Raw genomic sequence first — 138600 nt, 5'->3', positions numbered from 1 at the left:
CGAGCCCCGGCCGGACCAACACTAAAGGTCTTAAAATAACTGAGGAGAATGCGCTACCTTTCTTTAATAAGAAATGGATAGATATTCTAGTCTTCTCGGATAAGGACGAATAAACCGTAGGTCCCGTCTCCTGCATCTATTAATTAGATAATTTGGTTAGGCAGGGGACGTTAAAGAACCCACTCATGAGATTACTGTGACGTGGTCTGGCCTGTTTACTGGGAATTGGGGGAGGGGGGCATCTTCAAATAAGTTTTGTTTGATTGTTTGTAAACTGCTGATGCAGTCTGGCCAAAGTCCCCCGAACAGTGTTGTGATGCGCATTTGATCATATCGACATGTTAAGTTGCGCAATATAAATATTAAATTATTATTATTATTATTATTATTATTATTATTATGTTTCTGTAGCATGAAGCAAATAGGAGTATTTCTACTTCCCCCAGAATGCTATGCTAGTCCATCGTAGGGTTACCCCCAAACATTAAATTTGCTGGTACTCATTTAAACACCCGGGTGAAGAGAGGCACTGTGAGAGTACAGTGTCTTGCCCAAGAACATAACACAATGTCCCCAGAGTTTTGTGTAATGTGCAACTAAGTCTTCTCTATTAAGCACCGGAAAATGAGAAATTCACTCTACATTATGGCAGGGAATTTTTTTTTTCAAATTTAAGCTTAATTTAAGTGTGGAGGGGGACAGGGGGGTGGGAGCCCGGGAGAACAAGGGTCGGGAGAGGGAGGAAAGCGGAAGAACAAGGGGCGGGAAGCGGTATCTACATGAGGGCGGGAACCGGGAGCAGAAATAAATAAGACGATAGTTTGTTGTTTATTACTGGGTATTACTAAGTCATAAACACTTCTCTAACAAGGTTTTGAAATTTCCAGTTAACATCTACCAATGCTTAAAAACATTTTCGGAGGCCAGAAAACGTAAATTTGTACCCGGGCTGGAAAAAAAGCATTACTCCGGTAAATTTGTGGATCTCTTCAAATTGATTACGTCATTGGTCATGAGATAGCTTGTCAAGTACAGTGTCTGGTAAGTTGTTGCTGTCAAAAATCTCCAACAAAGAAAGTGATTCATCAGGTACTAACTATAGAAGCGATGTAGAGCCCATACTCTTGCCTGGGTATGATCACAAGACACATCAGTCATCACATACTAGAATTTACGCAATCAAATGCAAATCCAACTTTTTCTCTCTCTTCATTTCACGTGCGATAGACGCAAATGATTTCTTTGGTACTACATATGTCATACAAGATGAAAGACGTTTTCGCTTCGGAACATCTAGCGAAGAAGCAAAATGCATGAAAAGTGACGTTATTTGTGAAATTGGTAAGATTCGATACGATTATTCAACCGTTGTTTAGAGCTAACTGAAGAAACATTTTGCCAGATCGTTTCAGACTGCCGAGGGGAATGTGATTTAGAAACAAATGAAACTGAAGAAAATCAAGAATGTTATCTTGACTCAGAGGAAGAAGAGGCTCTAGCCAAAATTTGGAGTAGGAAGAGGTCAGTGCGGCCTCCCCGGCGCATGGAAGACTTTTTCTAACAGCAAAAGTTAAAAGACGATTTCAACCCATGGAACAAATCTGATAATCGGTCGAACAAGACCGTTCAATCATGCTTCACCAGCAATTAAACTGAACCCTCAAAATGCAAACGGTTCAACAATTGATGTACTTACTACGAATACTTAGTCCTACTTACGTCAAAAAGGGAAAGCAAGCACAAATACAGAAGAAGCAAACTCTAAACGTTACGTCTACCTCTTGATTTTTTCATTTGATTTTGAATTGGCAATAGCTATTACATCACATAGTGAGCTGAGACTTTCGTCTCTGACGAGATGTCAGAAGCGACGATCAAACTGTGATAACCCGGTTAGTGAAACTTAGTTTAGTAAGAGAACTGACCAGTAGTAGCTTTCATCGGGAACTAATGATCCCCAGCCAAAACAAAGGCCAGCCGAAATGAACAAGAATATTAACTTTTAGCTCTGTTTGAAAGTTAAACCCGGGTTTCTGATCCTCTTGATTAGCCTGAAGACGGGAGCAACACAATGGAGGGCGGGAGTCGGGAGGCAAGGGGGCACACAAGTACGGGAGGTGGGAGAACGTGGCACGGGAAGCGGGAGACTCCGACCCCCCTGTCCCCCCCCCACATAAGTGGAGTGTTCAATTCAGTATTATCAGCATATATTTTGGTAGTTAAGGCTAAGGATAACACATGCCTCTCGTATCAAGTTAACTTAAAAAAAAAAACTTAAAAAACTTAACAAACCAAAAACTTAAAAACTAACATTCCAAATTCCAATTCGATCTGGAAACAGTGGACAGGAAGAGCCACCTAGTGGAATGTCCATTGCTAAATTATTATTTATTATTTATTATTTTATTATTATTATTATTATTATTATTATTTTAAAGTAGAATTTCTAACAAATCATCAACAGACATAGATAGACAACACGAACTGACAAAAAGCTTACAAATCTGCAACAGTGAAATCAGTAATAGCAAACACTAAGGAGCATTCCGTAAAGAGTTCGACCAACAATTTCAGGACAAAAAATTGCAAAGAGTTAATTTCAACATACCTTTTTTTGTAGTCCTCTTGTCTACCATCCATGGTTGTTGATTAGCCGCAGATGATACAAACTAAGAAAGTATTTCGCGTACCCGAAATAAATTGGGAATGCTCGAAGTTGACGCATGCGTATACGTTTTGACGCAGTGTTACGTGGCCCGTCACATTATAATGGATTGATTAAACGATTTGGAGCGAACTGATTTAAAATTAGTTTCGGGATTAAAAAAAAAATGCATTGAGAGACACCAACAATTTGTAACATTGGCTAAATTAGGAAAAAAAACGTGTTCTCGACTAAACCTCTCGAAATTGCAATTAATATTTTGATAGTCGCGCTTATTCTGATTTTATGTTAAGTGAAACCGGTTCAATGCACAACATAAAGAATAAGTAAGGCTCTTTCACTTTAAAAATTCGTGTCTAACTAACCGGCAGCTTGGTTAACAAAGCGACAAAAACAAAACACGACATAAATACTTCTTTAAGGACCGGCTGGGTGGGATGAGAGAAACAGTAGAGAGAATTGTCTAACTCACCAGCTGCTTGATTTACAAAGCGATAAAAACAAAATATGCCATAACATGATACTGCTTTGTGGACTTGGTAGGAGGTAAACCGGAGTGTCTAACTCACCAACTGCTCGGTTTAAAAAGCGATGAAAACAAACTACGTCGAAGATACTACTTTAAGGACTGGTTGGGAGCTGAAAAGTAGAGAGAATTGTCTAACATATGATACACGATCCTCGCAGTAGATAGCGCTATTTAAGCATTAGCGAAAATCAGACCTGAAAAAAAATCAGGCCTGTACGGGATTCGAACCACTGACCTCTGCGATACTAGTGCAGCGCTCTACCAATTGAGCTAACAAGCCAACTGGGAGCAGGCCGTTAAGTTGATTCGTAATAAACCCGTGAAAGTGATAAATGAGGTACAATGAAATATATGAAGTTCATATATTTTGTACTGCGGTCTTAGATATTTTCGCTATTGCTTAAATAGCGCTATCTACTGCGAGGATCGTGCATCATATGTATCAAATACCGCAGTACAAAATATATGAACTTCATATATTTCATTGTACCTCATTTATCACTTTCACGGGTTTATTACGAATCGACTTAACGGCCTGCTCCCGGTTGGCTTGTTAGCTCAATTGGTAGAGCGCTGCACTGGTATCGCAGAGGTCAGTGGTTCGAATCCCGGACTGGCCTGATTTTTTTTCAGGTCTGATTTTCGCTATTGCTTAAATAGCGCTATCTACTGCGAGGATCGTGCATCATATGTATCTAATACCGCAGTACAAAATATATGAACTTCATATATTTCATTGTACTTCAGAATTGTCTAACTCACCACCTGCTTGGTTTACTCAGCGATAAAAACAAAATACGCCATAACATGATACTGCTTTGTAGACTGGGTAGAAGGTAAACCGGAGTGTCTAACTCACCAACTGCTCGGCTTAAAAAGCGATAAAAACAAAATACGTCGTAGATACTGCTTTAAGGACTGGTTGGGAGGTAAAAAGTAGTGAGAAATGTCTAACTCACCGGCTGCTTGGATTACAAAGCGACAAAATTAAAACACGTCTTAAATTCTTCTTTAAGGACCGGCTGGGTGGGAGGAAAACAGTAGAGAGAATTGTCTAAATCACCGGCCGCTTATTTTACGAAGCGACGAAAACAAAATATACCATAAATACTGCTTTAAGGACAGGGTAGGAGGTAAAAAGCAGAGAGGAGTGTTCAACTCACCAACTGCTTGGTTTAAAAAGCGAAAAAAACAAAATACGTCATAGATACTGCTTTAAGGACTGTTTGGGAGAGAAATGTCTAACTCACCAGCTGCCGATTTACAAAGTGATAAAAACAAAATACGTCTTAAATTCTTCTTTAAAGACCGGTCGGGTGGGAGGAAAATGGTAAAAGGAAGGGACTGTAATAGGGACCTCAAGCGAACCACGACCACGACGGTAACGAGGACTTGGCAGAGGAAAAAAAAAAAAAAAAAACAAGATTTAATGAACAGAAAATTAGTTTAGCATGTGCATTTTAAAACTTTGCAGATTTCTCAGCCGTCCTTTGCAAAACAACAACGGGAAATCATCAAAATTTACGTGGTTTAAAAACAGAAACCCCGACGGCAAATCATTTAAGTTTCCATTTGGAACTCAACGCTACTCACATACGTCAAGCTGAGGATGAGATGTGGCGCCGTGCGAGAAGGTAAACACATTTAGGCATTCGCGAAATGCTAACTAAAATGAAAAATAATTTTTCGATCGACGTCTTCCTCGGCGTTGCCTACCTGACTGCTTAAGGTCTCAAATGCCGGAGTTATAGAACTTTGGAAACACGCGGGCAAAGATTAAAGGATATTCGACCAGCTACAAAGTCGACACATCTACGATGCTTTTAAATACTACGCCGATGAATGATGTATTTGTCAGACTACTTAAAGCATAAATACCTGTTAAGCCACTATGTAAATGATGCGCTAAAACTAAACGAATATCTCAGCGTTGATCTTTTTCCAATGTGATGCCATATTATTTCAATAGAATGCTCCGGCCAAACTGAATTTCAATATTACTTTAACTTAAATGTATGCAATGGTACTTGTTTTCAGATTTATTGATTTTTGAAAGAACAAAAAAAGAAAAAAAAGCAAAAACGGAAACACGGACAGGAAGTAAAAACTTTGGATCAGTCCACTAGTGTTGTTGACTTTTCTTGACCTGAGCCCGACAGTTTTTCGAGAGAGGCAATCCATGGCTCTTCCCAAACCATTCAGTTGCGGTTATCATTTTGGCAAAACCGTCTCGGCGGGCTCATAAAAATTGCCGACAGATAATCACAGCTGAGATCAAGCCAAAGCCGCCCTTGCAAGTTATTTTACTACCAACATCTTCCTGTACTAATCAACAAAAGAATTTTTTATCATTGTGACGCGAGATAGCAAAAGCTGACACCCGTGGTGATGGTTTGTTTACACAAAATTTTAATAACTTAGGTCCTTAAGTGACAGCGACGTGTCAATTAAATAAATATTAGTAACCTTAAATTCTGTATACGTGAATAGCTGTACTAATGAAGATTTTTACAGTCACGGTGTTAACAACTCAATGTCCTTTGACTCTTCAAAAATCAAACAGGATGAATCGCGGCCATAGAACTTTCTGATTATGACTGAAATTCGTCTTATTCAAGTCTATGTTCTTGTCGTAACCCACATACTGGAAAACAAACAGCACGTTTGAATCAAAACAAAATTTTTTCTTTGACAAACCGGTTGATCAATAATAAAATTCCACACTCGCTTTCACTCAATTGTTTACGGACCGAATCGTAACGGAGTAGAAGAAGTAGAAACTCTATCCACCTCCATGGCGACAACGTGAGTCATTGAAGTACTTATGATGCTGGTCAGAAAAAAAGGCACACCCAAAATGCCTCTATTCTCCACTACTTTTGAAATTATCTGTTACTTACACTACGCACGCAATACACTGACTGAGTTAAATTCATGATCATCACTTTTTGGCTTAGTAAATCACAGCATTATGAAGGAGTCTCACACTGATCGAGTTATTTTACTTTTCGAATGAGCTTTGTTAGTTCCCTCTTTATGTCCGTTTTCATAAAAGCATAGACGAAAGGGTTGACTGCAGAATTCAAGGTTAGCAAAGTGGTTAGGACGTGTCCTCCTAGTTCGGAAATGTTGCATGAGAAATTAATGCACAAAATTAAGCCAGTCACCGTTACATAGCATCCCAAAAAGAGCAAGACTAACGCAATTACGAAAGGAACTGAATTTGGCTTCTTGTTTCTGCAACGCGGGGCGGCGTCTGTTGTAGCCGTGACTGACTGTTCGGCTTGGCTGCAGTCCGTGAGTTCAAGATGAAAAGCAGCTTCTCGGCGCGTTTGTTCGCGCGCCGCGACAAGGATACGAATGATCGCGTAAAGAAGAAATGCGCTGGACAGTATAAAAAAAGCAGGGATGCTGATAACGAAAAAAACTAATAACGCCGTGTCGGAATCTGTAATGTAAAATTTCACAAAATTTGACAGCGATAATGCAAAGGCAGTTAACCATGCCATCATGACAATCAGTCTTGTGTGTTTCATCGTCAAAGAGGAATGGTATTTCATCGGGCGAAGGATGGCGATGTAGCGATCCCAAGTCAAGATGCAGAGGTTAGAGACCGACGAGGTAAGGGAGAGCCAAAAAAAGGCAGAGACCAACTTACGGTTGCACGTTTCATGACAAAGGTATCCTGGTGGGAAAATGGCGAATCCAGCCAAAAAGTCGGCAACTGCTAAGGAAAGAACGAACCAATTGGCAGAGGAGCGAAGTCGGCGAATTGTGGACACTAGAACGATCACAAAGCCGTTTCCTGCTATTGCTGTGATTGTAAGAAACCAGCCGATAAAGTCAAACACATTTTCCATTTCAGACTCTCATGTTAACTGCAGGATGATCCGCTTTGACACATTCAGAAGTGTTTTATCTTAATGAAGGTTTACGATGGAGGAGGTGTGTAGCTGATACGTTATATATTGATTGATTTAGAGGACGAGAATATCTTTGTATGTCCTTCGTGCCCTCCTCAGGCATCAATACAGCAGTGATCAGGGATGGAAGAACCTATATGAAAGATATTGAGTTTCAAATAAGTTATCGGTTCAAAACATGGCTAGAATTTGCTATGGTGATTATACTATGAGATGCTCGCTCATAGTATAACCACCGGCATAGTATAATCTCATTGGCTGAGAGTTCACTCATGTATTTACATGATTGTTCAACGCACTAATTCTCAAAAAAGCCATCGCTTGATTCAATATGTAAATTCGAACAAGACGAGAAAAAAATAGGGCGTTTTTTGTTAGTCATTTTACAAAAAAAAAAAACAGTTTTCTCTTAGCAAGAAAATAATGTGTGGAACCGAAAAAGAGACGCTTTAAAACTGACAATGTAACGCTGTGCCAAGACTAGATGGTGAACGTATTTAGTTGGGCCGCCCTTCTGTAAACCGTGAAAATCTCATAAACTTTTTTTTTTCTGCAACTATTCTTTCATACTTTTGGCTTCAATTTCTTATACACATTCTCCACCAGATTTACTAGATAACACCAGATTTACACCTTTGAAAGCTTAGTGTAAAGCTTTGCAGCAGCCGTAGAAACATCGGTGTCAACCTTTAACTTCCCTTTCAATTTTCAATTATTATTTTCAGAAATATTTTTAAATAGTATGCAGCTCATATATATCACTTACAGCTTACTATTGGTCGCGGTGGGGATTGCAGAGAAAATATTTTTTCATTTTATCAATTAAGATAGCTGCTTTGTTGACATGTTATGTTTTTTTCACTGCTTCAATATGATTGGCCCAGAATACATTTAGCTGAGTGTACAAAGGAGCATGGAAAACGCGATAGAAATATCACATCTTTACGATCGTGAGGATACATCAAGATCGTTTTTCAAGTTAACTTCGAGAAACCACCTCTCCGATCAGTGTAGGTCTGTGAACAATAGTGGAAAAATTGAACGAATTTCTTATCACGTACGATTTTGCATTTTGTAAGAGAGCGATTAAAATGCTAATCAAGTGTGCCGGTGTGCCTGCAGGCTATATTAAACAAATTGATATTTCGCCTTGTTTGAATTCTAATTTATTGTTATTTTTTTTTAACTTTTTGAGGGTTCTTTACTCTGAGCCGTAATGAGTACTTAACATAACTTGAATTTCTCGGTGACATGGAGTTTGATTTTGTGTATAACAGATTTGAGTACATATTATTTCCTTTTAAAAATGTCATTTCATTCACAGACAAAAAAAATTATCTTTTGCATCAACGCATCAGTGTAAAAGAAAAAAATAGGAAGGAAGTTTCTTAAATTACATAGAAACTAAGGCTCGGAGACAGTCTCCGGTTTAAAACTTGACTCAGAAAGCTGCTTCAATGTGATTGGCTCAAGCGATATGCGATCCATGTGTTAATCTGAATGTGCCGTATTTCCCACCGGCAATATTAAACAAACCAATGTTTCGCTTTGTTTGAATTCTCCCTTTTTTAAACTTTTTAAGAGTTCCCTACTCTGAGCCGAAATGAGTACCTAACATAACTTGAATTTTAAACTTTTTGTGAATGAGATGTAAGACTAGATTTGTACAAGAACAATTAAATGACATGCCAGTGATACAGACAAACTGCCTCCGAGTAAGTGGCATTTCCCAAGCACATTTTTCCCAAAAATGATATAAATGGAGTAGCTTGACGTATCCAACTTGACCGAATTGTCTCTTTGGAGAGACATCTGTCACCACAAGTTTTTTTCACTCTATTTAATTTCATTTGCATGGATTTTCAAGTTCTTCTCTTTGATCGCGTTTAACATTTCGCATGCAGAGTCCTATTCCCCAGTCCCTTCGTTATTATGTCACTCAGCAAGTTCTCAGGTTACTTCCCACTCAGCTCTGATGATATAAATTGTGGAATCTACAAGACATGGAGGCCCTTAATTTTATAAGAAATCATTTGAAGTCAAGACAGTCATTCAGATTGACTTGGTTTATATGCTAAACACTAAATTGCATATTTCAATATTGGTGAAGACGGCCGTTGAAAAAAAAACCTGTTAATTCTATTTTTCTTTCCTTTCTTTTTTTGCACGGAATGTCTAACGTTGAGACATCTGGTCAGCTAAGTTCGGTCGATTGATTCGCCTACAGGAATACAAAAAATGACGCGCCTACATGCGGAAAACAGTAGTCGGTGGAGGTCACTCGGTTTAACATCAGTAAAAAAAACATCAAGCTAAACGCGCAGAAACAGAATACTCTGAAAAATGATAATCAGCACTGTGCTAAAATCATACCCTACATGTAATATGAAACAATAACCAAAAATATCCGGAACATGTCTTTCTTTTTCATTCTAATTCGCATTGACGGAGACCACTCTATATAACTATTATAATAGAATATTTCATAGTGTTAGCTGTTATGATTGTTATTTTTAGTAGTAGTAATTTTAAGTTATTTCTATATCAAGTACATGTAAGTTGTTGTATTTATATCATTCATTTATTTACATTAATTATACACATTGTAAATTAATTCTGAAAAACCCTATGGGGAGAATTAATAATAAGGTATTGTATTGTACTCCAAGATCGCCTCAGGTTTCGTCGATGTAGAAAATTCTATATTCAAAATATTTAAAATAATAAAAAATGAACGAACTCGAAGATTTTCATAGAGATGGCCCCTTTCAGCGCCACAGTTTTCACTGCACCTTTAAAATGTACATTTGGCACTTGCAGTGAAGGAAAGGATCTGAAAAAGGTTGATAAAGTAGCGTGCGTCCACATTTTTATCAGGCCATTTACAGTCTCACAAGACTAACCCAATTGGGGGCCTATCTTTATAGTGTTTTCCGCGTTACCTCTTTTCAAAAGCGAACGATTAAAGGATTCATAGCTCAAGGCTCTTATTAACCAGAAAGGAAAAGCAACAAAAAAGTAACCTGACCAGTCACTTCGGGAGCTTGGCAGGTAGACCTTTTACAGCTATGTGGCAACCTTAGAAAAATACACTAACCATGGCGATGGTGAAGAGAGCTGTTTCTCATACCTGCGTTAAGTTCAAGGAGCGAACTTGACATCTTAAGTCGTTCGGAAGCCGATTAAAACGCGACTACAACTTTTTTAATTTTCAGTCTGTTAATGAGAAACTTCGCTTCCCATAGAGTTGGATTTGTAAAATGTTAGCTTTGCAATGATATGAGAAAAAAAAAAAATGAATTTCAACGAAATTTCCGCTTCATCTGTAGGATACTCTCACTCGTTCATGATTGAGTCACGAAACTGAAGAAAAAAACAGATATCGCATGTTCCATGATCGTGAGCTTTTACGAAGTTTGTCTTCCGTTAAATCAGAGTAGAAGGATCACCTTCTCTCATTTGAAAGCCCGCAACGTAATGTGGAACATTCAAACGTATGTCTTTGCAGGTTTTTCCTCTCCTTTTTTAAAGGAAGTTTCCAACTGATTCGCGGAGGGCCGCCGAACATGATCGGACAAGACGCCAGGAAAGCACACGTTCCTGCAGACATTCGCGTGTTACAATAGTTTTGGATCGCAGTCAATGTGAAACTTACCTCCTTAGCCTGAATTATTTCCCTGTAGCTTAGAACTTCGATATATGACGAGGGATGAGTTTCTTCTGGACACCACACGTAAAATATTTTGTTCTGAAACAAAAACGAAATGGCTGGTTTAAAACATCGACCTGCCGGCGACTATAACACTTAAAGTGATGATTGCACACACTTTATACTGACGACGAGTTGGTTGAACCTTTGGATACTGATTAAGAAACGCCTGTTGTTATCAGTAATTTACCGCTTCTCATCGATAATGATAAAAGAGGAGGGCATTGGAGGGTAGTTTGGAAAATAAAAAAATGCTGGAATTCGGAACCGGAATACTCGGAATACCCGGAATACCCGGAATACCCGGAATTCCCGGAATGACCGTAAAATAATAATTTTTAAAAAAATGAATTCTCAACTTAATTAAACAATTTAATACGAAATTTTTCTCTGAGGGTCCCAAAAAATAAACACTTACCGGCACTGTTCATGGAGATGCACGTATTAGAATAAAAAAAAAGTCTGCGTCAGGCCATTAGCCCATACAGCCTAAGTGACGAAATATTTGTACTCTCCCTTCTCCCTCGGGATGGGATGCTAATCCATCACATAGTTTCTCCCTGTTTTAAATTCGCCTCCACTCATTTACACCTGTAGGATGTCTAGGGCGCCATGACCATTTGGCCGCCACGCTTTTCCAGCCGGAACCATTGCAGAAGATTAAGCACATGCAACATTTCCAATTAGTTTAATAGCTCAAGCGTAAAAAGCTCCGAACTATTATAAATTAATACCCTACCTTAAATAATTATTAACCACAAATTGGGAGCTATCAAAGCAGCTACCATTAAGACCAGCCGTCTACAGTTAAAATTGAGAGATCGTCAGTTACTCGACACCTTTTCGCGTTTATTATAAATACCTTGAATATCTGAAGATGTAGTCTGATCGTCCGGGTGAGTGTAGTCCTGAGAAGGACTGTTGTTGGTGGTAGTGACTGACGTTTCGACAACCTGTGCGGAAGTCATCATCAGAGTCAAGTGAATGATTGTTGTCAGCAGAATGTTCTTATTCCAGTTCGTGTGAAATGATCGGTTGGTTTTGCCGTAATGTTATTGGCTTTAAGACTCAAGTGACGTAAGTCGGTCGTGATTGGTCTGTTTCGATCTGTCGGTAAAGTTAGGTCGTTCTTTTTCGGTCGTTTGTGATGTTTATGTCGTGAATGAGTCACGACAACAGTCCTTCTCAGGACTACACTCACCCGGACGATCAGACTACACCTTCACATGTTACCCCCGGGTTCAAGCCATTTACTGCACCTTGAATATCATTAACTTTGAATATAAACCTTGTTTAGAAGAATCCATCAGTACAAGGTTTATATTCAAAGGTACATATTCAAGGTATATAGAATAAACTCGAAAAGGTGTCGGGTAACTGACGATCTCTCAATTTTAACTGTAGACAGCTGGTCTTAATGGTACCTGCTTTGATAGCTCCCAGTGTGTGGTTAATAATTTTTTAAGGTAGAGTATTACTTTGTAATAGTTCGGAACTTTTTATAATTGAACTATTCAACTAATTGGAAATATTGCATTTGCTTTCTGCAATGGTTCCGGTTGGAAAAGCGTGGCGGCCTAATGGTCATGGCGCTATGACGCCCAAGACATCCTACATGTGTGTAAATGGGTGGAGGCGAATTTAAAACGGGGAGTAACCATGTGATGGACTAGCATTCCATTCAGGGGGAAGGGAGAATACAAATATTTCGTCGCTTAGGCTGTATGGGCTAATGGCCTGACGCAGACTTTTTTTAATTCTAATACGTGCATCTCCATGAACAGTGCCGGTAATTGTTTTTTTTTCGGGACCCTCTGAGAAAAATTTCGTATTAAATTATGTAATTAAGTTGTGAGTTCAACATTAACTTTTAATCATCAATATTCTTATTTATTTATTAATTTACTTTCATCTTTTTAAAATTTATTATTTTTCGGTCCTTCCGGGAATTCCGGGTATTCCGAGTATTCCAGTTCCGGTTCCGGTTCCGAATTCAGGCATTCCATATTTTCCAAACTACCGGCATTGGGGTCTCTTAGAAACCTCAAAACCGTAGGAAACCGTACGCAACAGCGTACAGTGGTGACAAGTGGAGCATAGAAGAGAAACCGGAACCCAAATAGGAAAAACCGAAAACCACATCGGATGCCAAATCCGAAAACCCGCTACAAAAAGTCATCTAAGCCGTAAAACCGGTAAAATTTTTGATCAAAACAGAAAACCGCTCGCAAAAGTGTATAGCGGTAACAAGTGGAGCATAGAAGAGAAACCGGAACCCAAATAGGAAAAACAGAAAACCACATCGAATACCAAATCCGAAAACCCGCTGGTATTTTTGACGAATACCGTCAACCAAATGCTAAAAAATGGAAAATTCGTAAACCGCAATGAACAACAAAACCGAAAAACCGAAGCTTTTCGGCACAGATACCGAAAAAACCGATTTGAAAAATAGCCAAAACCTCAAAACCGAAATCCCGATGACAGTCCTCATAATATAACTATAATGAAATTTGGTGTCACTCTCATCATGACCAACATATCGAAAAAAACACCTCCACCATCAGATGCATTTCTGCCTTTCATTTCGTTGCGTAAAAACCTTATCAAACGCCACCTAATAATAGTGGTCTCTAGATGCAAAACACTGTCGAACTATGTCTTGGTACCCGGTTCTACGTTGGTGTCTTGTGCTCCTCCGTGAAAAAATACCCGATCACTTTCCCAAGATTCTAAGATTGATTGTTTAAAAATAATGATAAAAAAGAAACAAAGCGACAAACAGACAAACAAAGAAAAAAAAGTTGATCGAATGATAAATAAATTATTCGATTCAGTTGTCTCGAGTTGTCATTAGTTGTGTCCCGCTGATTTCTCTAATTTTTAAATTAAAACATCCCAATCTTTCCATCAAACTCGTTCAAGGATTGTTAAATGCAATAGGAGCAATTCTTCGAATGATGTTATGAAAATCATTTGAGGACTATGCTATGAAAGCTAGTAATCTATATGGTTGTCTGAAGTTAAAGTCGATATCAGTTCTGCGCTGTATATAAACAACACATCGACATAGATCGCTAACACTTTGAAATATCATGATACACTTCATGCGTGTTCGCGTTCAGTCTTAGAATTACCGTGGCGTTAATGTTTCATTTTTTTTTTTTTCGTAAAAAGAGCAGATTGGAATTCAAAGTGCATTGAGGATCTGTCTTGTCTAGGATTATTGGCGAGTCGCAAGTAATACCAGTCGGAGAGAAGGTAATTTGTAATTGGGTTATACCAGACGAAGAGAAGGTCTTTGAACCAAATATTACAGTATTTTAAAATATTTTCTACCGTTTATAATGAGCAGAGTAAAAAGAAATTTCCATTAGTAGAGGTTACGCTTTCACAATTTGCACTGATGACAGAAAAATTGAAGTATCAAGTTTACATCAAGTAGTACCCCACAGGGTACCTTGAGGGTTTATTTCGAATAATTTCAGAAGCTTTAAGTGATGCTTTCTAGCTAGTATTTATCATGGATGTGTGAATGTTTTTTCCGTTGTTAATTTTTCCATTTTTTTTTTTTTTGTAGGCTAAGAACGTCTTTGAAGCCAAATAAAGTTAGATATACAGATGGCGCCTGCGTGGAACGAAATGGCCCGGAAAACTGTTGCCTAAGAAACTCATCATTGCTTGTGCTTTGTCATAACAATTGAAATATCTTAAAAAACTCTAGGAGATTATATTCTTTTTTATCTAACTTGTCTAAAGGACCTGCATTAAGGGAGCCGTACAATATCATCGTTAAGCGTTTGTTACGAGGCTCATGATCAAAACTGTTGTGCGAATCAAATGAGCCAATTTTCATGCAGGCGTCATCAGACAGTAAGTCTCCATTCGCTGTGCTTGACCCTAAGGCTAGACCAAAATAAATCACCAAACGTAAACTTTCAAACCCTTAGCAAATAAAATCTTATTTGTTGAAAAAATATCATGTGCTAATGACACCGAAGTATTGCTTCCGAATAGATAGCTCTTCCTAAGCGCATTATTCATAAAATCTATCTTGAAATTAAATAAACGTGGCCATTACTTGCTGAGAGACGCGTTCGACTGGACGTACCTGTCTCTCCCGTGGATCATTTGTTGACTTGAGCCAAAACAGGTCCTTGATCAGTCTGGTGACGTATAATTTTTCATTCGGAGTCCTTCTCAACTCAGCTCGAATGCCAGTCTTTCTTTGTCCTGCGTTTTCTCTTTGTTTTTTTGAAATTTGATTTTCAGCATATCTTTAATCAAAAGTGAATGATGTACAGGCTGGAATGTGCGCCATACAATCCAATGATATATAGAATACTTCATGGAAAGTGCGCGCATACGGTGTTTACACACGAGTTGTGGTGTATCAGAAATCGAACAAGTGAGCGAAGCGAACGAGTGAGATTTCTGATACAAAACAACGAGTGCGTAAACACCGTACAAAGCACTTTCCATGTGGTATTATGTTTGTTATATACATACTGAGACTGAATACCCTCCTTAAATTATGACAAGCTTTATTTGAACAAATGTGGTCAAACAACAATCACTGAAAGAAAGCAGCTTCGTAAAAAGGTAAAGAGCTCAAATAAAATCCAAAAGTTATGAATCGTGGAGAACGAAACGCTTTTCGCTCATGGCTTTCGCCGAGACAGGAACTTTCAATATTAACGATGGAAGAAATGCGAATAAAAACTATTTGCAAAGCGATGGCTTGTGCGGTGTACAAAATGCGGTGTGTAAAATCCAAATGTTATGAATCGTGGATAACGAAACGCTTTTCACTCATGGCTTTCGCCGAGACAGGAACTTTCAATATTAACGATGGAAGAAATGCGAATAAAAACTATTTGCAAAGCGATGGCTTGTGTGATGTACGAAACCGCGCCAACCAGCCTTGAATGAAAACTTCAACTTGCCGTACGGCTCACACGTGAAAAAACATGATACGCGGCTCCTGATTGGACGTATCGCTTTTCTCACATGTGGGAAAAGCGATACGCGACATTTGATTCGTTTACATCGGTTTGCGAACGAAAATTTACTCTGCGGCTTTTCAGTGTGTAAATCTCCGTATGTATATAATAACACTGAATATCGAATACAAAGAGCCTTGCAGTATCTCTGAGTACAGTGGATTCATATCTTTTCAATGTTGGTCAACGCGACTTTTGAATGAGATCACAACCATTATAATCTCTTAAGTGGAAATGCTAAAGATTAAGTTTTTGTGGTAGCTTTTGACTCACGTAAAGGGAGTTTTAAGGATGAAGCGCTGTCATGCTATTTGCAGTGCAGAAAAAGCGCAAATGCTAGGCGCCCAAAATAATTGAGACAATAGTGCCGAAACTATCTTTCAATGTTACTGAATAGAAGATGACTAGGACAAAGCAAACTTGGTTCGCATAGAGAGTAATACCTTATTTTTAGCTAATCAAACTAAACTACATCGTGGCAAAATGAAGTTAAGAAATCTATCATAAAGCAACAAAGAAAAAAACTTTTATGCTACTTTTTTTTTCTTCCGATGCAGCTGCTACCTTAAGTTTGAAGAATTCTGTAAACATTTTCAGTCATTGGGGGTAGTGAGCGAGCTTGTCTATTTGGATGTAGACTCGAACGTCAGTTGCAACTGCATTTCACCGTTCTTCGAGTTTTGATCTCACTTCTATTTTGTAGTTATTGTTTTTACTTGTTATGTATGTATTCATCACTCTTTGTTTTGTTACTTTTTGTCGTGGTTTATTTCGAAAATTGGCTGTAAACGGGGAAAGATTCCTACTACACCTTCTTGCGTGTGAATCACATGTCGCAAACGTCAAATGATGCACTTTATTTCTTTGATCTCTCAATGTTATTTTTTTTTTTTCGGGCTTAAACATAATTTTTACATCTCTTCACATTCTAAGGGCACTTCCCAATCAGTCTTATTTAAGTGAAGAAAATCTTAAACGCAACTAAAGTCTCTTAAGCTAATAACGGGAGGCAAACTAAACTTCACCCTAGGGCCGATTTACTTTACACGCCCACTTTTAAGTAGCTAAGGCCTCTGGAAACCGATTCAATATGTAAATTACGATTGAAAATCAGAATAAAACTGTTTTTCGAGCCAAGAAGCCGCCTACTCCTTCTATTTCACTTTGATAACAAAATATTCTAACAGTCGGCAAATCCAAACGGCAACGTCAATTAAAGACAACAACCAAAATGCAACCGAACCGAAAAACGTAATATAAGTTTTAAATTTGCCAGGTTGTCACGAGCTACTGCAACAATTTTCACTCCTTTTATTCTAGTGTCACAACAACATACTCTGACAAAAGGTGAATCCAAACAGCAACATCAACTAAAGACGACATCCAAAATACAACCAAACCGAAAAACCTAATTTAAGTTTGAAAATTGTCGGGTTGTCATGAGCTACTGCAGTATAATTTTACTCCACTTGATCACCGTATCATTTTTTAGAAGAGTCCTTGAAAAGAGAAAAGGTTCATGGCGACATTTTTTCAGTGCTAGTTAATTTAGGAAAGGTTCGTTCTGGCACAGTAAACATAAGTGTTAACGTGATTCGAAGAATTGTTTTAAATTTTGGTCGGCAGGATGTATTAAGGGCTTGTCAATAAGAACAAATTAAAAAAGACAAGTAAAATTGCAAGTCACTATTTTAGGTGGTATTGTAAGTGAGACTATTAATTTTTGTTTCAATTATATCATATGGTTGGGATACAAAATAGTCCGGAAACGTATTTTTTTTCGTTTGTAAATCAATTTCGAACTTAAATTTTATATAATGAGATAAACACAATGAACAAAACAAAATGAACTAAGCCGAAATACAAGAATTAACAGGTTTTAGAAGCACGGTTCTTGCTGCATCTTTGAAACTTCTATCGACACACGAAGGAATAAAAGATACCCTTGAAAAGAGCTAATAGAATGGCACTTGTTCCGCATTTTTAAAATGCCGTTGACGTTCTCACTGTAAGGACTTGACGAGTCAAGTCTTCATTAAAGTGTTCTCTGCAGAAAAGCCTCAGTGCTTCTCTCTTTATATCCCTCTTTAAAAACGCGTATACTAAAGGATTCACTGCGGAGTTCACAGTAAGCAGGCAAACTATGGCCTGGCCAGCTGTATTAGAAGTCTGACATGAGGAAAAAGTCAAACAAAGAGTTACAGCGCTTACAATTACGTAACATCCCAAGAAAAACACAACTAAAGCGATGATGAAGAGAGCTGTGTTGCGCTGGTTTCCTCTGTGCGAGGGTTCTACTTCCGTGGAGGGCCTTCCGTGTAGCTCTGATCCAGCGGACACCTGCTGTGCCTGAGTTCGAGCCACAATGAGAATACGAATAACGGAATACAAAAGCAGTGCGCAGGATACTATGTCAAAGATGGAGATGTTTGCTATTCGCAAGATCTTCAAGACAGTTGGAGACTGTGTTGCGTATAATCCCACCAAAAGAGACAAGGCACTCGCAAAGGAAACTAACCATGCTGTCATGATAACTATTCCTGGACGTCTTTCGGTCATGGACATATGGTACTTGAATGGATGAACAATTGCGAAGTAACGATTCCAAGTCAATGCACAAAGATTTGTGGCCGACGAATGAAGGAAAAACCAGAAAAACGCCACGTATACTTTAAGGTTACACTGCATTGAGCGATAACAAAAAAATGAAAAAGGATAAACGATGATACCAACGCCGAAGTCGGCCACTGCCAAAGACAGAACGAACCAGTTTGAAGTAGAATGAAGTCGGGGCGTGTGGGCCAGAAGGCCTACCACAAAACCATTCCCTACCACTGTAGCGATAGAAAGGACCCATCCGAGAATATGGAACCATGTCGCCATTTTAATCGAACTTCTCTTAACGCTCTGTCGCAACCGTTCTTGCTAAAACGGGTTGAAAGCTTTAAAGGTCGATTTCACTTGCCAAGAAAACTGGATAACGAGCCCGTAAATTTGCAATTACACGGCAATTTCATTATTTTTTTTGCTTTAGGGCTGTCACTTAACAGTGAATTGTCTGACTTACCTATCCGTGTTTGCAAACTTTAAACAATGTTTTTAATGGCTTACGTCCTGTATTTTCCTTCACTTAATAATTACAGATCGTAAATGAATATGCAAAAATATAAGCTTACTTAAGAAATGAAATGTAAATTCATCCAAGACCGCTTTGAAGCTCCTCGCTGGTATAGATTCTATCAAGTTGCTTCAACAAAATTTCAGTCGGTTGAGGTTTTCTGACTGAATAATCGTGATATTAATTATTTGATACAAATTTGACTTGTGTAAAAAAATTGTGCCAGACAAAAAATCAAAATTCTTAATCTCAGATCAAATTTCAGTGTATATACCAAAGCTCATTTATCATCCCTTCATATTTTTTTGAATTTGTCAAAGTGCCACCTTGCGTGCATTAATCCATTTTGCAGCATGACTGTCCAATATTCTCATTCAATATTACAGACGAAGTCTAAAATTTTTTTACCCAAGATGATAATAGAAAGTCTAGAAAGCCACTCCTTGTATATAATCTAGGGCATCACGACTGCAATTGTAACTTGAATTATATAAATAAATTACGTGCATGAACCATATTTATGGGTTTGGAAAAAGTTGAATAAAAAATTAAGCTCTAAAACAACTATGTTCCGTCGCTAGTTTGGATTCCACTCTTACAGTTCACTTGCCTTATTATTGAAACTCAAATTTTCATGCAACGAGGCTTTAATTTTAGCAAGCAATCCACCTGCGTTGGCTTATGAAATGAAACCGAATACTCTGCGTGTCATTTGGTTTGACATTGTTTAGGCATTTTAAAGTCCTCATGAGAGTACTTGTTGATAAATTGAACTTAAACGGTTAAACACCACACTTCTTGCTTCCTTTACTGTTTGATTATGACCTTGGCACATAATTCTAAAACGTTCGCAAACGGCCAAGAATCGGTATAAACTTTAAAGAAAAAAGTGAGAAATTCGCTGTTGTCGATGGCGCCTTTTTCATATCATTTGTTTGAATCAAGACTAATTAAAACCAAAAAAAAAAAAAGATTGCGGTGAATGTTTTTATTATGTATCTGTTGTCATTGACAATTCGTTCGTTTGTTTTTGTGCTGACAATGAGGCACTTTTGATTAGTTTTCCGTCAGAGGCTTCCGAGTTGCTGTTAGAATGAGGTAAGTGAAGAAAAGCATAACAATTATCATTTTTTCGGTAATAACTTGGCTTTGGCTTTGTAATAGTTTTCAGGGCTTTTATTATTATTATTATTTTTTTTTTTTTTTGTTTCCCAGGGCACCTACTGATAACAGCTTCTGCTGACGGGTTTACCCTGGTTAAATATGTTATTATTATTATTATTATTTTTATTATTATTATTTGGTGGTTAAAAAAAGTCCTTTGATAGACGAAACAGTGAATATTTGTAAAATTCACTTTAAATTTCAGCAAGAGACCTTTCCTGTTGATCCATTTTGACCCCACTTTTTCTTTTTTTTTCAGTGTTTGTTTGACGAGCTTGGACAAGGTTCAATTTAGGTAGGCCACATCTTAGCTTGATCCCGCAGAAATAGCCCACGCAACTTTAAGCTGACAGTGAGTGGGTGGCTAATTGTCGAAACATTCAATGTATTATACTTTGTATTCACTGCGCTTACAACTCCACTAATCCTTGAAGAGATCCTACACCAACCAGCAACCAATGCAAATAATTTCACAGTTTTCATAAACAGCTGAAGGTGGGATGCCGAGCGCGAAAGCACCGTAATTACTTCTATTATTGCACTTGCCGTTACAGTAAACGTGTTTTTAAATATATCGATTCCATCAATATTTCAGTTTAGATAAAAGAATACACAGATTGATTTCATGGTACAAGATTCAAATTCAGCAGAGGAAATGTAAGGATTTACATGGCAATGAAAATTCGTGCTCTCAAAAAAAAAAAAGGTCTGGGCTAGTTTGAATAGGAACAAATTCACCCCGCTCAAGTGGTTGTTCTTTTGCATCGTCTAAATGTACAGTTGGGAAATACCCAGAAAACTCTTCAACAGAAATCGATACCGAAAATTTATGGGAAAGACAAGCATCTTCAAATTTTTGAAATATTTTGTTTTCAACTTATGTCCACTCATCGCAAGTCCACGAACATTTTCAATTGCCTGGTCAGCCTCCTCCCCAAAGAGAGGTTTAATATGCATTCTTTTGCTTAGAAATGAGTTTTATTTTTCATACCTTCCTGAACCATTTGGTTTTTTTCGTTTGGCCATTGAAGGTTTACTCAGCCTTCTGGCAATTTATTCTTGAAAATACGCCGTAATACAAAACTTCACGACCACTTTCTTATCAAGTACAACAGTTCAGCCGCGAGGTAAGAATCAACCACACAGTATTCATAACAAGTTCTTTGATATATCTAACAAAGAGGATGCTAACTTCTAACACTCTCCTAAGACATAAGTCCGATTTTGAAAAGTATGAAAGATTATGAAAAGCCGAGCCTATCAGAGAGAGGCAATTTGTTTATCTGCGGGCACTTTGGTAATGGTAATGGTAATGGTTTATTATATATCAATTCGGCACTAAAATGAAATACTTCATATTTATAAGAAATTACAAAAAATATTTACAAATTAAATGAGACTATAGAAATAAAAAATTTCTTTCAATAATAACGAAGACAAACCAAGTTGTAAATAGAGATGGGAAGCTTCCAAACTGCGATTTCGTGATTGCTGTTATTGCTACCGCTGATAATGATTCATTAGAAAGAAATTGTCTGAAAGGGAAATCTGAATTTAGCAAAGACACAGGAAGAGGAACGAAAACATTCACTTAACTCTTGATAGGAAGGTGTAGTTTAAAACGGAAACAACTAATAAAGTGAAAGTTTTGCTCTGCATGCGAACTTTATTCAGTTAGATAAGTCCGATGCCAGATTTCACTGGCAAACAGAATTAAGACTGCATAATCACCGGCTGTAAGTGCCATATTTGCCTGATCTTTATTTTGAAATTGGAGGCCGCCAGCTCCATTCATGCTTTTATGTACAACGAAACTCAATAATAATTCCTTCAATAGTAACTTGCATACGTTTTCTCGTTTGTTCTAAAACCCTAAAAATTTTAAGCTTTCTTCATAATGACTACCACAGGACGACAAAAGAAAGCAGACAAACAGCTTAAAACTGAAATTTGTCATCGACAAAGATTTCAATTGAAAAAAAACGAATATGAAATATAAATATAGAGGCAAGACCGGTCTTGCCTCTATATTTATATATTTTTTTCCCTCTATATTGTATCGGTCTTGTCTCTATATATATATTTCATATTCGTTATTTTGGGCCGATCAGATCATCGCTGATCCAACGTACAAGAGTAGGAGTATCGTCCACAGTTGCCTGCTGAACATTTCACTGAAAAAAAAAAACAACTTCAACAATCGCTTTCAACCGTCTAACGGAGTTTAAATGTACACGCACGAAAAAACATTTAACGTGCATACAAGCGTGTGGGAGAGGTAATACTGGCCAGCTTTATAATTGAATTATAAATCACATTGGTATTAATTCAACTTAGTATAATTTCAGAGCTGAGCAAAGAGTTTCCAGCAATCTGATTGGTCGAGCGGTTCCTTGTGTGACGCTATATAAACCGCTCCACTCGGTTTATATAAAATGTTAAAATAAAATATTAATAAATGTTACTAAAACGTTATTTTTTTTTAGACATTTCTCTGTTATTTAGCTCTGAAATTATACTAAAACAATTATTCACCTCAGGTTCGGTGAATATCGTTGAATAATCCCCTCGACTTCGTCTCGGGGATTATTCGACGTTATTATCCAACTACATCCAGAAGAGTACAAATAACGCCATAGACCAATACAAATATCACGCGGTATTTGTACTCGTCTATTGTAGTACCGGTTAAACAGGTTTTCTCGCATCGCGCAAGCGAAGAATTGGATTGTAGTTGCGAAAAAAAAAACAAATGGCGGACAATTTGAATCATATTTCCGACGACGAAGAGTCAGAATGGCTGGAAAATATTGATCCAAGTTCATTAGATGAATCGAACGAAGAAAACCAGCTTGACGACCAGAAAATTTCTTCATTTAATGAAGAAAATAGAAACAGCAACACAACAACGCGCCAATTCCGTTCCGCTTCGCACACTTCTGTCACGCACTCCCCGTAAATAAACATCCGCGAAATTCGCCCGCACTGAAATAACAGTTTGGCGTGTTGGATAATAAATAACTTATTAGACGTTTTGTTGTGTAGTATCGCTGAGTATTTTTACTCGTTATTTGTAGTTTGACTCGCCCTACGGGTTCGTCAAAATACGGCACAACTCGTAAAAATACTCAGCGATACTACACATCAAAACGTCTAATAAGATGTATATATTCACCTCGCCTTCGGCCAATAATTGTTAATTATTGCATCATACTTAACTTAAGTGATTTCACCCAAGTTTTTAGGAAAAGCATATCGCTGATAGATAACACACCGCTCGTCTAACAAAAAAAAATGTTAATTGGACACTTGAAAATGACTTATGCGGAGAATGTTACCGCGAGGGAACCTCTTCCTTACGATGCTCCTCTCGTTTCTTATTCCAGTTGCAAAAAAGCTTTTTCATGTGCGTTTTAATGTCTTTTTTAAAAAACGCATAAACAACAGGGTTAACAGCGGAATTTAAAACGAGAAGAACGTTAAGAATCTGACCAGCTCTCCCCGGAATCTTGTAAGAAAATATGATGCATAAAATGAAGTAGTTTACAAGTGCATAACACCCTAGGAAGAACACGACTATAGCCACTACAAAGCGAGCTGCGTTGGGTCGTTTGCGTCTACCCGCTGTTCCTTTAACATCCCTGCACTGGTTAGACTGGACTTGTAGTTGAATCGCGTCAGCTATTCGGGCTTGGCGCGCCACAAACAGGATACGAACCACAGCATAAAGAAGCAGCATGCAGGAAATTATGTCAAAGGCAGAGACGCCAATCAGGCGAAGAACTTTCCATGCAATTCTGGAGTCTGTAGCGTACATCCCCACCGAAAGTAACAGTGAAATTGCGAAGGGAATCAACCATGCTGCTGTGATGACCAGTCCTGGACGTGTTGTAGTTACGAAGTTAGTATACCTGTAAGGGTGAACTATGGCGATATAGCGATCCCAAGTCAACGTACAGAGATTGGAAACTGACGAGTGCAGGAAGAACCAAAAAAATGCCATGTTCACAATAAGGTCGCACTTTATTCTCTCGATACAAAGATATTGTAACGGAAAGACGGCGAATCCGATCATAAAGTCGGCCACTGCTAAGGAGAGGACAAACCAATTTGCTGAGGAATGAAGTTGACGATTTTTGATGAGAAGACCGACTACAAATCCATTTCCCACAATGGTAACGACAGAAAGTAACCAGCCAAGGATATTGAGCCAATGAGCCATTGGGACAGTTTCGCAAATAGATTTTTTGCAGCCGTTCCTCAGAGCCTGAATTGATATGATAATGAGTTTGATGTATCAACCAATTGCAATCACCAGCTTCTGGTTTATGGAAGCTGTTATCAGAAAAAAAGCTCCCACGTAAGAAACGTTTTCCAATGAATCGTCTAGAAAACCGGTAATTTGTTGCCTTATTATCTCCTTCTTTGATAAATCTACCTCCTGATTTCTTTTTCAGTCACTCGATAATGAGAATGAAAAAGGTTGTCTTAAGAAGACATAAGCCAATAAATAATTTAGTGTTCTCTCTGAATCAAACTTGTTAGTAAGGTGGATATTTTGTCGTTTCAAGTGGGGTTTGGAAATTACGGGGTCAACAATTTCACATGATGGTCACCGAGTACTAGTTAAGAGTCACGCGATACGGTGTTTGTCTTCCGAGAGACTTCGCTACATGGCAACCGAAAATATACACGAATTTACATTGTCAAATTAACACGAGTGGTAAGTTATCATCTTCTCGAACTTTTCATTATCTCTGGGTACTCTCTCAGTACTAAATTGACTTGTTTTTCTCACGCATGTAGAGTCGGTAAAAAGCACTGAATTATCTTTACTTCTAATCCTTGGCAATTGTCATACTGTGATAAAGTTACACTTCCTAAGGTACTTATCAGGCCCATAAATGCTATTTCATCATGCCAGCCAGCCAATGACGTGATTGTCGTGTGACGGTTGAATTTATCTCAGACGGGGTCTATGCAACATCACGAGAAGAGCGAAAACAAAATTCGGTGTTGAAAATACATCGATCAATGCTTTTTGATAAAATTCCTCAATGTGCTAAGCAATTTGAGTATATCAACAAAGTTGAAATGGTAAATTGGCCACCGTTACGATTATAAAAGCTGACGTTTTGAGCGTTAACCCTTCGTCGGAGCGAATAGAGGAATTGTGGCGGTTGTGTGTGCTTTTAAAGGCAGAAAATGTACTAAGCAGCCGCTGGTGAAAGAAAAAATCATTTCGTAAAACCGGAATCAAAATAATCAACTTCACTGAGAACTGTTTTTTAAGCCATTGTAACTCCTTTCAAGTTCTTGACATTTTCATTTACTCTCCCTAGTATATGAACAGATGCCTTCATTCCGTTTGAAAAGCCGCTTTGAATTTACCTCAGAACGCCTGGAAGGCCGCTTCTAAAGTACAAGTCGTCGTTTATAGGATACACCGTCGTTCACGTTTGATTCGCATGACCAACTACATCTTATCTTTATCCGCTTTGATGCTTAAAATAGGTAAAGGAAGATTGTGAATTATTTAAATGTTCAAAAACCAAAAATACGTGATTGATAAAGCGCCACTTATCAATCTTTCATTCGAAAGATAACGAACTTCGACAACTTTCCTTTTTTTTTAATCATTTGACACTTGAATAGACCCTTGAAAGTCAATCGACGCGAGATTGTGGAGTGCAAAGGAGTGTGTGGACTACGACCACGTTGTGTGCTGGGAAAAATGTCGTTTTGTGCTCATTTCCATTTGACCTCTGCGCGAGTGAAGTTGGCATGAATTCTGGCAAGTATGTTGCATAAGCATCGCTACCTTGTTGGTGTATTTAAAAGAGGTGAAAAGAGAAACTTCCATTGGCCGCTTTAAAGGAAAAACGGCTGCTGTAGACTTTTCTTTTTGGCTACACAAGACTTTGAAGATAAGTATCTAGCAAATGGACGTGAACTTTCCTCTTCTAATCGCCGCATGGCCGTAGGACCGCCATGTTCGAAATGTGTGAGAATAATGCACCGTGATCGTTGGCCGCACACCATCTTTGTGGAGTGTATGGATGGCACCGCGATCGTTGGCCGCACACCACCTGTGTGGAGCGTATGGATGAAAAGCGCGTAGAGTAGGTACAGTTTTCAGTAATGTGTGCCTTTACTCAAAAAATCTCCCACTTTTGCATCGGGTCGGCAAAGCCACAAGATACCAACAACATTCTGACAACTCGAGCCTGATTTTTGAGTCATAGCTAAACGACTCATCGCATGCGCACCGAGTGTAGTTTTGAAAACATTGCTGGTCACGGTAAAGATACAGTCAGTAAGCTGAAATGAACTGAAATGAAAATAAATCAATAAAATTCGAACAAAACGAGATAATTTGATTGACGCAGAAGTGACCAGCAAAGGCGTCCAAGGTATTTTCGAGCTCTTTCAAGGCAGTTATAGGAACCTACATATTATCCAGTAGCGTTAAGCTAAAGTCAATCGAACCTATTCTGATAAAGTATATAGTTTACTACAAGTTGTAGCGATCATGAGTACATGCTTTCCGAAAGGTTTCGCGTTAAATTCATGTTACAGCAAAGTTGACTTCTAGGAAGACCGTCTTTGAAATGTGTGTACGATTAAACGGATTCCTTGCCCTTCCACGTTCCTTACCTACTCGCAGGCCTTTTTTGAAGTGCGGGTGTATAACTGAAACTTCTGCAGGTCTGAAAACTGCAGTGAATCACAGATTTGAATTCCCTCGATATGACAACTTCATCTTATGTTCCTTCCATGCACTCGGTTGGACTAAGCAAACAATTAATTAATGGTGGAAGTCTTCCTACTTTGATCTAGTAGAGGAAAGCCGTCTCAAAGCAGTAATCACCTCTGGTAATATCTAAGGCTTGCCTGGGTGTATTGGGCTTCTGCAGCGGCAAGCCCTTCCACGCCCAATGTTATCAAATTAACTTACAAGGGGAACCAGACATAAAAATTAACAAACCATTGTATAAATGCACGGGATAAGAGAACAACTTTACCAGATAATACTGGTGTTGAAGAAATTCAAAGGATTGTTAAATTAAGCAAAGGAAATCTTATAAATCACATGAACCTCAGACCAAATTGATCTCAGACTCTCACGTTGGTGTTGGTGCTTGATCATCTCTTACAACTGAATGAAGTCATTCCGTAAAGCTATATTGCGCGACCTAGCTAACTGCGGGTAAAACCACACGTGATCAGCTGCTCTCTCTTCAGAAAGATCAGCAAATGATAAGGGATAAAATTCACTTTACAAGGTCAAGGAGATTAAAACTATAAGAGTAGTAACTAGTAAACTAGTAAACTAGTTTACTGTCAAAAGAAACATTTCTGTGGCGTCAAATGGGTGATTTTCAGGCTTTCAATTACATCAGGCTATTGTTTTGTTGAGACCATAATATTATTACATTTTGTCAGGACTTGTTTTACACTATCGATCTGGGAACAAAATAGGAGTAGGAGGAAGTGGACTTCGCTAATTTCGTATTTGTTTTGTGCGGAATGACTTTACTTTTATCTGTCTACGGCAAGCATGTTTGTGGCCAGGTAATGTGTCATTTTCTCCTAAACGAGTATGGCGACTTCTCATTTTCTCTTTTTTATTTTTAGAAGTCACCAATACCTTTCTCACCGGAAAAAAATAGAGCAATTCCTGGAGCGGGATATGAAACAATCATCGTAAACAAAGAACTACTGCTGTCGAGGGAACTTTCCTACTGAGAATGCGACTTCATTCATGTGGCTTCATTCATATGGCGCCTATGATTTTCATTGTCAAGTTAATCAAACAACTCACAACATTAGCGATTATATTTTGGGTAAATTGCTAGATTTCACGTCACCATTAATTCCAACTTTGCTTTTCAATCCTCAAAGGAAATTTTTTCAAACCTATGACAGGGAAAATGGAATAAATCTTCGACGAACACTACTGTAAAATTTGCACTTATTTCACCCGCTGAAATTTGAATTGTCAGCCGTTATCCAGTGTGGAATTTGTCAAGAACGATACATATTAGATCATGAATAGCCTTTTATGTGCCATAACAAGAACAGTGCTATTCTTCCGCAGATTACTGATCTGTTCGCACAGCATAGGTGCAAGGCGAAAACGGCATTCAAAGAGTGATATCTTAAGAATAAGTTATAGAGACCTCAAACGAAGAAAATACATAAAAGAAAGGCATAGCTTCGATTCAAGGAAATTTACGTTTATCTATTTGAATTCCCGTTTGTGCGAAAAAAGGGCGCCAACAAAATGAAAATTAGGATTATGGAATAGCAATTTATGATATAGTCGCCTTTTTAGGGCGTTCCGTATTGATGGAAATTTGCTGTTGTTAAGATTGTGTGAAGAAAAATTCAGTTTTCAATACTTACTATTTTTTTCGAAATCTATAACTCCTTTGAGATCCTGTATTCCTTTTTCATTTAATCTATGACAACATCACTGCAATTTGGTGTAAGTGGCGCTGTCAGTTAGCTTTTACCCACCCAAAAGCCTGACGTTTCCGCTAAATCGGAACATGCTTTATTGAACTTGCAGTGAAATGTTTATCAAAGTAGAAGTAAAGTGCATCTGTTGTCCAAAAAAAAAGGGAGATCTTAATACTTCCCTGCCAGTATTGTAATATTTACAAAACAAAGTTAAGTGATGAATAATATAAATTCAGCATGCATTTGAATTTCTAGGAATTGACCAAGATAGGTAGGTCCTTGTATACATGGAGGTATGCAGTTTATGGTAATTCTCGCGCCCAAGTGGTAGCGATGAACATTGTTGTAAAAAATAGGGATACACTGTTTAAATTATTGTACAGCCACGCTCGTAAAGTTAACATGCATGCCCAACATGATTTACCTTTATCTTGAAGTTTCTTCGAGAACTGACTGCTTGGCTTTTTCTAAGTCGCGAAACAAATGTTTCCTCCCTTCCTTGAGCTACTTAAAACAAGGGGCTAACGAAACGCCCCTCAACGAACTCGTCTTTTTTGTGGTGACATGTGCGAGCTACATTTACACACGGAAGTGTCATATCCGTTTACATTTCGAGCTTTTAGAGTGGTAATGACCTTAAAGTTAATTTTGAAAGTCCGGACTTGAGAAAAATTTTTTCCTATGGAGGCTTTTGCATGAATACACATTGTGTGAGCGAGTGTGTGCATTAGATGAGATTTTCATCCAAGTCACGATCGGGAACAGAAGATACCCGAAAGGTATCTATACACAGTTTCCATGATATTTTTTTTCGAGCCGGAAATTAATGGTTCAAAATAACATCTTTTGAAAATTTATTAAAAATTACATTGAAAAGATTCATATTAGTTCAGACGAAGGTTTTTTCGGTTGTGCGATTGCGTCCAACGCCTCTCTCTTCTTAGGATTTCATGAACTACTAATCTATCATTGAGACTGAATTACAAATTTCACTACTGTTCGCTCTTAAAGATTGGTTTGAACGAGAACTACATGGAGAGCACTCGCTGATAAGGAGGCTCTTAATCTTCCTATGTGAGATATGAATTAGGACCAATCTTTGAGGCGGAAGTCTCGATTTTTTCTTTTTTATCTTTCGTGTTTAATCGGACCAGGTTTTATCTAAAAGATAATTAAAAATGGAAAGAAAAAATGGAAGCTGACAAATATTAATCTACGTTAACAATTACTTTTGTGAAAGGTATACTGAGGAGCCTTGAAGTGTCAACCGTCTAATCAGTAGCGATCAGGTCGGAACAGGAATCATTAAAAACTTTCCATGCTATTATCTATCCAGCGCTAATTGAATTTAGAGGCAGTCAATCATGTTCAAAATTATTTTCGTCGCAATATTGGATGGAAAAAGAAACAAACATTTCGGGCGTTAATGCTCATATTTTAATCTGAAATCTTGAACATTTTCATTTTCAGAGGCGAATATTTTGAATCAGGATCTCGTCTTCGCGGATCTAGTTTACACCGATAACATGTTAGCTGCATTTTATTCTGATGTCGAATGTATAACTTTCTAGGAATGAGACAATTAAGGGTGTGTTTCTTTACTAAAATTCAAATCTAGTTCGTCACCTGCATCTGAACGGAGGCACTCATGGTTTCCAGGGGTCCAAAGGAAGATCAACAATCGTCAGTTTCTTCATCTCAACCGGTCTCCTTTATCATTGAGATGTGGCAGAACATGACAGGTAGCCAAGAACTTGTCAAGAGCAAGTACGCCGGGTATGCCGAGAAATGCAGAAATGAATACGAGAGATATCTGTGCTGTTCTAGGGGATGATTTTTTTTCAATTTTTCTGAAGTAGTCGTCAAGAATGAAATCAAAGAAAAATTGTATCCTTGGAAGGTGTTTTCGGTTTTCGGTGGCCAACTATTTTCGCCGGCATATCGTGAGCTGGTTTTCGGAGATAATAAATTTTCTTGATACATCGTTTTTTTCCTCAACGAAAAATCTTAATTAATTTTAATAAAGAAACCTACCCTTATATTTTTTTTTCCTTTCGTTGCCTCACGTTTAAACAGGTAAGGACCATTTTGCAGGCGAGGAAAAAAACATTAGGAAAAATGCTTTTGGCTCATTAACGTTTCAATTTCAGAGTTTCCTTAAAGGATCCCTTCCAACCACAATACCCTGCGCGCATCTATTATTGTTTTGATGCCTAGTCAAATAGAAAGAACAATAAATTTTGAACGCGATTGAGGAAATTCAAGACCTCAGTGAGGCAAATGTACTCGGATGAACGAGGATTTCTTTCCACTTCACGACTTGTCCAATACCGGATGGCAGAGAAAATGGCGGATTTCACATATCGCGCGCGCAATGTATTTTGGTTGGAAGGGATCCTTTAAAGACCGTTTTCTTACGACAACTGGAAGCCCAAATCTCGCGAAGAATACGTATCTAACAAAACACTTCTCAGTATATCGAATTTACAGCATGACTGATATTACGAAATGAAAATCATGGGAAAAAAAGCGCGATGTAAATAATCGATTACTAGGTCAGAGAAAAACACGCTTTTCTATGGCCACCGGTACTAGGTGTCATTCATCTCTGGTGTTTCACTGTCGATTTTATGCCGCGGGCGAAAAAAAATCCTGGACGATCGATCACTTTCAAGTGAAGGTTCGTGGGCGAAGTGTGACTTAAATAACTAATTACCCGCGTATTCAGTGAGCTGACGACAAAGAGAAACTCCCCAATGTAATCCTTAGCAGTTCTCATCATCTTGAACTAGTTTTCTTTGCAGAAGAGTTTTCTTATTTCTTTCCTGATGTCTTTCTTCAAAAAAGCGTAGACGAGTGGATTCACCGCAGAGTTAAGAACAAAGAGTAAAGTGAGGACCTGTGCTACTTTCTTGGAGGATTTCGTGGAGAGATTGCAAGAGAAAGTGAGGCACATAAGCAAGCAGTTTGCCACAATGTAACATCCCAGGAAAAACAAGATGAGAGCAATGATAAAGCGAGCGGTTTTGTGTTTCCTGTGTCGACGAATTGCTACAGACTGAAGCTGAAGTTCTATGGCAGTTGACTGGTGTGATTGTGCACGAGCCACTGTTAAGACTCGAACAACAGCATACAAGAGGAGCATGCAGGATGCAGGATGCAGGATGCAGGATGCAGGATGCAGGATGCAGGATGCAGGATGTTAAGTCGAAGGCAGAGACACCTGTTAATCGTAGAGCTTTCAGTGCAGTCTCTGAAGCTGTAACGTACATTCCGACAAAAAGTGCGAGCGAAATTATAAATGGAGTTAGCCATGCTATCATGATAACTTTTTCGGGTCGTCTATTGGTCATAGATGCATTGTACTTGAACGGATAAACGATGGCGACATAGCGATCCCTAGTCAATGCACAAAGATTTGTGACCGAAGCGTGAATAGCGAACCAAAACAGTGCCATTTCTATCCTTGTGTGGCACGCCATTAATTTGTTGCAAATATAACCCGATGGGAAAACGATCACTGCAACCACAAAATCAGCCAATGCCAGGGAAAGAACGAACCAGTTGGCAGAGGAGTGAAGTCGACGATTTTTTACGATAAGAATGACTACAAAGCCGTTTCCTATCGCTGTGGCGACTGAAAGAAACCAACCAATGGAACCGAGAAAAGCTTCCATTTGAAATCCTGGAAAAATTGCTAATACGACTACCTAATTAAAGATCCATTTATCAAATCCTGAGTCCAATATCGTCCTCTCGGTCCTTGCCAGTGTTTAAATCTATAACGTCTTAAATGTATTTAGAGATATCAACAGCGAAAACGAGGGAGAAGTTGTTGTTTTCCTCATCCTCTGAGAGGATCATATCAGGAAGCGGGCTTACAAATCGGATGACAGTTAAGTCCACCAAAACTTCATTGCATTGCAAATCAGTAGGTCGATCGAACGTTTTAAGTCCCCTTTGATATTTACTTAGTGCAGTGCTATGATGGTAACTCGAGAGTTTTTCTTGTGGTGCCTCTTGTCACAGATTTTTGCGGCTGAATTAACTAAAGACAAAATATATCACGAACTAATTTCGAAAACGAAGAAATTTCAGTGCAAACATTATTGCCTGAAGATGAAATTAAAACTCAAGAAATGCAGATTGTTTATATCCTTTGTTGGGGAACTTGTCTATTTAGTGGTACCTAGTACATTCTCATTAATGCTAACAAATCTACTCTTTGTTTTATTTTGTCGTCCCGCGAACATCATCCAATGAAAATTGCCACGAAGAAAAGTTTGACCCCTATAATGACCGCGTGATATCATGACAAGGAGAATTATCAACCTATCTTAACTCACTCTTGAATATAAAGCGCAATGTTTTTTTTTTTTTTTTTTTTTCTGGTCCAAAAACTTTCAATAACTTCAAAGAAGCATTGCCGTCTGCCATCAATCACATTTTTGGGACAATACGTTTCTCGCATTGTTTGTCAAGATTTCCTTAATTTCGGAAAAAAATGTGAAAAACAATTTTGTTTGCATCTTGTTTTAGAATAGAGAGATAAGTTGACGTACACCTGCTTGGTTTGCGAAATATTCACCATAGCCAAAACTTCGCCACAATATTGGATGATTTGTCTTTAACTATGTAATACCAATAATCAAACTCTATTAGAAAATACCTTTCCAAATTTTTTCCTAAAAAGAAAAATAAAAATAAATGTACTTACCACTCAAAATGTAGACACGATGAACATGGTTTGTGGTGGAAGTCGACTTATGCCCTCAACACACGCCGTTGTGTTTTCATCATTACTATGAATTAAAAAATGCTCGCCGGTATTTTGCTTGGAAACGCTCTCTTCTGTTTATGAAATGTATTCCGCGTTAATTGAAATTAAAAAAGAGAAAAAAGGAAAAAAAAAGGAATCGCTTTCAAACGCGCTACTATGGGTTTCGAGCGGACACGGTCGTGTTTCTGCGTTGTATGTTACTAGGAAACTGAGTCAATAAATATGATATCTTATTGAGATGCAATGAATACATGAAGTTCATATATTTTGAACTGCGGTATTAGATACGTGTGATGTGCGATCCTCGCAGTAGATAGCGCTATTTATGCAATAGCGAAAATCAGACCTGAACAAAATCAGGCCTGATTTTTTTCGGGTCTGATTTCCGCTATTGCATAAATAGCGCTATCTACTGCGAGGATCGCACATCACACGTATCTAATACAGCAGTTCAAAATATATGAACTTCATATATTCATTGCATCTCATTTATCACTTTCACGGGTTTATTACGAATCAACTTAACGGCCTGCTCCCAGTTGGCTTGTTAGCTCAATTGGTAGAGCGCTGCACTAGTATCGCAGAGGTCAGTGGTTCGAGTCCCGCACAGGCTTGATTTTTTTCAGGTCTGATTTTCGCTATTGCATAAATAGCGCTATCTACTGCGAGGATCGCACATCACACATGATGTCTTATTACACGACTCGGGCAGTCAGAGGGCCAATAACTAAAATCAACCAATAAAAATGCTCTATTGCCGGTCAATATTCTCTAAGTATTGGACCGGGCATTGTCCCGAATGGTCCCGAATGATACCGCACTAGTGTCCCTTTGAACTTCAGTCGTATAATAAATCTCTTATTAACCAAGCTTGCTCGGGACCGTACTGGGAGAATATCGGCCCTCGGTCTTTTTGTACGGACCGAGCTGCGCTCGGTCCACACTGTCAAGACCTCGGGCCGATATTCTCCCAGTACGGGCCTCGCGCTTGGTTAATAAGATATATTTATAGGTGCATAATGCACTTGACATAATATCGTTCGGATATTACCACAAGTTGTCATCACGTTTATCTTGTGGCTATATTTCTAACTGCTTCATTCAATTATGATTTTGATGGCATATTTCAGAATGAAAAGCTGAATTGTCAATCAGTTCTTGTTATTTTGCTCGTCAACATTTTCGGCACTGGCAGACATGCGAGAAAAGTTTGATAGAATTTTCTGAATAAATGTCTCAGCGAAATGATTAATTTTTTTTTAATAGGACAATCTCTCCTAACTGGTTACGTCGTTCACTTTAGGTTCCTTCGCACAGGATTTTCTCCACGACTTTCCTCTTTCCCTGTAACATGTCCTGTCCGTAAAGCAAGATTCACTAAAGGATTCAGAACCGAGAATAAACAAGGCCATGCTCTTTAATCAGGCATCTCTGAAGTGTGACTGGCATAACTGAATGATTTATTTACCGCCACTATGCATACTGAAAAAAAGAAAAACAGCAACAACGACAACAACAGCGAAAAAAGTGTTCTCTTACAGCAAACCTGATGCTCGCTGTAACGCTTTGTCGTGTTTCACTCTGTATTCTTTGGGTTGCATGTTGACGAAAACATTATGATACCTTTGTAGAGTTAATGACATGGTGTAAATTACAAATCTGGGTGCTCGAAGGATCCTTTAAGAGCATTTCACGTTTAACGTTAATTTAAAATGTGTCCGATCGAAAACCTTAGCTGTGCTTTACAGCTAATAATCAGCACACGGAAAATTGAAAGAAAGAGGCTAAGCAAAAACAGCGTTTGGAGGGCATCTTCGAAGAGGTCGTTTTTAAGACCAAAAAGGCCTTCAGGAGACTCGGTTTTGAATTAGCGACGGGCAACCTCTCTGTGTAAGTACTTGAAGTCAAAAAGGTAGCTAGCCTAACATTGTCTAAGGGCAATCTTTACTTCTCGGCAATCCGGCTACAGACTACGCTTCTCTTCAGCAGGAGTTTGTTCTCAAAGTTTCCTCTTTAAGTGAAGCAATTGTCATACAGAGTGTTCGCGTTAACCATTATAGTTTTGGCTTAGTTTCAAAGAAGCTTCGCGATCGAGCTTCATTCGAAAATGACCCACACAACTGATGAGCGCAAATGATAAGCTTTCATGATCAATAATGGCGGAGGTCTTCGCTATCATAAGGCTTAGATTACCCGAAAAATGTTCATTACAAGGACTTTGATCAATGTTGTAACCCATTGTAAATGTGAATAAAGCATGATTGATGGTTTGATTTCATACCCAACCCTGATCAAACTTTAATAATATCAAACTGATATGAGTCCATAGCTGTGTTGATGTTTTGACCTTTTGTACAAACAAGAACAAAATCGTTCTAACAATACTTCAGCGGCACACATTTAAACATAAAGCAAGTGTGTTCAGTGACGTGTTTGTTTCAAATTGATGAATTGACAGTTTGAAAACATTTGCTTACCTGAGCAAACTAAGTTCATTAAACTAGTTCACTATTCAAAGATTTTTACCCCTTTTTTGCATGCCTGCGTTTACGAAATGAATAATAAAAAAATAACACCATACAAACTTGAACGCACACTTGCCGTTGCTTCATTTCATAAACATGCGCAAATTTCAAGAAAATGCGGTCTTTCATGGTTGTTGCTTTACGAAATCATATGAATATAAAAGAGATGATGGCCTTCATCTGTGTGCATCTTTTTTCGGAAAAACATTTTTCAATCACTGTTAGCTTGCAAGCGTTGACAGTTTGAAAAAAATCTCTTGCCTGAGCAGACTTATTCACTATTCAAAGTTTCAATTGAAGGTAACGGTTTATGCACTAGTGTGTATTACAAACCTACAGACTCGCATAATTACTTGTTATATACGTCTTCGCATCCATCTCACGTTGAGAATTCCATTCCTTTTTCTCAGTTTCTAAGACTTCGTCGTTTATGTAGGGATGACTCTGATTTCCACCACAAATCAGAGTCAATGTGCCAGTTCTTCGATAAACGTGGTTACCCTCATCCTCGGAGACCCAGGGGCTGTGAGTCGATTTCAAGTTAAGGGCAAAAGAGCCCCTGGGGACATTGTCTTACAAGACTAGTTCCAAACGGTCGCACTCGTTCTGGCATCTGATTGGTGCCAGAAAATCTTTGTGTTTTTCTGCCCAATCAGAGTGAAGTGTTCTTTGGAGTCCTTTCGTGTGTTTTAACACGCACATCTACTACAAGCTCAGTTGCTCGCCATGTTTGTTTGGGCCGTGCGACGAAGCTTTGCCCGAGGTGAAAAGTTTCAGTCTCAGCACACATTGTAAGAGAAATCGATCAGATTGTCCGCGAAATCTTACCGGAAAATTATACTGAATACTTTCGCAGGTATCACAAGAGAACGTGTTAAAAAGTTTGCGGGGTTCGTGTAAAACATGATGGTTGCAGGCATTGATATGTCGCTTTAAACGTTAGATGAGATGTAAGCCTAAATCTTTCAAGATTTTTGTACAATTTGTGGTGACTGAAACTTTTCCAATCCCGTGAAGTTATCTCGTCGCACGGGCCACGCAGGTATGTCAAGCAACTGGCGCTTACGCTAACGTAACTTTCTGTGCGCGCCAAATTCTAATCGTTGCTTTGTAGTAAAGTCTTTCGCAATATGGCCAAGGTTGCAGCTATGGTTGCAGAGAACGTTAAGTACGTGAACGACCTCCAGCAAGCGCTTAAAGAAAGCTTAGCTGTGTTTCCGATTAGCTAATTAAATTCTTAACCAAAACTAATCGAGAACATCGTGGAAAGGAGATATGTTTCGGACAGTTACCGAAGGGGTTTGGAAAAAGTTTAATCTTTCAGCTGCTGTGTACAGTGTTCAAATTCTTGAGCTCGAAAGGCCACGGATTCTCTTCTAGTCCCTTGGTCATTGTCATTTCACCTCATTTGTCGATTGTTGAAGACCAAGTTAAATACCTTTGATCATTGGGAATCGATGCTGCTTTCATTGGGGAAAACAAAACCAAAGAACAAGAAATATGAGATGAAAAGGGCGGGCTTCCTTTATTGTAAATGTCAGCTTAGAACAGAGTTATCTACCCACATCTAATAAACAAAAGTTTCCACGTTTAGCTTTTTTTTCTTTTTTTTTTAAGCGAAGATTACATTAGATTTTGGCCGGGCGTGCACAAAAAGTTGCGTAAGCGCCAGTTGATCGACATACCCGCGTGGCCCGTGCGACGAAATAACTTCACGGGATTGGAAAAGATTCAGTTACAGCAAATTGTACAAAAAATCTTGAGAGACTTAGGCTTACATCTCATCTAACGTTTAAAGCAACATATCAATGCTTGCAACAATTATGTTTTATAAGAACCTCGCAAACTTTTAAACACGTTCTCTTGTGATACCTGCGAAAGTATTCAGTATAATTTCCGGTAAGATTTCGCGGACAATCTGATCGATTTCTCTTACATTGTGTGCTGAGACTGAAACTTTTCACCTCGGGCAAAGCTTCGTCGCACGGCCCAAACAGTCATAGCGAGCAACAGAACTTGTTGAATATGTGCGTGTTAAAACACACGAAAGGACTCCAAAGAACACTTCACTCTGATTGGGCAGAAAAACACAAAGATTTTCTGGCACCAATCAGATGCCAGAACGAGTGCGACCGTTTGGAACTAGTCTTGTAAGACAATGTCCCCAGGGGCTCTTTTGCCCTTAACTTGAAATCGACTCACAGCCCCTGGGTCTCCGAGGATGGGTTACCCTGTTTCTGTCGTTCAAGCGGGTTACCACCGCGCTCAACTTATTGATCGACATTCAGCAGTACAAACGTCGCATAAGGAAGATTCCGACCGCATTCCATTCACTCTCACGTTTCACCCTCACAACTACTCAGTTAAATCCATCATTCTTAAATTCTTTAAATTACTTCAAAACGACCCAGAGACAAGCACTATCTTTTCGCAGTCTCCGCTCATTTCATTCAAACGCGACAAAAACATAGGCAATTTTTGGTCAGAAGTTCTTTTCAGACTAATGACCAACCAGGCACTTTTAAATGCGCTCGTGCACGATGCAAAACGCGTCCTTTCATTCACAACCCTGATAAAATATCGGGACCTAAACGATCCATTAAGATCACCGATCACTTCACGTGCACCTCCGCCATTGTAATCTATTGCATAACTTGCAGTTATTGCAAAAAGATATACATCGGCGAAACAGGCAGAAGACTAGGTGACCGATTCCGAGAACACCTTCGAGACGTGGAAAGGAATGACAAGGACACATCGAAACCAGTCGCTAGACATTTTAATTTACCTAATCATTCTAAGCAACATGTGGCAATCTGCGGTCTTTCCTTGCACTTAGGTGGCACGGAATGCCGTAAAAATCTTGAACAAAAGCTCATCTTTCAAACCGGCAGTCTAGATCCCACAGGGATCAACGAACGCTTTTCATTCCACTAATTTATTCATGTTTTTCTCGTTGCCATGTTCCCACCAATAACGTAGCTCCATTTTCTGCCTTTAAAAGCACACACAACCCACAATTCCTCTATTCGCTCCGACGAAGGGCTAACGCTCGAATCGTCAGCTTTTGTAATCGTTACGGTGGCCAATTTACCATTTCAACTTTGTTGATATATCCAAATTATTTCGTTACTGCCACCGACGCAGCCCCAAACAGTTTCTTTCGAAACTATCAGCCTTTATTCAAAGATTATTGCATCTTTTTTCCATTCCTGCATTTACGAAATGGATAAAAAGGAATGTAATATTATACAAACTTAAATAGTCATTTGCCGTTGCTAAATTTGATTATTGTGTGCAAATTTCAAGAAAATGAAGTCTTCTGCGATTGTTGCTTTAGGAAATGCATAGATAAAAAAAAAAAAATGATGATCTTCGAATTCAGTCAGCAAAACTGCCTAAAAACAAAAGAAAAACAAACAAGCAAAGAAGGCATTTCCTGAACATTTGCCACCCACCCACCGACCCACCTTAATGTTTTGGTTCGGTATTAAAGGTGCTAAATTCGCCTGAGTGATTAGACCCCAGGCCATATTATGCTAATAAAATTTCTAATTATGGAAGTGTAAGATTATCATACCAATCTCCCCGTGATAAAGATTAATTAATTTTTATAAAATGAAGCATTATCTATTTCACTTTGTAATCTATTTTCTTCGTTTTGAACTCTACGATGACTAAAAGATCATTACTAACCTGTCATTTGACGCTGGTTTGTAAAATTTCTATATAATTTGCACTGATCATTATCTATAAAGGTTAAGGAATCACGTTCTAAACTAGCGCTTTTAGGGGTAGATTTTACCTGTCAGAATAAAAATCGTTAGCAGTAACTGCCTTTTGTAAAATCGGGTCAAAATTAATGCACTAATACATTTTTCGTATCCTTTGTCTTTAATTCTGAAAGTCTTAGCTTAAATATTTGGAAAGCTTTTACCCTGATAGCCGACTCTTCTACTATCTGTTGATAATGATGCATGATAACAATAATAATGAAGTCAATTGTATAAAATTTGAAAAACAACCTTCGCAAAATATATCCGGTGACTAAAAGATATAAATAGCTAAATTGAAACAAATAAAAGCTTTTGGCTAACATTATTTTCCTTGTGGGGTTTCTCTTTTCCCTCACTTTTTGTGAACATTATTTGTACAATCAGCACAGCGCACTTCTTTTCCGTTAATGACAGTCTGCTCTACTTAGACTGAAAGAAAGGTAGAGCAGCTTACAGATCTGCAGGTCGCATAATACACCTTATTCCAAAATAATTAATAATAATAATTAATATAATTAATAATTTAATATTTATATTGCGCAAATCAGCATGTCGATATGATCAAATGCGCATCACAACACTGTTCGGGGGACTTTGGCCAGACTGCATCAGCAGTTTACAAACAATCGAAGGAAACTTATTTGAAGATGCCCCCTCCCCCCAATTCCCAGTAAACAGGCCAGACCACATCACAGTTATCTCGTGAGTGGGTTCTTTAACGTCCCCTGCCTAACCAAATTATCTAATTAATAGATGCAGAAGACGGGACCTACGGTTTATTCGTCCTTATCCGAGAAGACTAGAATGTCTATCCATTTTTTATTAAAGAAAGGTAGCGCATTCTCCTCAGTTATTTTAAGACCTTGAGTGTTGGTCCGGCCGGGGCTCGAACCATCGACCTCGACCTCCCGCACAACAGTCCAGCGCTCTAACCAATTGAGCTAACCGGGAGGCGGTTAATGGCGGGGGCGCAGCAAACACTGGTACGAGCTCCATCAAAGCGAGGCTAAGGGGGCCAGAGGTTTATCTAAACACTGTCTTTTCGCTGTATAGGGCGGCTAACAGTGATCAAAAAGGCAACCGGGAAAATGTCGGGCAAAATAATTTGGGCCAAAATATTTATGAACATTTCTCCAATTGCTAACTGGAGATTTCATTTATGCTGTTAAACAAAGAAATTACATTTTATCTTGTCTCGATTCAATTCAAGATCGCATTCAGCGTCAAGATGTGCCACTGAATCAAAAACAGGCTCTCTCACCCGAGGGTGAGTCACTGAAGTTCCTTAAGCATTTTGAACATTCTGTAATCTACAGAAGTAAACAAAAAACGCAAAAAGTTGAATCGAAGTGTCTTACTGATAAAATGGGTGAAACAGGTAAAAAAACTTACCTCAGATCTATTGTTTCAGTTTAGGTATTATTCAAGTCAGCAAAAGCCCTTTTTGAATTAGTTTCTTGTTTTCTTTTGAGGGAGCCAACAGCTCATAGTTTTCGCTAAGGCCTTTCCTTGCTCAATATTGGCGCTAAATTTGTCCAACGCTTCTTACCTGATAGCTCTTTGGTAACAGCCGACAACAAATCACGCGTTTCTAATCCATACAAATTGAAATCAGTAATGACAACTGCGTGCAACACGCTGTTACTGCCGTGGAGGAATGGTCTTGGTCTCAGCAGATGCAACTTAATGCCGACAAGTGCAAGGAGATAATTATTGACTTCAAGAAGAACCCTCATAACATCTCCCCTCTCGAGATAGATGGTCACGAGCTTCCTGTCACCGACTGTGCGAAGATATTAGGTGTTACGATATCCAGTGACTTGAAATGGAACAACCATATTGTAGATTGCATTAAGAGAGCAAATAAGTGCCTCTATTTTATTGTTCTCTTGAAAAGGGTCCATGTTCCCCTTAAGGACATTGTGAACTTCTATTGTACAAAAATTAGACCTATACTGGAATACTGCGCTCCAGTGTTACATCATGCACTCCCGGCATATTTTAATAAGGATATAGAAAGAATTCAGAAGCGTGTGCTTTCCATAATTTCTCCTGAAATGTCATATCGGGAATGTCTTGACAGTCTAGGACTGCCAACTTTTTATGATAGACGCACTGAACTCTGTTGTCATTTATTCGATTCCATTGCTAACAATCCCGAACATAAGTTGTACCATCTTCTGCCATCAAGGAAAAAATACAGTTATAATTTAAGGCGTCAAGAGATATATCATTTGCCACGTTCTCACACGGAACGTTTTCGACGCTCTCTCTTTTATGCTTTTTATGCTATGTCCCAGGGCGCGCACAATAGCTCCTAAAGTTTTAAAGAAAGCTATAGTCGACTTTAATCTTAGATATTCATACATATTCTATATTTATAATTTTAGGCATTTGTATTTAGATCTGTATTTTAACCAATGTTATCTGTAAAATACGCAATTCAGTTTTACGACTGCAAAGTATTGTACAATAAACGATCTATCTATCTGTCTATCTATCTATTTATCTCACAACACAAAGGTCATCCAGAGGAATTATGTAAAAACGGGCTCTATCATGGAAAGGTTTTCCATTACGACCAAACAAGAGGAAGCTTTGCAGCCCGAGATTTTCTTTATTTCAATTTTTTTCTGTTGTTAAGAGTGCAGAACTGACGCCAAAGAGGAAAACATCGCTTTCCTTCAATTTAGCGATGTCTTCTAAAGGCGGCAATACGTCACCCATACAACTATGATCGCAGACTAGGCAAAGTGTGATAGGTTAAGCAGACTGTGCTTTAGGTTCAGCCGTCTAGCAGCGTTTTATTAGGGACCTTAAGCAACCACGACGGCGACAGCAACGAGGACGTGGAAAAACAAGAGATCTAATTGGCAGAACAATAGCTCAGCACGTGCGTTTTGAAACTTTGTACATTTCTTAGCCGTCCTATGCAAAATAACAACATGAAATCGCCAAAATTTGCGTCGTCTGCGAACCGAAACCGCGACGGCAATTTAATTTAATTTCCATTTAGAACTCAACGCTACTTCTAAACATCATGCTGAAGTTGAGCTGTGGCGCCTTATGAGATAGTAAACTCATGCAGCCATTTTTGAAATCCTGACTAAAAGTAGAAATTAATTTTTTAATCGAAGTCTTCCTTGGCGTTGCCGTCCTGACTGCTTAAGGTCCCTATTGTCACGTATGAAGGAAACTGTCCAAGATACGTGTACCAGTGTGGTCTCACTAATTAGATGAAAACACAGAACATCGAGGGGCCTGATAGGAAAGTGAATTTTCATGGTCACTGTAACTGGGAAAATGCAAGTATTTTGTCATAAGCATACTTTCATAGGATTTCATTTTAATGTTTATCACGATAAAACTATTCGCACCCTTTTTCACATTTTTTCAGTTCAGATACGTGTCTCAAGTTAGTTACCAGATTTACGCTGAACATATTTGCAAATGTTGTCGTTGAAGAAAACGAACCATCTCTTCGAAAAAAACCTTTGTTTATTCTTTGCTTTTCTTATTCTGTTACATCAGTCTATATAACTAAGACTTAGTTTTCGTTTATTTCAGCCAAAAAATTTTACCTTTCTGATCGACAATTTCCCTGGCATCATAGAAAATGGAAGTTTCCGTGTTGATGATGATAGTTTATTAACACTAATGGCAGTTAAAAAACTGAATAAACAGTGTAATTTTACAAGGATATTAATTTTTAGGGCTTTTTGATAACTAAAATTTGGGGATATGATTTTTAAGGCTCTTTTTTGTATGGATTCAATAGCATCCGAGAGGTATGAGGAAATGTCTTGCCACACTTCCGCAGCATACTCTAGGACCGATCTAATATTACAAGTGTATACCCTAAGCATATCTTCTGGCATAACTCCTGCGCGTTTCAACAACCTTAGAGCATATAATTTCTTAGCTGCCTTGGCAGTTACATATTCAACGTGTATATTCCATTTAAGGTCATCTCTAATTATAACTCCAAAAAGCTTATAAGTTCCTACTTGCTCCACTTCTTGATTTCCAACAGTTATAGGTCGCATTGCAGTAATCGAACTCTTCATGAAATTTACCTTCATTTCTGTACATTTTTTGGGATTTAATTTCATCCTGTGTTCTATGCAATAATCATGGATTTCTCCGACAACTACATCTGGTATACTAACGGAGTTCCTTGGAATAATCTCAAATGCAGTAGTGTCATCAACATACTTCGTTCGCATATGCCAATTACTGAGGACTGAGCTTATTTATCATAATAGTAAAGAGCGTTAATCCGAGTTTTGTTCCCTGTGGGATGCCACCATTGACTTGTTTCCATGGTGACAGGGAGGAGCCAACACGTACAGCCTGTGTTCGGTTCGTAAGAAAGGAATGTATCCAAAAAAAGAAACAGAGTTTGATCGATGTTGAACAATCTGAGTTCATCTAGTAATATTGAGTGATCTATGATATCAAAACCTGTAGTAAAATCAGCAGAAACTATCCAAACAGAGCAGTTACCTGAATCAATAGCTTCGTGTATAGCTTGTAGTAAAGCAATTAATGCGTGCACTGTAGAGTGTCCATGGCGTGCATATTGACGTGGGTCAATGGAGTCAAACACCTGATCTAACAGTCTTTTGTTTGTAAAACCCTATAGTACTTTTGCTAAACAGCTTGCAAGTACAATTGGTCTCAAGTCTGATTTAATATTTTGAGAACGGAGGGCAAACTTTAGGGACTGGTGAGATAATTGACTGTTGTAAAGTGTCAGGTACGAAACCTTCTCCCAGTGATTGATTGTAAATATCTTGAATCAGTGGTGCTAATTCGGGTGCAAATTGCTTCAACAATTTGTTTGATATTCCATCTGCTCCCACCGCTTTATGTATGGACAATTTGCGCAAGTCAGATGAAACTTCCACGAGGGAAACAAGCAACTCTGGTGGAATTACGTTGGGCGGAGTTTGGATTGGCATCAAAGGTTCGAACTCTTGGGTTAGCAATATTTCAAAAACGAGTGCGAGTATTTCATTGGGTTTTCCAAACACGAGAAAACTGATGAAAGCACAAGGCCTTGGGCCGAGTACTTTTTTCGTTTTCGAGTGTTTGGAAACCCAGATAAAACACGAAGCTCGAGTTTTTGAAATTACTTCTCCAACAAAAGAAAATTAGTTTGAATTATCATTTGAATAAGTTTTCTCAATTGAAGTATTGTTTATGGTGAGCGGAATGTGAATTTGTCACCTACTTGCTGTATGCAAGTAGGTGACAAATTCAGTATTACTGATAATACTGAATTTTCATAAGTCTGTTCATGGACTTGCGCCTAATTATATACTTGAATTAATGAAGTTAAAGACTCCCGGAAGGTACAGATTACGATCTTGTAATGATGATCGATCACTGGAATTACCAAAAGGGGAGATGTACTCCGCGAGTTTGACTAATGGTCGTGGGTCGTGGGTACAAGTCTTGGGTCGTGGGTGTGGGTGTGGGTAAAAGTCGTAGGTGTGATAAATACTTAACAATAATAATAATCATTTGAAATATTAGTTATAATAATACATAAATATTATACAATCCTTGTCATTGTATCAGCTCGGTTTAGTGAGCCTAATTGTAGCTCCCATTGCGGGCCCATGTTTACGTTAACATCCGGGCAATCGCCCATGTGCTTTGAAAGGGAAAATCGTCGCGTTCATTTCAAAAATGTTTTGTTGCCGTGTATTGTGGTTGTTTGTAAACCCTAAGCTCGAACAGTCGGTGAGTTTTCATTTCAGTTGTTTATATTGTAATTTCGTTTGTTTTAAGTGTGTTTTCTGTTTGCAGAAAACCTCTCCTTTACTGGTTAGTCGAGTTTTCGACACAAGCAAGTGTTTCTGTGAAATAAACAACACTAATATTTCATTGATTTCATCCAACAGAATTAATTCATTTCAGCCAAAAACAAAAGTGAAATCAAAGACAAAGCCATTATTTGCAGGATGATGTAATCTCTTAAAATGAGGGTCATTCCAAAGAGTTTGAGGAATTTTTTTCCGGTCAAACGCTTGATCAACACACAAAAAAAAATAATCTTACACGGAAAAGAGAGAAGTGTTAAACTTAGAAGAACAACGTTTTCAGAACATGAAAGAAGCTTCGAGGATCAGAAACACGGCTATTGGCCGTGTTCTTGAATTATAATTAAATTGTGCTCTCAGTGCCGGTTAAAAATAAATGAAGTTTCAAAAGTAGAAGTATATCCTTGTGCTGGTTAGGGAAAATAAAGCTTCTTGATCAATGACATTCAGACAAAGAGCCGAATGCTTCATCTCCGTATCGCGTACCATCTACCCCGCATCTAAGAAAAAAAATTAAGTGAAACAGCGAACTGTTGCAAGATAAGCCGATATATAGATAGCAAAGTTGCAACGTTAGTTGCAGGTCTGGAGATGTTGGCTCCAAGGTTTTTCCAAGGCACAAAAATATAAAACCTCTGGTATCCAGTATGCGGTACAATCGACAAACGGAAATCGCGAGTCAACGTTAAATTGGTCACGACAACTCGCATCGGTGACAAGAAATTAAACAAAGAACCAATTAGTACAGTCTTAACATTTTTCTTCGTCCATTTAACTGGCCAGGTCCTTTTCTAAATCATAAAATAAACTAGATATAAATAATTATTTAAATAACTAAATTATTAAATAAAGAGGTTATAATAATTTTAATTTTTAAACGATTCATTTCTTATCTGACGAAGAGCAGACTCTGCAGAGTTGCGAAATGCGACGTACTCAACAAACATACGTTTCATTGTTCGTCGAGAAGTATTGCATTACTTTGCTGCAGCTAATGACAGTCATGTTTCACGTCTCTTTTTGAGACGTTTACAGGATGAATTTTTGGAAAAGAAGAATAAAAAAGGTTCAAGTTACGTTTCGCGAAAAAAGCCAGTCATTTCGCAATTTCCATGAAGAAAAGGCGATTCAACGTTCACGGCGATGTAACCAAATTACGTTTAAAACCAGCCAAAGGGCCCTTCACGATTACGAAAAAACCCTTTTCCCCTACAAAAATAACAGTAATTGATCATTAGTAGTGGTACTATTAACATTATTAAGTATGAGCTCTTAACCATTAATTGTTATGTATTACCCACACCCACGACCCACGACCCACGACCCACGACCCACGATCACGACCATTAGTCAAACTCGTACTCCATACTCGGTGACCGATCTTTTGAAACAGCGCCTCAAAACTTTGGAATGTTGTTCCACTTTATATTAGAAATTCAAAATCGTTGAATCTTTTAAAAAATATTTAAAGACGTATTTATTTAAAGAAGCTTTTAGTTGTTAAATATCGAATCACATCAGATTAGATTATATATATTTTTGTACTTAAATTACGCTACTATACATTTCTAGATATTTTATTGACATATGTTTGGCATATATATTATTTCATTATTAGATTTTTTTCAGTTAGATTTTTGTAACATTTTAGTTTCTGTGCTGATGAAAATGTATATTGACATTAGCGCAATATAAGTTAATAATAAGTAAATGCGAAAGTCAAGAGTCTCGCTTAAGAAAACAACTTGAATTAAAACTGCCCAACTGAGAACTCGATCTAGCCTTTCGATGTAGGTCCAGCCTTGGAACCACCAGGCTTTTCCATTTCCCACTGATTAAAGTAAAATTTTGATACTACAAGACTGGGTAGCGGGTCTCATACGTAGCATTGAGGGAACCTTTAGAATAGTTACATTTATTTATCTTTACCTTTCCTGTAATTATATAAAATCATCTCAAAGTCAGTTGTTTATTCCGAGCAGTGATGCACTGAAAATAAAATAAATATTTTTAGCTACTGCCCTCTCATCCTTTGTGTCTAAGCAAACAATAGTGTAACTTAATTTGACGCGCTGTGTCAGGATTAAAAAACATGCTCCACAAACATGTCTGTTTATTCTGCCCTTTGAGGGGTAGAGGGACAGATTGTTATTTAATGGCTGTATACCCATACCCCGTTGTATCTCACTGAACAAATACTGCGAAATTCTTAAAAAAGAGGTTTCAAATTCCTATTACAACCCAGTCTCGCCATGGTTACGCTTTTCACCGAAGTTTTTTCTGCAGATGAGAATTTTTATTTTCTTTTTAATGTCTTTCTTCAGAAAAGCATAAACCATGGGATTCACCATAGAGTTTAGAATCAGTAACAAACTGACAACCTGCGCTGATTTGCCAGACACATTGCAAGAAGATATAGTGAGACATATTACCAGATAGTTTACCACGGCATAACAACCCAGGAAAAACACATTAACAGCAATAATAAAGCCTGCAGCCGTATCGTACTTGTTTCTTCTGCGTAAGGTCAAGCCGAAGCTAGATCTAAGTTGTCGTTCCGTTACATATTTTTGTTGGGATTGTGCTCGTGCGACGAGTAGGACACGAACAACGGCATAAAGAACTATCACACATGATATTATGTCGAAAGCTGAGACACAGGTCAACCGCATAATTTTGTGGACAGTAATGGAGCTTGTTGTGAACATTCCCACGATAAGGGATGAAGAAAGTGCCACAGGAATCAACCATGCGACTAAGATGGTCATACCAGGCCGTTTTACGGTCATAGAAGTATGGTATTTGAGTGGATGAACGATGGCAAGATAGCGATTCCAAGTTAATGCGCAAAGATTTGTGACTGAGGCGTGCATGAAAAACCAGAATAAAGCCATCCAAACTATCATGACTATCCTGTTGCAATGGGCTGTGTTTACACAGTGATAACCCACTGGAAAGGCGACTGCACCGACTATAAAATCAGCCACTGCTAAGGAAACGATAAACCAGTTGGCCGCCGAATGTAGATTACGAGTTTTAGCTATGAGGAATACTACGAAACCATTTCCAATTGCTGTTAAAATAGAGATAAACCAGCCAGTAAAATTCAAAATATTAAATGTCATTTGAAAACTGCCAGGATTGTATTCCAAAGCCAAAAGCCAGAGTACTTAAAGCGGTACGAAGGAAAGAAAGATTAGAAGGAAAGCTACCGAATAGTAGATACGATCAAAGTGCCGTGTTTTCAGGCCAAATAATGTTGTTCTCGACAAGCTTCTGCTGACCTTCTCTGCATGAGTTAGCTCTGAAATAGTTTGAACTGACCACCTGGTCTTGATGGATTGTTCAGTGCTTTTAGCTGTCGTTGTTTAGTTCACACACACTTAAAAGGCGTCGTTAAGGATGCTTACATCACCAGTTGTTTTCTCTGTCTTTCGATCTTAGGCTTAGGTCTGACTACGGGTAGGTTTTTTTGACGTTCGCTCTGAGAAAGGACCATATTTTTTGCATTAATCATCACCTAACAAAAGAAAATTACCATTTAAATTTTGATAAGTAGTTTTTTAGAAAAGAGATTCAAGATAAAAATTAGTGATAATAATTTTGAACGACGTTTCGACCTCACTGAGGTCATTTTCAAGCTGATGAAAAGGAAAATTTTTAAATATATGTACTAAATTTAAGACGTAGGAATGATAAATGCGATAAAATATGGAAATATGTAAACGCTAGGCGTAAAATAGAAGTGATGAAATTGCAAAGGAGACAATACGAAAAAATTAATATGAGAGTTGACGAAAGTAAAACTATAAATTATACGAAGATACCGTAAATTATAATAAAAATAGCTTCGCGCGGACTGAGTCTGACTGTTTGTTCAAGCTTGGCTTAATTTCTTTTATAAAAAGCATCTCGTAAATTAGGCAGTCCAGTTTACTTTTGCATTTCTTCAGGATTTTGAAACTGTGATCCAAGTCACTTGGGGTATGCTGATGCCGCTCTTTAATGTGGTTCCCGATTGAAGACTGAGACGCTTTGTGTTCTTCAGCACGTTGGTAGAGGTGCCGGAAGATGTAGCCGACATCGTCTGCATCGCACAGACCACACTTAAAATAATACGCAACGCGCTGCTGATTGATGATGTTGGGCTTCTTTTCCGTTGGTTTTAACTCATATCCGATCTTTTTGTTAGTGTAAACAGGAAAAATGTCAGTTCCAACTTTTCAGCTTAGGTCGCCAAGTTGCCTTCGTACGGAATTTGCTGATGTTTGGTCCTTAAAAGGAAGTATAATTCGCACGGGTATAATTTTCTCGTTAGACGTTTGATTGATCTCTGGATCCCGAGACACTTTTTTCGTGATGAAATCATTTATGGTCGAATGCAGTAGTTGGGTTGAGTACTTGAGACGCGAGAAGGTTTCGGTGAGACGTTCGCACTCTTGGTGAAAAAATTGCCAGTTAGATGACAACTTAAAGGCACGATTTAGCATTGTTTTAAGCAATGATTGTTTATATCTCACGTCGATGTGACTCTGATAATGCAATCATGTCATTATCATTACCACGTCTTGTATTTAGTATATATGTAAAACTTTTCCTTTTCATCAGCTTGAAAATGACCTCAGCGAGGTCGAGACGTCGTTCAAAATTATTATCACTAATTTATATCTTGAAAACCATTTAAATTGCGTTCCAAATTGTGGGTCATGTGTCTAGTTGAAATTTTAAAGGCGAAGAAAACTGAAAATTGTTTCAATTTAGATTGTGGGCAGGGAATATTTAAAACGATTGAAGATGGCATACCCAAGGACATGATTGAAAAATACAATTTTTTTAAGTGCCTCGATTTATTGACAAACAATAAAACGAGAGTCAACACTTGATCGTTTTTGTATCTTTCATACCGCAGTATTGAAGCCACAAAAGGAGTTTTAGTCTAGAACTGCTTTGAATAAAAAAACCATTTTCGGGATGTGGGCCTTTAAGTCAAATCGTTAAGATTAAATATGCAGTTCTTACAAATAAATATCTACAAGCTTAGTGCAGTAAAATTTTGTATAAAAATGAACAGTACATTTAGCCACCGAGAAGGATTTAATAAGGTGCCGTTACATATTAAAACATCCATGAATTTACAGGCTTGTAGAAATAAACGACTTAAGCAGTATTATTACATTCTCTTACTGCTACAATTGTCAGAATCGACCGAAACTTCCCAACCACCTCAATATAATTAACAATTATTCCACGAGCGCGCGTTGGATATGAGATGATAGATAGCCAACGAGGCGCGTAGCACCGAGTTGGCTATGATCATCTCATATCCAACAAGCGCGAGTGGAATAATTGTTTTATTAAAATAAATGCCCCCAAGATATTTGACAAATCTTCTAGACTTTATTTTGTAAGAAGAAACCGGATGTTACAAAGTACAGATATTAGATTACGGTATATTGGCTCATATATCATAAAGGCTAAGCCAATAAAAAGTCTTGAATTGCATTATCCAATGATCCAGTTTTTAATAATTGTTTTATTAAAAACGTTAATTTAAATTATTAAATTTTATCAAATTTTATCAAATTTTTTAGCTCCCTTTTAATTTTAAGCTGACACATACGCTTACCATATTTGTAGATTATGGTATATTGGCTCACATACCATAATGGCTAAACCAATAAGAAGTCTTGAATTGCATTATCCAATGATCCAGTTTTTAATAATAACTGTTACTGCAACAACAAAAATATTTCTAAGGTGGGATTATCAACCCTTACACTACTGAAGATCTCAATAGTAATTCTCCTTACCTTTTGCCATACAAATTTTATGATGCAACTATGTAAAATTTGGTATTGGATCAACTGGTAATCCCATAATTGATATCTTTCTTCATTCCTATCACTTGTCTGCTGGATATTGTATTGACATTGTAAGGAAAAATTCTGTCTGGGTCACTAGTGGGAGTAAACGGGTTAATGTGGTCACTTGTAAGCGCTGGCGGACCTGGGTCTTTTGCAGTGAAGCAACTGAAACATGGAGCGGTGGAAGTCTTTGTTCCTGAGAGAGTAAACTATAGGATTGATAACGCCATTACTACAGGTCAACCACACACTGACAACCCCAAGTTGTTCTACAACACATGATTCACTACCGACAGCATAGAATATTTCTAAAATTAAAATTGGCATCCATACAAAAACTAGAAACATAAACACAAAGGCAACAGTTTTTGCCATTTTGACTTCAAGTCTAGTTTCTGCGACAGTATCAGAACCAGTAGCAGTTCCCGGATGTATCTGACCGCGTGACAGGAGTTGTTTTCGGTTCTGTACTGCCTTCTTGTAGATTTTGTAGTAAAGTGCACTGATCAAAAGCAGTGGAAGAACTATGTGCACGGCCAGAAACGCGTAGTAAAATTTGAAATTGACATTCCATTCATATGTTTCTCCCGTAATTGGCTCGAAGGCGAAAACACTCATTAATACCACGATAGTTACAACGTAGATCCAGACTGATCCAACGATTACAAATGTTCTCCGCCATGAAACAATATCTTTGTATCGAACCACAGACATCACTGCTCTGTAGCGGTCTACCGTGATAATCAGCAGAGTGATGGAAGAACCTGCAATTGAGAATAACCATACAGAGTTCAAAACATTCGTTCCACTTGAGCCAAGTGGCCACTCTCCAGTGGTATCAATCCGATTGAGATACATATGTCTGTCACCGCCAAACTCAGTAGGTAGCCATTTGAAGGTCGTCGTAGTTTCTTGTCGATGCTGATGACGATGGTAACTAAAATATTCTCGGATACAGACAGAAAAAATGTGGCGACAAACAGAATGGTTATAGGAATTCGAAAACTCAAATCGAATATGCACGCTTCTGTATCGGCAGCTTCGTTCGTCGAGCCATTCATCGTCCGCGTCGAGTTTTGTTCCGCAAGGGCAGCAGGAAAGGTAACACTAAGTTAAGATTCTGGCCCGCAACAGTGGTCGCGAATATGAAAGAACCACCGTTAGTTGTCGTGAATTTAAGAGAGGCTCAGATTTGTTATAGATTTTAAGGGCAAGATCGTTTCGCTTTCCATAGCTCATACGAAGTGCCGATTGACTTCCGCTTTTTCTTAGGAATATATTAATGGAACTCTTTCCGCTTCAGAGGTAATATCCATCATTTGATGAAACATGTCTCAGCACGGTTGGTAGAAGGTTTTCTTTAGATGGCAGGTCACACATAGCACGCATAGAAACTGTCTTCGAAGGGAATATTTCTTTCAGTCTATAAAGAATAAACTCCCTCAGAATGTGACATTTCAGTTAAAGAGCGAGCAGAAGATCGTGACTTCTACTCCGGCGTGACAGGAGTTTGTGCATGGCAAACAATTTTGTGATATGCGGGTACATTTATTTATTGCTTTATTATACGAAATTTGTAACGAAACTAAAATTGCACATGGATGGCTAACTCAATAATGCTGTAAATATTTCCCCAATTTGACAGAAAAAGTGATATTAAGAAAATTTGAACGACCAGGAGAACCGCTATATTCGCTAGTCACGGAACAGAAATCAAACAAAGCGCGCTAACAAATTAAATAGAAAGTCATTGAGAGTTTCTTAGTGTCTTTGTGCTAAAAACGGAAGAGTTACATAAGTAAAAAAGATTAGAGTTTGTATCCGTAAACGTGACACTCCTCGCCCAAGGATCGTCTATGATCCTTGCTCTATTAATTGTTTGTCCTTTAATTCTCTGCCGTGGTCGAAGGGTCTGTCATTGGGCCTCTACTGGAACCAGCAGGATGAGCTCTTTGATGGGGCGTAGGAACACTTTTCCTTTACTCTCTCTCACAATCCTAAGTGACACTTTTCTTACTTTGCCATCTGCGCTCCTGATGGCCTCCGTAACTCGACCCATAGGCCAGTCACTGCGATTCTGGCCGTCTTCCTTCATAAGGACGACGTCACCTGCGGCCAGGTCTCTTCGGGCGTCGTACCACTTTCTTCTTGGCTGGAGGTTCTGGAGGTACTCTCGGCGCCACCGTGACCAGAACTGATCTGCTAGGTACTGGACCCTCCTCCAACGCCGGTTCGCGTACAGGTCCGGGGGCAGGAAGTTGCCCGGTGGTGGTCCTGGTGGGCGCGTTTTCATTGTAAGCAGCATGGCTGGTGACAGGGGCTGCGGGTCGTTGATGTCTGAAGGCAAAGCTGCAATGGGTCGTGCATTTACGATAGCGGTGACTTCCGCCATGAAAGTGCTCAAGATTTCGTGCGTCAGCTGTCTTGGTCCGAGGTCGGCTAGCATGGCATCCAGAACACGGCGGATGGTCCCGATCTGTCTTTCCCATACGCCTCCAAAGTGGGATGCGTGTGGTGGGTTAAACTTCCACTCACAACCGTGTTGTGTCACGAATCTCTCGATCTTTGTTTCGTCCATTTCTTTAAGGGCTTCGGTTAACTCGGTGTCTCCCCCAACGAAGTTTGTCCCTCTGTCGCACCTCAATACGGTTGTTGGGCCGCGTATGGCGAAGAAGCGCCTCAGTGCACAAATGAACGAACTGGCGTCCATTGACTCTAGTACTTCTATATGAATGGCTCTGCTATTCAAGCACGTGAAGACAAGACCCCAACGCTTTGAGTGTGCAGCGCCACCTCTCGTCTTCCTTGTGGATATGGTCCAGGGACCAAAGACGTCGAAGCCGACGTTTGTGAATGGTGGGCCTACCTCGGTTCTATCTTGGGGCAGGTCAGCCATTTTCTGGATTACGTGGGGGCCTCTCAGCTTCTTGCAGGGCACACAAGAAGCTAACTCCTTCGCTACCATGCGATGACCTCCAATCAGCCAATAGCCGGCTTGGCGAATTTTGCCACTCGTAATATGTCGACCCTGGTGATGGACCTCTTTATGGTAATGCCAAATTACCAGGACGGACACATGGTGGTCTTTTGGTAAGATTGCAGGGTGCTTCTGTCCATACTCCATTTCTGCTCTCCTAAGTCGTCCTCCCACCCGAACAATTCCATTGGCGTCGATAAACGGGTCAAGCGCGTAAAACTGGGAGCCCTTCAGGGCTCTCTTCCTTACCGTGTTTTGATATCTTTCCCCTTCTTTCTGTTCGTGAGATCTTTGTTCGTTAACTCTGCGCTAAAGGCTTCCTTCTGCGCTGCCCGGATTATTGCGTCCATTGCCTGATTTAGCTCGTTTGCTGTAGGACTCCTGAAGGTTTGTCTGGCTTTCGGTGGCCTTTGTTCATTCTTTTGACGCCTGAACTCTTTAACTTTGACAATGAGGCGTGCAATCGCGCGCTTTAAGGAGTGGAGGTTGGAGAAACGTGAAAATCTCTCCGCTCCGAGGCCTCTGCATTTATATATGCATGATGCGTGGGCTATCACTCCTCTTCGAACTTCGGGACCGTCTTCAGCTAGTTGAATATCCTCTCGTTGAGGCTGTAGCGCGTCTGGGTTTCTGAGAAATCTCAGTCCCTTCAGCCAGGCTGAGTCGGCCAGACTACTCGCATTGAGGCAACGTGTGGCTAGGTCCGCGGGATTGTCACTTGTCTCAATGTACCTCCACTGATCGGGTGAGGAGACCCTACGGATAATTTCTACTCGGTTGGCGACGTAGACATAGAACCTTCGGCTCTCGTTTTGGATGTAGCCAAGAGCTGCCTTCGAGTCGGTGTAGAACCTAATGTCATCTATTTGGATGTCTATTTCTTTCAATATTCTAGCGACGGCTTGTGTGGCTAGCACGGCTCCACAGAGCTCCAGACGTGGGATGCTTGTAGTCTGTAGGGGAGCAACCTTTGATTGGCCAAACACAAGGGGCGTGGCCACCTCTCCGCCATCGTTGACTAAGCGTAAGTAAACGTAGGCTTCTATGGCATCTTTACTAGCGTCGGAGAATGCGTGTAGTTCTGCTTGAGCGACTCTACCAAAATCTGCTGGGTGGTAACATCGGGGGCACTGTGACCCTTTCTAATTCGGCGAGGGAGTCTCGTCATCGTTGCCACTTTTGTAGGAGACTGTGTGGGAGTGGGTCGTCCCATCCTAGGGTAGCATTGTTATTCTTCCCTCTCCCCATGCTGACTAGTTGTTGGAGTAGGAGTTTACCTTCCAGGAGTACCGGGACGGCCAAGCCAAGTGGATCGTATAATGCATTCACGACGGAGAGGACCCCTCTGCGGGTGAAGGGCTTTCTGGGTAAGCATACTTTGAAGGTGAAGGTATCTTTTGTTAGGTCCCAGTATACTCCGAGCGAACGCTGCGTGGGGAGACAATCTTGACGCAAATCAATGTCGCGGATGTCTTTTCCCCTATCTTCTAGTGGGAAGGCTTCCATGACCTCTACGGAATTAGAGACGACCTTGTGAAGTCGTAGGTTAGACTTCGCTAGCATGGCCTGTGTATTGGTCACTAGGATAATGGCTTGTCGTGGTGTTGGTGTCGAAGCTAAGCCATCGTCGACATAGAAATTTCTGCACACAAACTTCTTTGCTTCCTCTCCAAATTCCTCCTCGCCATCAGCCGCGGTTTTTCTGAGGCCAAAGGTCGCTACTGCGGGACTTGGGCCGTTACCGAAGAGATGGACGTTCATACGGTACTCCATAACTCGTTTGGAGATATCGTTGTCTTCGAACCAGAGGAAGCGTAGGAAATCTCTATGTTTTGGGGTGACGTGGATGGAGTGAAACATTTGCTCGATATCACACATAATGGCTGTATTCTCCTTCCTGAAGCGCATTAAGACGTCGACAAGACTATTCATTAGGTCGGGGCCGGGTAGTAGGGTCTTGTTCAGCGAAACTCCTTTATACTCCGCAGACGAGTCGAACACAACTCTGATCTGTGTTGGCTTTTTCGGATGGTAGACGCCAAAGTGGGGTAGGTACCAAACTTTACCGGGCGTAGGTTCAGATTTCAACTCTTCTTCTGGTATCACTGACGCATGGCCTTTCTCGATAACTTTCTCCAGGAAGTTGAAGTAGTCGGACTGCATTTGCGGTTTTCTTTTAAGGGTGCGCAATAGGCCGTTTAAACGATTGACTGCTTGAATTCGATTGTTCGGCATTTGTACTTCCTCTTGACGAAAGGGGAGTGGCATCTCCAGATTTCCCTTGCTATTTTTGCAGACTTCTCCTTCCCTGATTCCTAGGAACTTTCGGTCTTCCCGAGACGGGGCGACTTGTCGTACCTAGTGGCAGTAAAGACGTTGTCTTCTACACTCATCTGTGTTAGGCTCCCTTTCACTGAAAACCTTTTAGGGCAGGGTACCAGCTCGTAACCACCTATCTTTGTTAACTCTACGTCATCTGCGTTGGTTATGTGGAGACTGGTGCGATTTACGAGCACGTGGGCCGGGCCGTCTATGAAGTTGAAGCACATCTAGCCTGTTATCCTCCAGCCAAGAGTAAGTCGTTGAGCCCAGGGAGCACCTTTGGGTCCATTTCTAAACTCTCTGACCTTGAGAAGCTCGGGCGAGTCTCTTCCAATAAGGAGATGAATGCCGGCTGCACTATCAAATGGTGGAATCTCGTCGGCGATTTCTTGTAGGTGGGGAAATCTCCTCGCCATCTCTCGTGTAGGGATTTCGCGCTTGTCTTGTGGGATGCTATCACACTCGATTAACGTTGGTAGCATCGACTCGACTCCGTTCATTGATCGCGCTGCCACCCTTGTTATCCGACGGCCATATTTCTGTTCCCTTTCTGTACTGCAAGTGGACAGATAGTACTTCTCCGGAGGTCCGACCGCTCCCAGCTCGTCTGCAAGTTCGCTGCTAATGAGAGAACTGTTGCTTTGCTCATCAACGATAGCGTACACGCGCCGAGTGCGGTCCGGCTGTTCTCTGTCGTAGACATCGACCAATAGGATTTTGCTGCAGGATCGGCCTCCACTCGAGTCGCAAATCGCTGTGCATCTATTGTTCACGTTCGCCTCGTCAGCGTCCTCTCTTTCTTTATCACTATGGGTCCTCGCCTGAGTCTCCTTTACTCTGTGGAACAGAGCGATGTGCCTTTCGTCTCCACATACGTCGCAGCTAACGTTTGCCTTGCACCTGCTGGCCTGGTGACCCTCAGATAGGCAGCGAAAGCATAGCTTAGCTCCCTTTATCCACTCTACCTTTTCGTCTAAGGTTTTCTCAGCAAAGGCCTTGCATTCGGTTAAGTCGTGGCCCTCGCGGTCGTGGAATGGGCACCGCTTTCTCCTCGTGCTCTCTCTCGATCGTGTTTCTGGTTTCTTTAATGCCGGGTGTGCGTTTGTCTTAAGCGCTTTCCGGCTCACTCCACGTGTATTGGGCGCAGGGCGACTGGGAGGGGGGTTGGTAGGCTTGTTTCCTGCCAAAATGTTTGGGTTGTTCTCCAATCTGGCTTGCATTTGGACGACCTTTGCGAATCTCTTAAAGCTGGGGTAGGCGCCTGCATTATTGTCCGCGTGCTTCGCAATCTCCTTTTCCCACTTTCCGCGGAGTGAGGGCGGGAGTTTCTCTGCTATCGGTTGTATTGCGTTTGGGTAATTGAGGCACGCGAGGCCAGGAAGACACAACATTTGACTTTCCACGTCAGTGCAAAGGTCCGCGAAATGCTGCAATCTTGCGATGTCATTTTCGTTAAACATAGCCCCCTTTTGCATGCGCTCCAGTAAGGCGTTAGTGATTATAGCCGCGCTACCGAAGCGAATTTCTAACTATTTCTACAAACTCTGGAGTAGCGTGACTGGATCGGTTTGTCGTCTTCTAAAATTATCGACCAACCGCTGCGGTTCCCCGCTAGTGAAGCTTCGCAAATTATTTATTTCCTGCACGGGAGAAACGTCGGCGTCTTTGATCATGGTTTTAAATGCGGCCTTCCATGGATGGAAAAGCGTGGCATCTCCGTTGAAAATGTCTGGTTGACATTTGGGAAAGTTTTGTCTAGCTAAACCGGCGACTATTTGTTGATTTACTGACTTTAGAGTCTCAATTAATTGACTTCCGGTAACGTCTCTTATCGGAGTCGAGGCGATGACGGGTACTTGCTGTGAACTGTCATCGATCTGCGGCTGGGGTAAGTTTGGCACTGACGTGCCAGGAAGCTGTGGGGAGGCGACGTTTTGAATTGGCTCGCTTTGCGATGGGACAAGTGGCCCTTTTTGGGCGAGTAAGGTTTCTGGGCTGGGAATCGTGTGGACCCAATCAAGAACGCGCTCTTCGAAGTTCACCCTTGGCACACCGGGCAATTCACGGTTTTCTCCTATTTCGACATCTGTCATCGCCTGTTCGATAGCTTTGACCTTCGCGTCTGCCATTGCGACCCTTTTGTTCGCCGCGAGAACAGCTAAATCCTTTTCGTGCTGTGCCCTTTCCTGTTCGCGAGTGCGCTCTAACTCTGCCTCACGCTTTCGGCGTTGAAGTTCCTTTTCTGCGATCTTTCGTTCGAATTCTGCGCTTTCGCGTGCCGCGGCGGCTTCTGCGATCGCTTTGATTCTCGCGGTGCTTGCTGAAGATGCGGAGGAAAGGGACTTGGCGGATTTGGTTTTGCGTGACGAACAATGACTTACGCCAGAACCGATCTCTAGCAATTTGTCGGATTTTCTACTGTTTAATCGTTCCATTAAGGCGTAAGCGCGTTGAAGCGTTAGGGTCTCATTAGTGAGGAGGACGTCATCTCCAAAGTCATGGTTTACGTCCTGCGTGTATTAACTAAGCAGCTCCTGTACTACTACGTTTAATCCTTCTGATGTCGTGGCGAGATCACGCAAAACACTTTCTACGTTGCGGCTGTCATCAAGGCCCTCGGCGGCCTGTATTTCTTTAAGGAGCTTTTTCTGTAAAGTCTTAACCTCATAACGCTTTGTCTCTACTGCGTTTTGTAAAGCCTTTCGCGACGGCTTTCGTGACCTCCTTTCTGGTTCGTGTTCTCCATGCGCTCCTTCGCTGACTAATCCTTCTCCGTTTCTATTCATGATTTATAGGCTCCTTCCTTAAAATCTACAAGGTACGGCTTACCTCAATCTTCTCTGTAATTCAAGATCCGAGTTTTTACTGTCGCGTTCCCGATGCCGCAGACACGTGGTGTTGTGCACCGGAGTTCGGCAGTATAACCACAGTGTTGAACTTTAGACAAGCAGCAGCATCAAACTCTTTATTCACTTAAGCTGGCAGTCTTTGTACAGCACAGGCGGTAAAAACTATAGAACGGATACATGAAGGTTCGACATAAGGAAAACCGAAAGACTACGAAACTAGAAATGATAAAAATGAGGAATATTACAAGCGTAACTTACATCGGATCTTGACTCCGGGGTAGAGAACTCCTAAACTTCGTTCGGCTCCGAAATGCTTTCGTTACAGTGACTCCTCGCAACTGAGCTACTTGCTAATAGAAGGCGAATAGGATCTCTATCCCCGGCCGTTATTAACAAGGTACTCTAGATAACAAGCTAACAGACAAAGGTTTGTTTCCACTAAAACAGCCAATAAGCTTGCAGGAGCTTGTGAGACGCGTGAAATATAAGCTCATTAATTGACCCATGTCAGTTAAATGAAAGGCTGCAACTGCTCTGAGAGAAGCATTTTGTTACTCGAATGCAGGCAGACAACATGGCACAAACGAAATTCGCTGAACGAAATGTCAGGAGCGCTTTTGCTGAATTTCTGAGAACGATACAAAGAAACAACAACGAAGAGACAGATGAATTCTTGTCAAGTGTCACTGAAACGGCGGGAACTCAGGAGGAAGAGAGAGAGGCCGATTCACAGCAAGATCTTTCAGCGAAACTCGAAGACGCTCTCCGGAAGAGTGATGTCAATGCGATCTACCGACTCATAGCTAATGCAAAGGCAAGCGAAACCACGACAACAGCGAAAGATACGGAAAAAATCAAGACACTTGCTACCTTACAGGTTGCGGAAAGGGTGAAAATGAAAGAAGATGAGGGACTTTGTACAATCCTAGGCGACTCATTGAGCTGGATTAATCCCTTTCACAACAGCGATAACGGACAAGAGAAGAGCACGGGAGGCGAAAATGTCCGTGAAAAGGCTTGGATCAACATTCTGACCAACCCGTTATACATTAGTCTCGAATGGCTATGCAAATCATCGGCTAAGAATAAAACGGAGCCCACCGATCTCATTGAAGCTGCCCTAGGAAATGCTTGCCTTTTGGAAAAAATTTCCTCAAACGAACGTCACTTCGACGGAGTTGAGTGTAGGGAGAGAGCAAAGGAATGTGAGAAATTTGCCACTGACATCGTAGAGCAGATAAACGCCGCTGATTCAGGAAACCTGTACAAGATTATGGACATTAAGGGAGATGGCCCGTTGCTGAAAGGAAATCACGAAAATTTCATTGAGAGTCTTAGTCTTCTAAAGATAGCCGCCGACAGACAGCGCAAACTGGTGAGAATCGTAAGCTTTAAAGAAAAATTTAGTCGCATCCCTCGGCATTATCTTTGTTTGCACTTAAGAGGTAAAACAATCACATCCTTTGTTTTCGTTCCGAGAAAGTTAATCTGTTATGAATTCCCTAAATCGTTTAATTACTGTCATGTCAACAGGGTGAAACAAACACGCTCGATGTGTCTGGTGAACATTGAGTGTCTAAAGAATGTGATTGCTCCAGATGTTGAGGGCTAGAGCTCGATTTCAATAATTTTGAAATTTAAGTTTGATGTACTTAAAGTGGGATGGTAAAAATCAAAGAGTATCGGTCAAAGACTTTTGCCAACTCGAAATCTTGCCAACTCTGAAAGCTTTTATTACCATGCAATCACAGATGACTTGTCCTAATGTTAATTTTCAACTGAAGTATATTTTTACGCAGTGGCTAGGTGCCCGGCAGCCGGGCACGGTCTTAAATAGACTAAACGCCTTGCAGTCAGAAAATTTCACCGAATTTTCACTGAAAGCTTCTTTGAAGCTTCTTGAGAGTATGAAATGTTTCTTTATCAATGTCAAGCGACTCTAAAAATTATTTACTATAAAATGGCCATCGCGCAACACTTAGAACAACCCCTGCAAAATAAGACTGGAATATTCTGGTGATTTCTAGAAATTTTCTAGAAATATGACAGATAATATTACTGGAAATTTCTAGAATTTATCAGTTTTCTTTTCTGGAAAATTCTAGAACATTCTAGAATGTTAATAAAACATGCTAATTAGGGTAGAGTCAGCCAAAATTTGCCAGCTTATTCCAGAAATCACAAACTAGGATAAAATCAGTTTTTTTTCCAGCTTTTTCCAGCTTATTACTAAATGTAGATTTCTAGAATTTTCTAGGAAATTCTTGCATACTCCATAAAGGAAGCAGTAATTAAATAATGTATCAATTTCCAGCTTTTTCTAGCATATTCCAGATTTTCAAGATTTTTTCAACATTTATTCCAGCTTTTTCAGGTGTTTACTTCATGAGGGTTTACTCTAATGACTGTTAATAAATTTTACATGGCATTCAACCATTTCAAAAAATTTATCAGAGGTATACAACAAGGCTAAGCCAGTAAATCTTAACAGGTTTTTTGTTGGTAGCGTTCACATGCCCAACAGAAAAAAGAATCACGTTTTTGCCAGCAATAACTTGAACAAATGTTTGAAATTCTTAACAGTAAAAACAAATTATCCAAAATATATGTTACACATTAAAATCTTTTCTTTGTCTCTATGACTATCCTGAACTGAAACTGAAGAATTTAAAAAACATTGTCTTTTTTGATAAAAAAAACAGGGACAATAAAATCTTCCTCATAGCTTTCTCTGTTCTTGTCCTCTACATTTGGCCTTGTTTTCTTTATTTTCCCTGGCCTTCTTTAGGACCAGGCCAAGGTCCTTTCTCACAGATGACCTTGTAACTGCAGGAAATCCTTTCCTTAACACAATACCTGTAAAAAGGAAAAAGCATATGAAAGCAGTTTAAGTAAAAAGCATCTTACATTTGAAACTGTATCGTGCAAAACACAAATTATAAACAGGAACTCTGACTTGCTGAAAGAACTTTATTTTTGAGCACATGTTAATTACTGAATTTTAATTGCAGAATTTAAACCAGTAAATAGATGTAGTCAGCTTACATGTGGGCATCCTTGTTGCCACCCAATTCAGATTATCTGGTGATTCATTTGGGAGTCTGCAATTGCTCTCTTTGTACAATGTTGCACTCCATTCCATGCAACAAATGGCACAATCTATTAATTGCACCCTCCCAAATGAATCTTTAATTGAGTAACAAAAAGGCTGTAAATACAAACATGTAAGCTCATTTGCCAATGTTACTTGAAGTGCAAATGTAATTGTAGTGGGAAATGTTGACCATTGGACAGTATGTAGTACAACAATATGTATTTGCAGTATTTTGACAACATATAGCCATAGCTATGAGAACTTTTCTCTCAGTTTCTGTTTAAGTCTCTTGCATAATTAGATTTGTTAACAAAAGTCAAGGAAATGCAGCCAAGACCTGTGACACAAAACCACATATTCTACTTAAGCAGTTTAAAATGTTTTGAATTTTGCAAAGATGTTGGGTTAACTATAAGCCAATTGCCAGCAAAAGATGCTGCTTTTATCAGGGAGACCAAATGCTTGATAGACCAGAAGATCTGTTCTGTATTTAGGACAGTGTGCACATATAGGGGTATAGAGATAATTAAAGAAATACATCTTTAAAAATTAACTCATTTTCTAAAATGCTCCCCCTTGATGGACTCAGGCCTGGCCTTGCTGTATAATCTTTGTTGCACTGAAAACCAGTGACTGACGAATTCTGCAGTTCCTCAGTTGAGTAAAGTTGCCTTGCTAGTGCCTCCACGGCTGACTTAGCATCAGTAGCATCCTCTATTAACTTGACCAGTGCCTCCTAAAAGATCAATATAAACTGTAATTAACAATGAGACTACAAGTCTGAGTTTTGAACATACATGTAGAGTCTGTTGTAACAGACACTCTAAAGATTTATATGAGAACGATTCTTCGCAGTAAAGCACTATTTGAGCAATAGTGAAAATCAGACCTGAAAAAAAAAAAAAAAAAAAAAAAAAAAAAAAAAATTTCAGGCCTGTACGGGATTCGAACCACTGACCTCTGCGATACTAGTGCAGCGCTCTACCAATTGAGCTAACAAGCCAACTGGGAGCAGGCCATCAAATTAATTCGATATAAACCCGTAGATGATAAATCAAACAACAACAAACATATGAAACATATGTGTGAACTGCGGTTATGAGACGTATATGAGAACGATTCTTCACAGTAAAGCACTATTTGAGCAATAGTGAAAATCAGACCTGAAAAAAATTTCAGGCCTGTACGGGATTCGAACCACTGACCTCTGCGATACTAGTGCAGCGCTCTACCAATTGAGCTAACAAGCCAACTGGGAGCAGGCCATCAAATTAATTCGATATAAACCCGTAGATGATAAATCAAACAACAACAAACATATGAAACATATGTGTGAACTGCGGTTATGAGACGTATATGAGAACGATTCTTCACAGTAAAGCACTATTTGAGCAATAGTGAAAATCAGACCTGAAAAAAATTTCAGGCCTGTACGGGATTCGAACCACTGACCTCTGTGATACTAGTGCAGCGCTCTACCAATTGAGCTAACAAGCCAACTGGGAGCAGGCCATCAAATTAATTCGATATAAACCCGTAGATGATAAATCAAACAACAACAAACATATGAAACATATGTGTGAACTGCGGTTATGAGACGTATATGAGAACGATTCTTCGCAGTAAAGCACTATTTGAGCAATAGTGAAAATCAGACCTGAAAAAAATTTCAGGCCTGTACTCTAAAGATTGCAGTCAAAAACCAACAGAGTTATGGAATTGAGCCAAAAATCACAAATACTTTCTCCATAGGAGCAACTTGGGAAAAATTGTGTTCTATCAGTGAAAGGAATACAGGGGGCCAATCAATCAGATTCACAGATTCGTAAGACAAGAAAGCTGAATGACTACTACAAAAAAATTCCAAATATTATTTCTTTTGTAAGATACAGGTACCTGTAATAAACGTTTTGTAGGTGTGAATGGAAGCAGTTAATGTCATGAAGGTAAAGAAGTAATTTAACATACATGCATCAATGTGGTTTACATGTGCATCTTAAAGTGAAGAAATAAGGGGGGTGTCAGCTCTAAGGAGGCTTGTTTTGGTGGAAAAAAAAAATTCTTCCAGGAATCTGAAGATTTCGCCCAGAACTGGGAGACTCAAGAAAATTTCCTGGAGACACGAAGCAGTGTAACTAAAATTTCATTTAATGTCAATTAGTGAAAAAGACTGACTCAATACAGCTATACATTTGTCAGACATGTTTGCACAGCTACTACATACCCAGAATAATCTAATTATTAATATCAAAAGCATTGTGGCATCATGAAAACATACATGTATGCATAATACAATTTTTGTAGCCAAAAAAATACTATAACAAACCTTTGATTTAACTTTTCAGAGTAATAATACAAAGCATATACAAGCTCAACATTACTTTAGATGAATAGCATTAACACATCCCCATTTAAAAATGTACTTCACCATTTTAAAATGTACTTGACATTTTAGGAATCTTAGTTCCTGAATGAACCAATCAGATCTCAAATACATTTTTAATGAGATCTTTGGGAAATAAGTTACTGTGTTAACCAATCAGACATGGGTTTGTAATATGAACCTTACTCTTCAGGAACTAAGTTCCTCAAATAACCAATGACATGAAAGAATATATGCCATGTCATTGCTAAATTAAGATTTGTCTGTTTTATTTAAGTCAACACCAGATAAAACAGATAACAATAGATGGGACATTCTGCTAAAGTGCAGTAATGTTTCACATCAAACTGGATGCTATCTTTAGTAAAATATATATTCTTTTTTGAGGCTCTACCATTTTTATTTAGCCCTCGACGTGTACAAGCTTTTTGTAAAGCTTTGTCACAGTTGTAATTTTACAGTAAAAATTAGTTCCATTCATTGTCTTTCACGTACCATACAAATGTTTTGAATACACTGTGGTTAACACAGCGATGGAAACGCGCCTGATTGCATAAAATTCTACAGAAATCGTTGACAGAAAATGCCACGAACAGTTTTGCCGCGCTTTTTATCTGCGCCGAAAGCCGAATATCAAGAAAGCGATCAAATGACCCCTATCTTTTCTAATGACTGTCAAGTCATCTTTAGTTAACGTGCAAATGATCGTGACCCCGTGATAAAATTTCTCAACCTCATTATGTAAACGACACGTTCTCACAAAGCGAGAAGATTTTACGAGCTTTCATGTCACGAATGTGATAATGGCATTACAATAGCCACGATACCGTAACGCTTACTAGAAAGTAAGCAAGAACTTGACCTGTGGCCGCAAGAGAAACTTTATCACCTTACTTTTCCGCCCTATTTTGGGATAGACAACGATTGCGTTACATGATTTTTGCAAAGGATGTAAGCCGAATTGAAGCAGATCATGTTACTGAAACACAGCTAATTACTACTGTATTTACGAGGTGAATTAATCATCAAAAATTAGAATAATTCGTTTAACATCTTCCATAATCAAATGCTAGCAGTTAAATAAACTTGAACCTTTGCTACACAATTTGTAAATAATTATTCTGTTACATGTTATGATAATCCAACGAAATTAACTTACCGGGCTTGAACGTCGTTCGGATCGCGAAATTGCCATTCTCCATTCAGTTTCCATGCCAAGCGATTCAATATTTCTAATTTTTAGAAGAAATTGAATTTTTTAAAATCTAGGTTTCGCCTCCATCTCGGATAGGATGTCCACTCATATCGCGCCATAAAGTAATTTTTGGCGGGGAATAGATCGATACCTGGTGTTTGTCGCTGTGTTTTCTAAAATGCATTCCCGACAGATTTAGCTGTGTTTTGAGACAGTTAGAATACATTCAGCGTTCAAGAAAGCCACAAAATGAAATTGATTTTGACATACAAGAATGAGGCTCGTTCACAAGAGTCCGATCGTGCGAAAGTTATCAATCGAACGCAGTTAATTTCACGGGAAGTCATGTTGTGACCTCAGCAGCATTGTTTTCCAATCTCAAGTCAAATAACCGCTTGCTGATTGGCCAAAACAGTAACTAATTTCATGACTGCGCGAGTCACCAACTACAGCGTAAAATACTTATCAGCCAGACACTATCAAGATTATTTAACATATTATAACAGGAGTCTATTAAGCAGCAGCTTTTGTTACACAACACGATGTTTGTGTTAAATCGTGCCCGCACTGCCTTCTTTCAAGTAATTTTTTAAACTTCCATTCTTTTGTCGATCAAATCAGTCGGCACTTCTTCCCGTTTATGGAACCGGCTTCATCTTGATGAGATTTTCCGAGTTGTCGAAGGGGTCATAGTCCTCTTTAACCTGTGCTCAATGAAATAATTCGCATTTAGTTCGTACTTGAAACTGTCACCTCCTTCTAGGTGTCAAAATAATACAACACTCAGTTGTTCTTTTAGCAATGTTTTTCACATCTGTATACAGTCGTCGATACAATGCGCATTACGCTCAGCAAAATGTCCACATTGGCGAGATATCTTAACAACTGTCTAAAAACATCCCCTCTACTCTTAATTTTATTATTATCCACCTTTGCTTCCGAGTTGCTTATCGTCCTCAGGCCTCAAACAGCTCGAAGCTTACAGCGTTTGAGTTGGTGAATCATTAACCACTACATTATGTCAAATTACATTCGTTTATCCCCTTTCGAATATGTGGTCGATAAAATAGTTGGTATTCAGTTGATCGAAATGCTACCTTTTTTTAACTTGTGTCTTGACTTGCGTCCAAGGATTCAGTCTAATTCTTTATTTCATCAGTAGGTAATGTTGCCTCTGAGTTGGCGATCGTCTTACAATAGCTCGAAGCGTCCAGGCTTCGAGTTAGTAAATCATTACATCATCACTAATGTCACACTACATTCAGTTGTCCTGTTTCGAATCTGGTGTTGTGAAAATTCATCGAAATCTCACCTCCTTTAAGATTTCGTAACAAAACGTGTAAAGCGAGATCTTTACAACTCTTCAGTTTATTAATAGGCAAATTCACTTCTGAGCTACTGATCGCTGTGAAGCAGCTTCACTCTGCTTGATTATTTCAGCGTTAAGCTTTTTTAGAAGTCGAGAAAGGGGATCGCACTAACGATTCCGATGTTTGAATTTGACTTAAGTCCTGTCTTGATATCATACGTATGAGACGTGCTGTAAGTGCCCTTTTGTTCTTACAAGTCACCAATGTGGTTTTTGTGGTGGCCGAGGCACCTTTTGAGATCAGTCAGGCTGATGTCCCAATTGAATGTCCTGCCTCAAAGCAGGTCGCACCTTGCCGGATGACCTTGATAACAATATTGCGTGATGTTCTACTCCGTACCAAACTCTGGTCGTTGAAGAAATTCGCATTTATTTGATCGAAATGCCACCTTCTTCAACATGTCTTGACAAATTTCGAAGGATACAGTTTAATTCTTAATTTTAGAAATAGGCGTTGTTGCCTTCGGGTTTATAGTCGTCTTCAAACAGCGCTAGCTCAAAGTATACACGGGGTCGAATTAGTGAGCCATGACAATCATACAGCACTCAGTTGTCCTCTTTCGCAATGAATTGTTTGTGATCGGCCCAAACAATCTGCCTAAAACTCAGCCAAATGTCAACATTTTCAAGATATCTTTATAACTGTTTAACAATCCCTTTTACTCTTCATTTTACTAGTGTGTAACTTTGCTTCCAAGTTGCTGATCGACTTCAAATAGCTCGAAGCTTGCAGCTTTTGAGTTGGTGAATCATTACATCATTACAAATGTCAAATTACACTCGCCGGGTTGTTCTCTTTCGCATCTGTAGGGAGTAAAATAAATCGCATTTTGTTGATCGAAATGTCACCTTCTTTACCATGTCTTGACATATATCTAAGGATTGAATTCAATTCTAAATTTTACCAGTAGGCAACGTTGCCTCCAGCTTGATAATCTTCAAACAACTCCAGGCGCACTAGGTTTATAAAACTATTCATCAATAATATCATGCTGCACTCATTTTTCCTCTCATACAATTCTTTGCGGATCTGTCGTCGAAAAAACAATTTCTATTTAGGTTATTGAAACGTACGTAGAAGGATTCCGTTTGATTCTTCTCTTCACCAGTAGGCAATGTCGCCTCTTAATGCTGATCGTCTTCAAGGAGCTCGAAGCTTACGTGATGAGCTTAGTTAATCATTACTTCATGACTAATTTCAGTCTACACTCAGTTGTCCACTTTCCGACAGCTTAAGGAATCGTTATCGATCAAATAATTCGCATTTAGTTCATCAAAATATCACGTACATTACAAACATCCTAACTCATTTCACTCTTCAGTTGCAATGCGCTTTTCCTACTGAGTTAGGAGTTCAAACCTTCTCACCCCTTTATTTTATTAGATATTTGTTGTCAGAATGCGACCTTAGACGGAACCTGCCTGCCCCTCTCTTACAGTCCGGAGGCTTTGTGTCTTGCTTTGCTTTTAGTGTGTGTGTGTGTGTGTGTGTGTGTGTGTGTGTGTGTGTGTGCTTTTTTTTAATAAAGCGGATAAATTCCTAAAGAAACTGTTGTGCTGCTTAAAGACTTCTAAGTTTTACACTTGAGGAGATTTTTGTAGTAGGCGTGTTTTAAAGTGCGTTGAAAGTTAATTTTAATGAGGTTTTGTTTTCAATATGATAAGCAGATTTTCAATAACCTAAATGGAAATTGTTTTTTCGACGACAGATCCGCAAAGAATTGTATGAGAGGGAAAATGAGAGCAGCATGATATTATTGATAAATAGTTTTATAAACCTGGTGCGCAGGTTTATAAAACCAGGCAGGACATTCAATTGGGACATCGGCCTGACTGATCTCAAAAGGTGCCTCGGCCACCACAAAAACCACAGTGGTGACTTGTAAGAACAAAAGGGCACTTACAGCACGTCTCATACGTATGATATCAAGACAGGACTTAAGTCAAATTCAAACATCGGAATCGTTAGTGCGATCCCCTTTCTCGACTTCTAAAAAGCTTAACGCTGAAATAATCAAGCAGAGTGAAGCTGCTTCAGAGCGATGTGTAGCTCAGAAGTGAATTTGCCTATTAATAAACTGAAGAGTTGTAAAGATCTCGCTTTATACGTTTTGTTACGAAATCTTAAAGGAGATGAAATTTCGATGAATTTTCACAACACCAGATTCGAAACAGGACAACTGAATGTAGTGTGCCATTAGTGATGATGTAATGATTTACTAACTCGAAGCCTGGACGCTTCGAGCTATTTTAAGACGATCGCCAACTCAGAGGCAACATTACCTACTGATGAAATAAAGAATTAGACTGAATCCTTGGACGCAAGTCAAGACACAAGTTGAAAGAAAGTAGCATTTCGATCAACTGAATACGAACTATTTTATCGACCACATAATCGAAGGGGATAAACGAATGTAATTTGACATAATGTAGTGGTTAATGATTCACCAACTCAAACGCTGTAAGCTTCGAGCTGTTTGAGGCCTGAGGACGATAAGCAACTCGGAAGCAAAGGTGGATAATAATAAAATTAAGAGTAGAGGGGATGTTTTTAGACAGTTGTTAAGATATCTCGCCAATGTGGACATTTTGCTGAGCGTAATGCGCATTGTATCGACGACTGTATACAGATGTGAAAAACATTGCTAAAAGAACAACTGAGTGTTGTATTATTTTGACACCTAGAAGGAGGTGACAGTTTCAAGTACGAACTAAATGCGAATTATTTCATTGAGCACAGGTTAAAGAGGACTATGACCCCTTCGACAACTCGGAAAATCTCATCAAGATGAAGCCGGTTCCATAAACGGGAAGAAGTGCCGACTGATTTGATCGACAAAAGAATGGAAGTTTAAAAAATTACTTGAAAGAAGGCAGTGCGGGCACGATTTAACACAAACATCGTGTTGTGTAACAAAAGCTGCTGCTCAATAGACTCCTGTTATAATATGTTAAATAATCTTGATAGTGTCTGGCTGATAAGTATTCTACGTTGTAGTTGGTGACTCGCGCAGTCATGAAATTAGTTACTGTTTTGGCCAATCAGCAAGCGGTTATTTGACTTGAGATTGGAAAACAATGCTGCTGAGGTCACAACATGACTTCCCGTGAAATTAACTGCGTTCGATTGATAACTTTCGCACGATCGGACTCTTGTGAACGAGCCTCATTCTTGTATGTCAAAATCAATTTCATTTTGTGGCTTTCTTGAACGCTGAATGTATTCTAACTGCCTCAAAACACGGCTAAATCTGTCGGGAATGCATTACAGAAAACACAGCGACAAACACCAGGTATCGATCTATTCCCCGCCAAAAATTACTTTATGGCGCGATATGAGTGGACATCCTATCCGAGATGGAGGCGAAACCTAGATTTTAAAAAATTCAATTTCTTCTAAAAATTAGAAATATTGAATCGCTTGGCATGGAAACTGAATGGAGAATGGCAATTTCGCGATCCGAACGACGTTCAAGCCCGGTAAGTTAATTTCGTTGGATTATCATAACATGTAACAGAATAATTATTTACAAATTGTGTAGCAAAGGTTCAAGTTTATTTAACTGCTAGCATTTGATTATGGAAGATGTTAAACGAATTATTCTAATTTTTGATGATTAATTCACCTCGTAAATACAGTAGTAATTAGCTGTGTTTCAGTAACATGATCTGCTTCAATTCGGCTTACATCCTTTGCAAAAATCATGTAACGCAATCGTTGTCTATCCCAAAATAGGGCGGAAAAGTAAGGTGATAAAGTTTCTCTTGCGGCCACAGGTCAAGTTCTTGCTTACTTTCTAGTAAGCGTTACGGTATCGTGGCTATTGTAATGCCATTATCACATTCGTGACATGAAAGCTCGTAAAATCTTCTCGCTTTGTGAGAACGTGTCATTTACATAATGAGATTGAGAAATTTTATCACGGGGTCACGATTATTTGCACGTTAGCCAAAGATGACTTGACAGTCATTAGAAAAGATAATGGTCATTTGATCGCTTTCTTGATATTCGGCTTTCGGCGCAGATAAAAAGCGCGGCAAAACTGTTGGTGGCATTTTCTGTCAACGATTTCTGTAGAATTTTATGCAATCAGGCGCGTTTCCATTGCTGTGTTAACCACAGTGAATTCAAAACATTTCTATGGTACGTGAAAGACAATGAATGGAACTAATTTTTACTGTAAAATTACAACTGTGACAAAGCTTTACAAAAAGCTTGTACACGTCGAGGGCTAAATAAAAATGGTAGAGCCTCAAAGAAAAATATATATTTTACTAAAGATAGCATCCAGTTTGATGTGAAACATTACTGCACTTTAGCAGAATGTCCCATCTATTGTTATCTGTTTTATCTGGTGTTGACTTAAATAAAACAGACAAATCTTAATTTAGCAATGACATGGCATATATTCTTTCATGTCATTGGTTATTTGAGGAACTTAGTTCCTGAAGAGTAAGGTTCATATTACAAACCCATGTCTGATTGGTTGACACAGTAACTTATTTCCCAAAGATCTCATTAAAAATGTATTTGAGATCTGATTGGTTCATTCAGGAACTAAGATTCCTAAAATGTCAAGTACATTTTAAAATGGTGAAGTACATTTTTAAATGGGGATGTGTTCATTGTGAAAGAAACCTGTGCACTACTTGATATTAAAGTCCCAAATAAAGCAAGATCCTTACCTTTCTTTTCTTCCTCTTCAGTTTTTCAAATTCAGCCTCCAAGCTGCAAATTCGTTTATTAAGAGACATTAGCAGAGGCTGACAACCTGAGCATGCAGTAGGTAGACTGCTGAATGATGTCTCCCCTTGTTGCACAACATCTCTGTTTACATGTATGTGGTCACCCATTTCCAGTTGATAGCTGGGATTCATTGTTTGATCTAAATCTGACACATCAAAGTCTGAGCATTGATGTAAGCTCTTAAAGAATGAGAACTCCAGCTGTGGTGTAGCTTGTTCAAAATGGGGTGATCCAGATGATCTTGACACTGTACATGTAAGTGTATGTTGTTGCTGGTGGGGTGAACTGTGTGTGCCAGATGTATCTGTGGCTTCTTGTGCTGTGATGTATCTTTTATTTGTGGACTGTAGTGGAGAGAGGAAGCTGTTTGTGACATTTAAAGCACGACGGATAGACCAGTTGGTGCCACCTGAAGACTGATATGAAGGAGGAAGGATGTTGATTACACTTGAAGATTGGTGGTGTCGAGGTGTCTCCAAGTTGCCATTGAAAGACTGTTGGAGAGGAGGTGAGCTGCTAGGTACACCTGAAGGCTGCTGGCTTTGTGGTGTATTGGCAACTGACGATTGATGGACAGGAGGCAAACTGTTGGTTACACATGAAGGCTGTCTGTGTTGTGGTGTAAGGAAGTTAGTTTCACCTGGCTGGGGCTGGTACTGGGGTGAACAAATACTCCCACCTAAAGACTGCTGAGGAGAAGGCAGGCTATACATTACATCTGAAGACTGCTGGTGTCGAGCGGAGTTAAAGTGCCCAGCTGGAGATTGATGTAAAGGGAGTGAAGTACATGGAGGCACAGATTCTTTTCCCCGTGTGAGATCAGATGTCTTCTCTACTGTCTGAGCTTCAATTGTTTCAGACCCATCAGGATTTTCATCCTCACTAACAGTGATTTGCTGCCTTCGCAAAAGCAGATTCTGGACTCTTTTAGCTTTAGCCACTGTTACTATTTCCTGGTCATTTGTTTCTTGTTCTCCTTTCCTCTCACTCTTCTGTTTCTTGAACACCAACTGCTTTTGCCCAGAAACATGAATGTCACCGTCATTTAAATTTCCTGCTATTTTTCTTGAATTCTTGTGTTTATGTTTTTGGGAAGCCATTTTCTCATTTACTGGGGCAGTTCCATCCTTATCTTCTACCACAGCTTTCCTCTTCATATGTTTCTGTTTTTGAAATGCATTAGACTCCTGGTTTTTTTGTGTAATATTTTCAACAGAATTCTCCAATGCTGCAAGCTTCCTTTTGGATGGCTTAGGTTCTCGACGAGGCCGAGGTCCATCCAAGGTTGTGACTGGCTCTTCGATTTCTTGAGGGGTTACCAGCTCATTGACCTTGTTTTTAGCTTCCTTCTTAGTGTCTATATGAAAACATGAAATCAGATGTAATTTAGCTGTCTACATGTATTTCCACCACTACCGATCAATATAAGTAGTAAAAGCTGGACCCTCGATTAACTATGACTAGACATAACGAAGTAGACTAGTTTTAAAGCTAGACTAACTACTAAACTGTAATTTTGACTGAAATGCACTCCAACTTGACCTACAGCTTGTTTTTTCTAAAGAAGCCCTCAATGCCTGGCAAAAAAATAATTAGTAACTCTCCTAACACCAAAGAGCGAGTCTTAAGATTTATGTTTTAATGAGCATTGAGGTGAAGATCAAACCAAGAAATTCAGAGGAAAACGGTTTTACCAAGCATATGATGCACTTTAGAACGAAAATCGATGTAATTGAGAAAAACACTGGGTATACAAACTCACCAAATACTGCAAGAACATGTCCATGAAACAACATGGGTCTCTTTGTCCCTGGATCCGTTCCTTGCAGCGAACACTCATCTCCTTCTCTCACATTGAAGGGATCCCAAACGATGATCTTGGAAGAACTCTACGCCTCCACTCCCCACGATCCCCAGTCAACGACAACGTACATGTGCTTGGGTATTTTCAGAAATCGAAATTAAAAAGAACTCAGCTGAACAGAATGGTGCTCCAAGTTAAAATGCACGCCAAGGACGATCACGGTAAAACACGTGGAGATACGAATGTCGCAGAATGAATAGACGCTTCCAAATTCAAATCTGGCGGAAATCTTGCTTTGATCGTATTGAAAAGCTGCGGTCACTTCAAAGTCGGCCATAAACATCACATCATGGGATGGGTCGAAAACAAAGACGTGTGAAATTCCAGGAGCATTAGGTTTGACCGGTTTGCCAGATCGTTATTCTTCTTATTCGCTTCGCGCCCACTCTGCCCAAGCATCACTCTTTCTTGCAGAGTTAATTTAAAAAATCCGTAACAAAGTCCTCCGCTTCAAAGTAAAGGATACTCTGGACACACTTCGCATTTTTTGTAAAGCAAGCGGCCGAAGCAACCACCCCAATTACCGAATGTAACGAATTTCGCTGCTGACCGGGTGATCGCTGTAACGACAGCTTTTACATTACGCGATCGCACGATCGCACACGATAAACGATACCGGTCCTCAGCAAAACTTTGGAAGCTACAACTGATCGGAGCGATCAGCATATTTCCAATACGGACGAGATATCATTTATCCAGAACAAACTCTTTTTTGAGACATTCCCAGCTGCTATTGTGAAGTTACGAGCGTCCTGTGCCATGTCAAGCTGCTGGGAAATTCAATATTTGCTAACTCACTACCTTCATCGAAAGATGGCTGTACTTGACAGCGTGAACCATACGAGAATGGCTGTTCCAGTATGTCCCAAGCTATGATGATCGGAGATATTGCTTACGACCCTCAATTTATCATTGGTGACTCTAGAGTCGAGTTATCTAACTCACTCAAAATCCTTGGGGTCACAATTGACGACAAGTTAACATTTGCTGATCACATTCAGAGTGTCATAAAAAAGGTTTATGCCAAGATTGGAGCCCTTAGGAGACTCAAAAAACTTATACCTGTAGATGTCTCCCTATCACTCTACAAGGCTTACATACTTCCTCACCTGGAGTACTGTAGTCCGCTATTGCTTGGAATAAATAAAACACTGAGCTCTAAACTTGAGTCAGTCAATAAGTACGCACTCAAAACTTTGCTTAATCTCGGCAATAATGTTGATTACAATACAATCTTAGCTAAAAGCAACATGAAAACTCTAGAACATAGGCGATTTTATATTTCCTTGGTTTACTTTTTTAATGTATGAAATGGAACGGTCCGGAATATATTAAAAACTTTTTTAAATTGCGGGAATCTAGATATAGTTTAAGGAATAAAGGTGTAAATCTAGTGCAACCAGGGTATAATAATAGATCGTATCATAATTCCTTTACATATAAAGCTAGTCACCTTTGGAACAGTTTACCAAGAGAAATTAAAACAGCATCTACGCTTAGCGATTTTTGTAGTAAACTTAAGAATTTCGATTTTAGTACTCTAGGACCAATCTGTAAATGTAATACATGTAGTTGACTTTTATTGTACGTACACATACATTGTCATTCTTATTCATATTAATCTACTGCAATATCTTTCACCGAACATAATGTTTAGACTCTTTTAACTATCAATATTAATCACCTACAATTTTTACAATTATCACTCGTACTCTAAACTTATATATTTTTACCTATAAAGTTTTAAGTACTTCTAATAATATACCTTTAATTATAGTTAATTTATAGTCTACCGTTTTATACATGAGCCTCTGGCTCGGGCAAATGGGCAACCATGTCTCACGTTAGACAATAAACTTTGATTGATTGATTGATTGAATGAATCGCTTTAAGAGTATTTTAAAAAGATAAATTTGAAAGATACCAAAGTAATCCAACACTTGGCTGTATTCAAAACCGCAATAACATCGTTATGTTTTCGTGACAATCGTTCCAAAGAAACGATCTTCAGTCGAGCGTTTGTTAACCGTTGAGTGTAAAATCAAGGAAAAGCTCTTCACAAGCGATAGTGACGGAGATGAAATGCCAGTAACATGGAAAGGAAACCAACCAGCTGAATTTATCCCTTCAGTTAGCCTGCCGGTTTTAAGATTGCGAGGTGGAGCTAATTGAGGCGACGAAAAGTGGTTGTGTGACATTTGTGGGAAGTTGCTCATCTCCAGGTGAAATCTTGACGTGCATATGGATTCTGCTCATGCTACGAACCCAGATTTCACCTGCGTTACATCACCTGGTGGGCTCTCAAAGTGGAAGTGCAGTTTGTGTGGCAATCTTCTCTCTTCAACGCAGCGAGTGATTTCGCATTTAATTGAAATTCATGATAAAACAAACCTTGGCGAGAAAGAACATCAACAAACCCTAAATTCCCGAACGACATTGTGGAGAAGAAAGCGTTCAGCTTTATTCGGCTCAAACCCAATAGCGAAATATTCACTCAACGAATTCAGATTGAAAGCCTCTTTTAAACCTATTGAATGTATTTGGTGTTTCTTTACAAATGTCAAGCGATCCTAAAAATTATTTCGGTTTTACATAAGAAGATTTAACCGAGCTTGTGTTTCCCACCACATCGGTCAGTATCTGTGATATCAGACTGCCGGTCACGGTCTCAAATAGACTAAATGCCCGGCAGTCAGGAATATTCACCGAATTCCGACTGAAATCCACAATCAAACCTATTGAAAGTATTTGTTGTTTCTTTAGAAATGTCGAGCAATCCTTGTAATTATTTTGGTTTTACATTTGACGAATTTACCGAGCTTGTGTACACCGTAAAATTGCTCAGTTATCGACACTTAGCCATTTGTGAGACTGCCGTTCACGGTCTCGTTCCAAGTGTCGCGAGATGGCCATTTTATAGTAAATAACTTTTAGTGTCGCTTGACATTGATAAAGAAACATTTCGTACTCTCAAGAAGCTTCAAAGAAGCTTTCAGTGAAAATTCGGTGAAATTTTCTAACTGACGGGCATTTAGACTATTTAAGACCGTGCCCGGCTGCCGGGCATACAACCACCGCGATATTTTTATCGAGGATAACCATTTTTCTTTGTAACTTCGACTACTTATCAGGAAAAAATGTAAACATTTACGTAAGCAAAGATGTGTCTATCATGATGCTGAATTGTAGTGTTTTATATTTTGACGGCATACTTGAATTATAAGGGTATGAACAGTTTCCGTGATAGATTGATGTGCAGTTACATGGATTAATAAGTATTGGTTCTCTCTCTTTCTAGTTTGTAACGAGCCCCAAGTGCCAGCTCATTTTTGATGAGGTTGTTTACCGTGAGTGGCCCATGTGGTACGATAAAGGGCTGGCTGTGAAGACCCTTCGGTTCCTCTTTCACTTTATTGTTATGTCTTTTGGTATCATCGCTTACCTTTTCTTACGGCTTATAATGAGGGGCTGTTGTTGCTGTAAATTAAACGAGAAAGAGGGATTGTGGAGACTTAGAAAGCTTTACGAGCTCCCATACTCCAAGTTCATCAATCAAACCATGTCCTACTTAGTATTTCTTTGCCTGGTCTTCGCCTCCACCTTTCAGACTAAGTTTGGCACAACTAAGACAGGCTTGGGGGCCATTGGTAAGTCAGCTTTATGTCTAATGCTCGAGTGATACACACTAGCAGCTAATAAATGTTTATCGCTTCCCTAACTAACTAATTTAAGGGACTTCCGACCTATTAAATGTAGGAAGCAACTGCTCAACGAGTTGAATTCATGGCAAATCCCCAGCAATAACATAGCTATTTTGTGCTTTTAGTTCGAAGACCGTTTTGTTGATAACCTTCCTTCATTGTTCAATTACAATCTGCAAATCAAAATTCAATTAAACTTTTTACAAGATTTCAAAATTATTGCGAGTGGGTTTGGAGCCACATTAAAGGCAGTGTGGCTCTGAACTTACTCTACAGATGGAAATTTAAACTTTTCACGAATCTTGATATGCTGATTGCAGTTACCGGCATAGCAAACTGCATCAAAATTCTTGAGTTCTTTGTGTGATGGACTTCACTTGGGTTTTCCTTCTGTTGTCGGAAAAGTGACGTCAGCCTTGTAACCTCGCAACGCGAAACCAAGGGTGGTCTTTACGATGTTGTGGGTTTGTAAAAGAATAGGCTAAGATCGACGCGATACGAAGCGTGTGACGACTAGAATAAAGATAGAAAAAAAAACTACGCGAGTGACTAGTGTTGCTTTACTGGGATTTCCAACACTAACTGGCACCTCCGACGGGACTGAGATCGAGACATGGAACTGGAGGCACTTCAGAGGGATTTGGACGCAAAACTCAAGCTTTTGGCGTACAAGCAAGAAAAGAGAAAGGGCATTGTGGACAAGGCAAACGCGACAATTATTGGGAGACACCGTGACGCGTTGGTGTTTTTAGCAAAAGAAGCGGATGAGATCAAATTAAAGATCGAAGAGAAGAAGATTGGAAAGGGTGAGCAAATGGACGAGGTATATGCATGGAGCAATGAAATAGACAAAGTTATTGAGGGTGTAGACGCGGAGATCGAATACCTTGGGAAGTGTTCGAGGGAGGTGAAGAAAAAATCGTAAATGGCCGAAAAAGAAAGCGAGAAAGCGACAATCGCGACGGAGAGAGAGGAGCAACTCGCGTTTGAAAAGGCACAATGGGAAATGAAGCTTGATTACGAAAAAAAATCAGAAGAATTAGGTAGCAAAAAAGGGAAAGGGTTATCAGGCGATTCCGGAATGCCCGCAAAGTTGCCAAAGCTATCAATAACGAAGTTTGATGGGTCCTTCGAACAATGGCTCTCTTTTTGGAACAAATTTTTCGCGGAAATAGACGCGACAGATCTGTCAGCAGTGACAAAGTTCGCTTATATAAAGGAACTCCTTGTGACAAAGGTACGAGCGGACATAGATGGACTCCCGTTCAATCTTGAGGGGTACGAAAGGGCGAAGGCCATTCTAAAATCGGAGTACGGGAAAACGTCAGAAATTGTAAACGCATATGTAAACAACATCATGGGTTTGCCTACCATCACAAGCGCCAGTCCAAAAGAAATTAACGAGTTTTACAAAAAGCTTCTGTTTAATGTACAAAGCTTAGAGACGCTCGGGAAGTTACGTGAAGTCTCCTGAAGTGTGAGGGCGGTGTTAGACAAACTGAAAGGAATAAGGGGAGACTTAGTCCGGGGACACGAAAATTGGCGAGACTGGGATTTCGCTAAACTGATTCAGGCAATTAAAAGTTGGAGAGACATAAATTCAGAAGGAGAGGAAAGCGATGGTGCGAGTGTGTCCAAGAGGAAGAATGATCCCAACGACTGGAATGCACGCGTTCCGCCGCCACGCGGAAGGTCTTATCAGGTCCAACAACAAGCAAGTGGAAGACAGATGCGCGGGTGCGTCTATTGCGATGACACGGATCACACATCCGCTAATTGCACCAAGGTTGTCGCGGTCGGAGACCGCAAACGAATTTTGAGCCAAAAACAGTTGTGTTTTAATTGTGCAAGTGATAAACACAGAGCACACAGCTGTAGAAGCCGCGGGTGTCATAACTTTCAACGCAGACATCACACGTCAAAGGAACAGAGAGAGTCGTGTATCCCGTTGTTGTCGTAGAAGTAAATGGAATCAAGTGCTGCGCACTCCTAGACACTGGGGCAGGCAGCTCATACGCGTCGTTAGCTATCCTTGAACACCTGGGAAACAAACCGCTACGAGAAGAATTCAAGCGCATAGAGATGATGCTTGGGTCAACAAACAAGGTCATCGGAGTTCATAGCGCGACGATTGGCAGTCTTGATGGAAAATTCCGATTGGAAACGGAAGTCACCAGAGTGGACCGTAGTACATTGACAACCCAGGATATGCTGAGATACTGGAGAAATATCCCTACTTGGATGGGGTATACATGGACGACAGAGACGAGAAGCCTGAGCTACCAGTCCACATTATCCTGGGTGCGAGCGAGTACGCGAAAATGAATACAGAAACCATACCAAAGATCGGACGTCCCGGCGAACCTGTTGCAGAGCTAAGAAAGTTCGGATGGACAATTATGTCACCAGGTAAAGAAGTTGACCTCTCTAATATGTTCTTGACACAGACGACAGCGGCAGATTACGAATAAGTATGCAAATTAGATATTCTAAGATTGCGTGACACACCAGGCGGAGATCAAGCAGATGTTTATGAAGAATTCAAGGAACAATTAACACGAGGGCCAGAGGGGTGGTACGAGACCGGGCTACCCTGGAGAGGAAACCACCCTCCACTCCCAACCACAGAGCGGGAAGTTTGAAGCGATTGGAAAGTACCATTCGGAAACTGAAGAAGAACGGAATACTCCAGAAGTATGACGCCATAATTAACGACCAGCTTAACGAGGGAATAGTGGAGCGAGTGTCAGGCCAATCAGTGGGAAAGGAGTTCTATATTCCACATAAGGCAGTGGTGAGAGAGGCTGCAGTGAGTACCAAACTTCGAATCGTGTACGACGCCTCAGCCCGAGCTTCAGAGAACGCTCCTTCTCTCAACGAGTGCCTTCACGCGGGACCTCCGTTGCAGAACAAGCTTTGGGCTGTTCTTGTCCGTGCACGTTTCCACCCAGTTGCGTTAACAGGTGATATCAAGCAAGCGTTCTTACAAGTACGAATACGGGAAGAAGACAGGGATGCCATGAGATTCCACTGGATCACGGACTTGCAATCCAGGCGAGTGGAAATACTGAGATTCACGAGAGCTCTGTTTGGTTTGGCGCCATCCCCGTTTCTTCTTGGGGGAGTTATCAAACAACACCTGGAAGCCTGTCGTACCGAGAATCCGGACCTGGTGAGGGAAATAGAGAAGAGTCTATACGTCGACGACCTTATCAGCGGCGGACCCACCGTAAAAGCTGCCCGTGAAGTCAAAGCAGGCGTTACCCATGTCTTTGACCAAGCTTCATTCAAGCTGCACAAGTGGCATTCAAATGTTCCGGCAGTGGAGTCCCCTGGTGAGTCTCTTAGCGAAGATACTACATTCGCGAAAGAACAATCGGGTGCACCTCAGGAAGGAGGGGGATCTATTCTCGGGCTTCCATGGAACAAGCGACAAGATACCATTGAAATAAATTTCCCAACTGGCCGCACCCAAGTCACAAAGAGAGGGATACTAGCGAAGATAGCAAGAGTGTATGACCCGTTAGGGCTCGCAGCGCCTATGACATTGAGTGGAAAACTACTATACCGAGACGCATGTGATTTGAAAGTCGGATGTGATGCTCAACTTCCTGGTCAACTGGGAACCAAGTGGTCAAGATGGGAAGCACAGCTACCGGTGAGCATTTCCGTACCCAGAGCCATACCTCAACACTTTGAAGAGATCAGCAATATTGAGCTACATTGTTTCGGCGACGCAAGCGGATAAGGCGTTTCTGCGGTAGTGTAGGGTATCATATCTCAACCATCCGGTGATAGTGTTGGGCTGATAGCAGCCAAAGCTAGACTGGCGAAGCAAGGCCTCACCATCCCCCGCCTCGAGTTGGTCTCAGGTCACATGGCGACCAATCTCATTGTGAACGTTAAGGAAGCATTAGAGGGTTTCCCAGTTGGAAATATGTTCTGCTGGTTGGACAGCAGCGTTGCGTTACATTGGATCAAGGGAGCAGGGAGTTACAAGCAGTTCGTAAGCAATCGAGTGCAGAAAATCCAGCAACACCCAGAAGTAAACTGGCGTCATGTGGGTACAAAAGACAACCCAGCTGACCTTGGCAGTCGGAGCGGAAGCGTGGAAAACGAAAAGCTATGGTGGAGAGGGCCTGAGTGGCTACTATACCGAGAGCGATGGCTAGCCGATATCAAGACAACGGCCACACCAGACAGTCAGGCGGAAGCAAAAGTGATACGGGAAGTATTCGCCGTAGCACAAGCTAAGACAGACATCCTAGACGCCTTGCTGGTCAAGTTCAACTTATGGAAAACCCTAAGGGTTTGTGCTCGGGTGACACGTTTCATGCATAACCTACGGAGCGAAAAGACGAGAAGATCTAAGGGACCACTCACGACAGAGGAGATCGAGATGCAGCGACACCTGTGGCTAAAGCGAGCACAGGTGAATTTGAAGAGAGACGAGCGGTTCGAAGATTATTGTGTACAGCTGAACCTACAACAAAACGCAGACGGGTTACTGGAATGCCGAGGGCGGATTCAGGGAGACTATCCCATATACTTGCCTGAGTCTCATCCGTTCGCGGAGAAGATGGCTGTAGAAGCGCATATCAGGACATTCCACGGGGGAGTGAGCCTCACAATGGCAAGGATTCGTGAAAGGTAATGGGTTCCCAGGTTGCGACGCCTTGCAAAAAGAGCTGTTAAAGCCTGTAACGGCTGCAAGCAGTTCCGCGCCACAGCGTTCGCGGCTCCGCCACCAGGACAGCTACCAAGGGATCGCACCGAAGGAGAAAATGCGTTCCAAGTAGTCGGAGTGGATTTCGCCGGACCACTGAAGTATAGAAAGGGGAGGTATCATGAAGGCAAAGCTTACATAACGCTTTACGCCTGTAGCCTGACTGGAGGTATTTACCTTGAGCTACTACCCAGCCTAGAAACGGGAGAATTCCTTCGATGCCTGAAACGGTTTATGGCCCGACGTGGCCGACCAGAGAAGATTTACTCAGACAACGGGAGTACCTTCGTGGTGGCAGCTAAGTGGCTGAAACAAGTGATGACTGATGAACGCCTCAACGAATTCCTCTCCCGTCAGGAAATCAAGTGGCAATTTAACCTGAGCAGAGCACCCTGGTGGGGAGGGCAGTTCGAGAGAATGGTTGGATTGGTGAAGAGAAGTCTACAGAAGACCATTGGAAACGGGTTCCTAACGTGGACCGAGTTAGATGAGGTTATACTAGACGTAGAGGTTGCAGTTAACAACCGACCTTTAAGTTACGTGGAGGACGATGTGCAGCTACCGATCCTGACCCCCTACTCCCTGTTGTTTGGTCAACCAAATGCACTACTCGAGTTGGAACCACACCGCATAGAAGACGGTGAATTACGCAAGCGAGCAAAGTATCTCAAACCATGCAAGGAGGCCGTCTGGAAACGATGGACGGGGGAGTACGTAAAGGGGCTGCGCAAACGCCATCGTCTAAAGAATCCTGGAAAACCACACAATCCTAGTGTGGGCGAGGTCGTGCTGATCAAGTCGGACGACAAGAATCGCGGGAAATGGAAGGTCGGGATGGTCACGGAACTAATCAAAGGGTGTGATGGTGTTGTCCGGGGAGCAAAGTTTCGCACAGGGACTTCACATCTAGAGCGAGCAGTACAGCAGCTATATCCGTTAGAACTGTCATGTGATCGACCGGGAGACGGTGACAGACCTCCAACGACCGAGTTGCGCATTGAAGCGCCAGCGTTCAGGCCTTCCCGTGATGCAGCCGTCGCAGCAAGATTACGTATGGAGGATCTTGCTCACGATGAGGAAGGGGATTGAATTGTGAACCAAACCGAAACAGATTGGATGACAACAGCGGATTGGATGCTTGAACATTCTACTTATGAACTGAACATCTGCCACTATGGCTACTGATTGATCAATGATTAGTGTGATTAGGAAATCGATTGAGAATTCTAGATGTTGGATTCGTTCATAAAATTTAAGGGATAAGGTTCATTTCTCGACAAACATTTGCTCTCCGAGACAAATGGGGGGAGGGTGACGGAAAAGTGACGTCAGCCTTGTAACCTCACAACGCGAAACCAAGGGTGGTCTTTACGATTTTGTGGGTTTGTAAAAGAATAGGCTAAGATCGACGCGATACGAAGCGTGTGACGACTAGAATAAAGATAGAAAAAAAAAACTACGCGAGTGACTAGTGTTGCTGTACTGGGATTTCCAACACTGTCCAGTTTGATCTAGCTTCTTATGTGACATGTTGTAGGTAGATGTGTGTTAGCAAGAGTAGATAAATTCAGTTTGTCAAAAAAATATTGAATTTATTTGCTCCATTACGTTGCAGACTACGCTGTTCTCACTTTTGTTGTAGGCCTTTCAGTTCAAGAGGCCATGGAGGCCTATAGGCAAGGTCTCTCAATCTACTTTTTAAAATGGTGGAACGTTGTAGACACTTTGATCACTTTCACATTCCTACTGGCCTACATAGTTTGGTTGAGTGCGTGGGGATACTATGAACAAGAGTGGAAACCAAGAAAGGCTGCGTTTATCGTGGCTGATGGCATATACGCCACGGCCACCGTATTGTCCTATTTCCACTTAGCACATATCTTCCAAGTCAATTCAGTGTTGGGTCCATTGCAACTGTCACTTTACAGAATGCTCAAGGACGTCCTTAAGTTTCTTGCCATTTTTCTTCTGCTCTACATTGCATTCGCTACAGGCGTAGTCAAGATATATTCGTATTATGTGGCTTGTCAACTAGAACTTCAGAAGCAGGACTACAACGAATCTACTAAATACCAAGTGTCTCACCCGTATGGCAGGTACGTACATAAACCTATGGACTCTAAGTGAACCTAACCAGAGTCGTAGGTAAACCACTTATTTACTTTACAGAAGATTACAGGACGTTTAGTGTGGACGCATGAAGAGAGTTGAGGAAACTATTGTTAAAATAAATAGTCAGAGAACTATCCGATAAAACAAACAAACAAAACAACAGTAACAACGTCGAGAAAGTGAGGAAAACAAAGAGCCCACTAATAGCTATAGCGTGAGATCTTTACCTCCATCAGGGACTAGTCATTATTTATTATCTATTTAATTGGCGTTCAGTTTTCTATCAGTCCCCCTTTATGCTTTGTTGACGACAGGTGATCGACCTTCCGTTCCATCTAAAAATCAAGTGCTCCCCTTCGCTAAAAGGCCTACTTCCCCCTAGGCAAGGGATAACGACTGCTTCCTTAGTAAGTTTAATCAGTTTCACTTCAGACTGCATTTCCAAAACTAAAAGACAAGCAACCAGTTGCACTGGACAGACATTGGCAAGATTATCGTTACACTTAGGTACATAACTCGCTATCAAAACGTGTGCATTGGAGCTTCATCTATCTAATTTAAGATTTCTGTTGTTCTCATTATTCTTACATTTAAATGTAGGCACACTGGATCTTTCATTGGAATGTTTTGGTTGTTACTTGGCATGGTGGAAGAGGAAAAAATTGCCGTTGACGATCCAGCGTTTTACCTGACATCTACGTTCGGGCGTATCTTTATTATAGGCCACGTGATTTGCACAGTTATTGTAGCGTTAAACATGCTGATTGCCATGATGAACAACTCTTTCGACGGAATTATGGTAAGTCAACGCCTCTTTGATAACGATCATATCGATATCTAGAGTTGGCCATACATGATCCGATAATCTTGTAGACTGTGATGGTATAGCTGACATATTGGATTTTACTTTATGCACGTTTAAGATATCTCCAGCAGCGCTTTGTGCTTCATTGAAAGTTCTTAATGCTCCTTGTCCTTCAAATTTTTTTATTGATGTTGGGGAAGCTAATGTTAATTGGTTATTGCTGCAGTGTACTTTGTGGTGATGTAGGAATTATTTTGTGAGTGGCACTTCGTGCAGTGATTACTCCCTGGCAACATGAAACTGCTCTTTTAATGCTTTTCTATGATTGCTCACTTTTTTTATGGCACCATTCTCCATGGTTTAATCACTTGCCCTCTGTTGATGTTGATTCTCGGTTAGTTCACGATCTTAAGAGCGGCCGTCCGTAAATATCGCCTGGTGGTTTGCAATATGAAAAAATCGAAAATCCCAAACTTTGCCAGAGTAGCTCTGGATGAACTATTTCTAGAAAAAATACTTTGAGTTCAATTGCATTTTTATTTTTTGCAAACGGCGACAAACTCGGTTTTGTGGCTCTCACCGTCATCTTCACGAGGTTTAGACAATCATTATTTGAACGTCGCTTGAAGATGAAATAAAAAGTAAATGTGACCAAATATATTCCTAATGAAAAGAACACGTATTTGCAAACAGTCTGAAGTGTTCTTTGCTTGATTCCGTTGCAATCTAAAGTTTTGGGGAGTTTTTGTTTTTTTCCCATATTTCGCTCATTTTTGCGGACAAACAAGTGGTAAAATTGAGAGGGTAAAATCGCACTTTGGCACATTGTATGGGGTTATATCAAGTTGATCAAGAGAAAGAACAAGGTTTCTTCTTCAAATAACTCCAATAAAAGTTTTGGGCTACTCTACATACGAAATTTTAGGACCCCAAACAAAAGTGAATAAGAGGTCAAAACACGCCATTACTTGTCACGCAATTGGAGGTGAAAAATCAGAAATGCGCAAGTAGAAAAGACAACAGTACAAACCGCTTTGGGAGCGAAATATCGTTACCAGTCTGAATGAAAAGTTACCTTTGACTAACATTTGTCGTTTCTGCTGCTCAGGTTACCTGAGATTTAAAATTTTAGCGGTTATTTTCGAAACAAAACAAGCCAAAATGCAACATCGTCCAGTTCGAAGCGGCCAAGGACGGATGCAAACCGTAAAATAAGTATGTTTGCCATATTTGCACTTTGATTTGAGAATTGTTTATAAATTTGTACATACCAAGCATCAGCGCCAAATACTGATTGAGCATTCGCTGCGTGAAACTATTTATTGTCTTATAACACTCGGTAAGTGACGAGAATAATCTTCTTTGCTTAAGTGTTGGCCATTTAAGAAGTTTTCGGCGCTCTCCGTAGGTCATATCTTGCCCAATTTTTCTAAGGGCACATTCGGAAGCTCTACGTTGTACCTTCTCCAAGGTGTTTGAGTCTTTTTTAAGGTGCGGTATGTTGTGTATATGTAATGAAAACCTGGGGCTTCTCTGAACTTGTTGGAGGGCTATGTGGTTGAAGTGGTTTTAGCCCGGTAAATGCTTTATGTGAGGCCATGGAAACACATGCAGAAGAAACATCAAGTGTCACATGAAGGTTTATGACTGCTTTGATTCAACTTTGAAAACGGAGGCAGATCTTTTTCTCGCCAGGGCAGGTAACATCTCAATATTTCTCACGATTTCTTATTGATTCTGTAGACGTTATGTAGTGTATAAACAATAAGATAACTAGAGAAGGTACCTTAGGATGGTTATTGAATGCTGTGTACGTATAGTTTTGCTTCGGGGTATTTTTTTTCCGAGTTATTTCCCGCATAATAAAAGTATGAGAAAATTAGGTCGGTAATGACAACGGATAAAGACTAGCTTTAAGTTATTACAAGCATTTTCATGCGCGAGTCCCCCAGAAAGCGTTCAAGCATAATTCAAAGTTACCAAAGAAATAATACTGAATATAAAGGAAGAGTGTCAGTGTTTCTGGTAAAGACGCGTGCTCTTGCAATTGTAGCCCAGGACTTGTGGGTCTGCCTGTCACGCAATCCTAATTGAACATTTCGAGAAAGCGGAGGGCAGTTCACGGCAGCTAATGCACAATCACTATTTGGCGTTGATACATTGTATGTACAAATTTATAAACAATTCTCAAATCAAAGTGTAAGCATGGCAAACGTATTTATTTTACGGTTTGTATCCGTCCTCGGCCGCTTCGAACTGGACGATGTTGCATTTTGGCTTGTTTTGTTTCGAAAATAACCGCTAAAATTTTAAATCTTAGGTAACCTGAGCATCAGAAATGACAAATGTTGATCAAAGTTAACTTTTTATTCAGATTTTTAACGATATTTTGCTCCCAAAGCGACCTGTTGGCTTTTCCTGTTGCGCATTTTTAATTTTTCACCTCCAATTGCGTGACAAGTAATGGCGTGTTTTGACCTCTCAGTCACTTTTGTTTGGGGTCCCAATATTTCATAGTTTGAGTAGCCCAAAAATTTTATTGGAGTTATTTGAAGAAGAAACCTTGTTCTTTCTCTGAATTAACTTGATGTAACCCCATGCCATGTATCAAGGTGCAATTTTACCCTCTCAATTTTGCCATTTTTTTGTCCGCCAAAATGAGTTGAACATTGGAAATAAACAAAAACTCCCCAAAACTTTTAGATTGCAACGGAATCGAGCAAAGAACACTTCAGACTGTTTGTAAATACATGTTCTTTTCATTAGGCATAAATTTGGTCACATCTACTTTTTATTTCATTTTCAAGCGACGTTCAAATAATGGCTGTTTAAACCTCGTGAAGCTGACGGTCAGAGCCACAAAACCGATTTTGCCGCCGTTTGCGAAAAATAAAAATGCAATTCAACTCAGAGTATTATTCTTGAAATTCATCCAGACCTAAATTCTGGCAAAGTTTGGGGATTTTCGATTTTTTCATATTGCACACCACCGGGCGATATTTACGGATAGCCGCTCTCAAACACTCTTAATATCTTTCGTAGGAAAATGCGATCCTAGAGTGGAAGTTTTCAAGAACTCAGATGTGGTTGGAATGGATCGACAAGGGCAATTCCATACCTGTTCCTTTCAACACTGCGTACTATATTCTTTACATCTTCACCCCAAACTTCTGGAAAACTTGCTGCAAAACTCGGTGCAAAAACGTAAGATAATTTATCAACTTACATTAATTATTTCTGTACTAGATTCAGTGCATTTGGAGGAACCCAAGAATCACTCGTGTTGGTCCAATCAAAGAGCTTTCGGGAACCAAAATAATCATCACCCGCAACAACAACAATAAAAACTTGGGGGGGGGGGGGAGGAGAGGGGACTCTGTCCTGAGCAAACTCATTAACATCTTCAAATCACAGAATTACAGGTCCTTATATGCTTTGAAATGGAATGAACGAACAGAAAAATGAATTTGAAAAGAATGAGTGGATAAATGAGTAAATAATTTTGAAAATGAATAAATGGATGGAAAACAGAGAAGTAAATTATTAAGCGTAGCTCTTCTGCCATTCAACTATCATGCAGATTAGGTGGTCAGCAGACCGATTGTTTTGTCGCAGACGAAGCTCATAATACTATCCGTACCGGAAGCAACTAGATTTATTACTGTATTGGGATCAGTTACATCGTCCAAACTGTAACTATCCTATCGGTTAAATAAAGTTGACAAGTCAGCGAAATGTCTTCTCGTGTTTTTATTGAGACTTTAAACTTTACCGCTTTGCTTCTCTTCTTCTGCAACTGCTACGTATGCAACTGTTCACTTCACTTCTTCTTCACATTTTTCAGCTGACTGCAGGAATCTCTTCTGTTTTTTTTCAGGCGGGAGAAGGAGGCGGAACTAAAGAAGAGGTTAGCCAAATATCCTCTTGCAAATACGTAATAGCATTTTTGTTTTTACTGGCAAAGGAACGGGATGCTTTTTGGGATTTCAATTCAATATGCAATCAAAATTCATGCACAATTGTTTTTCCCCTGTAGATAAAAATAGGAAGGGACAATCATGGAGCACAAACGGATTTGCTCGAAGCTGTTAGTGGAGAACAGGTATTATGCAGCATTTTGCATACAACAGTAAAAATTTAGACGAGTTCTGAATTTCAAACTCATTTGGATATTTTATTGACAAGGATCATTTCATGAAAGTCATAAGCTTTGATGGAAAGATCAGCGAAATGTTTCCTTTAGCGTGTATTGAGAATATAAACCTCAATCTGACTTGGCTCGACCCTGGGTTTGGTTGTTGTCCCCTGTTACGACCCTATTACTGCTACATACGACATTTCACTGAACATTTTCTGAATGCTTAATTATTTTTAACGGATGAAAAAAAGTGACGAAAATGATGGACAGGCCATCCAAATGTATCGAGAAACCCTTGACACCTGAATACTTTGCCTATCAATTTTTGACCATCTTCTGACCTTTGGATATCTCTTTGTTTCAGACGCGCATGGAGGTAATGAAAAGATTAGTTGAGGAGTATCTTGTAGATCGCTACGAAGATAAATGGGCGGAGCACAAGATAATTTATCAATTTAGATTAATTATTTCTGTACTAGATTCAGTGCATTTGGAGGAACCCAAGAATCACTCGTGTTGGTCCAATCAAAGAGCTTTCGGAAACCAAAATAATCATCACCCGCAACAACAACAATAAAAACTTGGGGGGGGGGGGAGGAGAGGGGACTCTGTCCTGAGCAAACTCATTAAAATTTTCAAATCACAGAATGACAGGTCCTTATATACATTGAAATGGAATGAACGAACAGAAAAATGAATTTGAAAAGAATGAGTGGATAAATGAGTAAATAATTTTGAAAATGAATAAATGGATGGAAAACAGAGAAGTAAATTATCAAGCGTAGCTCTTCTGCCATTCAACTATCATGCAGATTAGGTGGTCAGCAGACCGATTGTTTTGTCGCAGACGAAGCTCATAATACTATCCGTACCGGAAGCAACTAGATTTATTACTGTATTGGGATCAGTTACATCGTCCAAACTGTAACTATCCTATCGGTTAAATAAAGTTGACAAGTCAGCGAAATGTCTCCTCGTGTTTTTATTGAGACTTTAAACTTTACCGCTTTGCTTCTCTTCTTCTGCAACTGCTACGTATGCAACTGTTCACTTCACTTCTTCTTCACATTTTTCAGCTGACTGCAGGAATCTCTTCTGTTTTTTTTCAGGCGGGAGAAGGAGGCGGAACTAAAGAAGAGGTTAGCCAAATATCCTCTTGCAAATACGTAATAGCATTTTTGTTTTTACTGGCAAAGGAACGGGATGCTTTTTGGGATTTCAATTCAATATGCAATCAAAATTCATGCACAATTGTTTTTCCCCTGTAGATAGAAATAGGAAGGGACAATCATGGAGCACAAACGGATTTGCTCGAAGCTGTTAGTGGAGAACAGGTATTATGCAGCATTTTGCATACAACAGTAAAAATTTAGACGAGTTCTGAATTTCAAACTCATTTGGATATTTTATTGACAAGGATCATTTCATGAAAGTCATAAGCTTTGATGGAAAGATCAGCGAAATGTTTCCTATAGCGTGTATTGAGAATATAAACCTCAATCTGACTTGGCTCGACCCTGGGTTTGGTTGTTGTCCCCTGTTACGACCCTATTACTGCTACATACGACATTTCACTGAACATTTTCTGAATGCTTAATTATTTTTAACGGATGAAAAAAAGTGACGAAAATGATGGACAGGCCATCCAAATGTATCGAGAAACCCTTGACACCTGAATACTTTGCCTATCAATTTTTGACCATCTTCTGACCTTTGGATATCTCTTTGTTTCAGACGCGCATGGAGGTAATGAAAAGATTAGTTGAGGAGTATCTTGTAGATCGCTACGAAGATAAATGGGCGGAGCACAAGATAATTTATCAATTTAGATTAATTATTTCTGTACTAGATTCAGTGCATTTGGAGGAACCCAAGAATCACTCGTGTTGGTCCAATCAAAGAGCTTTCGGAAACCAAAATAATCATCACCCGCAACAACAACAATAAAAACTTGGGGGGGGGGGGGAGGAGAGGGGACTCTGTCCTGAGCAAACTCATTAAAATTTTCAAATCACAGAATGACAGGTCCTTATATACATTGAAATGGAATGAACGAACAGAAAAATGAATTTGAAAAGAATGAGTGGATAAATGAGTAAATAATTTTGAAAATGAATAAATGGATGGAAAACAGAGAAGTAAATTATCAAGCGTAGCTCTTCTGCCATTCAACTATCATGCAGATTAGGTGGTCAGCAGACCGATTGTTTTGTCGCAGACGAAGCTCATAATACTATCCGTACCGGAAGCAACTAGATTTATTACTGTATTGGGATCAGTTACATCGTCCAAACTGTAACTATCCTATCGGTTAAATAAAGTTGACAAGTCAGCGAAATGTCTCCTCGTGTTTTTATTGAGACTTTAAACTTTACCGCTTTGCTTCTCTTCTTCTGCAACTGCTACGTATGCAACTGTTCACTTCACTTCTTCTTCACATTTTTCAGCTGACTGCAGGAATCTCTTCTGTTTTTTTTCAGGCGGGAGAAGGAGGCGGAACTAAAGAAGAGGTTAGCCAAATATCCTCTTGCAAATACGTAATAGCATTTTTGTTTTTACTGGCAAAGGAACGGGATGCTTTTTGGGATTTCAATTCAATATGCAATCAAAATTCATGCACAATTGTTTTTCCCCTGTAGATAGAAATAGGAAGGGACAATCATGGAGCACAAACGGATTTGCTCGAAGCTGTTAGTGGAGAACAGGTATTATGCAGCATTTTGCATACAACAGTAAAAATTTAGACGAGTTCTGAATTTCAAACTCATTTGGATATTTTATTGACAAGGATCATTTCATGAAAGTCATAAGCTTTGATGGAAAGATCAGCGAAATGTTTCCTTTAGCGTGTATTGAGAATATAAACCTCAATCTGACTTGGCTCGATCCTGGGTTTGGTTGTTGTCCCCTGTTACGACCCTATTACTGCTACATACGACATTTCACTGAACATTTTCTGAATGCTTAATTATTTTTAACGGATGAAAAAAAGTGACGAAAATGATGGACAGGCCATCCAAATGTATCGAGAAACCCTTGACACCTGAATACTTTGCCTATCAATTTTTGACCATCTTCTGACCTTTGGATATCTCTTTGTTTCAGACGCGCATGGAGGTAATGAAAAGATTAGTTGAGGAGTATCTTGTAGATCGCTACGAAGATAAATGGGCGGAGCACAAGATAATTTATCAATTTAGATTAATTATTTCTGTACTAGATTCAGTGCATTTGGAGGAACCCAAGAATCACTCGTGTTGGTCCAATCAAAGAGCTTTCGGAAACCAAAATAATCATCACCCGCAACAACAACAATAAAAACTTGGGGGGGGGGGGAGGAGAGGGGACTCTGTCCTGAGCAAACTCATTAAAATTTTCAAATCACAGAATGACAGGTCCTTATATACATTGAAATGGAATGAACGAACAGAAAAATGAATTTGAAAAGAATGAGTGGATAAATGAGTAAATAATTTTGAAAATGAATAAATGGATGGAAAACAGAGAAGTAAATTATTAAGCGTAGCTCTTCTGCCATTCAACTATCATGCAGATTAGGTGGTCAGCAGACCGATTGTTTTGTCGCAGACGAAGCTCATAATACTATCCGTACCGGAAGCAACTAGATTTATTACTGTATTGGGATCAGTTACATCGTCCAATCAATCTGACTTGGCTCGATCCTGGGTTTGGTTGTTGTCCCCTGTTACGACCCTATTACTGCTACATACGACATTTCACTGAACATTTTCTGAATGCTTAATTATTTTTAACGGATGAAAAAAAAGTGACGAAAATGATGGACAGGCCATCCAAATGTATCGAGAAACCCTTGACACCTGAATACTTTGCCTATCAATTTTTGACCATCTTCTGACCTTTGGATATCTCTTTGTTTCAGACGCGCATGGAGGTAATGAAAAGATTAGTTGAGGAGTATCTTGTAGATCGCTACGCAGATAAATGGGCGGAGCACAAGGTGAACACACGAGCTTTGCGCCCTTAAACCCTCTCCTTTTCCCCAGTTTTCGTTCCTAAACAGTTCATTAAATCTCATGTTGTACAGAGGAGGGAGATTGGATTTATATATACATTAGCCTCTATGTGGCGCGAAAATACGCCCAGATTCTTGTCCGCGGACATTGTCTGCTTTAAGCAGCGTACAGTTGGGTAGAGCCAAATTAAAATAAAAATTGAAGCTTCCATGAACAGATAAAGTCGGAGGACGGATATACGAGCATGTTCTCTTTCTTATTGGGGGTTTGGGTTTAAATGTTCTTCAAAAGGTTTTTGCTACGCGTGGAACGAAACATTTACAGACAGTAACCGTCAAAATCGAATGTTCCTAATTTTCCAGAGCTACTTCATTTGCCAACGAGTTTGTCTAGCATCGAAATTAGAAAAACGCTTTCCTAACTTGATACAATGTCTACAAAAATATAGAGGCTATTAGGCGTTCATTTCTCTGTTTTAACAGGGTTTATTCGGCCGCGTAATGTTTTAGAAAAAAATCGTGCATTAACGAAATATAACAATTTGATGAGTTTCAACTTTTCTAAGAAACATAGAAATGTATTGACCGTAGTGTAAAGTTTTTATTTGTAACCGGTCGGACATTTATAGTCTATATTTGGTGTAACTAATATCTAGTTAAAAGAGTTCAAGTACCCTTCATTTTAATTACTGAGTTATTGTGTAGGAATCAGACATTTTTCTAGCGTCGTATGGTGGAGTGTGGGGTAGTGTCTTTAAATATACATATGGACTATTTACTTTTACGATATACTTCTCCATACTTTGATAAAATATTGTAAAAGGATAGGATAGTATCATATTTTTCGGAGCTAATCGTTCGATACTTTACTTATTGAGGAAAGTGCTTCAACTGCAAATGATTGTGAAATTTTATCTGAAAATTCTTAAAAATTTGAGTAAAAATAGATATCAAACAACGTAGATAAATTTTCAATAGTTATGTAATAGTCGTAGAACGTTTACATTTATGTTGAAGAAGTTGATGATGGATGATGAAAAAGATTATTATTATCCTGCCTTGGATCATTATACAACGTGCACACTACGTGACTGGGAACGCTTAAAAGAGCGTTACCAGGAATTTGAGCGAAGCCCTATTTTGTGTTGGCATTCATCAATAAAGAACGATCATCACAGCAAATCAAGGTCTCTTGGGATGTTTATTTACTTCTTTAGCCCTATAACTTGTTTTTAATTGAGCTTTTTGAGTTGACTAGCAAATAACCCAGTTCCAGGAAACAATGGAGGAAGTATACAAAACTTTATATGGTTTTTAAGAAGATAAAATTTTCTTTCCAACTAAGAAATTTTTGCGATTGACGGGCGGCCCCCTGTAGAGTTCTGACGTCATATATACCGTTAAAGCCATGCTCAACCAAGTAAAATTTGAGAATATTTCTCTCCTGTGGTCGAGAGTTTAGTGGCTGAAGGGGATTTTAGACTCACGAATGTAATTTTAGGGTCTTGCAATTAAGTTGAAACATCTCTCGGATTTCAACAGTATTCTATTTGATTGACAGGTGACATCCAATTTGTCACGCTTTCCATGCTCATTCTACAACTTATGTAACATATGCAACTTTCAAATGCCTCATTGGCAATATAATGAGTTGAAAACTCTGTAAAATATGCTAGGGTATTTTCCCCTACCAATATACACCTTACTAAGGTTCAGTTGCACCAATAAAATATAAAATTTGTGATGAGCAAGCTGGATAGAGTGTCACGCAACACCCAAACTCAATGACAACAAACGATAATTGTCTGAATTAAGTGCAGTTTAATTAACAAAAACCCAATTACATGTTAAAACTTAGGCTCTCAAATATATCAATCTCTTAAATGATCACATTCAGCAGTGTGCCACCTCTGAAAACAATTACAATCAAGTTGAAGGCAGAGGGGAATATTACAAACTGCACACTGCCAGGGGGTTTTCATTGCTTCTTGTCAAACTCATAACATAGCTTACAATTTTTTTCTGCCCAAAGAAGCCTTAGTGGATTTATTATCAAGTCCCTCTGGTGAAATGGCTACTGGACAATGATCAACCCTACAATTATACTTTCTTGGACGGCCAGGTCCAGGTGAAGGATTCTGTGCCATTTCACTCCTTTCAAGAAGGGCTTTTGCTAAATTAACCTGAAACAATTTGTGGGTGAGTTTTCCACCTATTGACCTATGGATGATAAAGCTATTAACAATACCTACATCAATGAAATGAGAAAACAAAGTCTTCCACCACTTCCCAGATTTCCTTACAATTTCATAGCATTTTAGAAGTTGATCAGATAGATCTACTCCTCCCATATTAGCCTTGTAACCTTTCATAGGTGGGGGAATGTTAACACGATCTTTGACATATCTCCCACCCACTAATTTTCCCCTACCCCTTTCTATGAAGTCCCTCCCTGTAGCTGGATAAAAAAGTTGATAAAGCACAAACTACTTTAGTATCTTTCCATTTAACAAATACAGTTTGTCCCTCATGAAACCACCTGGATGTTCTGCGTTCTGCCTTAGCTGGAAGGGGGTTACCAAGATTCCTGGGAAAACCTACTCTATTTTCGCGGATTGTCCCTGTTAGAAAACAACCCTTTTCAAATAAATCTGAACATAATTTTGGGCTACTGTAGAAATTATCACAAAATAAATGATAACCTTGAGTAAAAAGTCCATCCATCAGTCCCATAACTACATCATAACCCAACCCATGGGTGGTGGGTGTAAGGCGTTTCCCAGTGTATACTTGAAATTTATAAGTGTACCCAGAGTCTGAACTAGCCAAAATCCATAATTTGAATCCCCATTTTGTGGGTTTATCTTTTATATATTGCTTCATTCCAATTCTTCCTTTGAAGGCCACCATTCTTTCATCGATTGGAATATTTTGTTTTGGTACAAAGTAGGCTTTGCAGGCCAATTGTAATTCATCCATAAGAGGTTTCAATTTAAAAAGAGGATCATAAGGTTCTTTTCATGACTTATGTAATTCATTTATGTTATCTTGTTCATAATCACACAAATGTAGAGCTCTTAAAATATTCATAAAACGTGTTCTGGTCATGCCAGAAGAACGTACAAAGTCCTGACCGAAAAAACCGTCATCATTCCAGTATTCGGCCAATGAAGGAACATCGACAAGACCCATGAATATGACAATTCCCAGAAAGGCCAAGAACTCTTTGGAGGTCAGCTGAAACCAGCGAAAATAAGAGCTATCAGTTTTGAGCTTGTTACCAAACTTGTTAGTATTTTCTACGATCAAATTGATAGAACGTTGTAAAAAAAAAACAAAGAAAGCAAAGAAAAAGGAGTCCAGTTTGACAAAACTACAAAATGTTCTCCACAACACAATTTCTTCTAGGAAGAGATCTACATGAGAATGAAGAATAATTTTGGAGGTCAGGCAGACGTAAATAATCCTGACATCAAAATTACCCTTTAAAATATCGATAAACAAGTTCAATGTGGCCTTCAAGATGAACAGGAGAACAATGTTCAGAATAAAATCTGATCTGATTTCTGTTCGATTACAACTGGTCAACAAAAATGAACAATTTTCACTAAAATCCCGAGTATCAAGGCACAAAAACTCAAGAGAGGACAAATTAAGGTATAAATAAAACCACAATTGACATTCCTTGGCGTAGCTTACAGAAAAAAGCAAAAATTTAGCGTAACATACCTCTCATCAGCTGACTCGATCTGTGGATCACAACCAGCATCGATCATTTCTTCTTCTTCGGACGATAGTTCTCCGAATTCTGACCCCGAATCGACCTCAAAATCACTGTCTAAGACATCTTCAACAGAACGGTAAGTTTTGGTTTTGTTTGAAGCCACTGAAGCAAGAAAATCGACTTCAAGTTCGCTTCATTGAGTACAGCAAGAATGCAAATGGCGTCTAAAGTAAGCGTCATGACGCGAACATGATACCATGTGGAATTTCTCAACTTCACCAATTACAAATCGTGTAATAACCAGTGCAATAAAGCCTTGCTACATTATCTATCAGAAACTTTGATTGGTTTTACTGGTGAAGAACCATATATTTGTGTAACAAGCACGTAAAGTCATCGTTCGCCGGCGTACGATTATTTAAGCGCGAACATTTAAAGGGCCAACAGAATCAACCAAAACAGGTGACTCACCAATATATAATCCCTCTACCACAGATGTACCCCAAAAAGTATTTCTGAATCACCTGCAACATGGAGTGGTAGAAGTCGTTGTTCCTGAGAGAGTAAACTATGGGATTTATAACGCTATTACTACAGGTAGACCACACACTGACAACCCTTACAACACGTGATTGACCACTGATAGCATAAAAAAATATTTCCAGAATTAAAACTAGCATCTATACAACTTGATAACTAGAAACACGAACAACCCTGCTCTGTTACGGTCTTCCGTGATAATCAGCAAAGTAACGGAAGCACCTGTTATCAAGAATAGCTATAAAGCCAGTTTAGACTACTAGCAGTGAAGTCTGTCGCACAAGACAAGTGAAAATAAAATTGACGTTAACGCACTGCGGAGAGCGAGGAGAGACTACTCGGAGTCTTGAGCTAAATGGCCATTTTGGGTATGACCACACATATGTCATCTCCAGTGGTATCAATCAGATTGAAATGCATATGTCTGCCAGCGCCAAAATCAAAATATAGTTATTTGAAGGTCTTCGTAGTTTTAAGTTGACGTATCAAACAGAATGGATATCGGAATCTGAAAACTGTTCATCCGGTCCGCATCGAAATTTGTTCCGCAAAAGGAGCTGAAAAGAGCCACTAGATAAAAATCCTTTCCCCCAAGAGTTGTCGCGAGTATAGAAACTCTTAGATCTGCTAAACTCTCTTTTTTTATGTAACAACCTTTTTTTTTTTATAAAGAACGTATAGTCTAAGGTTAACCAAAATTTTAAGGACATAATGAGAACATACCCAGGTTGAGAGTCAGTTAAGAGGGGGGCTTTGGGATTTTCGGTTTTGCGGTTTTGACTGCTTTTTGGATCGGTTTTTCGGTTTTTGGCCAAAAAGGTTCGGTTTTCCGGTTTTGATATTCAGAGCAGTTTGCGGATTTTACTTGTTTTTGCATTCGGTTTTCGGTTTTCACGAAAACTCTGATGCGGTTTCGGTTTTTCCCTTTTGACCCCTTTAAAGGTGAAAGTGTAGCGGTTTTGTCAGGTTTGCGTGCGGGTTTCGGTTTTGCTCCCTTTTTTCGTCGGTTTTTCGGTTTTGGAGGTTTTTTTCTCCGGTTCTGCGGTTTCCCAGAGGCCCCAATGCCCCCCTCAGTTAAGAAAGTCTTTATTTTGTGGGAATTAAAAATACTGAGGTAAGAGAAATATAAAACATGACAATTAAGTCTAATACGAAAGGAAATTTTTTTAACATTAATAATTCGGTTTTCACCTCGCATGATGCACTGAAACAAAACTAAGTTTGTAGTCGAACTTAATTTATTCGTCTATTAAAATACCATACCAGACCATACCACTCAACTTTAAGAACACGTCAAGAACGTTTTCAGGCTCAAATCGCAAAAGAATATAAGAAGGTTCAGCTTCAGCCCCAAAGTAAGACGTTCTTATCAAAAGAAGAGTGTATGGCACTCAACAGCGCGATTTTTCGCTTCCGTTGCTCATATGAAGTGCCGATTGACTTCGCTATTTCTTAGAAAGATACTACTCCGCCTGACTAGGAAGTAATAGCCAGTTGATGAAACATACTTCAGCACAGTGGAATATTTCTTTCAGATACCCTTAAAATGCGAAGTTTCGGCTTAAAAAAGAACACCGAAAGATGCGTGACGTCTACTCTGGAGTGTGACAATACTATGACTTGACACACAATTTTGTAATATGAAGAAACATTTGTTTATTACTCGGGCTTCGGAAAGTCCGAGTCTAAAAATGCAAGCCGTTTTGGTCGACAAAAGGGGGGTCATGGTCCCAAGCGTTCCATGCGTAAACCGCGGAAACTGGGGATGAGAGTGCGACAACTTGTGTTATCGTGAGCTCGCTCTACATAAACAACGTAATTTACAGAATGCTGTGTTTTGTGAAGACCGCTTTGCAAAGATTCCTGTCTTATAAGCTCATCCCACATGCAAACGCACACGCCATTCGTGGCAGGCCCACGCTAAATGATATCGAGTGTTTTCGGAATGGGCCGGCCCGCAAACTTCATTGCTTGAAAGCTAGCCAAATGTGGAAAGTTCATACTAGTTCTCACGAGATAAAAAATGAGCCATATGTGAATTTAAACTACGAAAACACTGGCAATACTGTGACGGCCTATTTAACAGCAAACTATGATGCTGAGACGAACATCTCGCTGAAAAAATCAAGAATGTTCGTGAACAGCAGCGAATTGGATAAGGATACTGACAGAAGCAACTTAAATAGTAAGGTTAAATATATAAACTTAGCTCGTCCGTTAAATATCCTTTTTCTGTTGCTGGTTTTTAGGGTTCAATACTTGTAAAGTACGATTTGGTATTTCGTACAGAATCACTATTTATACGTATATGTGAACGATCCTTCGCAGTAAAGCACTATTTGAGCAATAGTGAAAATCAGACCTGAAAAAAATTTCAGGCCTGTACGGGATTCGAACCACTGACCTCTGCGATACTAGTGCAGCGCTCTACCAATTGAGCTAACAAGCCAACTGGGAGCAGGCCATCAAATTAATTCGACATAAACCCGTAGATGATATGCGAAGGATCGTTCACATATACGTCTCATAACCGCAGTTCATACATATGTTTCATATGTTTGTTGTTGTTTGATTTATCATCTACGGGTTTATGTCGAATTAATTTGATGGCCTGCTCCCAGTTGGCTTGTTAGCTCAATTGGTAGAGCGCTGCACTAGTATCGCAGAGGTCAGTGGTTCGAATCCCGTACAGGCCTGAAATTTTTTCAGGTCTGATTTTCATTATTGCTCAAATAGTGCTTTACTGCGAAGGATCGTTCACATATACGTCTCATAACCGCAGTTCATACATATGTTTTATATGTTTGTTGTTGTTTGATTTATCATCTACGGGTTTATGTCGAATTAATTTGATGGCCTGCTCCCAGTTGGCTTGTTAGCTCAATTGGTAGAGCGCTGCACTAGTATCGCAGAGGTCAGTGGTTCGAATCCCGTACAGGCCTGAAATTTTTTTCAGGTCTGATTTTCACTATTGCTCAAATAGTGCTTTACTGCGAAGGATCGTTCACATATACGTCTCATAACCGCAGTTCATACATATGTTTCATATGTTTGTTGTTGTTAGAATCACCATTAACAAGTAGTTCATGTCATAATTGTACTCGTGTTTGATGTGAATGCCATGGCTGTGAAAGAAGCCCGAGTGAACGCTCCTCGAGCGTCTAGTTGCTTTAATGCGATAATGGGGTAAAAATGCACATAAAAGCGAGGAAAAAGTAAATTTAAACGCCCAGGAGGACCAAAATATTTGTTCAGTAATATGAACCCTTGCCGACTCTGCGATTTCTTCAAACTAATTATTCAACAAAGAGGATGGAGATCGCATTTTAAAGAAGGTGCAATATAATGTTCAGCAGTGATCTGGCAATGATATACTCGAGTGCAGCCGTCAGGCAGCCTCAAGCTAGGTGGAATCTCATAAGCTACCAAAAGCGAATGCTTGTGGGTCTTACCACCAACTCTTAACGTAATTGATTTCACGCTGTGAAAGTAACGCCCTCCCACGTCTCTAAGCGACATGATAACTTGAGTCTTTTATCTGACAGATATTTTAAGACCTTAATAAGATTTCAGTGAATCTATTTTCTTAATTGCTTAAGTAGACATTCCTTACATATCCATTTCTTTATAAATGGATGAGTTCAAGAGACATGATGTGTTTGTGTTCGTAACTGAGTAACAAAGTGATTTGAAACACGGTTCTGGTAAGAATCAAGATTCGTTTCACGAATCCTTGGGTTTCACCCACGTGACCAATACCTTAGCAACGGTTAATATCCGCCATCTTGGTGTCCCTCGAGCGTAAACAAACCGTATCTAACGAAGAGTTCATGTGAGAAAGAAGGGATGGTTTTATGCATTATTGTTGGCTGTTCGAGCAAAAGTGGAAAGCATAAAGACTAAGGATTTTTTCGTGTAATAATTTAATAATTTTATTATCTCTATAGCGCAAAATTTATTATCATTATATGATCTAATGCGCTATACCTAAGATCGTCACAAATCAAGGGGAAGAACAGGAGGAACTAGAAGTTGTTGTATGGTTCGAGGCTTGCGGCTGTTGTAGATCCTCGATTTTTTGGTGGAGCTTTTCTTTGAGCTTCTCAGCCGATGAGAAATCGATGTCTTTAGCCCTCGCATACGGCACTTCATTGACCTATGTCGGCAAAATCCATGAGCATTTTACCTGAGTGCAAGTAAGCTTGGGGTGTCACGAAAACTCACACCCCGAAAACTCAGACCTCAGACCTCAGACCCCGAAAACTCAGACTCCTCGAAAATTCAAGAGATAAACTCGACTCATGATCACTCCTGGTAATCCCGCGTGTATTTTGACCTTTTGGGTCTTGATCCAACTGAAGCAGCAAAAGCAAGGCCGCAAGTTGCACGTTTCGCAAAATCGTCCGATGGTTGAGTATTAAAACATTTTAGAGTGACACAAGACTTCATTTAGCTTAGATTTACCTCCATTTTTCCCGTTAATTTTGAACTTTTCATTCACAGTTAACGGGATCAAATGCGCTTGCTCCAACATCAAAGTATTAAAATGTGGCGTGATTTTGACGAGCCGAAAGGGACGTTTGTTTACCTTTTTGTACTTCGTTGCACAGATCCTTGTTGTCGCTCTGTTAAAATTCTTAAATATTTCGCGATAATAATGGATACAAACAGAGACTCGGCCCACCAGTCCCAAAACGAAGACAGTTTTGCGACCCTTGGGCTAGAGTTCTTAAATGAGGCAGAAAGAGTAAAACAACGCGAAAGAAGACTCGGCATCAGCGCCGTCACGATTCGCTTCACTGAAGAATCACTCTTGATATTGTTATCCGTCTTTCGCGTCGGATTTGTTGCATTGTTCCACGGTTATATTATAAAAAAAATTGGTTCATGCTTTATGCTATGCACTATCGAATTACGAAGCACTTCGAAAGCCTGGAGAACACTTCGAGGGACCTGAGTTTTCGGTGTCTGAGTTTTCGTGACACCCAGCGAGCTTGCCATGAATTCTAGTAGTTGCCTCAAACGTAAATAAAACACTTGCGATATGTGAGCATGACTCAGCCAGTCCAGCTTTGCATCCCAAGCAATGGGCTGACAAAATAGTCCCATCGTTTTCGGAAATGACCCAAATGTTCACTAAAGGATCATTCATATGCTGTGAATGCCAAACTCGTGCTCTCACAACATACTTGCCGGCGATTACTTTGCCTACAACCATAGTTAGGTTACAAATCCCGACACCACTTGATTAAACGCCTCTAGACTCTTGAACACCTTGAACTGCTTCTTGGTGTAGAAGCTGGTCTCAAGAACGAGGTAACTCAGCAAGTCCGACGCTTCCACAGGAGGCAAGCATTTTGGACTGAACTTCTCGGCTGGTATGCTTGCAGGGTCAACCCCAATGACCGAGATCTTTTGCAAACATCTTTCCTTCCAACTCTCTAAGCTTTCGGCCTACTCAGAGAGCACTGGGATACCTTAAGATGAATGCCGGATACTTTTATCGCTTTTTGCTGTCTGGATATTCATGTAGTTGGCGAAATAATATGGCGATAAGAGAGAGGGCTTCACTATAGAAATCGACTGATTATTCATAAATTTGACACCCGAGGGACACCAACATGGCGGACACTAACTTCAGCAAAGCTTGTGACGTCACCTGAAACCCAACCATAGGCTCTCTGTTTTTGCAAGGCTGATACCGACAGGGTACTTCGGATAGCAAGCGTTATACTGAGTTGAAGATTCGTTTCCTACTATGGATGATGTTTGAATAACGCGCACAATATAACTAAAAAAGGGCAGTTTGTAACATTTTTTCAGCCAATAAGCGCATAATAGCATGTAAGGCATGTGAAATGTGCCCGTTGACTCCTTTCGAGAAAGAAAAAGCTGCTACTATTCTGAGGTAAGTATATCGTTTCTCGAATGCGGGCAAACAACAAATGATGGCCCAGACAAAAACCTTAGGAAAAAATACCCGGGACAATTTCAGTGAATTTTTAGAAAAGATGCAGGAAAAAAAAAACGAGGAAGTACATAAATTCTTATTAAGTGTGATTGGAACGGAGGGAACTGAGGCGAAACAGAGAGGGGCCGATTCACAACAAAATCTTGCAACGAAACTCGAAGACGCTCTCCGGAAGAGTGATGTCGTTGCGGTCTGGCGACTCATAGCTGATGTAGAGGAAAGCGAAATTACGACAACAGCGAAAGATACTACAGAAGCAAGAAAAGAAATCAAGACACTTGCTGCCTTACAGGTTGCGAAAAGAGTGAAAAGGAAAGAAGATGAGGGACTGTTTACGATCCTTAGGGGCTTGTAGAGCTTGATTCTCCCTTTTCATTACAATGATAAAGGCAAAGAGACGGAAACGGGAGGCGAAAATGTCCAGGAGAAAGCTTGGATCAACATTCTGACCAACTCTTTGTACATCAGTCTCGAATGGCTACGCAAACAGTCATCGGCTGAGAATGAAACGGAGACCACCGATATCATTAGGGCTGCCCTACAAGATGACTACCTCTTGGAAAAAATTTCTTTAAAAGAAACGTCACCACGACCGGGATGAGTATAGGAAGAGAGCAATGGAATGTGAGGAATTTTCCACTGACATCGTAGAGCAAATAAGTGCCTCTGATTCAGGAAAACTTCATAAAATTATGGAAATTAAGGGAGTCGGCTCCTTGCTGAATAGAAATCACAATAATTGCAATGAGAGTCTGAGTCTTCTCAAGATGGCCGCTGATAAACAACGCAAAAGGTGAGAACTGTACATGTAAGCTTTAAAGCAGGATTTAGTAGCGTCCTTCCTTTATCTTCGGTTGAGGTTAGATGTAAGATGATAAGAGCCTTTGTTTTCATTTTGAGAAATGTTAATCTGTCACGAATTCATAGAAATTTGACCGTCAGGCCAACATAGCTTGAAAACAGGCGCGCTCGTTGTGTGCGATAAAAATTGAGTTTCCAATGAAAATTTAATTTCTAAAGTACATGTCAGCTCCAAATATCATAAAGGCCAAAGCATAATCTCCATCATCTTAGAATTTAAGCTTTATATATCGGCTTGGATTGTTGAAATCGATAGTATCCGTCACGTTAGCCAAGTTGAAATTTTGCCAAGTCCGAAAGTTTTGACTATCATACAATTTAACATGAGAATGACCGGGACTGAGTACATTTTCAACGAGAATGATCCCTTTCCAACATAACTTTCTATGCTTAGGAAGCAACATGTAAACACTGGCGCAGGTATAGATGCGCTATAATCAGACATTCTAGTCTTCTAGGATAAAGACTAATAAACCGTATGTCCCGTCTTTTTGCACCAATTAATTAGTTAATTTCCTTCGTTTCCTTCGATTATGTTAGCTGCTTGATGCAGTCCGGGTAAAAGTCCCCCGAAAGTGTTGTTAAGGCGCATTTGATCATATTCATATTGCGCCTAATAAGTAATAAACTATTATTATTATTTTTGTTATTACTATTATTGCCTGGATTATACGAGTGCTCTACGAAAAGTGTCAGTGTTTAAGTGATGTGCAGATATTTGCATTCACGAATAATGGTTCCCTCTATTCCCAGTTTGCAACGAGCCCCAAATGTCAGCTCATTCTCGACGAGGTCATTTACCGTGAGTGGCCCCCCATGTGGCAGGATACAGGGCCGACCCTGAAGGCCCTACGGACGGTTCTTCTTTCGCTATATTTTCAGCATATTTTTTGCTGTTTTCGTCTACTCCACTATGCACCTCATACTGAGAGGCTGTTACTGCTGTAAGTTAGATGAAAAAGGGAGATGCTGGAAATTTAGGGAGCTTTTGGAGCCTCTCTACTCCAAGTTCATCAATCAAACCGTGTCCTACTTTATTTTTTCTCATCTTGGTCTTCTGGTCCACATTTATAACTAGATTTGACGAAAATAGGACAGGCTTGATATCTGGTGAGTCATTTTGTTTACTGATGCACGAGTGATGACTTCTGACAGCCTATAAATGTGTCTCTTCCCCTACACCTCTTACCCATATGTTGTTTAGATCATTCTAAACAACATATGGCAATCTGCGGTCTTTTCTTATATTTAGGCAACACGGAAAGCAGCAAAACTCTTGAACAAAAGTTTATCTTTCAAAGCGGCACTCTTAATCCCACAGGTATCAACGAACGTTTTTCATTCCACTAAACAATTCGTGTTTTTCTCGTCGCCATGTTCCCACCAATGGCGTAGCTCCGCTTTCTGCATTTAAACCCACATACAACCCATAATTCCTCCATTCACTCTGACGAAGGGCTAACGCTCGAAACGTCAGCTTTTTTACCCGTTACGGTGGCAAATTTACAATTTCAACTTGGTTGATATAACCAAATTCTAGGTTACTGTTCAGTGGGTATGTGTTCCTGTACAAGTTTCAGTTATGTCAGTTCCAATACAAGATTGGATAAATTAAGTATGTCAAGAAATTATTGAATTGATTTGCTCGATTGCATTCACAGAATTGCGCGTTATGTATTTTGTTCAAGGCCTTTTGTTTCAAGAAGCCATAGAGGTCTACAGGCAAGGTCCTTCAATTTACTTTTCAAAATGGTGGAACGTTGTAGACGCATCGATCGTTTTAACATTCCTGCTGGCCTATATAATTTCGTTTGGTGCGTGGGAATTCTATGGAGAGTGGAAACCAAGAGAGGCTGCGTTTATCGTAGCTGATTCCATTTACGCCACGGCCGCTATATTGGCTTACTTCCACTTAGCACACATCGATCCCACAAGTCAATTCAGTGTTGGGTCCTTTGCAGCTGTCTCTTTAGAAAATGATCAAGGATTTTCTCAAGTTTCTTGCTATTTTTTCTTCACACCCTCCAAGTGGAGAGTTTGTTGTTTTCTTTCCTTCAAAAAACTTTCGCTGTACGTGGAATGAAACGGAACGTTTACAAACAGTAACCGTCAACTGAAAAACGGTTGTTACTAACTTTTCAGAACAACTCTATTTGCATGCAAGTCTGTCTCCTATTCTGTGAAAATAGAACTTGAAATAACTTTCAAAGGCACACTTTCATCACATTGGAACAAATTCAGTCACGTCACGCATCTGAGGAATTCAACTTGGTAATATTCTAAAGAGATACCCCCAGTTTTCAAATATTGTATGAAAAAGACCGCGCGCTGGCGAGAATATTTGATGATTTGAAAACCTTTTCCAGTTTTAGATCTTATGACTGTATTGTAAAATACTAATTTTCAACCGTAAGGAAAATTAAAGTTTGTGTTTGGTGTCAACAGAGATCAAGAGCCTCACATGTTAGTTTCTGGGCAGCAGTTACAATGATATGGACTGATAGATCACAAACAGAATAGGAATCAGATATTTGCTGTAAAGTTGTTAGCCATTTTCTTTTACCAAATATTCTCTTATACCTTGTAAGAATATCATAGCACGATAGAATGATATCAGATTTTTTCCGTCGCTAAATTTTCGGTATTTTACTAACTGGGGAAATTACTTCCCAAACTGCAAGTAATTACAAAGTTTTATCACAATATTTTTAAAATTCTAAAATAAATAGAATTTATTCACCGGCCGGGAGGTTCGTACTTGGAAAAACAGCACCCGAGGTGTTGGATACCACGGCTAAGGGCGGTACTCAAGAGAGAGGCACAGATTTTCTCAATACGGACCGATCGAGGCTGGTGAATAACATTTTAATTTGTTTTATTTGGCTTAACGAAGTGAGACTCAACACCCACCGGAGACCAACCACTGAGAGCGGACAGGATGGGATAATACTGGCCGCTGTTAGAACCAATCAGATCGCAGGATTGCCTTATTGTGAAAATCATTCTATTTTATAGAGCCTCCAGTCAAAGATTTAGCAACTAAGGCAAACGATGGCATAGGCTGAAACAAGCAATGGTTATTCATACAGATGAATAAAGGCTGATAGTTTCAAAAGAAACTGTTTGGGGCTGCTTCGGTGGGAGTAACGAAATAATTTGGATATATCAACAAAGTTTAAGTGGTAAATTGGCCACCACAACGATTCCAAAAGTTGACGTTTCGAGCGTTAGCCCATCGTCGGAGCGAATAGAGGAATTGTGGGTTGTGTGTGCTTTTAAAGGTAGAGAATGGAGCTACGTTATTGGTGGGAACATGGCAACGAGAAAAACAACAATAAATTAGTGGAATGAAAAGCGTTCGTTGATCCCTGTGGGATTTAGACTGCCGGTTTGAAAGATGAGCTTTTGTTCAAGATTTTTACGGCTTTCCGTGTCACCTAAGTGCAAGGAAAGACCGCAGATTGCCATATGTTGCTTAGAATGACTAGGTAAATTAAAATGTCTAGCGACTGGTTTCGATGTGTCCTTGTCATTCCTTTCCACGTCTCGAAGGTGTTCTCGGAATCGGTCACCTAGTCTTCTGCCTGTTTCGCCGATGTATATCTTTTTGCAATAACTGCAAGTTATGCAATAGATTACATTAGCGGAGGTGCACGTGAAGTGATCGGTGATCTAAATGGATCGTTTAGGTCCCGATATTTTATCAGTGTTGTGAATGAAAGGACACGTTTTGCATCGTGCACGAGCGCATTTAAAAGTGCCTGATTGGTCATTAGTCTGAAAAGAAGTTCTGACCAAAAAATTGCCTATGTTTTTGTCGCGTTTGAATGAAATGAGCGGAGGCTGCGAAAAGATAGTGCTTGTCTCTGAATCATTTTGAAGTAATTTAAAGTTTTTAAGAATGATGGATTTAACTGAGTGGTTGTGAGGGTGAAACGTGAGAGTGAATGGATTGCGGTCGGAATCTTCCTTATGCGACGTTTGTAGTGCTGAATGTCGATCAATAAGTTGGGCGCGGTGGTAACCCGCTTGAACTACAGAAACAGGGTAACCACGTTTATCGAAAAACTGGCACATTGACTCTGATTTGTGGTGGAAATCAGAGTCATCACTGCATAAACGACGAAGTCTTAGAAACTGAGAAAAAGGAATAGAGTTCTAAACCTGAGATGGATGCGAAGACGAATATAACAAGTAATTATGCGAGTCTGTAGGTTTGTAATACACACTAGTGCATAAACCGTTACCTTCATTTGAAACTTTGATGTCTAAAAAGGATAAAGAATTGTCAGAAATTTCCCAGGTATATTTCAGAGCCGGGTGAAAAGAATTGACTGCGGTTATGAATTGAGTGAGCTCCTCTCGAGCTCTGGTAGAGGAGGTAGCGCCGATACAGTCGTCGATGTAGCGACCGTAGAGTTCAGGTTTGGACCCGTTGTATTGGCTGAAAAATTGATGTTCGACAAAACCTACAAAAGGATTGGCATAGCCAGGTCCCATTTTGGTGCCCATGGCTACGCCATTGGTTTGTTTGAAGAAGTTGTTTCCGAATGAAAAACAATTGATTGTGAGCACTAGTTCGGCTAAGCGTAGTAGTGTTTCAGATTTAGGTTCCTTATCAGTACGTTGATCAAAAAAATGTTTAAGGGCCAGAAGGCCTTCGCCATTAGGAATGACAGTGTAAAGAGACGTATAAGTAATATCCATGGTGAAAAGAAGTTTGTTTTGGCCAAGGAAATTAAAGAGAACACCTTAGAGACGTGGAAAGGAATGACAAGGACACATCGAAACCAGTCGCTAGACATTTTAATTTACTTAATCATTCTAAGCAACATATGGCAATCTGCGGTCTTTCCTTACACTTAGGTACCACGGAAAGCCGTAAACATCTTGAACAAAAGCTCATCTTTCAAACCGGCAGTCTAAATCCCAAAGGGATCAACGAACGCTTTTCATTCCACTAATTTATTCTTGTTTTTCTCGTTGCCATGTTCCCACCAATAACGTAGCTCCGTTCTCTACCATTAAAAGCACACACAACGCACAATTCCTCTATACGCTCCGACGATGGGCTAACGCTCGAAACGTCAGCTTTTGGAATCGTTACGGGGGGCAATTTACCACTTAAACTTTGTTGATATATCCAAATTATTTCGTTATTCATACAGGCTTGTCAAAACCATTTAGACAGCTGGTGATAGCTTCAAAGATATCGTTCCCAGCACTTACAGAATAACTTAAACTGCGTGAAAGGCGAACTCATCCAAAAATTTAGCGTTTTTGTTTCGATTTTGGTCTCCCTCAAAAACATCGAAAAATGAACAAAATAAAATGAGATAAAAAAGTTAATGTATTTGCAAATACGTTCATTCCAATCATTTGTATTTTAGTTATACTCCTTTTGGTTGAGCAACGCTCAGTATCAGGATACACTTTGTGTCCCTTGACATTTTTTCTCTTAAAGAGCTTATTTGAGAAGGACTAAGAAGGAGCGATCCGATTATTAACAAACAGTTCTTAATTTCTGGAATTAGTTAACCATGTAAGGGTAAATTGCAATTGCTGGCCACAAAGCCAGAGAAAGTAGATGATATTGAAACACAAATAAATTTTATTAGATTCAACTAAATTCAACTTTGAGTGCTGACTTGAGTTATTACTTTCAAGACAAAACTCATTATAACATAACCAAAGTAAAGCGCGCGCTCTGATTGGTCAATTTAGCGTCCCCCATATGCCCATGGGTGTACGCTGCTGACGTGAGCAAATGCAAAGACTATTTTTCCGCGCGCGCTTGTTTTTTCTGGTCACGTAAGATTTGTTAAATAAAAGGGAACTCTTTAGCTACAATGTATCAATGTTATGTTATAAAACAAATGGTAAACACCACAGCGTACACTATTGAGTTATGGATGCACTTGAGAGGTTTGCTAAGTACTCAAGAAGCTAGAGTCGCTCTCTTACGCTTCTCTCTTCTCTCTCTTACGCGACTCTTACGCTTCTTTCGTGCTTAGCAACCTCCCGCGTGCATCCATAACTCAATAGTGTACGCTGTGATGTTTACCATTTGTTAAATATATTCCGTCCAGAACGGTGAGCCTGTGAGTTCTTACTCTTCTTACTCCCAAAACCCCTAACTCTTTATTTTGTTTTCTTTGTTGTTGTTGTTGTTGTTGTTTTTTTTTCTGTTCTTCTTCTCAGCACTCCATGATGAACCAAAGGTCGTGTGGGACATTACTCTCTAAGAACAACAAGATGTTTACTAATTAACTCCTTGATATTTTTTACTTTCTAAATCAAGGGAGCTGAATTAATTACCATGTACGAGTCCCTTCAAAAGATTTCGTCCTGATAAAGGTCCTAGTGCCGCTTTATTTTCCCTTTTAGAAATATCAGTGTTCCGTGTTCTTGACCGTGTGAGAGTTTCTCGTGACGAGATTAAATAAGCTGTCTATATTTACTTAAAAGGAATAGAGGTTCCGACCCCAATCATTCGTGCAATGCAATAATCAGTAACAGGGGTTAAATAGGGACCTTACTTAAGTGGTCAGGACGGCAGTGTTAAGGAAGACGTCCATCAAAAAATGAATTTCTATTTTTAATGAGAATTTCGAAAATGGCTGTTCACCATCTCGCACGGCGTCACAACTCAACCTTAACATGACGTATAAAAGTGGTGTTGAGTTCCCAATGGAAATTAAAATATTTTGCCGTCGCGGATTTGGTTCGAAGACGACGCAAATTTTGGTGATTTCACGTTGTTGTTTTGCAAAGGACGGCTAAAAGATGCACTAAGTTTTAAAATGCACGTGCTTAGCTACTGCTCTGCTGATTAGATCTTTTTTTTTTTTTTCCACGTTCTCGTTGCCGTCGCTGAGGTGGTTTGCTTAAGTTCCCTAATGTCTTCCTTTGAAACTTATTAATTTCGAAGTTGAACATTTTCATATTAAGCCGCTCCTTAAAAGTGGAATCATCAAGATCATCATCTGCATCAACAATGACTAAATGTTTTCAACCACCCAGCTATACTCGACTCGTGGCAGGCATTGAAATTACTCATGGTGTGCTGTGATATTTTATCTGACGTCACTTTTTTCAGTTTCTTCATATCTTTCAAAATTCTTCACTTTCCTATCTCTGGATATTAGTCATTCATTGTCGTTCAAAGCGAATTGAAGTTTTCTTTTACGTTCCGTGAAGAGGGTCTCATGATGGGGTTAACTGTCAACCATCAAATGACCAAAATACTGGAACCGTTTTGATACATCACAAAAATAAATTTATGTCCTTTAACATCTTGTCGCGAGTAAAACTGGTTAGCGACAGAACTGACTTCCGGTGTGGAAACACTTCCGTGTCGTAAAACGTCCATCCTTTATTAATAAATGGTGTTATTAATTAACAGTTCTTAAGAAACGAGTCAGTATGAAAAATTAATTACAGCCAAATTCTCGCGTTTGGTTCGCTTTATAAACGACATTCCAAAAAATTAACCGTCAATCGTCAAATGAACTAAGTTTTAACGTCAACCTGACGTCAACGTGATCCCCTCGCCCCATTGAGACCCTCCGGTAACGTCTGCTCGTCTCTTAAATACAAGTTTGATCGACAGCTACAATTTCCACCAATCAAGAGAAATGATCCGTTTCTGTCCACTCACCGGTGTCAAGTCCTTTATAGGAAAATCACTGACACTGCCAATTTTCTTTATTTTGGACCTTGGACCGCACTGGTATTTTGCTTTCAACAGCTTTTTACTTATTGTGTTCAATTAGGACGCTCCTCTCGCCACTATTTTTTTAAACTCTGAATGCGACAACATACGAGATGGCTGAGCAAGGTAACGAAAGAAACGGACAACACCAAACAGAAAGCGGCTCAAATGTTTGCACAGATTTTCTTGATGCAGTTTCGAGGGGCACAAAGGAAGACGTGGAGCAATTTATACAGCCAGCGAGTTCAGACGAGCGAAGGGATAGTCGAGATGAAGATCCAACACGTGTGTCTTACAAGCAACAACTTATGAAAGCCCTTGAAAACGAGGATGCCGTCACAGTTTGGAAACTAATAGCAAGGGCCAAAGAGTCGGATCTCAAAACGCTAGAAAAGTTAAACAAAACTTGTGAAACTGTCGCAGAACACGAAAGGCTGAAAGAGAAAGGACTGATCAAATACTTTTGGGAGAAGTTACGCGGCCAAATCCGATCTGCAAGCGAACGCGATACTCACGCTTGTATTTTTCGTGAAAGCAGGCCGGCGCAAACTGAACTTCAACACGAAGAAGAACAGGAGTGGATAAGGATACTTTCTGATCCACTCTACATTGGCCTAGAATGGCTATGGAGAAATAATTTACAGCTGACGGGCACCGCTATCCAACAACCGGAGAGGAGAGAAAGTAAACTTGGAGACATCGTTCAAGCTGCTTTAGATGATGCCTACCTGCTGGAAAAAATTGCTCGGTACGAGCATCATTACAGTCGAGACGAGTACTATAAGCGGGCATTGGAGTGTGAGAAATTTGCGGCTGACGTTGTTGAAGGAAGTAACTTCCGGCAACTTCGGGAGGTAATGGATATCGACGGAAACGGCTGTTTGATGGAGAAGAAACCTAAGAACTTTAATCAGAGCCTGAGTCTTCTCAAGTTTGCTGCCGACAAAAACAGAAAGATGGTTTGTAACCTTGCATTTCATTAATTTCTTTTACATGTTACACGTATTAGGTTGGGTGGCTATAACTTACTCGCTAGCTCACAACGTTTGAGAGCATAAAAAAACATATCACATACACAGATTCGCCGTGGAAATAACTTATGCATCGAGCAACAGCATCGAGTTTTCAATTCTAAATGAAATTGCCATGAATAATACAGTAATGAGGCATTAAAAATGTTCCGTGATTTCGGCTTTTGAGACCATATATCACTATTAAATGAACTAGACTCTTTCATTTTTGTCGGAAAGCCTGTGGCAAACATTTCAATTTTCTTTCGGGTAAAACAAACAGTCATTTGAATAAATATTCTGCAGAGCATGTATTTAGTGATCACAAATTCGCTGATCTAAGACACGTCAAAATGAAGCGGGGGATACTGAAAGGTAAACGTACACTCAAAGTGTAATGTCTATCTCAGAGGTTTACTCCCTTATACATGGCGACTTTTGCATTATGTTGTAATTGATTAATTTCATATAATTTAATTTGTCTGCTCATGAAAATCATCATGGGGGAAACAAGATCTAGGCGGTAAGGTCAATTGATATTCCATTTGAGGTTAGATTATAGCTTAATTGATTAATGGAGTTATGAGGACCTGATGCAAATATAAAGCAGTATGAAAGTGAAATTTTGCTGGTTAGGGATATAAAATCACATTGACATCTCGACACTATTGTTGCTAACTTATAATTAGCATCTCGGCGATATGCCCGTCTTTTTCTTCAAGAAATCTGGGCTGTACTGAAATGCATGTTAACCGGGTTTTAAACCAAGGTTAAGCTGCTGAATTAAATCGAAGCATGTTATAATGAAAGGCTTTGCCAACGGGCTAACTTAGAATGAGCTGGCGATTGCCACATCAATGGGTCACAATTTTTCCTAAAGTCTCTATTCTTTTCCCTAATCAATCCGCAGTTTGTGGCGAACCCAAAATGCCAATGGGTTCTTAACGAGATTATATATTATAAATGGCCTGACTGGCGGAATAAAAGCAGATGGACCAAAGTGGTGTGGTTCTTCTTTCAACTACTGCTTGTGGCAGTATCAAGCGTCTTTTACATTCCGATACGATTGGTTCGTAAATTTTATCGTTGCTGTCAAGACGATGGGATTTGGGAATTCAGAGAGCTTTATGAACACCCCTATTCCAAGTTCATCAACCACACGATGTGGTACCTGGTGTTTCTTTCGATGATATTCCTGACCTCCTTCGATAGCAAGTTTGGAACCACAGTGACTGGGCTGATATGGTGTGGTAGGTCTCCTGTGCTACTGTCCTGAAGATATCTGTCATTTGCATTGACTCAGCTGTAAGGCCTTTAAGACTTTAAGCCTATGATTTAAGTTAAGATTAAATAGCTGATGGACAGAAAGAAAGAAAAACCGTCCAAAACAAAGTTATAATTACATACCGATTATTTGTAAAGAATAATATCTTCTTTACATCCGAACATTTCAAAATCATATTTTCTTTCCATTCTATGGTTAAGCATCAAAACATAGTTTTCAATTTCAATTTGCAAGAGTAAAGTACATTTACAAATTACTTTAATAGTTAGCCAGCAAAACATAGTTCCAGTATCAATTTACTAGAGCGAAGTACACATACAAATTTATCTTAAAGTTGTTGTGCTTAAACAACTGTACATTTTTTTCACAGACTACGTGGTGGTTTCGTTTGTACTTGGCTTACTTCTTCAGGAATGTCTCGAAGCTTGGAGACAAGGAATTTATATTTATATGTCAAAGTGGTGGAATGTCGTAGACACGCTGATCATCTTCACTTTTCTGGCGTCCTCGACTGTGTGGCTGCTCTCCTATTGGTACTTTGGAAAATGGAAACCAAGAGAAGCATTTGTTTTAGCTGATGTGTTGTACGCAAGCGCTTCCGTAATGGCATATTTCCACCTGACGCATATATTTCAAGTTGATTCAGTACTTGGCCCTCTACAGCTTTCCCTTTACAAAATGCTCAAGGATGTGCAAAGATTCCTCTTTATCTTCCTTGTGCTGTATTTTTCGTTTGCTAATGGCGTTGTAAAAGTCTACTCTTACTACGTCATCTCTCAATTTGAACTGAGGAAAAATTGGAACCACACCGAGTATGAGGAATCCCATTCCTACGCAGAGTAAGAGAGTTTTAGTAAACAAATAGCTGTACATCACTAAGAACGTGGAACATTAAGTTTCACATAGAAGAGATAAGAAAGTTATTCCCTAAGGTTTTTCTGGAACCGAGTTATATTTAAGAGCCCCTAACCATAAATATCGAGAGTTCGTGATCCGCCGACAGTTGCAAAATTTCGTAATTCATTTTATTTTTCCTAGAGGACCCTTTTGATGAACCTTTTTTAAAAATTATATAAAAAAGAATTAGAGGAATTAAAATACAAGGATGAAGGGTCAAGGTGGTGTATATAATGATTTGTAAATATATATGGCAGACCTTATCACAGGCCACTAAAGTTGACTTCTATTTTACCTCTGCGAAAAAGACGCGAAGTACTTTATTTCAACGGTCACTATTCAGACTTAAACGTAACAAAAGAAAAATAACTTTATATTTTTTAAAGAGATTAAAGAACATCTACTAGCACACAAAAATTTAAAAGCGGTACTACATCGCATTGTGGCGTACGAAGTTGCCGAAGTTGCATAATTTTTCATAGCTTTATGAGGTGGGGACAACAGCCATCTAGGCGTATTTTGAACTTTTTGATTTTTTTTATATTGTTTTTGAAAAAGGTTCATCAAATGTGTCCTTTAGGAAAAATAAAACGAATTACAAAATTTAGCAACTTTCAGCAGATTCTCGATATTTATGGTCAGTGGCTCTTAACAACAGTGATGCCTTCAGCATTTTCCCGAAAGTAACTGAGAGGTGAGTCAGTGGTGGTAGATTCATCTTGAATTTCTCGACTACTGAGAGATAAATTCATTAAGTAGCTTTTAAGCCGATAATGCAGAGGCTCGAGAAACAGTGGAGTGATTTGACATCGCAAAGCCAATCACACGTAGAATGTTACCCATTTCACCGGTTTGCATTGTGCATGTGTGCCAACTTAGAGTTACTTCATGTCACATTTCCTCGTTGAGGTTGTTTTTTATACATGTGCGTGATTAAACCGGAGCAAAACACAGATATAGGCCACCTTGAAATCAAAGCTTTCATCTGAATTCAGATTTATGAAACATGGACATTGGCATCGAAGGAGAGTACTAAAACTCGGACGTTTTCGTTTGGAAACGAGAAAAAAAGTGAGAATTAACTTGGTAAGAAGCGAATATTTTATTTTAGTTTCTAACCATTTATAATACGTTGATATCGATATCGACATCTTTGCTTTTCAGTCACAAAACGGCGTTTATAGCGTTATTCTGGTTGCTGCTTGGCCTCGTAGAGGAAGACAAAATCGATGTAAAAGACCCTGCCTTTACTCTCACCGCCACATTTGGTCGTCTTTTCCTGATGGCTTACGTGGTTTGCACTGTAATAGTAGCTTTGAACATGCTGATTGCCATGATGAACAATTCTTTTGAGAGGATCATGGTGAGTACACACTCAAAGTAAGCACCATTAATATTGTTGCAGGTCTATCAGATTTGACCCATATGCAGGAAGGTTTACTCACTGAGGAAGAGCGACATGAGGAACCAGTCTATTAAAGTAAACTCCTCACAGCGTTGTTCTTGAAACAAACCACCGCCGCTACTTAAGAACCTTTTCAACCTCTTGTAACCTTGTTTACATCTCAATTTCAGAAAAACTCAGATATTGAGTGGAAATACTCGAGATCCCGCATGTGGCTGGAATGGATTGACAAAGGCAACACGATGCCGGCACCCATAAACATAGTCTATTACACTTTTTATTTGATTGCTCTATCAATTGACAAAGTGGTTGGGAAATTCAAAGAAAAATGCCGTTGCTGTCATGGTAATGGAGTAAGGAAAATAACATCAAGAGCTTATCAGTAAACTCTTGTGATCATTTATTGTTTTTAAGTTGTCCAATAATGACCGGAAAAAGTTCACCTCTCAAACTCCACCATACCGTAATTTCATTTCAGATGAGGTTAGATATTTGTATGTATATATTGATAAAGTAAAGCATTAATTTTTAATCCGGTCTTTTTCAAATAAACTGTCAAAATGGGGCGTTAATTTATCCTCATTTCCTACATTTCATCTTTATGTAAAAGGAACCAGACGAAGAACAGGCGCAAAGAGAGGTAAGCGGGGCAAATAAGTAAAAATAATATGTTTCTTCTTGGGCCATCATAATTTGATCAAAAATAAGACACAAACAGCAGTGATAAACATATTGAACTTGCACATTTTGATTATGACTTGACGTTTCGTATACATACATTTTCAAAAGTAACCGTTCAAATTTAAACAGCTATGTATATATATATATATATATAACTAAGGTGAGGGGACTGGAACCAAGATTAAGCAAAAAACTTAACAGTAAACAATAACACTAGAGCAGATTAATAAAGCAACAGCTTTTCACTTCCGACGTTCACTTTGAAAGCTGGCTCAAGTTCTTGAATAAGTAAGGACTCTTTGATTTTACAATGGTAGTCTGTTTTGCGTTCGCCAAAATATCAAAATGATCCCACTTGATATTATGTCTAGTGGCCTTGACGTGGTCAGCAATGGCTGAAGTATTGTCATTTTTAACGAGGGCCTTAAAATGTTCGGTTTTTCTATCACGAAGCCGTCAAAGCAAATTGCTGGGATTGTAATGTTTGTTACATTGGTAAAACTAAACGACGGCTTCACGTTAGAAAAACCGAACATTTTAAGGCCCTCGCTAAAAATGACAATACTTCAGCCATTGCCGACGACCACGTCAAGGCCACTGGACATAATATCAAGCGGGATCATTTTGATATTTTGGCGAAGGGCAAAACAGACTACAATTGTAAAATCCAAGAGTCCTTACTTATTCAAAAACTTGAGCCAGCTTCCAACGTGAACGTCGGAAGTGAAAGGCTGTTGCTTTATTAATCTGCTTTAGTGTTATTGTTTAGTGTTAAGTTCTTTGCTTAATCTTGGTTCCAGTCTCCTCACCTTAGTTATATATATACATAGCTGTTTTAAATTTCAACGGTTACTTTTGAAAATGTATGTTGAGTACATACGAAACGTCAAGTCATACTCAAAATATGCAAGTTCAATATGTTTATCACTGCTGTTTGTGTCTTATTTTTGATCAAAAATAATATGTGTTAAAACATAAACAATACTGTAATTTTCATTTTAGATAAGAGGTTAGATTAATGAAGTAAAGTATTAATTTTTAATCCGGTCCTTTTCCAATAAATTGTCGAAATGAGGCCTTAATTTATTCTCATTTCTTACATTTTATCTTTATGTAAAAGGAACCAGACGAAGAACAGGCGCAAAGAGAGGTAAGCAGGAAATATAAGTAAAAATATGTGTTAAAACATGAAAAAACCAATGCCTAACTTCTTTGATATGCAATATCATTTGTATCAATGGAAATATCATTTCAGGTAATAAGACTTGATTCTTAATTTTTTTTTTTTTCAAAGAGACGAGATTACGGCCAGGAAAGAGGTACATGTAACCTTGAGGAAGTAAAACTTTGACATCTTTTTCATGTTACAACAAGGGAATTGATCCAGCGAGCTTGTAGCATACGAAAACAACAAATTCTCTCAAATTCAATCGATAGAGTATCACGATAAAGAATGTTTTCCAATTTATTATTTCACCATAGAGACGAAAAGAAACGATTAAGAAACTGGTGGTGAAATATTTAAGGGATCGCTACATTGAAAGATGCGAGGAAGACAACTCAGTTAGAGACCACACAGCGGATGAGGAGAGAAGGACTGAAAGAGAAGGAGAGAGCTCCCTGTCCACTGAAGATAACATCAAGTTACTTAAACGATTAGTTGATCGTCAGACAAAGGAGCTTGCCAAACTTAATAAGATGATGGACACATTAGTGAAGTGATAATGGCGCTAACTGTTGCCCTTCTGAACATTTCGTCACTACTTTTCAAAGTGCGTCGTCTCAGAAAATGAGACTAAGGGCACTTTGAACCAATCTCATGCCAGTCCCTCCACAAAAACAAAATGATAAAAAATTAAGATAAACAAAGAGTCATGCAATGTTAACCAGAATCCATGGAACAAAGATTAGAGGCCTTACCTCCATTTAATTCACGGTTACAGTGAAGGGAACAAGACATAAATGAAGGTAGAGTACAAAAAAAACAAAACAAAACAAAACACAGACTTCATTAACTACATGTGTATGATGAGCGGCAAAATTAGAAGGTAGAAATACTAGGAAAAGTATTCTTTCAACATAACGATTTACTGAGATTAATGAGACCGGTCTTCAAATAAAAATATTAGGTTTGTAGCCAGACATGTTAAATTTTTTGGGTAAAAAGAATTGAAAAGTTGGCACTGGCTAAAACTATATGGTTCAGGATGTTTCGGTTACTACTGTTGCCTTCTTCAACAAGATGAAAAATGCACGTATCTAACGGCGTCCTGTTCCGTATATGTACATGATGTGTGACAAAACTAAATCTCGAAGGAATTTTTTAAGTGTAACAATTGTCTTTAGTGTTTAAATCGTTGACAGATCATTGGCGCGGCAACGTAGAATAGCTAATTCTTGAAGCTTGGCATTCCGTGCGAGATGGAAACGCTATACATAAACGAACACATAGCATCACCAAAAATATAAAATAACTTCAAGAATTTTTAGAGCCATTAAGAATAGTTCAGAGACTCAAGACTTCAGCACAGTTTTTCCCGATACGGACCTCTCGGCTGGTGGATAACATATATACATTGACTGCGCTTGAGGCAATAGTTGTTAAATCGTAACAATCTAAGGCATATTTCTTTCTTTATAGCATCTATACATTGACTGCGCTTGAGGCAATAGTTGTTAAATAGTAACAATCTAAGGCATATTTCTTTCTTTAACGAATGAACCTCAATGAATATGTAGATAAATGGAGGAATACAAAGTTTCATAATAAACCTTCATTGCAAAATTATTTACGTATTGGGCCCTGAACATGCAATTTTTTTAACAAAGTAATTGTTTGTACAAGGTTCATCAATTTTACCACTGGCAAAAGTGCATACCGGCATGTAGATAACTTTATGGTAAGTAAGAGCGTGCGATCACGAGTTGTGAAGAATAAAACTAACGTGCGAGTTCCCTTGTTTACAAAGAGTAAATACAATACGAGCGAACTAACCATGAAGTAATTTGTTTACTGGTATTTCATATGTACTGCTCAGAGATTAGAACAAGATATTAAAATTTGATCGTGAATTGCGTCTACACACCAAAGCAAGATGCTAAAGGGATGCACTTTTATATTAAAGCTTATTCAAGAAATGTATTAAACAGTTTTTATCTAAAATGATATAAAAAAAGCGCGGACTGGAAATTTCTCAGATGAAAACTGTTGGAAGTTCAGATAAAAGCCGTGGACAGTTATTAACTTCATTTTGTAATTGCTGTTTTGTGAACGCGAATCACAAATCATGTGTAAATGCGAAGCGAAATGCCTTCTAATCAGAGTTAGAAAATTGAACTTTCGGTCATCTTTTGTACTGTTTTGACGAGATTCCTCCATAGTTTCCTGGATTGCCTATGTCGGGTTCTGTCCTCGTGTATCGGTTCACAAGAGCCAATACAAAAGACCAAACAATACACAATAGCCAACCGATAACTCCTAAACAAAGAAAGAACAATGGTAATTCCCTTGTGAACCGGTACACCAGGACAGAACCCAATGTCGGGGATTGATTCAAGCTGTTCATGTTAATGCCGGGCCATGAACATAATAACAGCGCCCTTGAGAGCGACAGCGACAGCGTTTGATTATTCGACGATTCTCGTGTAATTCGTTTTCTGTAGGCTTCTTGTGGTTCTGTCCTAGTGTACCGGTACCGCTGACCTAGTGTACCGGTTCACAATTAATGTTGGAGGATCTTAAAACTGGTCATCAATCTCCGCGTTTCTATTCATATATTCACTTTTTGGCCATGTTCCCTGATGTTTGCCCTAAACTAACAGTTTAGAAATATTTTGATATCCAGTTTTCAATAACTTATTAATTCTGGCCAGTGGCCACACTACGCAGCGTCATCCCCATCGTTTTCAATATTATTATTATTATATTATTATTATTATTATTATTATTATTATTAATTCTGAACTTTCGGTCATCTTTTGTACTGTTTGGACGAGATTCCTCCATAGTTTCCTGGATTGCCAATGTCGGGTTCTGTCCTCGTGTACCGGTTCACAAGAGCCGATACAAAAGACCGAACAATACACAACAGCTAACCAATGACTCCTAAACAAAGAAAGAACAATGGTAATTCCCTTGTGAACCGGTACACCATGACAGAACCCTTCTTGTTGTCAGCCCACTAAATTTCGTGACATTCTTAACTTCTGTTGTTTAGATACTACGGAATAATTGAGTATGTTTTAAACATTTTTATAGCGGGACAAATTTAAATAATAATATTATTCGTCGCTGAGATGTTGCCGCTTTACTACCACTATGGTTCTTTACATTGGGAACTAGTCTAGCTTTCTAGTATTTTCTTTATTAATAAATTCTGACTTGTTAACACTAACGGCTGATTTCTTGAACCAAGATTTTTCACACCTGTTACTACTCGATAAAATGGCGCATCGTTATGAAGGCCGTTTCTCGGCGTAGAGTTCATATATCACTACTGGATATCTATTAGACTGTGAGACTAAAAAAAGTTTTGGTTTTACTTGCCAAATATCCCTGGGATTTTCTTCAGTTCTTGTCTTTGTTTACCTCTCAGTGTACTCCAAAAACTCCTCACCATTTAACATACCTAGCTGGTCCCAGAGGTTCTCTTCTCTCTCCCGGAGTACGATAATTCGGGTTCTGTCATCGTGTACCGGTTCACAAGAGCCGATACAAAAGACCGAACAATACACAGCAGCTAACCAATGACTCCTAAACAAAGAAAGAACAATGGTAATTCCCTTGTGAACCGGTACACCAGGACAGAACCATAATTCGGCGCAAAGCACCGACCAAGGGAGCTGCAAAGCAGCGAGCGGAAAGAGAGAACCTCTGGTCAGGACCGTTGAGAATCTCACTTTCATGCCACCAAGCTTCAGGTGACAACTATCAATCACGCCCCTTTCCGAAAACCAATCAGAGTAATTTACTAAAATACCTCTGGGGGTAGGTGTGGTGCTTTTACTTGTATCTGGAGTGGGGGTGGGGAATATATTTTTTTTCGTGGTCGTATAACTTCGCGAGTCTTGTTGATCACTGTTTACTATTGGTTATATTTATGGAGTCTATTTCAAACGTACTATTTGAAAGTGTAATCTCTGGTTGTTTGGAGAAACGTTTTCCCGATATTTCTAAACAATCTGATAAACAGACAAAATGTTTTCGTCGCTGGTGTGTCGGTGTTCTTGCGGTTCTCGGTGAATTACAATGAGATTCTTTCGCACATCTCTTGCGTCGCGTCAATTCTCCGACATCTATGTTTACTTCTTTGTATTTATTCCTGAACTCTTGCAATTCTTCGGATTGACTGAGTAGCTTTTCATGCTTTAGGACAGCTCTGTAGCACTTTTTACATAGCACTTGTGAGATCTTGGAATTGTTTTCAACTTTGGCGTTCACAACAAGCCTAAAGCGGCGCAGAAAATCTCGATTCTTCTCGTTGAAAATATTCAATTGAGAATAGCCATTTATCTTGACGTTTTCGTTACAAAATCGGCAATAATCGTTTGCCCGAGGGAAGTAGATTTTAATCGGGGTTTTTGTTAGAGTTCGTACAACATGCGAGCTTGTCATTTGGCACGTGTAGCAAATATTTTGACAGATATTGTAAATACGACCACAAAACAAAATATATTCCCCTCCCCCACTCCAGATACAAGTAAAAAACACTACACCTGCCCCCAGAGGTACTTTAGTACTTTACTCTGATTGGTTGTCGGAAAGGGGCGTGATTGATAGCTGTCACCCGAAGCTTGGTGGCATGAAAGTGAGATTCTCAACGGTCCTTACCAGAGGTTCTAGCTCGTTGGTCGGCGCTTCGCGCCGAATTATCGTACTCCGAGAGAGAGAAGAGAACCTCTGGGACCAGGGTACATTTAACAAATGGTAAACAACACAGCGTACACTATTAAGTTATGGATGCACGAGGAAGGTTGCTAAGCACGAAAGAAATGTAAGAGTCGCGCGAGGCGTTAGCCTGGGTTCTTTGCAATGTTAACTTTTCTAACATAAGTTGTAACAAAAGATTAAAGCCCTCGATGCACTGCGCCAACTATAGAGAAAAATAGCACAGATAGTGCAGGTACGTGTTGAGTAAATAAAATGACGGCTCTATTGATGGCATGTTTGTTTTTTGCAATCCTTGTACCCGCGCTGAAATGCATCAGCAAAAGCACGCCCGAAAACTGTGATCAGCCACCTTAACCTGAATTGAAGAAGAATCTCTCTACAGAACAAGACTTATGAATCATTCGTACATAGTTAAATTAAGTATCAAACTCCTGACATTTTAGAAAGCTTGGGTATAAAGTGTCGCTTTATTACTAGAAAACGAATTGTTTCTATTTTCTTTTTACATCGCGTGTTAACAAATGATTATACATTCTCTTGGTGTTACGAATTGACTCTATGTTATGCTAATATTTGCCTAAACCGGAAGTTGTTTAAGCATTAACAAAAGTCAAAATTGTCTCAGTCTGACGAATAACTAAAGCGGCACTTGTAAACAATACTAAACTCCCTTTATTAGCCACGTGGTCTTAAGAATGTGAGCGTTTGTGGTAAACTTCCACAAGGCTGTTGCTCGGTTAGCGTTAATCCTCTCGGCCTGTTTCAGTTAACCTTCCACTTTTCCATTTAAAGCAGATTTATATTCCTAATTAAACTTATTATTTCCCACCGTGTTATCTTCGCTCCTGGTAAAAATATTAACATAAAGAGTGTTTCCTGGTCTACTGCATTGGTGTTGATTTCAGACGCTACGTTCGAGTAGGCAACTTTCATGGAGATAAAAACCTTATATCGAATGTAAATACAAGACGTAACTGGGAAAGCGAGGAACATATACCTAACAAAGATTCCTTCGACAACTTTTAAGGCGGTCAGACTAAACTGTTTGTCATTTTGGTCAAACTTCGTTTCCATGCCGCTTTTGTCAGCAGAATTGGACAATGGATAACTTAAAAGGCCTTCTAATTTCAATGAGAAGGAGAATAAAAATGTTGAATCTAAACCGATATGTGAGAATGACCTACACGGCAAAGTCTTGCTAAATTAATATTATAATATCAGAAACCTTAGTTAAAAAATCATTTTGATTGCTATACACTTGTGTGGAATGTCATTTTGTTATTTGCTTGGGAATCCATTGACCTCTTCACGGGCCGGCTTGTCCTAGCAACACAGTCCTCAGTAAGAAGTTCTTTTTCAGATACCTTGCAACGGAATATTTCATAGCTTGCATGCGCTTCTGAAAAGAAAGAAAGAGAGAGAGAAAGAACAAAAAACAGTTCAAGCACAGTTCGTTTGTGGCCATCTAAAGGCGAAATTAGGATTGCAACTTTCTTCTTTTATATTTCTCTTTCACTAGGAAGGTGACTTTATTACTTGGAAAACGCAAAGTAGGAACGCGAGCGATACACTTACAGTCACCAATGTCATTATTTTATTCTCTGCAGCTATTGCACTATATCACATGGAATTACTGAATAACTACCTCTCGTTTATTGAACAGAAGGAAGTTTGTACTTTAAGTTACAGATCGAGTTTTTTTTTTTTACTAATGCGTGGCCCAGGCGCGAAGCATTGGAGCAAAAAGTCGAAAGGGAAAAAATTAATACGTAACCGAGATTACAAGACTGAATGTGGCTGTCCAACATATGCATGTCTGACGAGTCTATAAGAGCTAACCGCCTCCCGGTTAGCTCAATGGATAGAGCGCTGGACTGTTGTGCGGGAGGTCGAGGGTTCGAGCCCCGGCTGGACCAACACTCAAGTCTTAAAATAATTGAGAAGAATATGGTACCTTTCTATAACATCAAGAAATGGTTAGATATTCTAGTCTTCTCGGATAGGGACGAACAAATGGAAGTCCCGTATCCTACAGGGTTAGGGGTAGGAGACGTTAACTTCCCACGCACGAGATTACTGTGTGATGGATGTCCTCCCCTAGCGGGATGGGAGGGTAACAGAACCCCCTTTGATACCAGTGTTTACTACGCTGAAGGGGCTATCCTGTATAGATATAATTTGGATATATCAACAAAGTTGAAATGGTAAATTGGCCACCGTAATGATTACAAAAGCTGACGTTTCGAGCGTTAGCCCTTCGTCGGAGCGAAGGGCTAACGCTCGAAGGGCGACGAAGGGCTAACGCTCGAAACGTCAGCTTTTGTAATCATTACGGTGGCCAATTTACCATTTCAACTTTGTTGATATATCCAAATTATTTCGTTACTCCCACCGACGCAGCCCCAAACATTTTCTTTCGAAACTATCAGCCTTTATTCATCTGTATAAATATAGATGTCTACTCTACTCTATGGGATGGGATGGGTGGGTTAGGATTGATTGTAAAGCGCTCTTGATCTGTCATTGCAAATAGCGCTCTATAAGTGATAAACTGTAATTGTAAATTGTAATTGTAATAATTTGGTAACAAACAAGGAGGTGCTTTGAAAACGAATTCATCTTTAAAATTTTCCGGGCCGCAGGTGAAAAGGAGCGCGAGTCATAGCAGGATAGATGATGGTATAGCCACATTCAACAGTCATACAACCCTCTTTCAAAATTCTTGCAATTATGGGCTTGCAGAAACAGGAAGACCCAAGAAAAAAGCAATGAGCATGATGGTTACTGAGAAACTGGAAACTTAGAATCAAAACCATGATGGTACTAAAGCATTTCTTATAACGGCTAAACAATAATTAATCATCAACGAGTTTTGTGGGATAGTCTTGGAGAGAGATTATGTTTACAGCGTTATGTTCACTCAATTCCTTGATGATCTTAAACCAGATTCTATAAATTGTCTAGCTCTTTTGGTTGGTAAACAAACAGACAGTCTTACCTCACGATAGATTGACTGTTTTTCCTTCTTCCGACATTTACGGAAGCAATAAATTGGGATGTAAAAGGGTGACAAAGAATAATATACAAGGTTGAAAGGTACAGGTATGGAGTTTCCCTCGTTCATGTAGTCCAGCCAAATTTGAGTAGATGTTAATTTCCACTCTTCATCCTTCGAAATAAAAAAGGTTAAGTCAAAATAATATATTAACGAAATGCAATCAACACGCTAATGACTAGATTTGCTCACAAGTCGCGCTTTTAAGCGAGTAGCGCGAGCCGAGTAGCGAGCGCGAGTCGAGCTGAGCGAGCTGTAGCGAGTCCTATCACACCAGAACAGAAAACCAAGCGAACGACTTTGAGAAAGTCTAGCTAATGACAGCCATTTCAAACCAAGTCTTAATGGTGTATTGTTTACATCGCAGTCTTAGGAGGGTATAAAATGCACATTGCAAATCTAACAAATTAGAGCTTCCAAAGATTAGGAGACCGTTCAGGACACGTTTTGGAAAGGACTGGAAAAGTTTTAATGCGGCTAACTCTGTCTCCACTTATCATGATACTTTCTTGCCTTGAAATGGTTATAGGTCTCTTATTTTTCGAATGGCTGAACATGCTCACAAACACTTACCGTAATCGTTTCATATGAGTTGTTCATCATGGCGATCAGCATGTTTAAAGCAACCATACTGACACAAACTACGTATGCTATCAAGAAAATGCGACCAAAAACAGATATAAGAGAAAATGCAGGATCATCTACGAGTATTTTGTCCTCATCCACGTTGCCAAATAACAGCCAAATTAGCCCATAGGCTGTTAAGTCATGCCTAAAAGACAAAGCGAAAAAAAGTATTTATTAGCGGAAGAGTTTAATATATGCTTACATTGCTCTACGTTAAATGAGGATCATCTCTTATAAGATGTACCACATATACGTTTCTAGGGTCACGGATTTTATACTACAATCCCTTTTATCTGCACTGCCTTAGCCCATCTATCCTTTAATCATTTCATCCAAGGCGTCGACTGTCTATCTGTCTCTTGCTCTATCTACCTTCTTACATTAGTCTTTCTTTTGTCTGTCTCTCTTTCTCAACTTTCGTGATTCTGCCACGGAGAAAAATTACTAACTTGGCATAAGGATGATCTTCCGCGTAGGTACTGTTGCCAAGTTCTCGGCTTAGTTTCACTTGCGAGGAGACATAATACGCGTACACTTTTACCACACCGGCAGCAAAAGCGAGGAAGAGCATAATAAAGATCAAAAGAAACCTCATGACATCCTTCACCATTCTGAACAGGGACAACTGCAAGCGGCCAAGAGTTGAGTTGGTCTGAAACACGTAGGTAAAATGGAAGAATTCCATCACAGTGGCCGTTGCGTACAAGACATCAGCCACAGTAAATATTACTTTTCTTGGTTCCCATTCTCCATAAATCTCCCATGCAATTAGCCACACCGAGTAAGACACCAAGAAAGTTGAGAGGGTCACCACATGCATCACGTTCCACCATTTTGAGAAGTAGAAGGTGGTTCCTTGCTTATAAGCTCCGAGGATATCTCTTAAGGAAAGGCCAAGGACAAAGACAAGAACGGCATAATCTGAAAATGGGTTATAATAATAACCTTTAGTTTAAGAGGGTGACACCGATTACTTTGAAAATATTCTCCCTAGTGGCCCTCTAAAACACCCACCCATCCCACCCCAGGGGAGGACATCCATCACACAGTAATCTCATGTGTGGGAAAGAACTTCTCCTACCCCAACCCTGCGGGAGACGGGACCTCCATTTATTCGTCCCTATTCGAGAAGACTAGAATATCTAACCATTTCTTGATGTTATAGAAAGGTGGCAAATTCTTCTCAATTATTTTAAGACCGTGGGTGTTGTTCCGGCTGGGCTCGAACCCTCGACCTCCCGCACAACAGTCCAGCGCTCTATAATAACCTCAGTAGGTGTTGTATAGCGGTACTTTCAGTGTTCCCGAAGGATGAGTTAACTAAATAACCACAAACACAGCGATTAAACATCTGCACATGTGCCGACGTTGTAATAACCAAGTGACGTGACAAAATGACCAAGTTGTCGCACACGCGTTACAAAAATCAGACCAGCCAATAAGTCACGGTCTATTAAAAGCGTATAAATTTTTTGGTGAATCATAAAACAAAATGGTAAATCAACAGGAGACTCGTATTTGATTAAGGTTTGTGTTCGAACAAACTTGATTTTTCCTCCTCCTAAACTTTAATTCCTTTTACAGATCTCTATGAAAGTTTCAATTTTTTTGCGAGAAAGTGGCTGTTTGTAATGTTTTTGAAAATTTGGGCGTGAAGTTGGCGAGTGTCCGACCGAAATTGACCCCTTCGCGCATGCCTGACGTATGAAGCTGTGTTATATGAATATGCTTACTAATAAAATGTATTATGGTAGAGATACGAATGATCTTCTAGCTGAGATACATGACTTAAACCATTGTCCAACTTACAATTGTGGCAGACTGATGACTTACCAAGCGTGTCAAGTCCTGCTTCACTGTAGTATTCAACTTCGTTACCCATAGTTGACCAGAATAAAAGGCAAAGGAGGATGATATAAGACATCGTGTGGTTCACGAACTTAGAGAAGGGAGATTCATAGAGGGAATGAACCCATTCAAAAACTTCTTGAACACATCTTTGACAGTGATTATTGCTCAAGAAGCACGCACTGTTGGACTTGCTAGGGCAAACCTTTCCAATAAGGCGTAATAGAATGTAGATGGGGGCAATGATCGTCGAGAGAAGAAAATGAACGAACCATCGAATGCTTTTTTCCACCCAGCTTTTACTTTTCCAATCTGGCCATCCTTCGAAAGTTACCAGGTTAAGAATGAATTGACATCTAGGACCTGCCACGAACTGTAAATATTACAATAAATTAGTGAACATTTACGGAGCAATAGGGAACATAATTTTTTTACCAACTTTCAGGTCTTTTGCTTTATCTTCTTAGCATGTAAGAAAATTGTTCGCTTTTTAGTTTTACAAAGGTTTGCTTCGCCGATGCCGCATCAGAAGGAGCTAGTTGTCTTTAACTTCGGCGGATTAGGATCAAATCGAACTAATTCTAAGAAATCTCGTACTTTTCAGCTGAAATATCAGTTTTATTGCACGTTGTGAAGTCTCTTTTTACGGGCTTGAGGACTTCCGGATCCCTCATTATTACACGTAGTCTTATGCAAAAGCTGATAAAAAAACATACCTTCTTTCTTCCCTTGTTGGCAGCGATCTTCAGAAGGCTTAGGCTTTGTTTGTGTTTCGTGACTCGTCGCGGTTTCTCATCTAGTACAGAATCGTCTCCCTCGACATTCATGATCTCGTAAAACTGATCCAAGGTACTTTCTTCAAGAACATCAGTAGCAAATGTTTCGTACGCCTCAACTGATGATTTATATACATCTCCTTCATAACTTTGCTCGTGCCAGGCTATTTTCTCCAACCGGTGAGAATCCTCTAGAGCACTTTCAATGACATCTTCATTCTTGTCCGTGTGGCAGCTCCTCCAAAGCCATTCCACACCAATGAACAGCGGATTAGAGAGTATTTTTATCCATCTTCGCTTCCTTGCGTTGTTTTTCTGATCATCCTCTGCATCTGACCTGACCACACTGCACGATTTTCGGTCGGACCTGCAAAAAACTCTAAATGATTTAGAATTTTCGGGGCTGTTCTTCTCCAGGTTGGCGATGTCTTGGTATAAACTTGTCTTGGAAAGAATAGAATGTTTCTTTTTAACCAGTTCCCACACTTCTAAAGCCTCATTTCTTTCCAAGGCTCCGAGGAGCTCCTCAGCCAACAGATCCTCTGCACTGGTTGCCTCTTCGTCGTCTATCTCTACTTTATTAGCATATTCTTCCTCCTCGATGTTCCGCAATAAGTCTGTCAGGTCTACGCGACAGTTCAACGTCTCCAAAGGAACATCTCCTGTAGAACCCCCCTGCTCCATATTTAAGCTTCTGCAGATCGAAGAGACTGTGAAAAGATATTTGGAAGTTTTATTGCCACATTGATGTCTAATGGCAAAGGGAATATGAGGCGGAAACAAAGAACGAAAAAAAAAAAAACAGGAAATTTTATGCAGTAAGGCAACTAAATCGACCAACTCTGGGTAAACACCATGGAGAATACAACGGCTGATTCTCATTTTCTTCATTATAATAATTGTTTTTGTCATAGGCATGAGCATAATGCACAGAGTTCTAAATGAAGTCAAACCTATAATTTTCAGATAAGTATTTTGAAAGGTCAGGCTCATCTTCAGTTAAATCAAAATCATGTAACGTTAGTTATGAACTCAAGACAATCCTCGATTCTTTATTTGTGCTCTGAGGTCATGTAGAGAGCACTTCTTTATCTAAACGACAAGAATGGAGCGTCGAATTTTCTCAAGGTTCCAAACCGAGATGCATTTGGTATTACCTTTATGCATTTATCCACTTTCAGGCGACCAGAACGAATCTCAAACACTCCCTCCTTATCACGATTGATCCGGGTCATTCAGTAACTCGTTTCATTTCCTCTGAACCACCCTGACCCCTAACTATTATCATGTTTTATAACATCGCAGACAGTGCCCGTCGGCAATATGAAGTGAATCCTGCAGTTCTTTGACTAGCTTTGGGCAAGATAAACTCATCTTTCCTGTTAAAGTTTGCCCGATTTGATCCCGCGCAAGTCAAAGAAATGTTATGAGAGAATTTTACAGAGTATTTAGACAATGTTGGTTATTGGGTCGCAAAAGCGGTAGAAGAAATTCAAAAGAAAGAAACATATTATTGTACTACAAACATAGTTGGCTTTCTGTCACGGTTCTCGAAATAAACAATCAGTCTTGATTCTTAATGAAGCTAAATGCTCGTAGAATATATACGACCACTACATTCCGGCAATGTGTGGCGTACTTTTGTATTGAGCAACGATGTCGCGATTCCCGCCTTTGGAAAGTTTACTGAATGAACTTAGTTTGTTCGTTGTTTGGAATGAAAAAAAAAAAAAAAAAAAAAAGGGAAATTAATCGTTAGCTCGAAGATATGAATGTTATGTTCTCATGGTAACAATTTCTTACGAGTGAGCACAGGACCGGAACTCTTGAGATATTTGTTAATTATACTAAATAAACCATTGTCATATGTAGTTCTATCAAGGATTACGATACCGTTCCCTTTGTCGGGTTTCAAAATGACTATGTCCCTGTTCTTTCGGAGATTCCTTAAAATACTGTGTTTTTTCAGATTTGCAGTGGTAGGTCTATACTAGGATATGTAGCAAGGGGCAAGATGCGAAAGATCAGCAACTATTTTGCCGGTGTTGGAGGTGTCAATAAGATGTCTTTTCATCGTGTGGCTAATCAGTTCGAAGCAAGCAAAAATATCAGTCTTGCTAATGGTAGGAGGATAAATCGAGTGCGTTAGACCAAACTTGAGTGCTTCCGATTGATCTGGGGTGAGGTTGTGACCAGAGAGTTTCGTGATGGTTTCTTTCGAATTGAAGAGATATTGTTCTTCAGCGTCACGTGACAATAAAATTTACATCCGCTTCTCGATCCTCTATATGTATCAGCATCATTAACAATGTTTTCATTTCAACAAAGAAATCTCAGTAAAGAAGCATGTGAATGAATACAGAGTTTCATAATAATCTACGCCTTCGTTAACGTATGAGACCCTGAACATAAATAGTTTTTGCAAATGAAATGTGTGCCACGGATTCATCCGCCTGACCACTGGCAAAAACACATACATACATTTTCCGAATGCGTTAACTGTGTTCATGCTATGGTGGAGAGACACTGATTATACTTGTCATCAACCAGCATACCAAACTTGGTCCCTAAATAAAAAGCAGAGTGAAATATAAACTTTGTTAGTTATCCACACGTAAAAATTGTTCTGAGTGTAAATAGTTAACGATCAGCAGGTCTCGCGTGCCATTTCAAAATCTGCGGTTTAGCCTTTTTCTGTTATCCGTCAAAAGATAATTATCCTCTAAGTAATGTATTAACTACGCCACCGCAGCCTGGAAGTTATCGCTTCAATTCAAGTTAAATTCACTTAAATGAAGTCAGGGAAAAACTGCATTCTAGCTAATCGAGGAAGGAGGGGAAAACAGCATCGTAGCTAATCGAGGAAGGAGGGAAAAAAAGCTCAAGCTTTGTTTTATGAGCGCAAGAGAACGGTTTTTAGGGCGTACGGTTCTAATGAGTTGTCGACATCTCGGACGGATCAGCGATCCCTGAATATTTAGACCGCCACCCATTAGACTATGGACTCTAATTCACAGGCACCTTGACTGTCTGTAGTTTGTTAGAACATTATTTACCGATATCATACTTCGTTGTGTTGCTTCAAATTTGTCTGTATATTTGCCGAATCAACTCCGAAACATAATGTTTTAGCCTTCCGTTGAAACAATTTTTTGGGCTATTAACCCTGATCATGAAGAGCTCTATAAAGGCGCTGACGCAGATTAGCTTATATTGAAACAATGTATCATTTCCTATCAGAGAGGTGGGAGGTTTCATTATACATTGTGAAAGAGCAGCTTTATAAGAGCTTTTAAAGGCATTGATGCAAATCGCTTGTTAAATCAATTTATCGTTTCCTATCATAGAGGAGGTTCCATTACTTTATAAAAGAACAGCTTCGAAAAATTCTAAGGCACGTAGAAATCATCAGAGATACAATCTCGGTTCAAACGCTTAGCCTACTTCATTCAGTGGAGGGTTCCCTTTTCGCCTGTAAAACATGCAAAGACTTATTACAACTTTTTTCTCATGTCTTCTCCTCACGCTTCCTGTGAAGACTTTAAACTTCCCTCAAAGGAAGAATTACTCTTCAAAATTAAAGGATTTTTCAGGTGTCTCAAACAAAGAAAGCTGGATAATAATAACATGCAACTGATGATCTATTGGCCTTGAAAGGTGTACGTGCTTGTTAAATTCAGGATGACAGCTTTATATGAATAATTTGAAAATTTTCCATAATTAAATAGTGAGCCTTGTCATCCGGTCACGTACATTTAGTCAGACGGAAGGTGAAGGTCAAACTATACGATAGTATTGTTGCTGTATTATTATCCGTAAACCTTTTGCTAAATACCAATTTGATAATATGGAAAATTAAAATAATTCTGATTATTTATTCCAAACATGTTGTATGCTCGAATATCCATCAGTATTTAGAGGGATGGTCTTTTTTTTTTTTAAACGCACTCTTCTGTGTGGTTGAGATAATCACCGTCAGATTTACGCATTTCGTCGATTGTGTAAATTATACTTTGTGCCGTGTTGCGCGTAGTCATTTGGTCGATTGTAAAAATTACTCTATCTATTGTACGGACTACCTGCCATCTGCACCACATTGAAACCCGTGCATAGGCATTTATAGATTATGCTTGTAAAGTGGCATATTATGCTAGTAGCATTGCCTTTTTTTTGGCCAAATTATGTTAACATTATGCTCTTTTTTCCAAATTATGCCACCTTTTTTTTTAAATTATGCTCTTTGAAAAAATGCAAATAAGTCCAAAATATATATTTTTTAACTAGAAGCCGTTCGTCTAATGGAAAGAAACGCAACAAATCCACAATTAATTTCAAATAAACATGTGGTTCAGGTTAGACCCGGGCTCAGTGCTTCACAGTGAACTACAAATGCTACTAGTTTAACTAAAACTTTAAATATCGATTAAGGTCACCAAGTGCTTGGGACTAGAAACGAAAAATTATCAAATAATGGCATCAAAAATGATCTGATAATTATCAAAATGCGCAAATTATTCTAGCATTGCTACTTGGCAGAAATTATGCCAGTTTGCTCGAATTATGCCAAAAATTATGCTAGCATAATTTATAAATGCCTACCCGTGCATCGATCCCTTTACTTACAATTGGCGGCTGCAACGGTTTGTAGTGATCGTAAATTTCGTTTCTCGTTGTAATAAGGTCCCGATGGCTTGAATCTTGCGTCTTCACTGACGGGATTTGTTAAATTGGTCCGTGTTTTTAATCGTCGAAAGGAAGAATGCGCATGCAGATGATGACGTATTTACCAGCAGCTACTTGGGTGACATAAATTTATCAAAATTAAGCGCCGTAGTTTTTGACAAGCGATCATTTTTCCGCATTGAAAGTCACTTTGCCAGTAGGAGCCTCTTCACGCTTTCGATCACAATGACAGCATAAACAATAGACTTTACACAGCGGAAGTTGAATTCGCGTTCATGATTATCCAAACAATAAATATGTAAACGAAACTAAATTAGCGCAGTTTCTCGACGTAGAGTTCACATATCACTACCGGATAGCTATTAGACTGTGAAACTAAAAAAGGTTTGGTTTTACTTGCCTAACACCCCCGGGATTTTCTTCAGTTTTATCCATTGTTTGTCTCTCAGTGTCTTCCAAAAACTCTTCATCATATGCAATTTGGCATCGGTTGCATTAGAGCCCGCGTAGCAAATTTTTGAATGAGGGCGGGCGAGGAGGGGGGAGGGAGGGCTGAAGACGAAAGCTCAATTTTGAACTAACTAGCTGAGGGAGGGTGAGATATGTTTTGTTTAACACCTTCACGTCACGCAAAATCGTTTCGCATCAAGCCATAGGCTAACAAACTCAACCATTCAATACGCCGTCAGCCCCAACGTTGTTATTTTTCATGTCATTCTAAGCAATTCAATGTTTAGTTAACGCGTTTGGATCTCTGCAAAGCCATTTGACGCAGCGCCACACAGTTTGTGTTTACGCTGAAGCATTCGACGTTTGAATGATCTATTTTACGCACCGCCAGATCGTTTGTGTTTATGCTGTTTCATTCGACTTTTGAAGGATCTATTTCACTCAACGCTACACCGGTACACCGTTTCTGTTTAATCTGAACCATTGCATATTGCGGAGGGGGACAGGGGTGCGGGAGTCTGGGAGAACAGGGGGCTGGAGAGGGCGGAAAGCGAGATCTATGTAAGGGCGAGAGGCAGGAGCAGAAGTTAATTAAACGCTCGGTTGTTGTCCATTACCAATTACTTCCGAGCATCGACTGGTCTACTAATTCTGTTCTCCGTGATACTGAGAAGACATTAAACTTACCTCAACGGAAGAATTACTCTTCAAAATTGGAGAATTTTTCAGGTGTCTCAAATACAGAAAGCTGGACAATAATAACATGCAATAGAGGATTTATTGGCATTGAAAAGTGTAGGTACTTGTAAAATTTCAGGATGATAGCTTTTCAGGAATAGTTTAAAAATTCCCATAATTAAATACTGACCCTTGTCATCCGGTCACGTTCATTTAGTTAGACGCAAGGTGAAGGTTAAACTGTACGATACTATTGGTGCTTTATGATTATCCGTTGAACCTTTTGCCAAGTACTAATTTGGTAATATGGAAAATAATAATAAAATAATTCTGATTATTTATTCCAAACATGTCGTGTGCTCGAATATAGAGGGATGGTCTTTTTTTTTTTTTTAACGCACTCTTCTATGCGGTTGAGATAATCACCGTCAGATTTATGTATTCCGTCGATTGTGTAAATTATACTTTATGCCATGTTCCACGCAGTCATTTGGTCGGTTGTAAAAATTACTCATCTATTGTACGTCTGCCCGCTACATTACATTGAAACCCGTGCATCACACAGGAAAGCTTCTCGAGCGTCTCGTTCGTAGGAGCGTTGACCCAATCGAAAATTACTATCTCAGAGAAAAGGTTTACAAAAAGTCAGACCGTGAGGTTCGTTTCGGATGCAATAAGAAGTGCAAAGATCATTACATTGTCCTCAACTTTGCTTTGATCCTTCAAACTTCAACTCCTCCCACAATCGTATGATGAACATGTACAAATTGAACGTTAAAAAAAAAAATACAAAACAAACGTATCTGTTGTAGCGACGTACCAAGCTTATACACTTTTCTTTTTATCAGAACCTTTTTTTTCAAGAGCGTTCATGTTGAGATGAACCAAAATTTTAAGAACAAATTAAGAACATACTCAGTAGGCTGAGAGTCAGTTAGGAGCGGCTCTTTTTTTTAATCTTGATGAGAAGTATAAACTAAGGTAAAAGAAATGTAAAACTGTGGTCTAACAGGACAATGAACCCAAATACTTGGAGAAATTTTTAAAAATTAACTTTGTGTTTATTGCACGATACTTTGCGGAACAACTCGGTTTGTAGTCAAGCTTAGTCTGGTCACGTCCGAATTGATTAATTACCGCACAACTTTAAGACCGTGTTGAGAACGTTTTCAGGCTCAATCGCGGATAAAGTTTAGCCTCGGTACCAAAATAAGACGTTCTTATGAAAAGAAGGAGAGTGTATACCTTATTCCATTTTCAAGAATATATGTCGATCCCTTACCGTGATTGGCGGCTGCAACGGTTTGAAGTGATCGTAAATTTCATTTCATGTTGTAATAAGGTCCCGATGGCTTGAATCTTGCGTTTTCATCGACAGGATTTGATAAATTTGGCCCGTGTTTTCAATCGTCCAAAGGAAGAATGTGCATGCATGCTGTCGATCACGTATTTACCAGCAGATACTTGGGTGACGTGAATCATAAAAAGCGCCGTAGTTTTTGACACGCGATCATTTTTCCGCATTGAAAGTCACTTTGCCAGCATTATTTATCGAAAAATTGCGGGCGCCTCTTCACGTTTTCGATCATAATGACAGCACAAACAATAGACTTTACACAAGAAACCGCTCAGCGGAAGTTGAATTCGCGTTCCTGATAATCCAAATTATACATACGTAAACAAAACTATATTATTTTTTACCAAAACAAGCAAAGCCGCCTAATGGTGGGCTGCGTGTGGTCCAAGGTTAACGACAAGTGACATTAGGGACGAGCGCACATGATCAGGGCAGAGTTAATGAGTAACTAACAGACGCCCTTTATTATTCTTCCATTGGACGGCATGCAGTGGTTATATCATCTATTGCAACCACCCCTATTGTTTTAATTTTTCTCTTCGGGAAGCGAGTGTTCAATTTATCAAGCTACAGGCTGTATTTTTCTCGCTACATTAGTATATAATGGTCATTGAAGTGAGTGGAGTGCAGTTTGTATAGGTAATCACATGATTTCGAGTGCAATTTGGAATAAATAAACACGAGTAAATTTTTTCAAAGACTAACAAAATTGCATGAGCCCGTAGGGCGAGTGCAATTTGTGGTCTGAAAAAATTTACAAAAGCTTATTTATTCCAAATTGCACGAGAAAATCATGTGATTATCTCTTAATGAAAAAAAATACGAGGTAGCTACTCATAACTACGCAGAAGAAAAGTGTGCGCATCACGTGCAAAATAATTTATTCAAACCCTGCAATTGAGATTGACCTTGACATTGACTTTGACGTTGACCAATCATTCTGACCAATCAGAATGTCTGGTTTGTTTCTTTCTTTGCACTGAGCTAACCCTCTTCTGCACTGAATTAACTCTCTTCTGCACTGAATTAACTGAAAACTGCATTCATCTTAACCAATCAGAACTGAGAAACATGTATATTATTAGGTATGTAATAACATGATTTTGAGTGCAATTTGGGGTTAATAAGCATGAGTAAATTATAGATTAGGGAGACTAGAAGGCCGAAGGTATCACTTACTTCATAGTTTAGTCTAGATTTTGGTCCAATATTTTAAAACTGGAGGCTGCTTACCTGAAAACAGCCGAAGTGTTTCAATTTGCGAGTAGCTCAGATGCTGTGCTTCGATTCTTCGCAATATTAATATATTCACTTACTAATCGGATTTCTCTTAAAATTTAATCTTCGAAAACGAGGGGAACTTTTAGCAAAAAAGGTATAGCATTGGAAAGAGAGGGGAAAGGAGAGCAGGTGTGAAAATAAGAAAAAGCGGCTGTAGCATTTACAATCGGCTCCCAGAAACCTTGATTATGAAAAATTGGTGGCCATTGGTGCGTCATCCTCCCTCATGATAGATGGC

The 138600-nt window shown here is 39.5% G+C and overlaps 13 protein-coding genes, 1 non-coding gene and 6 pseudogenes across 30 annotated transcripts in view; 6 read left to right on the top strand and 14 right to left on the bottom strand.

The window, feature by feature from the left end:
* The window catches only part of LOC111328895 (adenosine receptor A3-like), a 21133-nt pseudogene extending 10268 nt beyond the window's left edge, over positions 1-10865 (bottom strand). Inside the window, exon 1 of the transcript XR_016000739.1 lies at positions 10773-10865. The product of XR_016000739.1 is annotated as an adenosine receptor A3-like (transcript). The remainder of the gene's footprint in view (positions 1-10772) is intronic.
* Positions 5581-28586, bottom strand: LOC148733209 (octopamine receptor beta-2R-like). The gene is made up of 2 exons (XM_088758899.1): positions 28521-28586; positions 5581-7250 (listed from the first exon to the last, which is right to left on the bottom strand). Exon 2 carries the CDS (start codon positions 7052-7054, stop codon positions 6191-6193), a length of 864 nt encoding a protein of 287 aa, XP_088615025.1. The 5' UTR covers positions 7055-7250; positions 28521-28586; the 3' UTR covers positions 5581-6190.
* Positions 16059-18925, bottom strand: LOC111328891 (octopamine receptor beta-2R-like). Its single transcript, XM_022933424.2, has one exon. It carries the CDS (start codon positions 18710-18712, stop codon positions 17813-17815), a length of 900 nt encoding a protein of 299 aa, XP_022789159.2. The 5' UTR covers positions 18713-18925; the 3' UTR covers positions 16059-17812.
* LOC111328905 (octopamine receptor beta-2R-like) lies at positions 21747-25736 on the bottom strand. Its single transcript, XM_022933437.2, has one exon. The coding sequence runs from the start codon at positions 24331-24333 to the stop codon at positions 23446-23448; it is 888 nt and encodes a 295-aa protein (XP_022789172.1). The 5' UTR covers positions 24334-25736; the 3' UTR covers positions 21747-23445.
* Positions 28587-30093: 1507 nt separating the features above from the next.
* On the bottom strand, positions 30094-32693 carry LOC111328906 (alpha-2C adrenergic receptor-like). Its single transcript, XM_088758901.1, has 2 exons — positions 31769-32693; positions 30094-31719 (listed from the first exon to the last, which is right to left on the bottom strand). The coding sequence occupies exons 1-2, from the start codon at positions 32252-32254 to the stop codon at positions 31366-31368; spliced, it is 840 nt and encodes a 279-aa protein (XP_088615027.1). The 5' UTR covers positions 32255-32693; the 3' UTR covers positions 30094-31365.
* Positions 32694-47123: 14430 nt separating this feature from the next.
* Positions 47124-48615, bottom strand: LOC111328899 (uncharacterized). The gene has a single exon (XM_022933431.2). It carries the CDS (start codon positions 48612-48614, stop codon positions 47724-47726), a length of 891 nt encoding a protein of 296 aa, XP_022789166.2. The 5' UTR covers position 48615; the 3' UTR covers positions 47124-47723.
* Positions 48590-49979, bottom strand: LOC148733208 (uncharacterized; annotated as a pseudogene).
* Positions 49980-51464: 1485 nt separating this feature from the next.
* LOC148733207 (histamine H2 receptor-like) lies at positions 51465-52459 on the bottom strand (annotated as a pseudogene).
* Positions 52460-52896: 437 nt separating this feature from the next.
* Positions 52897-59833, bottom strand: LOC148733204 (uncharacterized). The gene is made up of 2 exons (XM_088758896.1): positions 59760-59833; positions 52897-59663 (listed from the first exon to the last, which is right to left on the bottom strand). Exon 2 carries the CDS (start codon positions 58125-58127, stop codon positions 56880-56882), a length of 1248 nt encoding a protein of 415 aa, XP_088615022.1. The 5' UTR covers positions 58128-59663; positions 59760-59833; the 3' UTR covers positions 52897-56879.
* LOC148733206 (uncharacterized) lies at positions 53269-54477 on the bottom strand. Its single transcript, XM_088757966.1, has one exon. It carries the CDS (start codon positions 54475-54477, stop codon positions 53269-53271), a length of 1209 nt encoding a protein of 402 aa, XP_088614092.1.
* LOC148733205 (uncharacterized) lies at positions 54576-56565 on the bottom strand. Its single transcript, XM_088757964.1, has 2 exons — positions 55608-56565; positions 54576-55435 (listed from the first exon to the last, which is right to left on the bottom strand). Exons 1-2 carry the CDS (start codon positions 56563-56565, stop codon positions 54576-54578), a joined length of 1818 nt encoding a protein of 605 aa, XP_088614090.1.
* Positions 59814-94811, top strand: LOC111328892 (short transient receptor potential channel 4). 7 transcript variants are annotated; one of them, XR_016000737.1, is made up of 15 exons: positions 59814-60876; positions 77452-77800; positions 84196-84676; positions 85293-85491; positions 88540-88701; positions 89375-89404; positions 89534-89599; positions 90000-90011; positions 90745-90774; positions 90904-90969; positions 91370-91381; positions 92116-92145; positions 92279-92340; positions 92741-92752; positions 93537-93705. XR_016000737.1 is itself a non-coding variant. In XM_088758891.1 (15 exons), exons 1-15 carry the CDS (start codon positions 60061-60063, stop codon positions 93639-93641), a joined length of 2436 nt encoding a protein of 811 aa, XP_088615017.1. In that variant the 5' UTR covers positions 59814-60060; the 3' UTR covers positions 93642-94811. The 7 variants fall into 7 exon arrangements, 5 of the variants coding, with proteins under 5 accessions (XP_088615017.1, XP_088615016.1, XP_088615015.1 ...); XM_088758891.1 differs by having other exon boundaries at positions 92275-92340; positions 93537-94811; XM_088758890.1 differs by having other exon boundaries at positions 84223-84676; positions 92275-92340; positions 92741-94811.
* Positions 61837-74793, bottom strand: LOC148733203 (uncharacterized). The gene is made up of 4 exons (XM_088758894.1): positions 74052-74793; positions 72229-73646; positions 63150-63331; positions 61837-62357 (listed from the first exon to the last, which is right to left on the bottom strand). Exons 1-4 carry the CDS (start codon positions 74083-74085, stop codon positions 62267-62269), a joined length of 1725 nt encoding a protein of 574 aa, XP_088615020.1. The 5' UTR covers positions 74086-74793; the 3' UTR covers positions 61837-62266.
* On the top strand, positions 78780-84039 carry LOC148733202 (uncharacterized). The gene has a single exon (XM_088758900.1). The coding sequence runs from the start codon at positions 78780-78782 to the stop codon at positions 79326-79328; it is 549 nt and encodes a 182-aa protein (XP_088615026.1). The 3' UTR covers positions 79329-84039.
* LOC148733201 (uncharacterized) lies at positions 79937-84039 on the top strand (annotated as a pseudogene).
* On the top strand, positions 81732-84039 carry LOC148733200 (uncharacterized; annotated as a pseudogene).
* A 619-nt stretch (positions 94812-95430) lies between the features above and the next one.
* Positions 95431-97933, bottom strand: LOC111328903 (uncharacterized). The gene is made up of 2 exons (XR_016000740.1): positions 97359-97933; positions 95431-96866 (listed from the first exon to the last, which is right to left on the bottom strand). It is a non-coding gene; the product is annotated as an uncharacterized LOC111328903 (transcript).
* A 5638-nt stretch (positions 97934-103571) lies between these two features.
* LOC111328898 (uncharacterized) lies at positions 103572-108079 on the top strand (annotated as a pseudogene). Its single transcript, XR_016000771.1, has 2 exons — positions 103572-104657; positions 105479-108079. The product of XR_016000771.1 is annotated as an uncharacterized LOC111328898 (transcript).
* Positions 108080-112424: 4345 nt separating this feature from the next.
* LOC111329297 (short transient receptor potential channel 4) lies at positions 112425-120789 on the top strand. 4 transcript variants are annotated; one of them, XM_088758961.1, is made up of 9 exons: positions 112425-113398; positions 114360-114699; positions 115105-115573; positions 116796-116994; positions 117207-117381; positions 117647-117676; positions 118838-118867; positions 119012-119036; positions 119200-119437. In XM_088758961.1, the coding sequence occupies exons 1-9, from the start codon at positions 112553-112555 to the stop codon at positions 119231-119233; spliced, it is 2148 nt and encodes a 715-aa protein (XP_088615087.1). In that variant the 5' UTR covers positions 112425-112552; the 3' UTR covers positions 119234-119437. The 4 variants fall into 4 exon arrangements, with proteins under 4 accessions (XP_088615087.1, XP_088615088.1, XP_022789686.2 ...); XM_088758962.1 differs by having other exon boundaries at positions 117207-117389; XM_022933951.2 differs by lacking the exon at positions 119012-119036 and having other exon boundaries at positions 119200-119369.
* A 3266-nt stretch (positions 120790-124055) lies between these two features.
* LOC111329296 (short transient receptor potential channel 4) lies at positions 124056-137219 on the bottom strand. 6 transcript variants are annotated; one of them, XM_022933943.2, is made up of 8 exons: positions 137007-137218; positions 132395-132480; positions 129854-130623; positions 129123-129510; positions 127739-128210; positions 127236-127434; positions 126606-126776; positions 124056-125006 (listed from the first exon to the last, which is right to left on the bottom strand). In XM_022933943.2, the coding sequence occupies exons 2-8, from the start codon at positions 132420-132422 to the stop codon at positions 124914-124916; spliced, it is 2121 nt and encodes a 706-aa protein (XP_022789678.2). In that variant the 5' UTR covers positions 132423-132480; positions 137007-137218; the 3' UTR covers positions 124056-124913. The 6 variants fall into 6 exon arrangements, with proteins under 6 accessions (XP_022789678.2, XP_088615083.1, XP_088615084.1 ...); XM_088758957.1 differs by lacking the exon at positions 137007-137218 and adding an exon at positions 134997-135020; XM_088758958.1 differs by lacking the exon at positions 137007-137218 and adding an exon at positions 134513-134774.
* Between the last annotated feature and the right edge of the window lie 1381 nt (positions 137220-138600).

The sequence above is a fragment of the Stylophora pistillata genome, chromosome 4 (genome assembly GCF_964205215.1).
Source record: "Stylophora pistillata chromosome 4, jaStyPist1.2, whole genome shotgun sequence".
Taxonomy (NCBI): Eukaryota; Metazoa; Cnidaria; class Anthozoa; order Scleractinia; family Pocilloporidae; genus Stylophora; species Stylophora pistillata.
This window is presented reverse-complemented; position numbering and strand designations above follow the sequence as displayed.

What these genes read in the sequence shown, in the direction of transcription:
- LOC148733209 (XM_088758899.1), bottom strand. Translation starts at nt 7,054, where the DNA reads ATGGAAAATGTGTTTGACTTTATCGGCTGGTTTCTTACAATCACAGCA.
- LOC111328891 (XM_022933424.2), bottom strand. Translation starts at nt 18,712, where the DNA reads ATGGCGACATGGTTCCATATTCTCGGATGGGTCCTTTCTATCGCTACA.
- LOC111328905 (XM_022933437.2), bottom strand. Translation starts at nt 24,333, where the DNA reads ATGGCTCATTGGCTCAATATCCTTGGCTGGTTACTTTCTGTCGTTACC.
- LOC111328906 (XM_088758901.1), bottom strand. Translation starts at nt 32,254, where the DNA reads ATGGAAGCTTTTCTCGGTTCCATTGGTTGGTTTCTTTCAGTCGCCACA. An exon ending in TCGACTTAACATCCTGCATC is followed by an intron (nt 31,720 to 31,768) that starts CTGCATCCTGCA and finishes GCATCCTGCATG; the next exon opens with CTCCTCTTGTATGCTGTTGT.
- LOC111328899 (XM_022933431.2), bottom strand. Translation starts at nt 48,614, where the DNA reads ATGACATTTAATATTTTGAATTTTACTGGCTGGTTTATCTCTATTTTA.
- LOC148733206 (XM_088757966.1), bottom strand. Translation starts at nt 54,477, where the DNA reads ATGGAGTATGGACAGAAGCACCCTGCAATCTTACCAAAAGACCACCAT.
- LOC148733205 (XM_088757964.1), bottom strand. Translation starts at nt 56,565, where the DNA reads ATGCCGAACAATCGAATTCAAGCAGTCAATCGTTTAAACGGCCTATTG. An exon ending in CGTCCCGGTACTCCTGGAAG is followed by an intron (nt 55,436 to 55,607) that starts GTAAACTCCTAC and finishes ACCACCCAGCAG; the next exon opens with ATTTTGGTAGAGTCGCTCAA.
- LOC148733204 (XM_088758896.1), bottom strand. Translation starts at nt 58,127, where the DNA reads ATGCAAAAGGGGGCTATGTTTAACGAAAATGACATCGCAAGATTGCAG.
- LOC111328892 (XM_088758889.1), top strand. Translation starts at nt 60,061, where the DNA reads ATGCAGGCAGACAACATGGCACAAACGAAATTCGCTGAACGAAATGTC. An exon ending in GTGTCTCACCCGTATGGCAG is followed by an intron (nt 84,677 to 85,292) that starts GTACGTACATAA and finishes ATTTAAATGTAG; the next exon opens with GCACACTGGATCTTTCATTG. An exon ending in GAGGCGGAACTAAAGAAGAG is followed by an intron (nt 89,405 to 89,533) that starts GTTAGCCAAATA and finishes TTTCCCCTGTAG; the next exon opens with ATAAAAATAGGAAGGGACAA.
- LOC148733203 (XM_088758894.1), bottom strand. Translation starts at nt 74,085, where the DNA reads ATGTTGTTTCATGGACATGTTCTTGCAGTATTTG. An exon ending in TGAAGAGGAAGAAAAGAAAG is followed by an intron (nt 63,332 to 72,228) that starts GTAAGGATCTTG and finishes TTGATCTTTTAG; the next exon opens with GAGGCACTGGTCAAGTTAAT. An exon ending in GGGAGCATTTTAGAAAATGA is followed by an intron (nt 62,358 to 63,149) that starts GTTAATTTTTAA and finishes TCCTTTTTACAG; the next exon opens with GTATTGTGTTAAGGAAAGGA.
- LOC148733202 (XM_088758900.1), top strand. Translation starts at nt 78,780, where the DNA reads ATGGCCGAAAAAGAAAGCGAGAAAGCGACAATCGCGACGGAGAGAGAG.
- LOC111329297 (XM_022933947.2), top strand. Translation starts at nt 112,553, where the DNA reads ATGGCTGAGCAAGGTAACGAAAGAAACGGACAACACCAAACAGAAAGC. An exon ending in CCGACAAAAACAGAAAGATG is followed by an intron (nt 113,399 to 114,359) that starts GTTTGTAACCTT and finishes ATCAATCCGCAG; the next exon opens with TTTGTGGCGAACCCAAAATG. An exon ending in ATTCTTTTGAGAGGATCATG is followed by an intron (nt 116,995 to 117,206) that starts GTGAGTACACAC and finishes TCTCAATTTCAG; the next exon opens with AAAAACTCAGATATTGAGTG.
- LOC111329296 (XM_022933943.2), bottom strand. Translation starts at nt 132,422, where the DNA reads ATGAACACAGTTAACGCATTCGGAAAAT. An exon ending in AGTTAACGCATTCGGAAAAT is followed by an intron (nt 130,624 to 132,394) that starts GTATGTATGTGT and finishes ATCTTTTCACAG; the next exon opens with TCTCTTCGATCTGCAGAAGC. An exon ending in CCAACAAGGGAAGAAAGAAG is followed by an intron (nt 129,511 to 129,853) that starts GTATGTTTTTTT and finishes TAATATTTACAG; the next exon opens with TTCGTGGCAGGTCCTAGATG.